This window comes from Tenrec ecaudatus, chromosome 10, assembly GCF_050624435.1.
Source record: "Tenrec ecaudatus isolate mTenEca1 chromosome 10, mTenEca1.hap1, whole genome shotgun sequence".
NCBI classification, from domain to species: domain Eukaryota; kingdom Metazoa; phylum Chordata; class Mammalia; order Afrosoricida; family Tenrecidae; genus Tenrec; species Tenrec ecaudatus.
In genome coordinates, this window is record NC_134539.1 from 123005457 (window position 1) to 123127352 (window position 121896).

The 121896-nt window shown below is 48.8% G+C and overlaps 1 protein-coding gene across 1 annotated transcript; it reads right to left on the bottom strand.

Annotated features, from left to right (window-relative positions):
- Positions 1-60044: 60044 nt before the first annotated feature.
- On the bottom strand, positions 60045-120533 carry YPEL2 (yippee like 2). The gene is made up of 5 exons (XM_075561510.1): positions 120360-120533; positions 97669-97982; positions 67297-67340; positions 66599-66707; positions 60045-64297 (listed from the first exon to the last, which is right to left on the bottom strand). Exons 2-5 carry the CDS (start codon positions 97783-97785, stop codon positions 64208-64210), a joined length of 360 nt encoding a protein of 119 aa, XP_075417625.1. The 5' UTR covers positions 97786-97982; positions 120360-120533; the 3' UTR covers positions 60045-64207.
- Positions 120534-121896: the final 1363 nt, after the last annotated feature.

Here is a 121896-nt window from a genome sequence, read left to right on the forward strand (position 1 = left end):
CTTCTTACTCAATTTTCTTTTTTAGGTTGTGTGGTAGTTACATAATTTCATGTCAACTTGAAGATATGAAAGTGAAGAGGGAGAATCCAGCCTATCAATCAGGTCACAGCCTGAGGTTACCTCCTGTGGGCACGCCTGTCTCATAAGGAGGTTTCCTGGGACCTTCACCCCTCTCTCTCTGCCTTCACCTTCCTGTTGAGGAGTCACGTGGAGACATGCATGAGCCCTGCCATGCGGCTACTGCCATTTGGATCCACTCAACTCTGCATCCACTGGCCTGGGATCTGTGTTCTGCATCATTGCATGTGGCTGCGTGAGTCTGAAGAGGGATGTATGGGCTAGTATCAGACTTATAGACTAGTATTGGACTTATGGACTTGATCTGGACTGAGCTGGGATGTTTTCCTGATCGATAACTACTTCTTGATATCAAGCTCTCTCTTACACATATACGAGTGTCCTTGGATTTGTTTCTCTTGTCAACCTGGCCTAACACAGGTAGAAAGCTACCCAAAGCAGCATAGTAATCATATTAGTTGACCCAAGTATTGCAGATGGCTTCTGATATGGAAACAGACCAAACAAACAAACCAAAAAACCATATATATATATATAGTTTTTCAGTAAGACAATGACAAGCAAACCAAACCTTTCAGTTGGGGCCCAGATTCATCTGAGACAGTTCCTTAAAATCCAAATTAGTTTCTTTTAAGCTCATATTCTCATCCTATTGTCCAACAAGATATTAACTGTTTGCTTAATTTAGTGCTTCTCATTCCCAGCCTGAAAACAAAGCCCAGACTCCAAAAATGTCAGTCCATAAAAATACCCTAAGAGTCTCAGTGTTGTGAAAACAATGAATTTTACTTGTTTCAAAGCAATTTTGTCATGGAACTATTACCTGGGACAAATGTCAGTTTCCTTGTTATTCATGTAGCCAAGTGAACAGTCCAGTGTTGTATGCTTAATTATTGAATAAGAAGGTCTTTCCACCTTCCTTCTCCTTATATGCCTTTAAGACCCACAGAGTGGTGGGGGAAGAATAGCAAAGTCAATGGGGGGTGGGTCAGGGCACTAACCAACCCATGGGAGGGTAGTGTTTTTATCTCCACAGGAAAGGGATCACAAGAGAAGACCTCATTCTGGGGTTCTGGGGTGCCAATCCTTCAGGGCAATGTACCTGATCAGAGCAGCTTGTTCCCAGAGATGACTGCAGGGCCAGACTCAGCTTGAGAAGTGACATTCTGTCCCTGGATGACCATGCTGCCAAGGACAGAAGGTACAATGAAAGGAGAGCAGCGGTCTGATCCATCCATGCATAGCCCACCCGCCCACATGGGGACAAACCAAGAGGGGAGTGCCATAGGCCAGTGATGGGAGCGAAGCCACAAAGTCCTGGAGGAATCCTGATCGGAGACTTCTGACTTGAAGTGCGGAGCCGGGGAAGGGGGCGGGAAGCAGCACTTGGCAGCCCATCTGAACTTGTTGGGGGTTACCCACAAGGGGGCCACACTGAAAATCTAAGGCATAACTGGGGTGGGGTGGGCACTAGGCTGCTCCATCCCTGATGGTGGGGTGGCAACATGGACTTATAGGAGACCTGCCTTTGGGCCATGAATGCTGCTGCTCTAGGTCACGATCCCTGTTAGACTGCTGACTGTCAGCCTGGGTGTTTTTTAAATCTTTTTAAAAATAATTGTTATTATTGTTTATCTATACAAGATATGCAAGATTGGCAATCTTATGGAGATAGCCGCCCACTGGCGGTTTCCTGGGGGGTATGGGAGAGGAGGAGGGGTGGGGGGAGTTAAGTGGGGAGCCAACAATGATGGGTACAGGGAAATAGTAAGTATTCTGAAAAGGATAACAAGGAGTGTGTAGCTTTTCTGGTCATGTTTGAGCAATCAAATTGTATCTGAGAGGTGAATGATAGGCAAACATAATAGTGGGGTAGGAGGAAAAAAGAGAGATAAACAATAAAACAATATATATAGAAATATATATGAACATTTGTGTATTTGTTAATATATATTTGTAAATGGGTTCTACTTAAATCTTACTTCAGTAGAAGAACAGTTTGTTTTAATAGTGTGGCATTGTATGATAGCCACCTTCCTGACAGGATCTCTTACGACAAAATGGGTGCATGAGCAAATATAGAGAAGAAAGCTGATTGTGCCTGGCTATCAAAAGGTAGAGCATTTGGGATCTTAAAGGCTAGTAGTTAAACAAGCGGCCATCTAGCAGTGAAGCAACAAAGTCCACATGGAAAAAGCACACCAGCCTATGTGATCATGGGGTGTCAACAGGAAGAGATATCAGAATTTAAAAAAACATGCAACCAAATTGATATGAAGGGGAGTAGATGTAGTGGAGATGCAAAGTCTGCCAGCAAGACAATTGGACAGTCCCTTTCAGAAGGGCCATACAGAATGGAAGATAAATCCGGGGTGCGGTATGGCACTGATAAACCACCTAACTATCCTCTAGTTCTTTAAGATTTCTCCCCTTACTATTAAGGTCTTTATGTGATATACCCCATTAATCATGTTAGATTTGTATATATTCATTTGTATATTTAAGATCACTGGGCACATGGTGGTCAAAATAGATGACCCCTCAGAGACAGTGACAGGAGTAAGGGTTCCCTGATGGTACAGGAAGTGAGGAGAGGGGAGGAAAAGGGGCAGGGAAAGAAAGTTGATAGCATTGATGATTGTGTAGCCCCACCCCCACCCTGATGTGATGGACTGTATGGGAAGGGATATATCGGAACGAGTAAGATATATCAGTAAAAATATTAAGAAAAAGAAGATCTCTCCTTCAGAAAAATATGGAAAATAATAGCAAGAGGGTTATAGCAATGACTTGAGTCAACCTGCAAACACAGGAAGGCAGAGAAAAATGGCAGTCGGGGTGTCCAGTCTCCTGCCCTGCTTATGCCGAAGCATGGATCAACAAGTGCCCTTAGATGATACCAGAGCCAAACCAGAAAAAAGCAGACTGAATGCCATTAAATTGATTCCACCTCATAGCAACCGTATACGGCAGAGTAGAACTCCCCCTTTGAGTTTTTGAGACTACAAATCTACAAAAGCAGACAGCCTCATGTTTCTCCCACAGAGCAGCTGGTGAGATCAAACTGCTAACTTTGTGGTTAACAGTTTCACTATGCCACCGAAGCTCCCTGATATGCCAACAATGCCCATTAATAAACAAATCTTCTTAACTAAGTATACAAGTGAAAGAATGATGCAAATATTTGTCAACTTGCTGTTACTGATTAGAGAAGTCTAGAATCAGGTGGATCCTTAGAGTAAGGTGACCAGATGCCCCACGTTTGGTGGAACAGCCTCAATTTTTAACAATTTTTCCCATGTCCCGCGGCATTTTTAAAAACTCCCGATTTTTGTAAAGAATGCAAGACAAGTGAGGGTATACGGTTTCCAGCTGCCATGGGGCTATTTCGCCAGGATCTGAGTTTTATCAATGGTGTCCTGCTGGTGTCCCGCTTTACCATTGTTAAAATCTGGTCACCTTACCTTAGAGGTAACTGAAGCCCCTTTCCACGCATCAATTCATAAATAAGGATTTGGATATCCGAGGAGATCAATGGCTGTTTCTGGAGTCACAGTGTTCATGTTTCAATCAAGTGAAAATAAATTGCATTGTTCTATGTATCCTTAATTTTGGTTCTTGATCAGTGTTGCAGTGACTATTGCTACATTAAAAAATCACTCTAGAACTTAGTGGTGGAAAATAACCACCACTTTTATTTTACTTTTGATTTTAGGAGTCAGGAAATCGGCAAGAGGGCTGATGGGTAGGTTTTCTTAGGGCAGCGGGTGGGGTGGGGTGGGGTGGGGGCTCTCGTGTAGCTGCAATCAGATGACTGAGGCTGAATCTTCTGAAGACACCATGGGGCTGGATACCAAGGTGCCTCCTTCATGGCTGACAGGTGATGCGCAGGTGCCTGGGAGCTCAGCTTGGTCTTTCTCTTCGATCACTTACACATGGCCAAGCCAGCAGGTGTCTTCTACCTGTAGATAAAGCAACGATCTCTTTTGCCTGATAAATCTGCAGGGATGTCCTACTGCCTGCGAAGGCAAGACCACTATTTTCTCTACTTCTAGAGAATTACCGACCACTTCATCACCAGTAGCGTCCACTCCAGTCCTTCACGGGAGCCTAGTCAACATCTCTTCATTTGATCATCTCAATCCCAATGCCAAGGCTGCTTTTCAGCTAACTCCTCTCTGGAAATGGCCTTTTATTGCATCCGCCTCACGGTGCCACCCATTGCATGAGGTACTCCAACTAAGAGCTTGGAGTAAGAGAACCCAGCAAACCCAGTTCCATCCTCTTGGGGGAGTAATGAAAGGGGGTGCTTAGGTGACCTTGGGGCTGCTCTGTATATCTCCGCCTCTTCATCTAGATGCAAAGAGAGTGAAACTATCTCTCTCACCAGTATAACATTAAAAGAGATGATATCTAGAAACAAGGTAAGTCTCCCAAATAACTGTGTATTATTATTACTAAAGATCAGGCCGGGCTTTCTTGACTCATGTAGAGAAACTAAATGCAGAAGATGTCTACGAGCAGTTGAAGTGGAGAAGCTCATTTACAAACTATTTGTGAGGGACTAGACATCATGGTAGGCACTGGGGGGTATAAAATAAATAAGGAGCATCCCCTGCCTTCAAGTGATCTAAGAGTAGACGAGGAAACAGACATATGATGTGGTCGGTGAGCAAAGAAAGGTAGAACCTGACTGTCCACCATGAGGGCTGGGTGAAGGCCCCTCAACGCGCCTCAGGGAGCAGCAGTTGTTTCGTGCAAGGGCATTTGGAAGGAGCCGTAGGTTCTGGCCCCAGAACCACAAAGAGGAATTGTTTTGGAAAGTCGATGTTCCTTCCAGTGGTGGGATTCACCTAATTAACAACTGGTTCGCTGTCCTAGTGGCCATTTTAAGTATCTCGAAAGATAGATCACAGGTAGTTTATTATTTCATAGAGTTGACACTGAAATAAGAACAATAAAAGAGCTACACAGACCAGATTCTGTTATAATATAGTTTTAGAATATGAATGAAAAATATTAAATACTTGACGAAGAAAACCGTTATTTAAGATTTCTGTATTGCTTCCTGATTGGTGTCCTCACTTTCGATCTTCTTCGCTTTAATCGAGCGTCACCTGCTGTCTGATCTGTCCTTGACCACCTTCTCCCGGGAGGAGGGGGATCCTATTCTTCCAGAGCCGGGCAAGTAGGAGTCATCTGTTGAATATATCAACCAGGTGCCCACTCTTGTCTGAACCTATTATGTTCATCTTTGAAAAACCCCTTTGCTTGTCTGCTGAACGTACAACGATGGTTCTGACAACGTTTTTAGCTCTTTCAGGAACTGCACCACTCACTGGATATCTCGTGGGGTTTGGGGAACTTGAGGCATGACACGCAGCAGACATGAACGACCACATGCCATCCACTGGTAGTTTGCACTTTCTCTCGTTCCGTTAGATGTGTTTGTGTACTAAAGCACAAACGCAAGGAAATAAAAATGTAGTGTTTCATCAAAAATGTAACGAGTTCTATGAAACAAACAAATATTACAAGCATAGTAATAAATTAGATGGTAATTTTTTTATACATGTGGCTGGAATGAGGAGCCCTGCCGGTGCAGTGGTTAAGCATCGGGCTGCCATCCGCGGGGTCGGCGGTGCGGAACCCCGCGCAGCTCCGCGGGAGAAAGACCGGGTTTTCTACGCCCAACGGTCCTGGTCCAGGAGACCCACGGGGCGGCTGGGAGGACACGAACCCGCTATGGGAACGTCCCAATCTCTGTCGAACAGATGAGCCTTAAAAAGGGAGTAAGGAAGGTCAATTTGCACTTTCCTCCTTGGGCCGCTGTCCCACGTTCGAAAGAACCCTGATCACACGGATCATGTTAGCAAGGGGTTCGCTAAACTCAACAGGAGAACCGGGCTCCCACCACCAGTTCCTTCCCAGCCACACACGCTGGGATACTGAGCCCACCACAGCGGCAGGGCGGGGACGCCGGGGAAACTGGCCCTGGGTCAGCTCTGTTGCGCTCATCGCAGATTTGGGTTCAGCTTCTGAGCCCTGTCCCAAACTGTGATGGACACGTGGGTAGCGGCACCAAACCGGCCAGGAGGGCCAAGTGCCAGCAATGCGGCCAAGCAGGAGGATGGGAGAGTGCTGAAAGCACCAAACAACGAAGCTCCGGGAGCCGCCCGGACAAAAAGGGTCCTGTGGGAGTGGAAAGTGCTTACAACATTGTAACAAGGATCAGCCCCTCTTTCATTCTGCAGATTCCCATCACATCAATAACCGCTGGGCACTGACTTCTGGTTCAACACCTCCTCCAGCAGCGCTGAGTCTCAAAAACCCATTCTGACCTTAAATTGCAGGGGTCTACGGAGCACTGACTCTGTACTCTGGGAAACAGCCTCCTCTGGCTGAAGATGGATAAAAATTTAACTTAGGAGTTAAAGGAAAGCTTCCAATGACGGTGTATCCACCAAGGTTCATGGGAAAGAACAGAGGTAAAGAAGGTTCTATCCCAGACAGGAGGTGCTGGGCAACCACAAAGGATAGGGCCGCCCGAGGTTCAAAGGCAGAGGGGGAGGAAAGAATCTAGAGGCAGATGCTTTGGGGCCCAGCCAACTGAAGGCAACCTCTCCTTTCTTGGTAGCTGTGGGGCTTTCTCCCAACAGACCCAGGCAGGGGGGTGCTGTGGACGCAGCCTGTACAGTTCAGCCTTGCGTGAAGACCTAGAAAGGGAGTCTGGAGAGGGAGATGGAACACAGGCAGTTTTAGGCTCAGATCTCTGTGCTGTACCTACCAGCTGGGTGATCTTCAGCAAATCATGAAAGCTCTGTCCCTTCACTTGTGAAAGGAAGTGATGCCAATGGCCCCGAAGGCTGCAGGACGCAAGGACTGTATGGAGGGAAGCAAGGCACAGGACGCGGCACGTAGACCATCTCACGTGAGCAGACCGCAGCAATAAGCAGCAGGGCTGGTCTGCCTCTGATTGTCTGCCCAGCTTCTGAGATCCTCCCTCAACAGCCCACATCTAATTATGGCCACATTTATTTGCCAGCAGCACTATCGTGTTATTTGCTTAATCCTGGTACCTCCGAGGAATAGCATCTTGCCAAGTGCTTGCAGGTAACCATGGAAACTGGATGCCTTCATCAGATGACTACAGCAACTTGATAGCAGTCTGATGATGATGATGATGATGATGATGATGATGATGATGATGATGGGGAGAGGTTGAGAACAAAGACTTAGAAGGCAGATGAAGCAAAATCCATGCTCCAGATTTGGGGTTAATGATTTTATCTCACAAGAGAATTCATATACTCAGCTCTATGTTGGGGACCCTCTCTCTCAAGCTGAAGTGCACAGAACATCCTCTCAGTGCAAAGCACGGCTGGAGACACCCACCCACCCACCACCACCACCACCACCACCACCCCATTGCCTCTTGGCTTCCAGTGAGCTCTTGAGAAGTCATTTTTACTGGGAAACGCTCTCCAGACTTACCTCCTCCTAAGGCCTTGGCCCAGGAAACAAGGATTCGATTGCTCAGAAACAAAAGGGAGCAGGTGTGTAATTTTAGGAGGTGTGGGTATGGGTGGGGGAAGGCCACCTCTTAAGGCCTCCCCTGGTTCCTAAATATTGACCCTCTTGAATTTCTCACCGAAGGGCTACCTTCCATCAGAGAGCGTGATCTGCCTGGCTGCGCCTTTCCCTTTACAAAAGCACATCTCGCCTCTCTGCAGGCGGCTCCCTTCCATCATCAACTCCACCCCCAGCTCTCCAGCGTAAGCAAACATCTCAGTATCTCTACTCAGCTTCTACCTGAGGATACTTCCTCTTCGACCAGGACTACAGCTCACTCAGGTTTTGGTTTCTTTATCTGTGCCCAAACCCAGGTACAGCCTAAGGGAAACCAGCTCTCACCCTTGGTCCAGCACAGAACTATTGCTATGCTGTCCGCCCTAATATTGTATTGGAGTTCAATGAAGCAGGCATCTGAGGGCCAGTTAAGGAGCCCTGGTGGCATAATGGTTATGTGTTGGGTTGCTAACCACTAGGTCTGCTGTTTGAAACCACCAGATGCTCTGTGGGAGAAAGATAAGATTTTCTACTTCTGTAAATAGTGACAGTCTCAGAAACCTAGAGGGGGCAGTTCTACCTTGTTCTATAAGGTCATGATGAGTCACCTTTGACTCCTTGGCCATGAGGCTTCTTTTTCAGGTTAGGTCGAGTCAGGCGAAGCTTGGAACCAGATGGAAGAATGTCTGCAACATGGCACGGGTAAGCAGAGTTACAATCTAAAATGGGCAGCTGCAGGGGGATCAATCTTGCTCTTTTTTCTGATTGCCTAATTTAAATGGAGGGCCCAGGCCTGCGCAGATGGTTTATGGCCAATGAAGACCTGCAGGTGAGTCGTTCTCCAGAGTAAACCTCACGGCCATCGATTCAGACTCATAGTGACTTTGTAGGACAGAGTAGAACTGCCCTTTAGGTTTCCAAGATATTAAACCTTTACAGGAGCAGACAAGCCTCATCTGTCTCCTACGGGGAAGCGCAATCCGCCCCAACAATGTGCGCAGCTGTCCGGGCACGAACAGAGGAAGAAGAGCCGAATATTCTTCTCCCTCCCAGAGACAGGAAGGATTCTGCGGGTTCCTGAGAGCTCACCCTGGGGCGAGAACGCGGTCCTCTGAGTACTAACAATTATCCTACTTGCTTCCTCCCTCAGCTCAGAAATACCCTCAGCCGTGCGAGCAGGGTCAGGAGCACCTGATCATTTTGAAAAGATAATTTCCTGAGATGAGACGTGAACCGCATAAGTAGTCATTATGTGTCTACCCGCTCCTGCCCCGCCTCAGAAGCCGAAGGGTGATGAATGTATTTTAGGAATGAAAGTTCAAAATGTGAGCTTCTGGTGCAGAGAAAGACCGTCTGTCCGGAAACACATAGGCAAAGGTACAGCAGCAGAGATTAAAAACATTCGCAGGGCTGTCCTTGGCGCTGATGACAAGGATCCACATGTGACCTCCTCCCTGGGGGACAGACAACAGAGAAGGGGGTGAAGGGGGATGCCGGACAGGGAAAGATATGACAAAATAATAATCTATAAATTACCAAGGGTTCATGAGGGAGGAGGCAGCGGGGAGGGAGGGAAAAAAGAGGACCTGATGCAAAGGGCTTAAGTGGAGAGCAAATGCTTTGAAAATGATTAGGACAAACAATGTACAGATGTGCTTTATACAATTGATGTATGTATGGATTGTGATAAGAGTTGTATGAGCCCCTAATAAAATGTTTAAACAAAAAACTTGCTTGAAAGCTTTCGGTTATCCGGGTGCCCCCTCCAAAAAAAAAAAAAAAGAAAGCTTTCGGTTAGAGTATATCACCATCTAACCACAACCTGCGTTCCTCAAATAAATGGGTGGATCAGTGTCCTGGGCACAGTACTGGGCACATACTGTTTACACCTTGAGTCCATTTCTGGGTCATGGACAGCAGAATGAGAAGCTGCTGGTCCTGTCCATATGATGGGTCGCCAAGCCTTTCTTCCTTGTGCGTCTTAGTCTGCATACTCCAGTGGAACCTAATCCACGTCGTAGCACTAAATACGTCTTGGCGACAGGGTGGTGGCTGTGCTCAATGCACATTGGCTATGAATCCAACCTGGGCATCCTATCTGCAAGGAAAATGTCACTACAGGACCGCCCATGCCCACCCCTATGGGGGAAAGGGGGCTGATGAAGAGAAAAGATAAGATCTTTTTAAATTTTCCCAGTTAGAAATAGTTTCCTAAACTTTTATTGCATTTTTTTCTATACTTGTGATACTGTTTTAACAACTGTTTGTGTTGTATTTCTTTATTTGATTGTCTTATCACGTCTATAAAAATGTAAATTCCCCGAGGATCAGATTGGTGGTAGTTTGTGGAAACCTTAGAGTGCCTTGCCAGCAGTGGGCTGTTGCCTTTAGAGTTCCTTCCGGCTCTGTGTAGGCTCTCAAGGACACTCCCAAATGGCATCATGCTGAGCTCGGCGGGTGCAGCTACTTCTTCCTGGAGAAATGAAACTGGGATGACCTTTGAAAATAGCTTCCTGGGTGGATAGGCCTTGTGCTTTGAATCTCCCTGCTGGTTACAGTGGTAGGGGCACAAGGCCCTTCATAGTTGGTGGGCAGCTATAGAAAAAAGATCTGCCAGTGACCATAGTAAAACTGACTCACAAACAGGACTTACTTTATGGCCAAGTGAGTCGAGGAAGAAACATCAGACTAGGGAAGTCCTGTAATACTAAGCAAAACAATCCTGAGGTGCTGGAAAAGAAACTATCCATCTGGATTGTTACAATAATCCCGCTTAAATATAAATATTAGAGAGAGAAAATCCAATATATTTTCCTATGCTCAGCCAGGGAAATGTAGAATAAGTAATAATAGTAAAGAATACAGACGAAGAGGAGAAAAAGAAGGCACACTTATTTAGCAATTTGTATGTTTTGGGCACCTCAGGTCTCATTAACCCAGTGAGGTAGCTACTATGACCTTTATTATACAAGTGACAAAGCAAAGGTCATTCAGAGTGATGTAAGTACTGTACAGAGTACAGTAAGTGATGGAGTTGGAAATCCCAGTCCTCTCTACCGTATATTTACATAAATAACATGCATGACATCTATAGCAAACCATGCAACCCCCTTGCATGTGCATTTCCCATGCACACTATGGGTGTTGTGCTGTGGGTGTGTTAAAACACGGTATTTCCAAAGCCTAAGTTGTTAGGGGTTCCATGGGAACACTATGCTGGGGAGGAAGAAATAGAGTCCCACTTCCAAAGAAGCCAAGGATCACAGGACAGGAAGCTGCAAGCACATACCCACACTCGTGCTACGCACATTCCAGCTTCTTCCTTGGTCCCCCCCCCCTCCCAGAGCAACCCTTCCCAAGTGGGGGTCCCCACAGAGGCCGACAGCAGCAACCACGTGACTTACACTGTTAGGTGGTGTTGGCCCCAATGTTTGCCTTCATCTCCAGCTGGGAAACTGGAGGCCACAGACGGAGGAAGTTTATGATGCGGGCCGCCTGCCAGGAACTTTTCTCTTTGCCCATTATGAGGCACACAGCACAGAAGTGCATGGCATTTTCATTTTTATTGTTACTTTCTTGTGCTAAGAGGTATATTTGTGTTATTTCATATAACCTTTAAAACATGCCAGGGTGGCATGAACAGACCAAAACCCCAAATCTGACATGGAAATTAAGGAATTGTTCCCCGGACCCATAGCTAGGAATGGCTGTCCAGCAAACAGATCATAGGACTATCAGGAACTTCCGTTTCAACTGCTACGCTCTGCTGATTTCACCGAACCTCGGCTCTTAGAGGTTTTCATCCTCTCTGTACAAAGGGCTCGTGTGACAAGCCAACAAAGACCCAGCTCCAATCTCCCTATCAGCAGTGCTGAGGATAGCGTTTTGCATGGAGGAATGGAATTAGATTAAAAGGTGTTGACAGATCTCTTTCATTACGGATGTGGATGTGATAAATCGCAAATGCACTGGGAAAGGCGGCGTTGACTTTTGATTCACATGGTGAACGAGAACGGAAGTCCCTAATTTGTCGGAGCCCTCTATTTCCCGGAACAAAGCGGAACTCATGAAATCAGGATCCCAAGGTGATATGTTTTTCTCTCACTAAAGGTACAAATGAGTCACATGCTGTCACTGGGATTGAGACAAGTTGGGAGGCACGTACGCCTTCATAAACAGCTTTCTACTGAGCAGCTTTCCCAGCCTCCAGAAGCCATGAGTCTATTTTCTGTCTCCATGGATTTGCCTGTTTGGGACATTTCATATAAACGGAAACGAACAGTCCATGGCTCTGTGTGTGTGTGTGTGTGTGTGTGTGTGTGTGGCTTTTTCCACGTATAATATTTTCAAGGTTTATTCATGTTATAACATGTACATGATCTCCTTTTAATAGATGGGGAACTCGAGACATACGGAAGCCAGATGATTTGTTCAGAGCCACGCAGAGAGTGGCTGGCAATATTGGGCTAAGAGCCCTTCCTATTTTCACTGTCCGGGACACTGAAAATCCTGTGTCCTGGGAAGCTCCTCGATCCGGGCGAACCAGGAGAGCTGAGTACCCACGTTGGGATTCAACCTCTGGTCCACCTGCGATACAGACTTTGTCTGACCAAGAGGTCCAGTACTTTTTAAGGGAAGCCAGGTCAACCTGTCATACAATAGTGCAGGACATTCGGATGCGGTCTTAAATCCTTCCATCTCTGTATACGTCCCATTGAATTGCCCGTCTTCATTGTATTTGTACCCCTTCTCTTTTTTTTTTTTTTTTGCCATGTAGCTGTTAGCTGCCACCAGGTGGATCTTCAATTCATAGCGAACCCATTTGACACAGAGTAGAACTGCTTCGTAGCTTTTTCTGAGCTGTCATCTTCACAGTCGTGGGCAGTTCATGACTGTGCTTGACTTTGTCTTCTTACGTGGCCCTTTGTAATCTTCTGCTCAGCTCTTTCAGTTCATCAGTTCTTCCCCTCACCACTCTCCCTGCTGGAGCAAGTTTCAGAGTCTCCTCTGGTATCTATTTTGGTCTTTGCTTTCTTCCCTGTCTTCTTAACCATCTTTTCCTTTCTTCGTGTACGCTGTCCTTGATGTCACCCCACGGCTTGCCTGCCCTTTCTTCACCGGTGCTCAGTGCATCCCATCTGTACTTGACACGGTCCCTACAACCAGATGGGATCTACTCAGGTGCTGCGTCAGCTCTCATGACCTTGTTGGAATTTGCTTCCGCTTCAGCTTGCCGAGGAGCAGGCGGTGTGCTGTTCCACAGTCAGAGCCGGGCCTTGTTCTGACTGCTGATACTGAGTTGCTCCCTGGTCTTCCCCCACAGATGTAGTCAATGTGATCGCTGTGTATTTCATCTGGTGAGGTCCAGGTGTATAATTGCTGTTAAGAGATTTTTTTAAGTATTTGTCATAAAGGGGTCCTTGTTCTCCCAAAACCCTATCATGTGCTTACCCTGTTCATTTCTATCACCAAGGCCATACTTTCCAACTGAAAATCCTGCTTGTTTCCAATTTCACATTTTAATTATCAGTAATTATCCATGCATCTTTGATGACACATTTGACCAACTTCAGATTGCACCAGTTGGTAAAAAGCATCAATTTCTTCATCGTTGGCATGAGTGGTTATGTAAATTTACTATGTAAATTTGCATAATAGTCAGAACAACCAATTTTCCTTGTAAATTTCACCTATCACTGCTAGAATTGTATCTCAGGATGTTCTTATTGACAATGATTACAACACCATTCCTCTTGAAACTGCCAGAAATTTAAGCCATATTCAGGTTAAGACAAAGAACAAGGGATATCATTGCTGATATCATATGGATCTTGGCAAAAAGCAGAGAATATCATTGATTATGCAAAGGCACCTCATGACTATGTGAATCATAACAAATTATGGACAGCATTGCAAAGAATGGGAATTACAGAGCACTTAATTGTGCTCCTGCGTGACCTGTCCATAGAGCAAAAGGCAGTCATTCAAACAGTGCAAGGGGATAGTGAATGGCTTAAATCTGGAAAGATATGCATTAGGTTTGCATACGTTCGTGATAATTATTCAACCTGTATTCTGTATTCACCAAGTTGCGCTCTATAAAGAAGAGCATGTATCGGGATTGGAGGAAGACTGGTACCAACTGTGCTATGCCCATGACCCCATCTTGCTTGCTGCACGCAAAGAGGACTTGGAGCCCCTTACCAATGAAAATAGGCTATTACAGCCTTCAGTACGGACCACACCTTCATATCAGGAAAACGAAAGTCTCGCAACTCGACTAATCAATCAGATCCGTCTCGTGATAAATGGACAGGAGAACAACGTTGTCAAGCATTTTGTTCTACTTGGATCCACAATCAGTAACTATGGAAGCAGCAGCCAAGAGATCAAGAGAACATATGACGTTGGGCAAACTGATGCAAAAGACCTCCTGAAAGGGTTAAAAAGAAAGCCACCACTTTGAAAACTAAGGGGTGCCTGACCCCGCCAAGGCCTCTTCAGTCCCTTCATCTGCGTGCCAAGCTGGACAGTGACGAAGGGAGACCGAAATAGAAGTGATTTAATTCACGTCTGGGTTATAAAAAGAGAAGATTAGATGGGAGTGGGAGGAGACACACAGATGCCATGTGAAGATTGTCTACAACCAGGGAATCAAGGAACCAGTATGACTAGAAACCTGATGAGATTTTTAGCCTTCTGAACTATGAGTCAATTAATTTCTGCTCCTTAAGCCACTCAAGCGTGGTATTTCTGGTACAGCAGCATGAAGGCAGGCCTTGTTCTGTAGCTCTCTGAACGTGGCATCAGGAGGTCACCCGGTTCGATGCAAGGTTTCCATGCTTGGTTCAATGGTTCCACCCCATCTCTTCTTCATTGTAAAGACACACTTTAACATTACTGTTATTCCTAAATCGGTGGTACTACTTTGAAACCATGTAAGTTAGCATCCACTGAGGAGCTTCCTTGGATCAAATATTACACTGGCAGTAGCAAGCACTATCTCTTGTCTATAAACACATTAGTTGGCATGCTTCTGAACCAACATGACCTCAGAAATGCTTTGCATTTCAGTTAGTGTGTTGTCATTCATTATCATTATTTTTGGTTGGTCAAAATGTCCCAAATTTGGTAAGTAAGAGCTCTTTTTCTTTTTTAAATCATTTTATTGTGGACTCATACAACTCTTATCACAATCCATTCATCCATCCACTGAGTCAAGCACACGTGTACATCTGTTGCCATCATCATTCTCAAAACATCTTCTTTCCACTTGAGCCCTTGGTATCAGCTCATTTTCCCCTCCCTCCCCACCTCACCTCCCTCACAAACCGTTGATAATTTATAAATTGTTATTACACTGTCCGATGTCTCCCGTCACCCACCTGTCTGTTGTTGGTCCCCCAGGGAGGGGGTTATATGTAGATCCTTGTGATCAGTTCCCCCTTTCTTTTTTTTTTCTTTTAGGTTTTATTTATTTTTAAGCGTTTTATTAGGGGCTCATACAACTCTTATCACAATCCATACATACATCAATTGTATAAAGCACATCTGTACATTCATTGCCCTCATCATTTTTATAGCATTTGCTCTCCACTTAAGGCCTTGGCATCAGGTCCTCTTTTTTTCCCCCTCCCTCCCTCATGAGCCCTTGATAACTTATAAATTATTATTTTGTCATATATTGCCCTATCCAACGTCTCCCTTCACCCCCTTCTCTGTTGTCCATCCCCCAGGGAGGAGGTCACATGTAGATTCTTGTAATCAGTTCCCTCTTTCCAACCCACCCTCCCTCTACCCTCTCAGTATCGTTCCTCACACCCCTGGGGGGTCGGGAGAGGAAGCATTTAGGAACTAGTGGAAAGCTGTATTCTTCATCAGTGCTACATCGCACCCTGACTGACTCATCTCCTCCCCTAGACCCCTCTGCAAGGGATCTCCAGTGGCCAACAAATGGGCTTTGTGTCTCCATTCTGCACTCCCCCCCTCATTCACTATGGTAAGATTTTTTTGTTCTGATGATGCCTGATACCTGATCCCTTCGACACCTCATGATCACACAGGCTGGTGTGGGGCTTCTTCCATGTGGGCTTTGTTGCTTCTGAGCTAGATGGCCACTTGTTTATCTTCAAGCCTTTAAGACCCCAGACGCTATACCTTTTGATAGCCAGGCACCTTCAGCTTCTTTCGCCACGTTTGCTTATGTACCTGTTTGTCCTCAGTGATCGTATTATGGAGGTGTGTTGTGCACCCAATGATATGATTTTTTGTTCTTTGATACCTGATAACTGATCCCTTCGGCACCTCATGATCACACAAGCTGGTGTGTTCTTCCATGTGGGCTTTGTTGCTTCTGAGCTAGATGGCCACTTGTTTACCTTCAAGCCTTTAAGACCCCAGATGCTATATCTTTTGATAGCCAGGCACCATCAACTTTCTTCACCACATTATTTTATTCACCCACTTTGTCTCCAGCGGTTGTGTCAGGAGGATGAACATCATAGACTGCCAATTTAATAGAAGAAAGTATTCTTGCATTAAGGGAGTACTTGAGTGGAGGCCCAATGTCCTTCCGTCACCTTAATACTAAACCTATAAATATAGGCACATAGATCTAGTTCCTCATCCTCATATATATATATATATATTCGCATATGTACATGTCTTTGTCTAGACCTGTATGTATGCCCTCTGCCTCCAGCTCTTTCCTCTATTTCCCTTGACTTTCCTCCTATCCCACTATCATGCTCCATCCCCACCTGGGTTTCAGCAATACCTCTTGTTACATTACCCTTGATCATGCCCTCAGTTCCCCTTTCTACCCCACCTTCCCTCCACCCTCCCAGTATTGATAATCTCATTATTGGTCCTCATTATCTGCCCTCGATTCCCTTTATTTCCAATTCTTACCTGTACCAGTGTACATCCTCTGGTCTAGCCAGATTTGTTAGATAGAATTGGGATCATGATAGTGGGGAGAGGAAACATTAAAGAACTAGAGGAAAGCTATATGTTTCATTGTTGCTATACTGCACCCTGACTCGCCCGTCTCCTCCCGACAACCCTTCTGTAAGGGGATGTCCAGTTGCCTACACATGGGCTTTGGGTCTCCACTCTGCACTCCCCCTCATTGACAATGATATGAATTTTTGTTCTTGATGCCTGATACCTGGCCCCATTGACACCTTGTGATCATACACTTGTGTGATTCTTCCATGTGGGCTTTATTGCTTCCCAACTAGATGGCCAATTGTTTATCTTTAAGCTTTTAAGACTCCAGATGCTATATCTTTTGAAAGACGGGCACCATCAGCTTTCTTCAAGTGGGAGCTCTTAAAACACAACATTTGGAAGATTTTTATAACAATTTATTTTATATGTCTACACATGATAGGTTTTGGAATCATGAAATCATGATAATCATGATTATCATAATAAAATTTTAAATGATATTTGGCTAGTTTACTGCCTAGCACAAGTTGAAAATAATTTGTTGACAACACCTTAGATTTTTTGTTTCAGAACCCATATCAAGTTCTTTGAACTTGATGTTGACCTATTTAATAAGCTATCTTCCTTAGGAACCCAGTGGACTTTATCTTTCTATGTTAGAAATACTTTATAACAAAGCTTAAATATATTTTTAATGGCTCAAGAAAAGCTGGAGAATTCAGATAGGATTAGGTTGTGGAAAAGGAGCCTAAATTAAATTCAGACTGTTTCAACAACTAACCTCAGTAGCCAGGTAAAAGCAAAATCCGCTCCAATATTGATAGTAGCTTCGGCAGGCTAGTTATATGACAGAGTGTATTATAGCTAAATGATTCTTTTGTAGGATGTTCTGTTCACAAACATACAACTTAAATATCAGTGAAAAATCCATAGCCAATGATCTTATGTAGGGTTTCTAAGATGATAAGTCTTTAAAGGAGAAGATAGGGCTCCTCTTCCTCCTGCAGAGTGACAGGAGGATTTAAACTGTTGACCTTGAAGTTAGCAGCCCAAAGCTTAACCCACAGAGCCACCAGGGAAATATCAATGACACCTTCCTTCATCCTCGGTCTTAGTAGGCAAAACATAAATATATGTATAAACGTTTTTTTATCTTTTAGATAAGAGATGGGTGGGCCATGGGCCAGCTATTGACTATGTCTATTAAAAATAAAGATTTGTAACTCAGGCAAGCCCAGGTGTTTATGTTTGTCTGATTTGAAGCAGCCCTAGTAGGGTAGTGGTTAACCATGAGGCTACTAACTGGAAGAGCAGCAGTCTGAACCCACTGGCAAGAAAACAAGTCCCTAAAGATTTGTCCATTGTCGTCATTGTTGTTGTTAGGTGACATGGAGTCAGTTCTGACTCATAACAACCTGAAACAATATCATGAAGATCACAGGCAAGGACAATTTTGGAAAGATTCAAACATCCAAAAGCAGTTTCAATTGTACATCAACAGGAAGCCACCAAAGATTTAAGCCAGATTGAAGAGAACAGGGAACGACATATTGCTGGTGTCTTGATCTATGCACAGGTAGCATATGAGTGCTCTGAAATTCCCTTTGTTTGCAATGTTATCCTTAAATGTTTATGGTCCGAGATGCAGGTACACATCTTCTGGTATTCTTTGCCCTTTCCAAGATCCATGTGTCACATGATGCTCATTGTTTACTAATGTCAGCATTCTGTTGGATCCCTTTTCTTTGAAATGGGTCCCTTCTAGTCAACGGGCCAGGGAGCTGTCTTCCAGATTTCTTGGCACAGACGAGTCAGTGATTCCAGCACGGCATCAGTTTATTGATGTTTTCGGTTGGTCTTCCACCACTCCCTGGAGTCTTGGTTTCGTCAATGCCTTCAGTGCTGGTTAGACTTCTTCCTTCAATACCATGGCTTCTGGATCATATGCTACCTAAAGATTTTCAGTCTTGGAAACTCGATGGGGTGGTTCTATTTTGCCCTATGTGTTAGTCTGGGTACCTTAGAGAAACAAATCCACAGAAACTCATGTATAAGAGAGAGTTTTATATAAAGGCTAAGTGCGCATCAAGAAAACATCCCAACCCAGTGCTGCCCAAGCCCACAAGTTCAACATTAACCCATATTTCCAACACTAATCCACAAATCCTCCTCCATCTCACAAAATAGACACAATGATGCCGACTGCAGGAGGAACGCCGAGACAGTTAATGTGTAAGCATCTCAGCGTTGGCAGGGGTCTCCACATGGCTGCTCCAGCACCTAGGGGTCCATCGGCGTAGGTCCATGTGGCTTCTCCTTGGGGATGTCTTGCAGGAAGTAAGCCTTGCCAGCTAAAGCAGGCCCCAATTTATCTGATGTTGACTTTGTTTGCCTGTAGGTTGTTTTTGTTGACAGAGGCCCACATACTTCACAAGGATCGTGTCCATGCTTTGAGATTCCAGAATTGGAATTGCGCTAGGGAGCCAAATGTTCAGAGTTGCCCTTTGGTCTAAAAACGTTTCACTGACATGTTTTATTTGGCCCACACAGTACTGTTGTTTGTTTTTAATCTGCCTTAGCTGCCAACATTTTAAAATAAGGAGGCTTCAAATAATAAACCAGATTCCCCACTTTTCGTAAAAATGGGAAAGAATTAGCAGTGGGAAGGACACCGCTTAGTAGGGCTCTAGCCTCCTGGCGCTCCTTAGATGGAGCGCGGGCTCTCTGGTTTGGCACAGACCTCACCACGCCCTACAGTCTGCCCTCCTCCAAGTACTTTACCTGCCTGGCCCTTCTATAGACATTTTTTTTAAAGTATTTTTAAGCTAGAGAAATATAATTTTGTGCCTGAAAAGCAACATTAGCTGAGAGTTACACATCTGCTTCCTTTTCCTGTCTGGGAAACAGCCCCAGACAGCTGAAAACAGAAGAGGAAAGGGCGATAAAGCGATGAAGACTGTTGCCGTCATTCCAACCAAAAGGCAACTTGAGGAGCCCTGGTAGCGGAGCAGGTTGTGCATCTGGGCTGCTAACTGAAAGGTCAGCAGTTTAAACCCACCAGTCGCTCTACAGGAGAAAGATGAGGCATTCTACTCCCATAAAGAATACAGTCTTGAAAACCCATAGGGGCAGTTAGAGATATCCTGTACTGTAAGGTCACTATGAGTCAGATTTGACTCGCTCAAAGTACGTTTTGATCCTCCATGCCCCCCTTTCAAACAAGCTTTAGGACTTAACCATTCTCCCATCAGCTCCACAGTTCTCTCCACCCACCCAGCTTCAGGAGTGTTTACCTCAAACCCTGAAATGCTGCCTCTCCAGTTCCATGTTTCCTTGCTGCCCTTGAATACAAAAACCTTGGCCCTTTTTGTTTTTAGAATGTTAATGTTAATTGCTACAGGGAAACAGACAGGAAATAACAAAAAGGAGGAAATTACACACTTGAAAAAACAAAACTCAAACCCCAGAGTTCTCACAGTAAGAGTCCCTGCCTCCCTTCATGAAATGGGTCCTGGAAGTACCCAGTTTCCATTCTCTTCTGTTAAATTGTCATCGCTGGTGGCTGTAAATGTGGGGCCTAAGATTCAATCCTGTCCGAATGGCGCCAAGGAATCGCCTTCGTAGAGGCTGAGCCATTAGGTGGCAGCACAGGGCATGTCTTTCCACACCTCTCACGAGACCGGCGCCAAGTTTTCGAGGAAGGGACAACCTAATACCCTGCTATCAGGGCAAGCCTTTGGCTTGGGACCCGTCCCGACTGTCATCAAGTCAACTCCCCCTCATTGAAGCCTTCCGTGGGCTTTACGAGAGCAGGCAGCCTCAACCTCTCCTGATGGGGAACAGCTGGTGACCTTAAACTGCAGAGACCTCTGGTGAGCAGAGCAGCCGGACCCCACACCACCAGGCGGCCCCTTTGAGACCAGAGAGAGGAGTCAGCCCTTCCCCGCTACCTTGACTGCTAGAGACAGAGGTCAATCTATGGAAAATAGCAACTGTGTCAAGCACTGAAATTGTGCCCTCTGCCAAACACCTGACATTCATCTCTAAGATCACTTTACCCTAATAGCAGCTCAAAAGTATAATCAAGCTCATTGATCACTTACTTAACACATTGCGACACGGTGCAAAAAGTTCAGCGGCACCCTCCTCGCTTTCCCTCGGGAAAACCGGTCTGGGATGTGCTCAAAATCATTTTTGTCCGTTTCTCCTCTGTCTATGCCCAGCAGAGCAGGATCATCCTGTCTGCGTTGATGCATGGTTGCTCTCAAGTACTCACGCCTCAGGTTCAACTTGCTGCGTGATCTCTCACAGCTGATGATGGAAACAGTGAGAGTTAGAAGAAACTCTTCAGTGACCCACCTCCTCTTGCCCCTGCTCCATTGCAAGTGGCATCCGCCCTCTGTGCCATCTCCACTACTTCGATAAACCTCTGGTTAGTGCAAATTGGACTCTTCCAGGTAGATCTAAGTAAACCAAGGCCCTGAGAGACGGGACTCTTGATTGACAGCATCCGAAGAGCCCGTCAGATCAGATGTTTTTGTGGTTTCCCTACGGTCAGCTGATCCTGCTGGTCTAGCTCTCCCTGTTAAGAAGCATTTGTTGAAGCCTGCTCACTATGGTTAAAGGCTAATTTTCCTAGTTCCAAAGGTGAAACTGAGAGAAGGTTCTTTGCCTCTGACAGAACAGAGACAAGCCAGACCCCGGTAAACAAAGCAAGCTTTATTTCTGCCTCCAGCTACCTGACCCTCTGGGAGGAAGGCAAGGGCCCTGAGCCAGCAGGAGGCTGGTGGTTGCCAGCACTCTGCACAGGAGAGTGTGCCGCTGACGTCACTGTGGCTCTTATCAAGAGTGGCCTAGCTGGACCACACAGACCCAAGAAACTCACCAAATCTCTCAGATTACGTTCATAAAAGCAACTGTATTCCTAGAATATAAACACAAATTCACACAACTGCACTACTTGAAATCCAGGCCCTGGGGCTTCTATTAATTGAATGATCAAAGGGGGGAAACTGTATTGCACGTTAGCCGTTGTTTGGGAGGCTCGGATCGCAGGGAGGGCATATTCCCGGGAACTGTGCGCCATGTTCTGGTGAGATCCCACGCCGTGGGCAACAGGGCCTCCCTGTGCTCAGTGTGGTCACGGAACCAGCAGCTACTCCTGGCTAGAAATGCTGCCTGTCTGGCGTTGTATTTTTCCTATTGAATCGGCATCTAAATTTTAACCAGGTCACCTATTCATTCCTATGAATCTTAAAGTTTGAAAAACCATTGCCTTAGGATACCCCAGAGGAAAGACCGGGACACGTCCCCCCTCTCCCCCTCACCCCCCTCAAATAGTCCCTCCCTCAAGGAGCTTATAGACAGATTTGGATTTAAGGACATGAACCTCACATGTGAAAAATGTGGAATCCAGATTTTCTGAAGCCCTGGAGGCTGGGGGAACCCCTAAAACTATTGCCTGGAGATAATCCTTTAACCTCAAACCATCATATATATCCCTGAAGTCTACTTCAAAAGGAATAGTAGTTTAGCGTACCTAGTGAAGCATGTTTGTCTTGGGCACGGGGTTCTTTTAAGATTTATTATACATCAAATTGACAATAGCAACGTGAGAACCCAGACCAGAAATTTAGAGGGCAGTAAATGTATGGGAGGGAGGGAGGGATGACCAGTCACATAACTGAAAGAATGTAAACAACTCACTGAATGCTCCACGCAGAAATGGTGGGATTGGTGTAGGTTCTGCTGTGGACGAGGGGGCTTCGAAGAATTCGTGGAAAACAGCTAATGACTTCATTCCATGAACTTTTCTCATGAGCCCCCTCAGCTGGTCCCAACAAAAATAAAACAAATTATTTTTCACAAAAGAAACGTGCGGCCAAGGCCATATAAGTTTCATATAGTGCACTCCCACGTGCCCAGGGTACAAAGGGCTGTTGAGCGGAGTCCACCTGCGGGGCTCACAAACATGTGAAAGGAAAGGGGCACTTCAGGGGGACCGGGAGGAACATCGGAGCAGGCCGACCCTGGCCTGGCCACAAAACCGAGAGAGCCCGAGACTCACACCAGCGATAAAGTAGTCGCAGGCAGGGCAGTGGCCCGCGACCATTGATCACGTGGTGCAAATCTCCACACACACTTATGTAACGCCATCACCACTGACTTTGTGGGTAGCCAGCCCAATCTTACCCCCCAGGGTCCCCAGAGCTCCGTTCCCACTAAACCCGTTGTCACTGAGCAGATTCCAACTTCCAGCGACTCTTGGTGACCCTGGAGGACAGAGTGGACAGACCTGCCCATGGGTTTCCAGGCTATAAATCTCTACAGGAGCAGAAAGCCTCCTCTTTCTCCCACTGGGAGGGAGTGGCCACTGGTTTCCGCGCTGACCTTGGGGCCAGGCCAGCTCACATCCCACTGTGCCACCTGGTGCCCTAGGGGGAAGGATAAGCAGAGTGTCAGAGTGCCCCCACTGGATGCCTCCCGGAAAGCATTTAAGGGGATTTGTCCCCCCGTCCCCTGCCAGCATCCTGAAGCAGCCCCAACTAAATTGGAGCTTGGAAGAGAACTACTGTCAACTGGAGGAGAGAAATGGTACAGCCGTTTGCCATCAGCTCAGGCTGTGTCCCAGCGTGGCTGAGTCTGTCCAGGCGTGGTGGGCTCTTGGCTGCAGGGCTGTGGATTCCTTTGCCCAGCAACACGGGCTGCGAAGCCTCCATCGCCCAGGAGCAGCTGGCGGGTCATCGCTGTCACAGCCTATCAGCCAGGAGCTTGTCACCAGCTGCCCTGTGCTCGCAGAGGAAAACGGTTCCTCTCTCCACGCAGATAATTCGGGCTGATAGGAGTAGTATCAGGGGAAGAGCCTGGTGTCACCAAATCAATACTTGTGCTTCACAGATTAATGTCTTGGCTCTGGCTTTGCGTTTATATTCAGGAGGCTGCGGCTCCCGACAGGCACTAAGTGGGATGGGCTTTGGACTCCCACCAAGAGCGGCCAATTGCGTAACAAGGAGTCAATGAGAGAATAGATAAAAATTTTAAAACCCATTGAGAACAACCATTAGTGATGAATTTTTCACTGTTCCTTGTGGGTTGTTTTTGTGTGTGCGTGCGCTTTATTATTAATCATTTTATTGGGAGCTCTTACAGCTCTTATAACAATCCATAATTCAATTGTGTCAAGCACACTTGTACATATGTTGCCATCATCATTTTCAAACATTTTCTTTCTACTTGAGCCCTTGGTATCAGCTCCTCTTTTTCCCCCTCCCCGCCACCTCATGAATCACTGATGAATTATGTATTTTCTTTATTTCGTGTCTTACACTGTCCACTGTCTCCCTTCATCCACATTTCTATTATTCATCCCAGAGGGGGGTGTTACATGCCTAGCCTTGGGATCTGTTCCCTCATTCTCCCATCCCACCCATCCCCAACCTTCCCCCTATCCTCATGGTGTCGCTACTCCCATTGCTGTTCCTGAGAGTCCATGTCCTGGATTCCATGTGTTGAGAGCTCTTCTCTGTACCAATGTATGTATCCGGTCTAGCCGGATTCCTAAGGTATGTACTTGTGATACATCTCTAGGAAATAATGGAGTAGGTTGGGAGTGGGGCCTTCCGTGTGTGGCCAGAATGCTGGTTCTAAGAAGGGCTCTCTCCTCTGTTAGGCCAAGCATGAGCCTTTGACTTATTTGTATCCCACCTTGTGGGGTCCAAGAAGAAATTTGGGAAATGTCCAATAGAGTAAAAATGTTTTGACCCCTGGATTGAATTTGCTTTTGCACATAAATTCATAATCATAGAGCTTGACAAACTGTGTATAGAGATCAGGCAGCCATGCAAAATGAAACATAGATTGCAATTGGTCGTCTACAAATGTGAATGTGCAGGAGAACCACTTGGAGCATCTTGTTTAAAAGCAGATTCAGAATCAGTAGGTCTGGCATGGGGTTGAAATTCTGTGGATGGGATCAACTCCCAGATGTTGCTGGTTCTGCCGGTCCTTAGACCTCACTTAGAGCGCAGGAGTGTGACTTCTCCAGAGTCCAGACTCCTAGTCACACCAGTAGGAAGAGCCCTCATTAAAACCAAACAAGGCATCTCCAGGTTTGGGTGGAAGGGGAGTTCGGGGCCATATCAATTATTCCGGGAGCCCTCTCACTTTGCATCTGACCACCAAAAGTCAGGTCTCAGGGATCTATAAGTCTTTTTCTTCAGCTTAAACATGGAAAACCATAAGTAAATCTCTTGCCCTTAACCCTTTTGAGTATAGATCAGATCTGCTACACTTGTCAAAAGCAAGCTTACAGGAAAGGAGGGAGGGAACAGAGGGGAGAACGAGGGAGGGTGGGACTTGAATAAGAAAAAACAGACAGTATAGATAGGAACTGGAAACACAGGGAATCCAGGGCAGATGATCCCTCCAGGACCAGTGGTATGAGTGGTAGAGGAAGGGTGGGTTGGAAAGAGGGAACCGATTACAAGTATCTGCATGTGACCTCTTCCCTGGTGGATGGACAACAGAAAAAGTGGGTGAGGGGAGACGTCAGACAGGGCAAGATATGACAAAATAATAATTTATAACTTATCAAGGGTTCATGAGGGAGGGGCAGCAGGGAGGGAGGGGAAAAATGAGGAGCTGATGCCAGGGGCTTAAGTGGAGAGCAAATGTTTTGAGAATGATGAGGGCAATGAATGTACAGATGTGCTTTATACAATTGATGTATGTATGGATTGCGATAAGAGTTGTATGAGCCCCTAATAAAAAATAAAAACAAAAAACAGACAAGGAAAGAAAGAAAAATAAGAAAACACTAAACGTATAAAGGAAGTGGTATGAATCCTTCAGTGGGTTCCCGTGCTTTCAAGCAAATGTTTAGACTCCTCAGTCGGGCTGAGAGGTGCCCGATGAGGCCCCTGTCCACCTCTCCCCCTCACCTCTGGCCACTGGGGTCTGCTGTCCCCTTCCTTGTCTTCTTGCCTTGATGGTTGCTTTTCCCTCAGCCTGGAACATCACTCCTGACTCAGGCATTGTCTTTTCTGGGAAGATTTTTTTTAAAAAATCATTGTAAGCGTTGTCCCTCTCTTTTTAAATTTTTCTTACAGCAGTTTTATTGGCCTATAATTCACTTATCATAGTTCAACCACATCCTGAAGAGTTGTACAATCATCACCACAATCCGTTTGGGGGACTGTTGGGTCATTTTTGTACTCTGTTATCAGCTCCCATCCCCGCCTGCTCCATGATGGCCGTTCTTACCTTCTACTCTCTGTGTAGGGCCGCCCGCTGTCCCCAGCTGCGCGCGATGCTCACCTCTCCCACACTGCTTCACAGCCTGTTCTCACTGTATGCACCTGGCTTTGCTCACCCCCTCCCCCACCCTCACTGAACTGGGAACTCCTTGAGAGGGGGGACCATGCCTTTAGTGCCTTGCACAGTGTGTAGAACAAATGAGATGCTCAACTATTGGTGAAAGAATATAACCTGTTGTTTGTTGGAAGAACTATAATCTCACACGTTGTTTGAAGACCTTTCTTTGTTCCTGAATCACCATGCCATTGACCTCAGAATGACTACTGTAAAGGTCAAACACATTGTGTCAGTCTGAGTAAAGTAGAGAAACAAATTCATAAACACACATATGTATATAAGAATGAGGTTTATACACAAGAGCAATTGAATATAGAGAAAACATCCCAGCCCAATCCAGATCAAGTCCCTAAGTCCAATATTAGTCCATATGTCTGATACCAATCTATAAAGTCCTCTTCTGACTCACGAAACATATGCAATGATGCCGAATGCAAGAAGATCACAGGCCAGCGAGTAGAAAGTCTTGTGGATCCAGTGGCGGTGTAAGCATCTCAGCACTGGCAGGGGTCTCCACATGGCTTCTTCAGCTCCAGAGGTCTGGCTCCATCAGCCTCTCTCTATGTGTTTTCTTCACAGGATGTCTCACAGGGAGTGAGCAGAGAGAGAGAGAGTGTCTCCTGTCTCCAAGGAGGAAAGCAGGAGTTCTCAGCATCCTCAGGAGAAGGCCATGCCCACACAGAGGCCTCATTGGCTATATCCTGATTGGCAGGCTAGACTCCACCCCTACACTTTTCATCCTCAAGCTGACACCAGATTATGGAACTACCACACCCATTGACAGCAGTTTCTGTGTTCCAGCATCTGCAGGGGGCTTTCGCATTACACGAAGCTGCATTTCAACAGCATCCTCGTTCTACAGTATTCACCACCCGTCTTCTCTGAAAAATCAAGTGCAAAGAAAGATAAAGGTGGCAGCCGTCATTTTGAAGTGGAATTTTGGGAAGGCTAGACTATCTTTGACTATTATTATGTGAGTCATATTCTTATTCCTAATTTGACCCTAAAACAAGCCTTTACAGTTGCATATGATACCACTTACATGAAATATCAAGAGCCCTGGTGAAACGCTCAGCTGCGAACCAAGAGTTCCGGGGGTAGAATCCACCAGCAGCTCAGGAGAGAAAGATGTGGCAGGCAGTCTGCTTCAGTAAGGACTGCAGCCTTGGAAACACTATGGGCGTGCTCCGCTGGGTCCTAAAGGGTCACTTTGAGTTGGAATTGACTTGCAGGCAATGGATACTTTGAAAATAATAGGCAAATGTATAGAGATCAAAGTTTATTAGTGGTTATCAGAAGTAGGATGGGAGGAAAAGAGTCATGGTTTAAGAAGCATTGAGTATTTATTAATGATGATGGAAAACTTGGCAATGAATAAAAGCGACAGTTGTGCAATGTTATTAATGTAATCAGTGACGCTGAACTGTTCTTATACAAAATGTTGACAGATGTTGTATCACATATACATAAATTTTTAATTAAAATTTTTAAAAATTAAAAAACTGTAAACTGAGAGATTTATAGAACAAGTCAATTTTCCATTCAGCGATCCAGACACTTTTGCTTCATGTCATTGATGGCGATACCTGCAATATAACATTGCATATTCTGCTGCGTCTCTGTGTTTGCCACTTCCATTCTTCCATCTTTCCTAACTCTCTGAACTTTGTCCTCGGGCAAATGTTGCCCTTTTGATATCAAAAGATTGATTAGTCGAAGGAGTACTTCGCTTCAATAGTGCTACTGTTCCGCTTATAGGCTCGGACACTGTGAAGAACACAGCATGAGGATTGGAGGAAGGCTCATTAACAATCTGCCGCACACAGATGACACACGCTGACTTGCTAAAAGGCGAGAGGACGCGAAGCACTGGCTGATGAAAGTCAAAGACCGCTGTCTTTCGTAGGGATTGCCACTCAGTGTCAAGAAAACGCAGGTATAGATGGGGTTTGCCTTTTGGATTCACATGGGTGCTTATGGACGCGGCAGTCAAACATTCAAATGAAGTACTGCATTGAGCTGGTCTGCTACGAAAGGTCTCCTTAAAGTGTTGAAGAACAAGAAGGCCACTTTGTGTCTGACGCAAGCAGTGGTGGTGTCGATCGTCGTGTGTGCTTGTGAAACCTGAACAATGACTGAGGAGGCCTGCGGAAGAATCGATGCGTGTGAATTCTGGGCCTGGTGAGGAAGATCGAATATACCTTGGACTTCCAGAGGAACAAGCAAATTGACTCTGAAGAAGGATGGCCAGAATGGTCCTTAGAATCAACGATAGTGAGTCTTTGGGCCTGTTATCAACAGAGACTAGTCCCTGAAAATGGACATCATGCGTGGTAGAGAGTCAGCCCCAAAAATGATATCCTAGACAAGATGGATAGACACAGTGGCTGCATCAGTGAGCTCATCCATGACAGGACCGTGCAGTGTTTGTACTATTGTATGCTGGGTCCCAATGGGCCCTGACTGACTCGGTGGCACCTCACAACTACAACAACTGTTATTTGACTGAAAGCTGTACCGGGATTGAAGGGTGACTACCCATAGTCTTGGGGGTTCCACCAGTCTCTAGCCAACTGATAAACACGGTGTTTTATTATTTCTCCTTTGTGTCCACACTTTTCTCTCCTGCTCTATCCAGGACCTTCTCGCTGTCATCTGTTGAGTGGGTCTGTCACGGTAGCCAGGCACCATTGAGTTCTAATTTCAGGGCGATAGAGACTGAGGGACTTGCGGTCCTTTAGACCATTCGACTAATTATTTCCATGTACCTTCAGTTTTCTTTGTTCCACGACTGGTCCCTTAGATGGCCACGCCCCAGGTTGGAGACCGACCTCTCACCAAAGCAGGATGGAGAACCTCGTCCTTGTGGACTATGCCAACTGACCTCAGTGTCCCCTGAGGCTCTGTGTGGGTCTGAGCCTCCAGGCCCGACAGCTCATTCCCTCAAAGTATTTGGTTAGGGAGAAGAAGGCTTCATAACTTTGCCCCCCCTCCCCCCTGTATGCCTTACTATCTTCATTGCTAGAGGGGCAGCCATAGGTAGCTCATGTGTCAAACTGTGTGTGTGTGTGTGTGTTCAGAAATTTAATCTCATTCTCCTTTTCATAGCTGTCCAGTTTGTCTGTCTGTCTGTCTAGACCCCGGATTATGGCTCCCATCAGATTGTGTGTATGTTAGTATCCACCTCTGTGGCTTTTACTCTTGGGCTGCTCCCAGGGTCTCCCTTGCCCTCATCCTTTTCGCTGACTTTGCTGTTTCTGTGCATTGCCTTTCCCTTCACCCCAGTTATTGTGCGTCTACCCACGAATTTGTGATTTACTCCTCCTTTCCCTCTCACCCCTGGAAGCCACCAAAGAATGTTTCTTTCTGTGTGGAGACCTTGTCCTGACTTCAGAAGAGTGGTCACACACAAGACTTGTCCTTTAGTCGTGGCTCCTTTCCCTTAGCGCCATGTCCCCCTGGCTTATCCACGGTATGTTTCCCAGATCTATCTTTTCTTTGCTGCTGCATAGCATCCAACTGTGTGTCTGCACCAGCTTGTTTATCCATTCTTCCCCTGATTGTTCAGGTGGTTGCCTATTTTTGCTATTGCTAACAGAGCTGCAGTGCACATAGACGTGCACATATTTTTTTCACAGCACAGCTCTTATTTCTCTAGGATATATGCCTACTAGGAGTCCTGGTGGTGTAGTGGGTTATGTGTTGGACTGCTAACCACAAAGTCTGAAGTTCAAAACCACCAGTCACTCAGTGGAGAAAGATGAGGTTTTCTACTCCCATAGAGTTGTAGTCTCGGAAGCCCACAGGGGCAGGTCTACTCTGTCCTATAGGGTCACTAGAGTCAGAATTGACTTGATGGCCATGAGTTTTTGTTTTATATACCTAGTAGTGGAATTGCTAAATCATATGGTATTTTTATTTCCAGCATTTTAATAAAGTACCCTATATATCCTGTAATCACCCTATCTATACCTTAACTACTTCCTCGGTGCTCCATATTATTGTCTCTTTCAGGGGCTTTCCAAAACTCTGGAAATTCAGCCAAGAAAACTCCTTTTATCTCCAACATCAATTCAGACGTCGCGTCAAGACTTAGCTGCCAGTTGATGTAGGGTTCTGCTAGATACTATAGCAGCCTTTGTGTTATTGAGGGACCTGGTTGCACTGTCAGGTAAGTGTTGAACTGTTAACTGCGAGGTTGGCAGTTCGCAACCATTAGCTACCCTGCAGGAGAAAGACGGGACTCTGCTGCTGTGCAGACTTTCAGGCTCGGAAACCCTGGACCAGGGGTTGCTTGACTCAGAATCGACTGGCTGACAGTGAGTTATCTGTGTTATAATTATTTTTTTCAAACGTCTCCTTCCCTCCTTTGTAGTTGCCCTCTGATGCAAGACCTGGCACACAGCAAGCTTTCCATAAATGTTCCGTGAGTGAACATTTAGTGGATAATTTAATGAATAAATAATTGACTGTGGTACAAGTCAGAATAAGAGCAGGAAGAATAAATGGCCGCCGTGGGGTGTTTAGAGGACAGAGTCATTTGGGTGATCAGAAAAAGACGTACTGATTCATTGATTATAACCTCTCAATTGAACCTTATATGTTTTTCTTATGCCTTAAGGCAGGTTCAGGTCATTGTGACCCAGGGATGGCCCAGCCCTCCAATTCCCACCACCAAACGATACTAGTTTCACCTCTCTGTCTCTAGTGTTATCATAGCTCTTTGGTTCCGTTTAATTTTGCATTGGAAATATAGTTTCTTATAATAATCCATCTATTTGTAAATGGAGTTCCATTCCTTATTCTAAAAAGGACTCAGCGTCAGTCCCACAAGCTGATTCTGTTTTCCTGGCCCAGAAGTTCGCCAGTAAACATAGGTTAAAATGAAGAAACAAGGACTGCACGGGCAGCCCTGATATTCTTGCGTTGCTTCACAAGTACCCTCGAGAACTGCTCGTGGTGATTCGCTTGAGCACTCTCCCTGCCCTGAGTGTTTGCGGCATTTAGGTCCATTTTTATCTTGTTTCATAGAGACCTTTTGAACTTAGAACCCCAGAGGCCTGCATATCTTAGTGGCCTAGATCTGCCCCAAGCTGGTTAATGGTTAGCCTCCACACCGCCGCCTGGCTATCCATAAATCTGAAAGTGTAACCAGCATGCACCAACATTGAGCACGAATTCTATTTAGGGACATGGGCCATGTGCTGCGTGGATTCACCTGCCATCCTTCTCTGGCACATACTGTCCTTCTTCTCCGTCACAGGAAAGGATCCCAGAACCAGAGATTCCAGCCCAAGGGTAACTACTGAGGGCCCTTGTCGAGGAGCCAAGTCTGCTCACACCGGCATCCAGCAGTCCCCACGGCCCTGCTGCATTAGCGGCCTAGGCAGAGCTGGAACGCAGATCTCCGGGTTCTCAGGCTTGCGCTTGACTCACCAGGCAATAAGGAGATATCTGCATTTTTTGCCCTCCAGAGTAGAATGATAATTTTGTGTATGATCCTTCTAGCATAGATAATTATCATAGATAATTCTGGATTGTTGTCCCTTTTCCCTTCCTAATAGCTCCTCAAATTTCTGATCCATGTGGAAAGGGCCAAACTTTCCGGTACAAAGGGAGCGGGCTCGCAGTGCATCCTAGCCCATGGAGCCCCGAGCGGTTAGCTGCTGTCTCGTGTCTTCTGAGTCATGGCAAGCCCCGTAATTGGTGGCTTGAATCGAATTGTGCCTGGGGTGAGTCCATAAATTCCCTTGATGGCGTAAGCTTGTTTAGGGTCACTGTGTTCCACTCGAAACACTGCACTTCCTCATCGATGCGCGGGACCTTCAAAAAGTTTGTGGAAAGAGTCCATTATCTTTGCATTCCTTCTGCCCACCCCACCCCCACTTAAATTACAAGCTGTGCTAAGACAGACAGCGACTGGCTGCCTTGACCCTCAGTGTCTCCCATGACACACAGTAGGCATTCAATCAAAGACTTTTGAATGGATACATTTCAACGGGAAGAAACACCACCTATAAACTCCCCTTTATTCATTTTACGTCTCAGGAAGCTGATGTGATCTAGGGAAGCAACGATACGGATCTACAAGGGGGTACCCAAGAAAACCTGGGATTTTTTTCTACGCTATATATTTAAAAGTTTTTACACAACAATCTTACAACTCTCAAAGTACTCTCCATTACTCTTAATACATGTGTCAAATAGGCAATTCCATTGTTGAAACAGTTTTCAAACTCATCTGTTTCGATGGCTGACAGCCCCTCCCTCATTTGTTAATTCACCTCCTCTGTGTTGTGAAATGGCTGTCCTTTCCTTTCATGCCCCCTCCATATTTGAGGAAACAAAAAGAAGTCGCATAGAGCAAGGTCAGGTGAGTAAGGTGCGTGGGCAAGAGAGGCATGCTGTTTTTGCCCAACGTTGGTGCACTGAGATGGCTGCATGAGTAGGTGCACTGTCGTGGTGGAAAAACCCCTGTCTGCTATAAATCAGGCCTTTTTTTGGCCCACACCATTTTCTTTTCAGAACCTCTAAATTGAAAGCCTGATTAAACGTCTGACCTGGTTGAGTGAATTCCAAATGCACTACAGCTCAGCATTCTTGTCCGTTCAGGAAGTTGACAGACATACAAAATGAGGTTTGTCTTCAATCGACATTTCACCTTTTTTGAAATGAGAAAGCCCCTCATACACTTGAGTTTTTCCCGTAGCGTTGTCCTTGTAAGCTGTGTTCAACATCACAACAGTTTCTGTGGCATTTTTGCAGAACAGGAAACCAAATTTCACAGCTGCACACTGTTCTCTTAAATTGACCATCACAAGAAATGAGGTTCAAGCAAAACTGATTTTATGAACAAATTCACTGTGACCAGAGAGAGCTTTCCACTGGGTGCACTAACTCAGAATCAGTTGCTTGATGCTCACCTAGCAGGAAAAATGTGTACCATGAAAGCTCTGCTCTGCCCAGCGCAATTCCATTTTCGGGGACTACCCCTCATAGAAGCCATCTCTCAATTCCAACACAGGGGACAGTTTTCTAACCACCAAGAATCTTCTCAGTAAATACGCTGAGGTCTTTGAAGAGGCCCAAAAGTAGCACCCCCATCATTTTCAAAACATTTTCTTTCTACTTGAGCCGTTGGTATCAGCTCATCATTTTTCCCCTCCCTCCTCTCCCTCCCTCCCTCATGTACCCTTGATAATTTATATATTATTATTATTTGTTCATGTCTTATGCTGACAAATGTCTCCCTTCACCCACTTTTCTGTTGTCCATCCCCTAGGGTGGGGATTATATTTAGATCATTGTGACCAGTTTTCCCTTTCTCCCCAACCTTCTCGTTACCCTTTACCCTCCTGGTACTGCTACTCTCAGTATTGGTCCTGAGGGGTTTATCTGTCTGCGAATCCCTATGTTGAGAGCTCTTATTGGTACCTGTGTGCATGCGCTGGTCTAGCCGGATTTGTAAGGTACAATTGGGGTCATGATCGTTGGGGGAAGGAAGCATTAAAGAAGTAGAGGAAAGTTGTATGTTTCATTGGTGCTATACTACACCCTGACTGGCTCGTCTCTTCCTTATGACCCTTCTGTAAGGGGGCATCCGATTGTCTATAGATGAACTTCGGGTCTCCATTCTGCACTCCCCCTCATCACATTGATACGATTTTTTGTTCTGAGTCTTTGATGCCTGATGCCTGATCCCATCAACACCTCATGATCACACAGGCTGATGTGCTTCTCCCATGTAGGCTTTGTTGCTTCTCAACTAGATGGCCACTTGTTTACCTTCAAGCCTTTAAGACCCCAGATGCTATATCTTGTGATAGCCGGGCACCATCAGCTTTCTTCACCACATTTGCTTATGCACCCATTTTGTCTTCAGCAATGGTGTCAGGAAGGTGAACATCATGGAATGCCAGGTCATTAGAACAAAATGTTTTTGCATTGAGGGAGGACTGTAGTAGAGGCCCAATGTCCATCTGCTACTGTATTAGTCTGGGTACTTTAGAGAAACAAATCCACAGAAACTCATGTATAAGAGAGAGTTTTATATAAAGGTTAAGTGCACATCAAGAAAACATCGCAGCCCAGTGCTGCCCAAGCCCACAAGTTCAAAATCAACCTATATGTCCAACACCAATCCACAAAGTCCTCCTCCATCTCACAAAACAGACGCAATGATGCCGACTGCAGGAGGAAAGCCGAGTCAGTGAATGTGTAAGCATCTCAGCACTGGCAGAGATCTCCACACGGCTGCTCCAGCACCCAGGGCTGCAATGGGGTAGGTCCATGCAGTTTCTCTTGGGCATGTCTTGCAGGAAGTGAGCCTTGCCAGCTGAAGCAGGGAACTGGCTAAGGCAGCTGCACCCTGGGCCGACCATCAGAAAGCAAGAGACCCGAGAACTAGAAAGGTGAGGCTCACCGAGCCATTTATCCCTTCTCCCTTCAATTAACCCCACATGTGTTTATCATCTAGGTTGGCACAATAAACTAACTATCTCAGTTACCATGATACTTAACATATAGATGTATGTACATAGATCTATTTATATATATATGTGTGTGTGTATATGTATATATATTTACATATGCACAGGCCTGTAGTTAGACCTCTATAAATGCCCTTTACCTGCCAGTTCTTTTCTCCATTTCCTTTTACTTTCCTCCTGTTCCACTATCATGTTTGGCCTTCATTTGGGTTTCAGTAATTCCTCTTGGTTACATTACCCTTGATCACACCCCACCAGGCATCGTACGTCCTCCTCACCATTGATTTTAGATTATTTGTTGTTCCCTTATCCGTAGGTTTGTTAATCCCACTTCCTTTCCCTGCCTCCCCTCTCCCACATCCCCCCAGAAACGTTGGTCCTGTTTTCTCCTCCAGATTGTTTATCCCACCTATCTTATCTAGATAGACATGCAGAGACAATAATAAGCACAAAAACAAGGCAGAAGCAAAACAACAAAAGAAAATAAACAAGCAACAACAAAACACACGCAAAAAAGAAATGTGCTTGACATATGTAAGTATGTATTTTTTTTTCTGTTCTGAAACACTCAAGTCTATTAAAAATATACTTAACACTTCTGTGTTCAACAAATGTGCGTGGAAGGGTGGGGTGGGGTGGAGGGGTTCCAGGGAACTGTATACAGGAAGTAGGGGTGATGGCAGCAGAAGATCAGAGTTCTCAAAAAGGAGGAGGTAGCATTTATTCTATAGACGATTGTCTGTGGGTGATTTGATTTGAACTCAGCACCTCCAGGCCCCAGAACAGTTCCATAGAAGGTGGCAGGTGGCTACATTCTCTCCTTCCTGATCATGTCACTTCGGCTGCGATGTAGCCGCGCGTCCCGGAGAACCTGACCCACGGGACCGCCAGGCCCACGCCGAAGCCCAAACATGGCCCCGCTGCCGCCACCGTCGCCCACCGACCGCTGTAAGTATGTATTATGAAAAGGGCTGTCTGAGCCCTCAATAAAATGATTATAAATAAAAATGTTAAAGATGTAGTGAATAAAAAGCAACAAAAAAAGTCCATCTTTATTCCCAGGACATAAAGAAAGCCCCATGATATTTTCTATGTTATACAAGGGCACTTCAAAAAATTCTTGGGGAAAATGGAATGAAAATATAATAGAACATTTACGCAAACTTTCAGGATCCTGCGGTGAAGTGAAATCAATTATTTATGGCTCTTCTGTCCATTTCTCTATGGCTCCCACCAAACGGTTGAGAGGGGTCATGCAAAAGTGTAGAGGATTCTAACTCAAGGATGAGTCAGCTCCGCCATTCCTCTGCGCGTCAGAGAGCCATCTCAGAGCGACGAGCGGCCACAGCATGAGACCATAAGACAGCAGGGGGACAGACCACGCGGCAGTGAGATAGGGCGGCCAGCGGAGCAAGGGAGAGGCCAAGGGACCATGTGGCTGAGAAGCTGAGGACCAGACAGACATGTGACTGCTTGAGAAGAGGTGCTTCTGTGGACAAAAGATTGCATCCTTAATGTGTTTTGATCTTTTTTTTTTTCTGCTCTCAGAATGGTGTTTTGATCTTAATTTGTGGTAACCTCCCTAAGAAACCGTAATAATCCTGAAAAAAAAATGGCATCCCCTTCTTTACTGGAATTTTGAGCTGACTCAGAATCACGATGGCATTACGCTAGTGGGTGGAGAATTGAAACGGTCAGTGATTTCACTCACTGAGGACTAACAACCAGTGTCCATGGGCGCAGCAGTCAAATCAAACAACGTCTTGAGCTGGGCGAATCTGCTGCAACAGGCCTCTTGGGAGTTTTAACAAGCAAAGGTTTCCCTCTGAGGATTAAGATGTGCCTGGCCCAAACCATGGTCTTTTCTGCCCCCTCTCATGTGTTCAGAGACCTAGAAAAAGGAAGAAGCACTGAAGCATTTGAACGGGGCGCTGGCCAAGAATACTGACTATGCCCTCGCCCGCCAGGAGGACAAATGAACCCGTCTTGGAAGGGATGCGATCAGAATGCTCCTTGGAAGTGAGGCAGAGACTTCGGCACACTAATTTTGAGCACGTCATCTGGGAATACCAGTCGCTGCAAAAGAACATCGTGTTTGGCAGAGGGTCAGTGACGCCCCAGGAAACCCTCGATGAAAGAGAATCACACAGAAGCCACAATAATTGTCTCAAATACACCAATGGCAGGGGTGGGGCAACACTTTGTTCGGTTATGCATATGGGCCCCGTGAGTCGAAGCCAACTCAATAGCAACTAATATCACGTGCGATGAGGACCAGACCTTCCCTTGTTGATAAACACGACATTGGAGAATATGACATCATCAGGCAAGCTTCTCAAGACTCAGCTAGCCAGACAACGGAGCCCGAAGGGACCTCCCCTCTCCACCAAAGCTTGTTTCCAAAAAGAACGAAAGGAAGGTTAGAAGGGGGCACACACAGTCTCTCCTTCCAAACCCACCAACCGTATTTCTGTATTTTCACATAAACCCCCATGTGGATACCTTTTTGGCAAACTAGCAAGCCCTCCAAAATTTCCTAGGTCTGTTAATTGGGTGTGTTATTTACATTGGCCGGTTATATGGGAAAACAAAGTATCTACTCATTCCCCGCCCCCTGGGGGAGGGGAGAGAAAGAAGATAGGTGTGTTATGCTAACTGTGCTCCCTGCACAAGAAGAAAGCCTACCAGGTGAGAAGACACAGCCTCCCATCACACATCACCTGTTACAGGTCGCCTGGTTCTGGTTTGTTTTTGATCAAGGTGGATTCTTGCTCACAGTGGTGGCGTTTGCTGTCTGAAATACCATTCCCTCCGGAACAGCTCACACACGGTGATCCAATCAAGCTCCCAAGGGAGCTAGAGAGCTTTATTTTAGATAACGCAATGCTCCAAGGAAGAAAAAGAATTCACGACAAAATTATGCAATCAGGGGCACTAGGTGTCAATGATCATTTGCCCCCTCACCATGCCCATCAAAGGCATTTCAGGAGCACCGAGATCTCACACACTTCCCACGCTGGCTGTCAGTTTCTTCTCTCACTGATCTCAGAGCCACGCAGCACGAATGAGTCACCGGGAGAGCAGAGCCACATTTTAACTCCTAAGTGGCACAAGGGGAAACAGCACTCCCAACTGGATTCCGGGAAATCCAGGGCATACTAGACATTGGAAATCTATGAACATATTCTCCACTTCCCCAGGGTTGAGGCTGGGGCTAGGAGCACTTGTTCAAAATGAATGGTCATTTCTGAAATGTGACTGTGTGTCACCTGCCTTGGATTTGACTCACCAGAGTACTTCTCCCTGCCCCCCACCCCCAGCCCTGGTTCAGTTTTTTTTATATTGTTTGTTATAGTAAACATTTGCTAGTCTGGTTTCAAAAGGCGTGCCCCCCAACACCACTGTTTATAGAATTGAAGTTTAGCGGGCAAGCAAATTATCAGCTCAAAAATATAACCATACTCTCCCCAGATTAGCCAAAAGTACATTTACTATTCCAGTTTTATGGAAAACTGTCTTATTGGCTGGATTTTTGGTTGTTATTTTAAAAATAATTTTATTGGGGGCCCATACAACTCTTATCCCAATCCATACATACATCAGTTGTATAAAGCACATTTGTAAATTCGTTACCTTCATCATTCTCAAAACATTTGCTCTCCACTTAAGCCCCTGGAATCAGTTCCTCATTTTCCCCTTCCCTCCCCGCTCCTCCCCTCCCTCATGAGCCCTTGATAATTTACAAATTATTATTTTGTCATATCTTACACTGTCCAACGTCTCCCCTCACCCACTTTTCTATTGTCCGTCCCTCAGAGAGGAAGTTATATGTAGATCCCTGTAATAGGTTCCCCCTTTCTGCCCCACCCTGCCACAATGCTCCCAGTACCGCCACTCTCACCACTGGTCCTGAAGGAATAATCTGCCTTGGATTCCCTGTGTTTCCAGTTCCTATCTGTACCAGTGTACATCCTCTGGTCTAGCCAGATTTGTTAGGTAGAATTGGGATCATGATAGTGGGGGGAGGAAGCATTTAGGAACTAGAGGAAAGTTGTATGTTACATCATTGCTACAATGCACCCTAACTGACTCATCTCCTTCCTGGGACCCTTCTGGAAGGGGATGTCCAGTGACCTACAAATGGGCTTTGGGTCTCCACGCTACACTCCCCTCATTTACAATGATATGATTTTTTGTTCTGATGATGCCTGATACCTGATCCCTTCAACACATGTTGATTGCACAGGCTGGTGTGCTTCTTCCATGTGGGCATTTTTGCTTCTGAGCTAGATGGCCGCTTGTTTACCTTCAAGCCTTTAAGACCCTAAACGCTATATCTTTAGATAGCTGGGCACCATCAGCTTTCTTCGCAACATTTGCTTATGCACCCATTTGTCTTTAGCGATCGTATAAGGGAGATGAGCAAACCATGATAAGATTTCTTGTTCTTTGATGCCTGATAACTGATACCTTCAGCACCTCGTGATTACACAGGCTGGTGTGCTTCTTCCATGTGGGCTTTGTTGCTTCTCAGCTAGATGGCAGCTTGTTTACCTTCAAGCCTTTAAGATCCCAGATGCTATATCTTTTTTTTTAAACTATTTATTAGGGGCTCATATAACTCTTATCACAGTCCATACATATACATACATCAATTGTATAAAGCACATCTGTACATTCTTTGCCCTAATCATTTTTTTTTCTTCCTCTTTTCTTTTTTTACATTTTATTAGAGACTCATACAACTCTTATCACAATCCATACATATACATACATCAATTGTATAAAGCATATCCATACATTCCCTGCCCCACATTTGCTTATTCACCTACTTTGTCTTCAGCGGTTGTGTCGGGAAGGTGAGCATCATAGAATGCCAATTTAATAGAAGTATTCTTGCATTGAGGGAGTACTTGAGTGGAGGTCCAGTGTCCTTCTGCTACCTTAATACTAACCCTATAAATATATGTCCATAGATCTATTTCCCCATCCTCATATATAAATCTATTTGCATAAGCACATGCCTGTATTTAGACTTCTATAAATGCCCTTTGCCTCCTAGCTCTTTCCTCTATTTCCTTTCACTTTCTTCTTGTCCCACTTTCATGCTCAGCCTTCATTTGGGTTTCAGTAATTCCTCTCAGTTACATTACCCTTGATCACAGTGTTGGCTGTTTAATGAGACCGAGAGCATGGTGAGAACCAGGATATACCTGAGCCAAATCTACTTTGGTACCATGGCTCCCTTGTGACTGCACAGAGGTCCCTGCGGGCCCTTTGCTGACCAGTCCTGGGAGAGACCCAAAGGGACAAGGAAGTCTCTGACGTAGCAGATTGAGACACTATGTTCTCAGTCTCTCATCTATTACATGCCCCTCTTTTTACCATCAGAACCTCTCCAAGGCCACGTTAGCTATCGATAATTGGCAGAGTTTTGCAATTAATAACTGCCCAGAATCAATTCAAAGATGCTGCACAGAAACCATCTCCCCTTCAACGCCCCCCGCCCCACCCCCACCCCAGCAGACATGGGGGTTATTGACCGGCTCTAGTCCTATTTCTGACCTCAATCCAAATCATCTGCTGAAAGCAGCTGAAACTTGAACTGTGCGCCTGGAGGCCCAGTGCTGAGTACAAGGTAGATATTTGAGAACCGCTCTGATGGGTGCATGGCTGGATATGCACCACGAGGAGCCCGCGTGGTGCAGCAGGGAACCCCAAAGTCAGCGGTTTGAAACCTGCCAGCCACTGCAGGAGGAAGATGAGGCAGTCTGCTTCCAAAAAGATTGCATCTTTGGAAAGCGTCTGGGGCAGGGCTCTGGCTCTGGGTCAGCGAGTTGGCAGAGGCCGCCTGCCTGCCCGCGGGTGGTCAGACTGGGCTCGAAGAGCATCATGCACCGTTTCCTAAGGAGTTGCAGAGTAGCTCATAACGAAGAGCGATTTTCCATCTGACTCTTAAGTCTTTCCTTATTTTAGGACAAAGACCCCAGAGATGGATTTGGGTAAGAAACATGGTACCAGGGAGAAGGAAGGCTGTTCAGTGCCCAGAAGAGCAGCACCAGGGCGTCACCCATGGCGGCGGGCACCTCTCTGTCTTTGCTCATTTGCCAGCAAGACCAGCAAGGTGGAACTTCCCACCCACCCAACACAGAGTCCTAGCCCAAGGCTTTGCTTAGTCTCGCACAGCTTCCTGTGACCCAGAGCACTGGTTCTCAGCCTCCCTCGTGCCGCCACCCTTCCACACAGTTCCTCATACGGTGGGGACCCCCCCAACCATAACATTACTTTTGTTGCTACTTCATCACTGTCATTTTGCTACTGTGATGAATCAGGCAACCCTGTGAAAGGGTCGTTTGACTCTCATAGGGGTCAAGACCCACAGGTTGAGAACCAGAGACCCAGAGGGACACTGTTCACAGGCCTCTCCTCGTGACCTCTAAATGACTCTTTCTAGAACTGAAACCGGGGCGGCCTCTCCTCACTGAAGATCTAGGGTACATCTACTTTCAGAGACAGTGTCATCTGGGTGGCTTTGAAGGGGTGTTTTCTCTGCATTCTCAGCTCAGCCCGGTGCAAGAGCGAGCTGGGGCAGCAACCTTAAAGGCAGTGCTTGCCGATAGTGGAGGGAGCATGATGGGACAGCCAGCTGGAGCCTGGGGCTGCTCATGTCCTGGCAGCTCTAGCTCCTGGAGCCCTCGGTGTGCACAGGCAGGGATTTATGGGCCCATCTCCATCCCCACCCCATAGCATGCTCCTTGAAATGGGCCTCAGCCCATATCATGGGGCCTGGTGTTTACCACCCACGACACCAGAAACAAGATCACGGAGCCATGGAGATGCCGCCCCTGTTTGTACACTGACCTGGTGGTCAAGGACTCATCCCCCGGGCCGGAGAGCAAACTTTGGCCTATTGCCTCTGTGCAAAATACCAGTTTGCCTCTGCCAGCCAGAGGGTGACTCTGTTGTCACCTTGGGGGGGAGGGGTGTTGGGACACACACACACACACACACACACACACACACACACACACACACACACACACACACCCCGAGTTGCTATTTACACCCTGAACTGCAAGGTGGGTAAAAATAGCACTAGCGGCTTGGTCCAGCTTCAAACTCCACTGCAGAAAGAGATTATTTTTGGAAGAGAAAATTTTCCTCCCCACCCACAGATCTGAAAATGGTCACCTCCCCAGAGAAGAGGAAAGACAATCCCAGGCTGAGGTAAAACCTAATCCACCTCCCAACCCCCAGGACAGCACACCCGGAGCCAGGGGGAGGTCAGGCCCAGCACAGATCTGCAGGTGACCTAGTTCGGGGTACAGTGAGAGTTAATTAACTTTGACGGCAGTGAGAGGAGGCAGCAGTCGGAGCCTGGATGTGGCCACTGTCTCGCTGAGTGCCCTGGGAGTCTTGTGATTTGTTTACCTTTTCAAAGGGAGAAATCGAATTTACCTTGGGCAAGTCACTATGACTGCCCTGACTCTCAGAGAAGAGGGGTGATGGTGCCCAGCTTGGGGGTGGGCGGCAGGGGAAGTTGGGGTTGGTGAGGACTGAATGAAGCAGCACATGTCCTGGGTGCAGAGTAAGGGATCCTCTGAGCTCAGGATCCAGGATGATCCTGCCGGGTCAGATGGTGAGATCTGTTCTGCTGCTAGCTGCCCGATGTTAGGAAGTCTCGTAACAGGCTGAAATGTCCCAGGAAATGGATTGCATTTGCAGAACGCCCTGGGAACTCCGTTCTCCTGCCTTTGGAGGCCCCTTCGCACCATATCCTTCACTCACCCCAGCCCCTCACCTTTCTGTAACAGCCTCTCCCCTCCTTATCAAGAAACCAGAAACCCAGTCTCCCTGCTCTGATATTTCTGCCAGTGGGGTGCTCGAGTTAGCTCAGGGCTGGTCAGCCTTGACCTCTCCACACAGGGAGCCCCAGGAACGCCACCCCAGAGCACCTTTCCAAGGCCTGCGGAGCGATGGCATCGTGAAGGAGAGTCACTGCCAGGCTGAGTCACGGCTATTCAAACTCCTTTGTCCTCGGGCCTCCCGACTCCCCAAGGACCCGGGAAAGATGGCGAAATGGTCCTTTGATCTGGGCTGCTCTAGGTTTCTATTTCCAACATTGAGAAATCCAGATAATGCTGACTCCTGCCCAGGAACGAATGAGATCCGGTCTTTCTCTCTCTGGATTGTAGGCCAAGGTGGCCAGGTGCTCCCCTGCAGCCTAAACCAGCTTCCTTCCCCTCTCTGTTAATAGCCACTCTCTGGCTGGCTCCCCTCGCAGGGTGAGTCCGGTTTGAGAGCGCAGCTGCAGGTCTCCTGAGGGCACACAGCGCACACGCTTCTCCCCAGACCGCAGCAGCTGGGCCTCAGTTTCCCAGAGAGGTTGGAAAGTCTAATGGCCTCGGAGACCAGTGACTGCTCGGAGGTTTCTGTCTTGCTGAGCTGCTCCTGGTTTAAGTCAGGAGACCAGCAGGCCAGCTGGCTTTCATTGTACTGGGCCCCACAAATAGTCCTGGGCAGGACTGGAAAGTACTGGCTCCCCTAGCCAATAGTACAAACCCTTTCGCTATACTGGAGAGCCAGTTCTGGCTTGCTTGGGCAAGTGCCTGCTCAGGTCACCTTTTCTCAGGCCCTGCAATGGCAAGGTGGCCGACTTAGAGAGGGCAGGGTTGTGAGGTCGGGACTGGGTGCCAAGAGCCGAGTTAACGGCAGCAAAAACGAAACTTTTTTTATGCCATTTTCCTCGCCGATTCAGTCCCCGAACCCCCTCCTCCTGAAGAAAATCAGACAAATTAAATAGTCCTTAGATTTAAACTATACCGATAAGCATTGTCAACAGTCAGCCCATAATATATTCCAGTATTCCTGCCCCTTACTGCCTATGGAGGAGAAGGACGCACAGACCAGACACCTGGGTTCAAATTTTAGCTCAACCATTTTGCTGAGAAGACATGGTAAACTTATACCACGTCTGACCCTCCGGGCCTCTCTCTGAACCTCTGTCTTCTCCTACGTTTCAAGGACAACTACTCCATCCTGAACCGGTTTGAATGAAAGTAAAAGGAGACAACTTGAGAAGGTGCACCTAGTACAGCGCCCGGAATATAGCCGGTGATCAGGAAACGGCCCTACATTCCTCCTTAGAAAATAGAAGGCAACGTGAGGGCAAATTAAAGCCTGGCTCCTCGCACTAGCGGGACAAAATGGCCAGTGTCTCTAGACATGCAGGGCCGAGACATAAACATCTCTTCGAGGTGAGGAGTCTCGGGAGCAAGAGGCACTTTGCTCTCTTCCCAGGGACCGCTCTTCAGAGTCCTTTCTCCCGGGGTGTGTCCTGCTGAGGCCACAGTCAAGAGTCTCCTGGGTCCATTTCTCTTCTCGACGGCACTTCTCCAAGGTCGGTAAGTAAAGGCAGGCCGGCAGAAGAACGGGGATGGGAAGGGCAGCCTGGAGGCTTCGTCGCCTAGGACTTATCTGCCCTTCAAGGTTCCCCCTTAAAAGAACCAGGTCAGGTCAACCTTGAGGTGGACCTTGCTATCAGCAAAGCCAAATATCATGCATGTCCTGTTTTCCAACCTGCTGAGAAATAGTCCACCCTCCTCCCACCCCCCCCAACCACCGTTATTAGATGGCAAATACTGGTTTCTCTAACCAAATGCCAGCCTCATCCCTTGGCTGAGCGTGTCTCGTCTGGGTGGACTGTATTCTTGCTACAGCTTGCTTGCTTATTGCCAGGAGTCAGTGGGGGGTGGGTTGGGGGTGGCAGCGCAGAGTGGGCAAGCCCCAGCTTGACCTGCCACTAGGTCCCTCTCCTAACTGGGCACTGCCGACAGGCTGGTGTAGGGGAGGAGAGAACTTGGGCTAACAGGGACTGAGGTTTATTTCCATAAAAGCCACTCAGCCATCCCCCTTACTTCTTGTCACCAACGAACTTTTCCTCTCTTGGGGGAGTGGTATTTATTTCACAACCCGATTTGTCCGTGAGATTAGCCTCACCGGAATGGACCACTATGCAAATGGGAGGGGAAGCACACTGTGATTTCTTTGCCTGACACCCTGCAAGGCCTTCACTTCTTCCATGTTCGCCACGGACCGGCCCCGCTCCGGGTCTGAACCCGCACTGCGACAGTGAATGAAACAACGATGTCTTTGCCTGGGGCCAGAGCAGAAAGTGAAGGCACGAGTTAATCAATAGCTGATGGCAGTTCATAACTATCTAGCTGGAGAGGAGGATGCTAACGGGTAACGGGTGTCTGACTGAGGGACGGCCTCTCTGAGGAGCTGGCCTTGAAGGAACTGGTGGGGGCTCGGGGGCCGCTGACCTTGAAGGTTTCCGCTTCTTCTGTCCTAAGGAAAGACTCTCAGAAGCCCGAAAAAGCACCTCAGCCGGCGGGTAATGACGAGCAGTCCAAGGAAAGCAAAAGCAGCTACAAACCCTTTCTTCCAAGACTTATGCTACGAACCCGGTTCATTGTCTCCCTCCATCCTCCACCTGGCCCCTCACTGCCAGATGCACGCGTTCTCTGTGCCAGGTTCCTGTAAGCTCCTCCTGGGCCCTGTCCCCCAGCATGCTCTCTTCACTGCAGCAAGGAGCCCCGCCCAGAGGAACTTTTCATGTGCTGTCTTCGCAGTTTCCTCCAAGGTCCCCACAGCCTTCCCCTCAAGGTCAAGTGGCTCTGACTGGCAGTAGGTAAAACTCCTCGTTCCTGCTGGTCCAGAAGGCTAATTACATCCTCTTTCTCTAACTCTTTATCTCAAGGCTGGTTTCCTAAATTACATTTGCCAGGTGACGATGAGCACCATTTACCCTCTGGGTTCATAAGGGAATTAGCCCTCTACATGTTTGTGAAATCAACTTCTTTATTGGAGCCGGGCAGCCTGGGGTTCGAATCCCAGTTTTCCCCTTCACCACCAGCAGGTTGGTGGGTCTTCTCTAGATCACAGGTTCCTTGTGGGCACGACGGAAAGAAGGCTCATCCCACTCCGGGAGTCGGTGTAGCTGGAGAAGCCAGTGACGTGGGTGGCGTGGCACATGTGCCCTCTAAAGGGGAGTGTTTGTTGTTATCCAGAAAGCCAGGTGTTGCAGAGTTGGCCCCAACCCACAGTCACCCTATGGGTGCAGAGCTGAACTGCGCTCCCTATGGTTTTAAGGCTATGATCTTTGGGAAGATCGCCAGGCCTTTCTTCTTTGGCACCTCTGAATAAATTTGAACTGCCAATCTTTTAGCTAGTAGTTGAGTGCTTAACTATGCCACCCGGGGCTCCCTTTGGCTTTATCCAACAACAGCAACAACAACAACAACAGATTGGCTGCCATCAAGTCATGGTGACTCAAATGGACCCTGTAGGATAGGGTAGAACTACCCCGGTGGGCTTCCAAGACTGGAATTCTTGCACGAGTCAAAAGTCTCATCTCTCTCCCATTTTGTTATTGTGAAATATTCTGAATAGATTTTTGGCAGTGATTCTTCCAGGAAGGTGATTGGTTGCTCTGTGGAAAACAATAGCTAGGTCTCTACTTCACCAACAACTGAAACTCCTGCCATTGAGTCAGAATAGCGGCCCACCAGGAGGGAATAGACCTGTCCCTGCGAGTGAGTTTCTGAGACTGTAACGCTACAGTAATGAACCCCATCTTTCTCAGCAGAGCAGCCGGTCTAACCCTGTGGCTAGCAGCCTAGTGTATAACCCGCTGTGCCACCAGGGGTCCTGTCATTGGGCCAAAGTATCTCTTTAATGTGTGCATTGCTAAGAACCAGACTGAAAGGAGGACACTTCAGGACAGAACCTCTGGAGGACACATCAGGACACTTCGGGATCCTAGAATCTTGGATTGGCAGGAATCCTAAAAAAATTCCAGTCCAAGTTCTTGCTGTCAGGCAGGATTGAATTTAAATCTTAGACAGATGGAAGCCTTTTAAAATACATAGTTGAGCAGTCTTTGTCAGCATTGTTCCTACAGTACTGCTTTTATGGGACTTATACCTTATTATAATCATTTCATTCAGTTATTCAATAATTAATTTTTTTAAATTATGGAGTGTATCCTATGTGCCACGTCCACTGAAGGCATGTGAAATAGAGAGGCAATGAGGCAGGTAAAGAGTTGCCTTTCATAACAGTGTAGAGGGGTGGAAGAAGGGTGGGGTGGCCAGAGAAGGCCTCTCTAAGGAGCTGATATCTGAGCAGAAACCTGATGGGTAAGAAGGAGCCAGTCGTGGGAGGACGCAAAGGAATGGCATCAGACGCAGAAGAGAGAGTAAAGCAAAATCCCTGAAGAGCAATCAATTCAATGCATCCAAGGCAGGGAAAGAAAGGCCCTGTGACTGAAGGTAGTGAGGTGACAAGTGCTAGCAGAGTTTCATTGGGTTTCATTCTAATTGTGGAGTTTTGTCTCTTAACCGAGGGGTGGACACAGGCTGGGGGTGGACACGGTCAGGAAGCTGCTGCTGAAGAGGTTTGTCCCGAGTCATTGCAGGGTTTTCAGCAGAGACAAGGAGTCAGATTGATACTTGAAAAGATCACTTTGGTTATTCTTGGGAAACTCACTGTAAGGGGCATGAGTGGAAGTGCGGACACCAGTTAAAGAGATTGTTGCAGGAGGTGAGGCAAGGAGAGAGGGTACTTTTTTCCAAATATATTTTTATTTGAACAGTTTTCTTGACATATAGTTCATATGCCATATTATTCAATGGTTTAAATATATTAAAAAGAGTTGTGCAATCAACTTTAGACCATTTTCTTCATTCTTTTTTTAATTCACATTATTGGGGGCCCGGACAGCTCTTGTCACAATCCATCCATCCATCCATCCATGTGTCAAGCACATTTGCACATTTGTTGCTCGTCATCATTCTGAAAATATTTGCCTTCTGATTGAGCCCTTGGCATCAGCTCATGTTTTCCCCTCCTTACCTGCTCCCCTTCCCTCATGAACCCTTGATAATTTATAAGTTATTATTTTGTCATATCTTACACTGTCCAACGTCTCCCTGCATCCACTTTTTGGTTGTCTGTCCCCCAGGGAGGAGGTTATATGTAGATCACTTCCTGTAATTGCTTCCCCCTTTCCACCCCACCCTCCCTACGCCCTCCCAGTATTACCACTCTCACCACTGATCCTGAGGGGATCATCTGTCCTGGATTCCCTGTGTTTCTAATTCCTATATGTACCAGTGTACATCCTCTGGTCTAGCCAGATTTTTAAGGTAGAATTGGGATCATGATAGTGAGGTGGGAGGGGGGAGGAAGCATTTAAGAACTAGAGGAAAGTTGTATGTTTCATTGTTGCTACACTGCACTCTGACTGGCTCATCTCCTGCCTGTGATCCTTCTGTAAGGGGATGTCCAGTTGCCTACAATAGGTGTTGGGTACCCAATCTGCACTCCTCCTCATTCACAATGATTAGATTTGTTTTGTTCTTTAATGCCTGATAACTGATCCCTTCGACACCTCATGATCAACCAGGCTGGAGAGCTTCTTCCAGGTGGGCTTTGTTGCTTCTGAGCTAAATGGCCACTTATATTTATAGGTTTAGTATTTAGGTAGCAGATGGACACTAAGCCTCCACTCAAGTACTCCCTCAATGCAAGAATACTTTGTTCTATTAAAACCGGCATACCATGATGCTCACCATCCAGACACGATCGCTGAAGACAAACCAGGTGAATAAGCAGCTGTAGTGAAGCAAATGTAGTGAAGAAAGCTGATGGAACCCGACTATCAAAAGGTATGGCATCTAGGGTCTTAAAGACTTCAAGGTAAACAAGCAGCCATCTAGTTTTGAAGCAACAAAGCCCACATGGAAGAAGCACACCAGCCTGTGTAATCATGAGGTGCTGAAGGTATCAGTTATCAGGCATTAAAGAACAAAAAATCTTATCATTGTGTGCTCACCTCCCAGATATGATCACTGAAGACAAAACGGGTACATAAGCAAATGTGGTGAATAAAGCTGATGGTGCCCAGCTATCAAAAGATACAGCGTCAGGGGTCTTAAAGGCTTGGGGCCATCTAACTCAGAAGCACCAAAGCACACATAGAAGAAGCACACCAGCCTGTGTGATCATGAGGTGTCGATGGGATCAGGTATCAGGCATCAAAGAACAAAAAGTCACATCAATGTAAATGAGGGGGCGTGCGGGGTGGAGACCCAAAGCCCATCTGTAGGCAAAGATCACTGGGAGGAGACAAGTCAGTCAGCGTGCCTTGTAGCAACAATGAAACATACAATTTTCCTCTACTTCCTAAATGCTTCCTCCCCCCTCCCACCCCACTATCATGATCCCAATTCTACCTTACAAATCTGGCTACACCAGGGGATGCACACTGGTACAGATAGGAACTAGAAACACAGGGAATCCAGAATGGTTGATCCCTTCAGGACCAGTGGTGAGAGTGGCAATACTGGGAGGGCGTAGGGAGGGTGCAGTGGAGAGGGGGAACCAATGACAAGGATCTATATATAACCTCTTCCCTGGGGGACAGACAACAGAAAAGTGGGTGAGGGGAGACATCAGACAGTGTAAGATATGACAAAATAATAATTTATAAATTATCAAGGGTTCAAAAAAATTATCAATGGTTCATAAGGGAAGGGGAGCAGGGAGGGAGGGGAAAGAAATGAAGAGCTAATGCCAGGGGCTTACGTGGAGAGTGAGTGTTTTGAGAATGATGAGGGTAACGAATGTACAAATGAGCTTTATACAATTGATGTATGTATGGATTGTGATAAGAATTGTATGAGCCCCAATAAAATGGTTGAAATAAAAAATAATAATAATCTATAACTTATTAAGGGTTCATGAGGGAGGGAGAGTGGGGGAGGGGGGGAGAAAATGAGGAGCTGCTACCAAGGGCTCAAGTAGAAAGAGAATGCTTTGAAAATGATGGTAGCAACATATATACAAATGTGCTTGAAACAATGAATGAATGTATGGATTATGATAAGAGCTGTAAGAGCCCCCAATAAAAGTATTTAATTAAAAAAACGTTCTAGAAAGAATTGCTAAATTTAAAAGTCTAATACTTAGAAATGTAAAAATTAGAACTATAAAGATCATAGAAGAAAAAATGGGAGCAAATTTATGGTCCCTAATTTGTGGCATAGTCTCTCAGATATAACTAAAAGTTTACAAATAGCTGAAGATAAGCTAGACAACTGGAACCTCCTGAAAATTAGCTACTTATGCTCATTTGAAGATTTCTCCAAAAGAATAAAAAGATAACCTACAGAGTGTAAAATCATTTTTAGCAACAACATAGCTGACAGGAGACGAATCTCTAAAATTTCTAGAAAATTTCAGCACCTCAACAACAAAAAGACAAACAATCCAATTAAAAATGGGCAAAGGATGAATGAACAGACACTTCCCCAAAGAAGACATTCAGCCGGCGACAAACACATAATGAGATGCTCAGGCTCATTAGCCGTGAGAGAGATGCAAACCAAAACAAGGGAGAGAGCATCTCACTCTGCAATAATAGCAAGGACTTAAAAACAGAATCAACCAGTGATGGTGAGTTTCTCACGTTTGCATATTACTGATGGTCTTCGAGAATGAGCTGACCACCGTGAAAATGGTGTGCCGCCCTTTTAAAAGTTAGAAATGGAAGTACCGTTTAATCCGGCACTCCCGTTACTGAGTACATATCCTCGAGAAATAAGAATGGTGACATGAATCGATATGTGTACATGTTTGTACACATCACTCCCAAGAGCAAAAAGATGGAAACCACCTAAGTGTCCGTCAGCGATCACGAGAGAAACGAAGGGCCGTACCCACACACAGTGAGATACTATGCAACCTCAAAGCATAACCATGAGTCCACCTAACGTCTCACACCCCGCATGAACCTGGAAGACATGACATCATGCTAAGTGAAGTAAGTCAATCACAAGAGGGCAAATATTGGATGAGGCCACCATTATAGAGTCAAGAAAGCGTTTACGCACAGAAAGAGCTATTCCCGATGGCTAACAGGGATGGGAAGGAGAGGGGGCGGAATCACGAACTAGATAGGAGACATGTTTAACGAGTGACGAGAAAAGCATGCACACTAAGCGCGAGGTCAGCAGAACAGGACCGAGGCAGGGCCTGGGGTGTAAACCAGAGTAAAAGGCAACCAAGGCAAATTACACACACAGCCCAGCACTAACAGTAATAGCAAACAATAATTTATGAGAGGTTACGTGGCTGGATGTGTATGCGGAACAGGCATGGGAGGATCCATGGGAGCGCCATGTGAACATATATGTTTGGCAGGGGGTAGTTCTGCATATGTATTGACATGTGCCATAACTATATCCAGGCATGTAGTAGCATCCCATGCAGAGGACCGAGGGATGCCCATTGCAGAGGAACAAAAGTGACGGGTAGGCCTGAGGGATTAGGACCCTAGCCTCAGGGCACCTTCATAGCAACTGGCACGTCCACACAGACAATGCTTCACATCTTAGTCTGGTGGACCGCAACTGAGCACTCTGAAGCCTATGAGCAGCCATCTGAGAGGCAACCGATTTCAGTGGAGCTCCCAGACTAAGACAAGACTAGAGAAGGATACTGTCCACGTCAGAGGAATTAGTCACTGAAAACCTTATGCATAGCCTCAAGGCCTAAGGAATAGAAGCACGACATTTCCAGGGAGATAGTTAAAGTTCATTGTGCCAACCTGGCCGATAAACACATGTGGGGTTAATTGAAGGGTGGAGGAATAAATGGCTCAGTGGAGCCTCGCCTTTCTGGTTCTCGGGTCTCTTGCTCTCTGATGGTCAGACCAGGGTGCAGCTGCCTTAGCCAGTTCCCTGCTTCAGCTGGCAAGGCTCACTTCCTGTGAGACATCCCTAAGAAGAAGCCACATGGACCTACCCCGATGCAGCTCTGGGTGCTGGAGCACCCGTGTGGAGACCCCTGCCAGTGCTAAGATGCTTACACATTCACTGATTCAGTTTTCCTCCTGCAGTCAGCGTCATTGCATGTGTTTTGTGAGATGGAAGAGGACTTTGTGGATTGTTGTCAGACATATGGGCTCATGTTGGACTTGTGGGCTTGGGCAGCACTGCGTTGGGATGTTTTCTTGATGTGCACTTAACCTTTACATAAAACTCTCTCTTATACATATGAGTTTCTGTGGACTTCTCTAAAGTCCCCAGACTCACACAGTCAGACATCATGCCAGAGGATGGGTCCCTCAGGTCGGAGCTGCAGGCTTCTCAAAGTAAAGCTGACCATCATGATGGGGAGAGAGTGAAACCTGGGGAGGGAAGCCTTTCAGGACCTTCAGGTGCTTATGGGGACAACGCAGAATGAAAGAAACCACCGTACAAGTCTATTAATAATCCGAACTTGGAATATGCAAAGTATGAAACTACAAATATTGGGAGTTGTCAAAAATGAAGCGGAACACATAAGGATCGATATCGTAGGTATTGGTGAGCTGAAATGAACTTGTATCTGCCATTTGAATTTTAAAATCACTTGGTCTACCTTGCTGGGAATGACACCATCAAGAGGAATGGCACTGCATTCGTTGCCAGAAAGGACGTTTAAAGATCTGCCTCGAAGCACAATGCTGTCTCTCCTCATTCAAGGGAATTCAGTCAATACAATTATTATGCAAATTTATGCAGCAACCACTAAAGCTACATAAGAGAAAATTGAAGAACTCTACCAACAGTAATGCTCACATTATAGAACAATATCATTAACAGCACATGAAAGTAAAATTTGACTGAAGATTATCCAACAGTGATTGCACTATTTCATTAATAGGGAATTGTCAGAAGTTCAGGCCAGATTCAGGAGAGGATGTGGGGAAAGATTCATCATTGCTGAAATCAAATGGACCTTGGCTGAAAGCAAAATATACCAGCAAGATGTTTACTTATGTTTTATTGACTAGGCTAAGACATTCGACTGTGTGGACCGTAACAAACTATGACTAGCCTTGAGAAGAACAGAAATCCCAGACATAATGATGAATACTTCTGTGTTGCCAACAGAGAGAGTTAAGGCTTATTGTGCCAACCTGGCCAATAAACACATGTGGGTTAATTGAAGGGCGGAGGGATAAATGACTCAGTGAGCCTCGCCTTTCTATTTCTCGGCTCTTGCTTTCTGATGGTTGGACCAGGGTGCAGCTGCCTTAACCAGTTCCCTGCTTCAGCTGGCAAGGCTCACTTCCTGCAAGACATCCCCAAGAAGAAGCCGCATGGACCTGCCCCAATGCAACCGTGTGCGGATCCCTGCCTGCACTGCGATACTTACACACTCACTGATTCGGCTATCCTCCTGCAGTCGGCATCATTGCATGTGTTTCGTGAGATTGAGGAGGACTCTGTAGATCAGGGTCAGACATATGGGTTAATATTGGACTTATGGGCTTGGGCAGCACTGGGTTAGGATGTTTTCTTACTGTACACTTACCTTTTATATAAAATTCTCTCTTATACATATGAGTTTCTGTGGATTGGTTTCTCTAACGTACCCAGACTGACACACCAATCATGTGCTCACTCTGTCTGGATGTTCTATGTGCCTTATCTCAGAGATAAGTGAGATAACAAACAAACAAACAAACAACTCATTGCCATCAAAGCAATGTTGACTCAGAGTGAGCCCCTGTTAGTTTCAGAGACTGTAACTGTGTTTACCGGAGTAGAAAGCCCAGAAGCCTGCTGGTGGCTTCAAACTGCCAGGCATGTGGATCACAGCCCAACACTTTAACCATGACCCCACCAGGGCTCCATGAACCTGACTCCAGGATTTAACTGACTCTTGGATTTAGCATCCATGTGCCTGATGGTCTCCAGCCTACTGGCAGCAAGTTCTTTGGGAGCCTTCTCATGCCGAGAGATGCCTCCCTTACCTCGCCGTTTTCGGTAGGCAAGTCTACCTCAGATGAGGCCTGGGTCTGCCCAAGGCAAGATGGACTCTCGGCTGCATTGGACACACAGATCCAAACTCGTTTTCTCAGTGGGACTCTGATCTTGGCTACCTAACACTGCCCACCTCACCCTGTTAAAAACAATTCACAGAGGGCCATCCTGCAGCTAGCGCCCCAGAAGGTCAGTCATTTCCATTCTCTGTCCTCTCAGATGGCTGCCAGCATTCATGCTGGTAAATGATTTCTTTTATAATATCATTGAGATCTAAAACGAAATGGAACCTGAGCCTTGGGTATCTGTCACTATGGAAACAACTTCAAGCCTGCGTGCCTCCAGGAGATGTGGGTGCTGTACTTCCAATTGCTGTTGAAATAAGGGCTGGGGCCCGGACAAAGGGAAAGCAAGGCTCTGTCTCATCAGCAGCGGTCCGGGGAGTAAAGTTGGCGTGTTTGGCACAGGATTGTGTCAGCAGCATTGTCAACCTTTGGTCCCAATTTTCAGCAACGTGCCGGCTCTGTACAGAAAATACCCGCCCAATGGACAACAGCTCCAAGTGTCCGTTCCCTTGGTGAAGGGGTGTTTTAACTCTGTTCAGGTGACTCAGAGGATGTGGCAGGGAGGAAAACAAACAAGCATACACAGTACTAAATTTCAAGAAAGTTTTGTGGAAGCACTCCTGCTTCTGGGAATAGGAAACCAAAAATTTCCCCAAGAGAGTCCAACATTAAAGCCTTAAATAAAACATCCTTGACTCGACTGCTTGGTTGCTCATTCTGAAACCACTCAGAGCTGACAGCAGCCAGGAGGGGTGTCTCAGGGTTGTCGATGTCCGCTCCACCACTGGGCCCACACACAGGCTGGAGTGCAGTGAGCAAGTTTAGCTTGACTGAAGACCACTGGAGATGGTACCATCAAAATCTCAAACACGATCCTAAGGTGAAGGTTGTTTTTCTAGTTGATGCCATCCCTTTTTCCTTCCACAGACAACACACTCTCCTCTAAGAGTAAAACCAGAAGCAAGCCAAGTACTGCAGGGAAGTACTTGCTAGGCTGACTGCCCAGGTACCCGAATTCAAGTTCCATCCTGCTGCTTACCCAGAGTGGACGCGATGAGGTTAGGCATGGCGCCCATCCCAGTGAGTTCCAATCGTCCAACAAGGAGAACAAGTAGCACGGGCTAAGGTCTACTTGTGTGGAGCACTGTCTTCGGCACTTCATGGCTTATTTCACGAATTCTCCAAGCACGTATTGCACACAATCCTGAGAACTGCAGCAACTTCCTCGGTGTGCAGACTAGCTGCCTGGCAGTCAGGCTTCAAACCACCCCGTGCAGCTCCAAAGGCAACATTTTCTCTGCACTTGACCCTGCTCATTGATGACCTCATGAGCGTGGGGTAAACCTTTCCAATTATTTCTATTCAAAATAAATGTTCCCCCATCATTCTCTCCTAACTCTCAAATAATTTACTGTTTTGAAAAATTCAATTCCAACTTCTCATTAAATGACCCCAGATCACTGGGGGAAGAGAAATACACTCACGTGGCATGACCCGCTGCACTACCCTTTGCTGCTCCGAGCTAACCTTGGGGAGCTCATGTTGGACCCCAGCAACATGTGACAGGTGTTCAGGAACGTTACCTGTTTCTACGTGAGCGGGCTTTTGGAATTTTATCTCTTTAATCAGTCTGAACAACTGAAAGTAACTGCTGCCCCCCCCATCACCCCAACCCCCTGCCAAGATGTAAAATCATAGCACTGTAATCAGCACCCGGAACCCTGTGGACTGAAGGTGTAGCACAACTCAGGTCTAAGCTCCATGTAGCAAATGTTTGAGAAGTCAGGGTTTCCATCTTAGCGGGGGGGGGGGGGGGGCGACAGAAGAAAATATAAGAGAATGAAATAGCCACAGCACTTGGATGTGTCAGATCTGCAGGAAGGCTCTTGTATGACAGACATCACCGTTTCCTGAATAGTGAGTTGAACCAGCAGGTAGGACATGCGTTTTAAAATCAGAATGAGAGCTAAACACACAGCTCCTCACTTCAGTTGGTCCTGTTATTTATGCTTACGGGGAAAGTGCTCCCAAACGGGCAGTGTTCACATCAGAAGGTTGTTGTGAATACTACAATAATCCACAGAAAGAACAAATAGTCCTCATTCCCAATTTTAAATGGATTTGTGAAATCTAATTAATCTGATTAATATTGACTCCTTACCATGTGCCAGGCCCTGGGTTAAATCAAATATATCTATATACATAGATATATATTATACACACACACACACACACTGTAGATACTCAAGTATAAGCCAACCTGAATATCAGCCAAGGCACCCAATTTTACCACCAAACTATTTAAAATGTGCTGAAAAACTCAGCTTCTGCACGAGTGTATACATTATGTATGAAGCCAATATTTGAGCCCAGGCTCTGCTTTCCAGGTCTGCCCTGTGCGCTGCTCAAGGACATACACCATTGTTGTTAGAAAGCAGCTGCTGTGAGGGTCCGCTGTGAGGAGGGTCCTGGCCGGCAGAGGGGGGCCAAGCGAAAGCATTTTGTCCTCCCTCTGCACGGAAGACTGCTGACTCCCTGCTCCTGGGCTCGTCTCTTACACAATGTAAAAATAAAAAGATGCTTGTGAAAATTGCAAATAATAAATTGATTGAAAATGGTGTAATCATTTAGGTAGGAAACATGTCACACGCTTCGCTTTTCAGCATCGAATGTCTTAAATACGATGAAAACAAGCTGCTGTCTTCACTGCCACACTAATTTAATGTCGGTCCAGCATTTGTGAAGCATCTGCTGTCAATGGAAAGGAGATCCAGTGGGGCAGTGAAGCAAGCGTTGGGCTGCTAACCAGAAGGTCGGTGGTTTAAACCTAGTAGCTGCTCTATAGGAGAACAGTGAGGCTATCTACTCCCCCGAAGATTCCGAGCCTCAGAAACCTTATGGTGCAGTTTAATTTGGTCCTGTAGGGTCACTGTGAGTCAGAATGGACTCAATGGCAGTGGGTGGGAACTAATGAAAAGGGCCAAGGATTACATATGTAATTCATGAGAGTATTAAAAATAACAAAAAAAGCCCAGCTTGTGGAATGAATACTGGCTCTTGTAGCTCTTTAATATAAATTTTCTAATTTTTATTCCCTGAGCCCTAATTTTTTGGTGGTTGTAAAAATGCATACTGCACATTCGCCAAGTTAATGTTTCTCACAAGAACAATTCAGCACCATCAATTAACATGTGTCATGTTGTACAACCATCGCTGTTACCGGTTGTCAAATTTTCCAGCACACGGGAACCCAGCGCCTAAGTGACTTCTCCCTTCCCTCCTGTCCTGCTAAGCTCTACTCAACTGGTCTCTGAACATTAGGCTAGTCTCGATATTGAGTCACGTCCTGCAATAGCTGTCCTTTTGGTTCTTCATTACACATGTGTTCAAGGTTCAGGCATATTGTAGCATGTATCTGACTTTACAGCTAATAGTCCATTGTTATGTACACACCAGTTTATCCATTCTTCTGTTCACAGGCATTCAGGTTGTTTCCACTTTTCGTGAACCTTCCCTTATTAAAAACCAAAGTGGGCGGATTTACCTGTGAAGTGTCACGTGAAGCCACAGAAAACTAAGTGCTGGAGGAGGATGGAGGTTGATATTTGGAACATGGAGACGGGGAAAAGCATACGCTTTGAAGTCACAGACTTGCGTCTGCACCCTGATCCTATCTCTAGCGGTAAAACCCTGCATAGCCGGAGTTTTGTCATCCACGAAATGGGAATGATCCGCATGTCACTGCTTTCCCACGGAGCGGATGATCCCTAGGATGACCTAAGTATCTCATTACACAAATGAACACCTTATTGCAAAAATCATGTTAGGTCATGCGGGCAATCACCCCAACACAGGGTGTCCCAGACTGATCTCCCAGAGTGCCACTGTGGGGTGTAAATGCTTGGAAGAGGTGTGCCCAAGGATTTCTGGTTTAAGATTGGCTACCACCTATCCATATCCTGCACCTCCCACCCCCCTTCCTTGTAGGCAAAAGGCAAACTGACAACAGGAACAGCCACTGAAGCAAACAGGTCACATGAAGACGAGAATCCCCTGCGGGACAAATACGAGGCGGCTGCGCCAGATAGCAAGAATTGTTGGAATCAGGAAAGGGGTTTTCTATTTTGGGGGAGATAAGATAATCTGTTGCTATTGAATTGATTCCAACTCTTGGTGACCTCATGTAAGATTAGAAATACTTGCTACAACTTTGTAGGCTGTATTCTTAAGGAACCAGGTCACCAGGTCTTCAGTGGTGTCGATGGGCAGGTTCAGTACCCAAGAAACTTTATAGAAATGAGGCTTGTAAAACAGCCAGATTCAGGAGACATGGAATGAGGGATATCACTGCTGCTATCAGGTCCTGGCTGAAAGCAGAGAATGCTAGAAAGAGGCTTGGTTGTGTTTTATTGGGTATGCAACTCTGTTCAACTGCGTGTGTCATAAACTATAGTTAACATTGAGAAGAGTGGGAATTCCAGAAACCCCATGCAGAACATGGACCCAGACCAAGAGGCCGCCATCTGAACAGGAGATCAGGAGAGGAAAGGTGTGTGGAGGGCTGTATCCTTTCACTGTCCTTCGAGCTGTATGCCAATCTGAGCAGCTGGACTACACGCAGAAAGCAGCCTCAGGATGGGGGAAGACTCGTGAACACGGGCATATGTTCCATATTCTCTTCCACGGGAGAGGATGCTCAGCTTGCCTACCGAAAGGTGAGAGTTAATGCTTCACAGCTTCAAAACTGTTTGCTTCCAGTTTAGCATATTTTTAAAAGAGAGCCACGTCTCCATTGCAGAGCTCTATGGGCAGCCGGGAGAGGGGCAGAATGTTGCATCCTACCGTCACGGAATGCATACGGGGCCTCCACTTGCAAACCTCCAGCTCTCTGGGTAGCAGAGCTGCTTCCACCCTGGCGTTAACTTAGGGACGTTCACCTACCACAGAGGCGGGTGAGGGTCTGAATCAAAGATCAGGAAAATCCAACCCGTGGAGACAAAACTACTGAGGGAGCCACTACTCTAAAATGAGATGGGAGATCTGGAAGCTGTCTTCCCTCCCAGGAAAGAGGCCTGGAGGTATGGTTTGTTGTGAATTAGGCGCCGTCCAAAACCTCCTGTTGCTCCTTGGGAAATGAAGACTTTCTGCTCAAAGTTTTACAGCCCCAGGGGTGGCTCTGCTGTCCCCGAGGGGCGTTGTGAGTCAGAATTGATCAACTATTTGTTTCCCTGCAGAGACTGAGCCTGGAGTTAAAGATTCCTGCCTTCCCACCCCCGTGGTCACATGGTGGCGACTGGCATTTTGCTTTGATGCTGGAAGCACTGGCACTGCAGATGCCAGAAGAGTCCTCCATGGTGGACCGAGTCCAGAGCCGCGTCCCAGAGCATGACCGCCTGGGAGAAAGGCCTCCGAAAAGAAGTGCATGGAAACCTGTGGATCTGAACCAAACACTGCCCCGTGCTCTGGACACGCCACCCAGAGGGACCCATCGCGAAGGACATCTGGATGGATGACACGGCCAGGGGGTGGGCAGCACGGAGGTGGGAGATCCTCAGTGAGGTGGAGTGGCAGCACGTGGGTCAAACGGTGAGTGAGTGAGTGAGGATCACACACAGGACAGGGCAGCACTTTGTTGTTGTCAATGTCTACAGGCAGCCCCATCCCGAACCTGTGCCAGGACCAAGCGTATCTGCATCCAATTTCATTGACTTTGTATGTTGGCGGTCAGGTACAGCTGGTAAGTATGTCAAATACTGTCTTGACATGTAATCCATGCATGTAATATGGCACGGGAACGATGTTCAAGGTACTTGTCACACAAACGTTAGTGAAAGCATGCATGGTAAGATTGTAACTGTGGGTGGGCATCCTTCTCCCTTGGCCAGCCAATTGCTTGGAGATGATGGTTTTCATTTAGGCAACAGCTCTGCATACCGAGAGCAGAAGCCAACGCTGCCCGGCCCTGCACCGCCCTCAGACTCGGTTGGCGCCCATCTTTGCAGTCACTACGTCCATCCATCTTGCCGACAATCTTCCTCCGTTTTGCTGACCTGTCCAAAGTGATTAAGATGAAGGGTAGACTTCTTCAAAGGCAGATTTCTTCATCTTCTGGCAGTCCGTGGCTTATTCGATATTCTTCATCAAGCCATGTTCGAAAGCATCAATTCTTTGGTGTTCCTTTTCGATTGGCCGGCTTTCCAACGGAGAGGGGGTTGAAATGCCATGGGCTGCCCGGGGGCATCGCTCTCTTTTGTCTTGCACTTCTTCCGCCACCCCACACTCATTGCAAGCCTGTCTCCACAAAAGACGCTGATGTAAGAATAAACTTGCAGGATACAGAGCTTAACAGAAGTGGGGAAGAGTCACTGGAGGAGTTTTGATTGCTAAAATAAGGAGGGCATTTACTGGTGAAGAAGATGCCTGTTTTGGGGAGCATTAAAGGGCTTGTCTGTCAGTTGGAAAATAAGCCATCGGGGTTTCAAGTGACAGTCCTATGACCCAGGTTAGACCGGGTGACCTCCGGCAGACACTTTAAATGTTAAACAGCAAAGTAAATAAAACAGGCGGAGCCAATGCTGACAGCCAGGTCCTCCGAAGAGTTAATATTTGAAAACTTTATTTTCTCAAATGAGCACCAACACAGATTGCAAATAGGACAGAAACCATGTACTTTCTCTGACACTGAATCACTATGTACAAATACAAGTCGAAGACAAATTATCTTCATTATTGAAGCAGAGTGATCTGAAAAATGCAAAACAAAAAAAAAGCGACCTGAACCCAACCATCACAATTTGTAAACACAAGCATCAATGGATTCTGTCTCGAAAGACAGTCTGAGGGTTGACGCCATACAGAACATGGGGCAACAGGAGCCGGTGACACGGGACGAGCTTGGGTCTTCTTGGTTTTACCTTTCACTATTGGTAAATTTCAGGACACTATTTTCACTTGAGAAACTGAACATTGCTTTCTTCGACCTAGACCACGAGCACAGGTTCTCGTATGGGGCACAGCCTAGTCAATAAAATGTGAACCGGGATTGTGTTCATCCCAGCCGCTTCCTGAACCCGTGCGATCTAACCTTAAAAAGCCAACCAAAACAAACAAACAAAAAGAAGCTGTTTACCTATCAGGGCTGTCTTTTTTTATTAATGATCTTTCAACCCAAACCAGTTAAAAGTTTAACATGACATGGCTTCTGAAATTACCGGCACTCTGGGATACATGATTACCACACTCACATCTCAGCGAGAAGCGGATCGGACTGCTGGATCTTCCTAACAACACATTTCCTCTGCGGCGTATGGAAGTTGAGCACAGAGAGAGAAAGGGTGGATGCACTGCACCAGCTCCCTGCTCAGGAAAACAAAAACCTTGTCGTCTGTGCTGTTGGTCCACTCAGAAACAACACAGCCAGGCAGCCAGCGGAGGACAACCTCATGAGCCTGAGGTGTAAACAGTAGTGTCCCCAATAAAAAGGAAAACAGGGGGCACAATCCCAAGCATCTGTGCGCATGTGCGCGTGTACAAGCACGCACACACACACACATTGCAATGACCTGGAAATTCTCCCAACAAAGTTGTTGCTGCGTTTACATCATTATTTAGTTGTTTTTCTAGCCCATTCTGGGGCCACGTGGCTAACGTCCCCGCAGGGTCTGTTCCACTGGGGAGAAATGCAGGCAGACGCGTTTAAAAAATAAAAGTACGTCGGTGATCAATGTTTCCCTTAAAATATACTACAAGAAATGCGGCGGAAACCACAGAATTTACAAACGAAAAGTGCTCTCAGGGGATCTGAGAAAACAGCACCAAATATATTATTTAAAAAATTAAATATTATTTACAAAAGTATATTTCACAAGTGACCATTTCTTTATATATATATATATATATCTCCACTTGGAAATCTTTTTATAAAGGGGACACCTCTTTTGCACACACTGGTCCACCAGTGCGAACTGACTGCATGATGCTACTGTGACAGGAGCTGGGGCGGTACCTGGTCAGGCCTCGTTGAGAGCCCGTGGCATCAAGTTTGGCTATTATCTGATTCACGACAAATTAACCCACCAGCAGCCAGAGGGGAGGGGGGGGATCTGGATGTAACCCACTGGGGCCAAGGCCATACTCCATTTAAAGTAAAGGCAGCTTCGCCCTTTCCTGTTTTCCTGACGCTCTGCCCAGCAAACTCCAATTCCCTGAACCAACCTGGGTGAATGGGTGAGGTCTTTGGTTATGCTCTGAGTTGATAATTTGGTGAGGAACTAAATTAATTAAATTAAAGAATGGGCAGCCTGAGGCCGTGAGGTGAGGCATCTCCACTGCTCCGCTGCGGCCTCTCCTGTACTGCGAGACATGCGCTAGACAGACACGCCATGAACGGAGCCAACGTTACAAAGAGCACTTCTGGTTTCACTGACACATGGGGACAGCCTAATGGATTTTCCTTTCTTGGAATTTCGGGAAAACACCAGATCTCTCATACCAAGTATGGCACCGTGTTTCCGTGGATGCTCAACTGAGACTGAGTAATACCCAAAGCGGGGTGTGATCCTGCGACGGCCAGGGCTCCAGCCCACACTGGTCTCCTTGGTCACTTCATAAGTCTAGGGCACCCCTTGCCCGACATCTATTTGTCACTTCACTGAACCTCCATTTAAAAATTTTTTAAACAGTCTGGACTTCCCTTGAGCAAAGGAGCTAATCAAAATTCATAAACAAAGCAACTTCCTTCAGCAGAGAGAGGAGGAAACCCATGGCATGTGTGTTGGCAGCCAGCTCAGGAATGTGCAAACTGAAAACGGTCTCTGCTGAGAGCTCGGGGCCTGGGAGCCAGGAGAAATTTTACTCTGGATGCAGAAGCACAATACTTCTTTTGAATCTCAGGCTAGCTGTCGGCAAAATGGGTAGGACAGCTTACTCACTCAATCTCCAGAGCAGCTAAGGCACAGGAGGAACTGGGCAATAAGTCTTTGTGGTGGGGGTGGGGAGAATCCATTCCTAAGAGTCCTTTTTGTGGTTCAGCAGAGGCCTGGGGCTCCGCCGCTGCGTTCTTTCTAACCATCCATTCTGCGGACCGGCCTGCCCTCCACCTCCAGCTGGCCAGCGCCTTGCCTGTCCCGGCTCTTCCACTCTGCAATCAGTACGGAGACACCAAAAGGCATTTCCAGCACAGGCCCCGTCCCTGGGGACGTTTGGTACTGCTTCAGGGGCATTAATGAGAAACTCCTGGGCTGGCTGCTTCCCTCCTAGTTAACCAACGTCACAGATCCTCGGCTCCGTCGACTTAGTCTTCTGCAACTTTTTACAGGAAATTTTCCTTAAAGATCAGTTTGCTTGGAGAATGAGATGCTGATGATACACATATTAACAATAATATTTTCTGCATGAAAAATGAAATCAACTCACTGAAGTGGCTCTCAGGCCATGCACCCTGTACTGGCCAGACTTCTCAGTGTTGGGCAGAGGTAACCCTACAGGGACTTGTGCTGCACGCCGCTGCACTGTTGCACTGCCATGAGGTTTGGGTGGGGAGGTGAAGGATGGGTGGATAATAGGAAGGGTGAGCCCTCTGCTGGGCCACCTCGACAGGGGATTTCTCTCCCCACGAGACAGTCAAGTCCACGGAGAACAACTCAGGGCGTAAAGATTCCACGTGCTGGGCAAGCACTGGCACAAAGCCGCCCACGGTCTACATGGATGGAAATAGAGGGGAAACCCCCCACTCCCTGTACAAAAGAACTGCTGATCCCCCGAAGCCAACACACACCCGAAGAAAGCTACCCCTAACCTGCAATGCCTCCGCTCTAATGATTGCCAGGCACTGCCCACATGCCCCATTCCTGGGTTCCGGGCCACGCGGCTCTTTAATAAGGGCCAGGGAGGCAGAATGGCTAACTGGCTGTACTGTTCCATTTTCGGGTCCAACTGCTGAGCCATGCCGGGTCCCGCTCTCCTTAAATTACCGATTTTACTTGGTTTGTTCGTCAGAGCCTTTGGGATCTTTGGATCTCGAGCCCTAAGCAAAGGGCAACCCCTTTCCCCTCACATACAGAGGCTGAGGAGGCAAAGAAGAGAACCCCCAGGCTTCGGTGTCATTAAAACCCATCTGGGCTCTGCCCAGTTATTGAATGCTGCCGGCAACACCTTCCCCGACCCAACTCAACCCAAGAGAACCAGGGTCTCGCCCCATCGCTAGTTAGAAATGGGGCCACTGCCTGTGCTCATTGCTAACCTGGCACATTCAGTGTCCAGGACAAAAGCTTCTGATCAGAGAGAATGCAGCCATGAGGTACTTTTTTTCCTTTGTCCTTTTAGACAAGTTGATTATTTCAAGCCTACATTAGCAGGTCTCTAGGAGCAGCACACCGTTGTCCCTTCTGCCGCCCCCACCCCCCAGACTTACCCACTAGCCAGGTTCCCCCATCCCTCCTTCCTCTCATCCCTGTGCCACTGTGCACCCAACCAGAGGCCATCTGGCAGCTCTTGCATGGGCCCCGGGCCCCTATCAAGGTGGGCTGCCGCCACGCATTGGGCATCTGTTCCTTTTGTGGTTGTTTTAGCCAACACTAGAACGGTGAGAGAAGCCAGGATCAACTCACAGACAGATACAAAGCAAAGAGACAGAGACAGCGATTTAGAGGCCGGTCACCAGAAAGATGTTGTCAGGGTGGGAGCTGCCCCAGATGGCTCCTAAATGGATAGAACCAAGTGTTCAGTCACTCTCTCGCGCTCGGGCAGAATGTTCAGTTGGATGGCATTCACGTGGATACTGGGTGGGGGGGAACTTCTTCCATCAGTCCCAGCCGTTGTCCTTGATCATGTGTGCTAATTCAATGATGTATTTGCCTTCTTTATACTTCTGGCTGCTTTCAAAGGCATGCTCCTAGACGAGAGAGAGGAGAGAACTCATGAGCCACCAACGACGAAGCAGCTGACGCTGTGCATAGACACAACGGTGGGGGGCAGGCGGGCAGAGGTTTGGTCCCGGCTTCACCCAGACTCACGGAGAGAACATCTAGACCACTCACGGACTCATGTCCCCTTTGCTCACCACAGAAGCTAGGGGCGACACGAGACCCCTCAGTCTCACAAGGAAACGTCTGGAGGCTCTGCTGGGTCGAGCCTTTGTCCCAGTGTAAGGTCTTTCCAGACCACATTACTTACTTACCATCACAACCTCCAGCCCCAACCCCTCGGCCCGCTTTCCCGGCTGGATTTTTCTCAAAATACTTTATCCCTTTTCAAACACACACTACAGGCTGCGTGTGTTTGTTGACTACAGGTCTCCACTACTAACAGCTAAGCCTAACGGGGCAGACATGTTCTTCATGGCAAGTTCCTGAAAGACGGCCCGGGGCTGCAGGGCTTCCGTACATGGTTGTCAAGTCAGTATGCGTGTGTCCACAAGCCTCAGGTCTCTGCTTTGGGGTGCAGACCCAGGGGCCGCCTCCTCCTCACCTTTGGGTGCCATTCCCTGCCCCCACCCCCACCCACTTGTTTCTAGCAGAACAGCGAGGTCTGATTCCGCTAGTAAATGGTCTCTGTCCTGTGTTTGAGAAAAGGCACTCGGCAGGAGAAGCAACGAGAGCCCGACAGCCTTCGCTCCATTGTGGGTCTGGCTGTTTGTGTGTCAGGTGTGTGGTGTTGGGTCTGCATTTCCCTCACAGCCTCTTTCCAGGGCAGGCAGGTTCCATGTGAACTCTGGGCTGGAAAGGCTGGCAGTCCTCAGGACCCACCCCAACTACCAGGCCTCCCAAGGGAAGACTCAGTGCAAAACCACCTGGCAGGTTACCTTTCTAAAGACAGCACTGTGGGCTCTCCCAGCCGATAAGCCCCACAGAACGAAGGTGTGTGCAGACTCAGGATGGGCGACCCATTCCAGGCACCGGGATGGGTGCATAAGAACCCCCTGCCGTGTCGTTTGAAAACCACTAATAGACACAGTCATTCCCTGGCTAAGGAAGGAACCCCACAGTCAGCCATAGGGCCAGCACCTCCTGCTCTCCGTTTCAGGGGCCCTGCGATCCAGATGGGGGTTCTGACTGGAGTCTCTCTCTTCAAGAGAGGAATCATTGCACAAAGGACACGAGGGGAAAGGAGAGTGTGCAAGACACCTGGGAGCTGCTGCCTCATTAGCCCCCAGCTGGGGGGGGGGAGAAGAGAGCAAACCTGGGTGAATGAGGGTCTCTGTAGTAAGCAGAAAAGGGGTGCTAAGAAACAGAAGGAGAAGGAATTTGTGGATAATCACACCCAGAGTGGTGGCCAGTGGGTTCTTGTCCTCCCTCTCAGGCACAGGAAGACTGGTTTGTCAATACTCCCTGATCACAGGGTGGGCAGAAAATACTAACAGTAGGAACAGTGCTATCGGTACACTTCTGTTGAAAACTGACTCCAAGTCCAGACGCTCCTTTACCACTAGGCAGAAGGACGACAGTGCTGATGATCATGCACTGACCCCAAGGTGAGGTGGGCCAATCAACCCCCGCTGCGAGAGTCACAGGCCCCGGTCCTACCCAACTCCTGCCCTGACAAAAGACTCATCCCCCAAGACGCCAAAAGGACTGAACAGTTTGGCACGGCGTGGAGATGTGCCGGAATGATGACCTAATTGGGAGAGCGCAAGTGTGCCTCTCTGCAGGCTGACGATACGAGACAATGTGATGGTGTCTAGCATAGGGCCGAGCTCCCAGTAGGTGTTCTAGCAGCAGTTATGGAGCCATCGAAGCACAGTGGTTGAGAGCTTGGGCTCTACTAGCCTGCTCCCAATCCGGGCTTGGCCTCTTAAAGGCTAGATAAGCCTGGACTCCCTAAGCCGGAGTTTCTCCCTTTCAGCTTCTCCATCAGTAAAATAAGAATGTGGATGGTACCCATCTCTAGGACTTTAGGAAAAAGTAAATAGAATGATTCATGCTTAGTAGGTGACAGTCAACAAATGCTTTGCGTTGTTATTATTTACTAAACCAACGGGGAGGTGGTGTCTGAGGGGCAGTGTGGAGCAATGAGTGGGAGGAGGGGAGTGTCCGAGGAAAGGCAGACTGATGAGTGTGCTGGGATCTGCTCTTGGAACCCAGTCCCCTGTGGCCAGGGTGGAGAAAAGAGGGAGAGAGAGAGAACACTATCCTCGTGTGAGATTCTCCACTATCCCCTTGGCAGAGCTGCGCATCTCCCGATTCTCAGCACTTACGTATTTCCAGCCCAGGGTGGTTTTGCAGTTTTCACAGTAGATGTCCGCGACTGCGTGCAGTCCTGTTAGCAGCACTCGCTCTTCTGCGGGCCCGCAGCCCACGTTAACTCTATGCCGAGGGACACGGGGAGAGCAGGCAGTCAGTCCCAGGTACTTCACAGTCATTCCAGTGGAGCTTCCAAACTTAAAATTAATTGGACGAGGCTGCCCTGGGGGAAGCCCGTACTGGGAACGTGGTGTGTAGCTGGGATATTTAACCACCCCAGGATAGATGGGCAGCATCTCCCTCTATTTATGTGCACTTCCCGCCTCCACTCCACAGCCTCACCCAGTGCGTCAACCAAAGCCAGTCTGAAAGTCTGAGACTTTGCAGGGAATTAATATGCTTTTGCGACCGAATGCTTGTCATCTTGTGAACCCACTGGCAAGTGCAGTGCAGAGTCCGAGGCCTGAAATCCTCATTGAAACAGGACACCTCTGCCCTGATCCCAATGTGCCCGCCTTGGAAGGGCATGTATTCTTTTTAGTCAAAGCTATTACCCAAACGTGACTATCACATTGGGAGAGCGACACTGGGTGGGGTGGCAGTGTGGTTAATGGTGGCGGAGAAGACAGAGAACACTGTTTAATTGTTGGCCAGAGTTGTTTTCCCCATCCCTCAAAATGTTGTCCCCCCCAAAAAATAAAAAGGTACTCACACTGAATTAAAGAGGTACGCTCGCCCTTGACTTCCTTGGAAAGACTGAAATGCAAGAAAACACCGTCAGATATGCACTTCACCCTCCCAGCCCCGACCACAGCCATCATGACCTTCCCGGCCTGACACAGCAAACTGGAGCTCCGCGCCGGCCAGCAGCCCAGCTGGCAGATGGCACCGGGGAGGAGCAGGCAGAGGAAACAGAGATATGGAGTTTGGACCAGCCTACGCGTCCAGTGTTTTTTTCCACCCCAGGACAGAAAATGAAAAACAAACAAAACAAACAAAAAAAGACTACAAATCCAGACCTCCATGTTTTTTTTTTAAAAGTCATCCCTCGTGCCTGACATCATTAATCCACCTGAGATCATTAATCCAAACCAGCCTTTGCTGGTCCCTCGTGGTTTCGGCCATCTGTGTAGGCCACCTCGCTCCCGGGTGGGCTGGGCGGTGAAAATCAGTGTGAGCGCCCTGCTCACCCTCTGGGCTCGACTCTGCAGAAACCAGCCGAGACTCCCCGGCACAGAGAACCGACAGGATCCCCCCTCCTCACTGCCCCTAGTAAGTGCCAGGATAGCAGAAACCCTCCTGCTCGGGAGCGCAGGAGTCTCCCCCTTTGAGGTGTAAGCAACTTGATCTTTTCATCACAGAATGCAACAATCCCATTTTAAACTCTAGCTTCAACATGAGCAGCTTTCTTCCGGCCCGAGGGTGGCAGGAACAGTTGAAACAGGAGCCAGGACTCATCCCGCACACTGGCGTCTACTTCAGTTAACACAGGCCCTCTGGCACATGCCTGCTCTGGTTACACAGGGACAGCTGGCTGACATGAGCCAGCCGTGTCCTGCCTTGTTGCCTGCATTTTTAATAAGGGCTGACCAGCATGTCCTAGGTCTTTTCTGAAAAACCCTCTGTAAAAGGAATGAATGCGTGTGAGTGACTGAATGAGAAAGCAAAGCAACTCCGGTGACCTCTGTTATTTAGGGGTTGAGAAAAAAGCACAGTGCTGCCTGGTTAACAGATGACCAGAGGGGAGGAGCGTGGCAGACCTCACTCTGCCAGACGGACGACTTCAGGGACAAGTGCCGCCAGTGGGAAAGGCAAGTCTTTCTTGGTGAAGAGATTGCCTTTGGAGCAGCTGGCTTGCTCGAAGCCCTGTCTTGGAGCCTTCACTCCGAGGTTCTCAACCAGCTCACGTTCCTTTGGGCCTTTCCCACCTGGAGGGACTGCTGGGCAAAACTGAGCCTCCTAACCTCTCCAGCCCTCCCTGCCTACTTTCCCAGGACACCCGCCAATCCAGTCAGCACGAACCATGCATACTCTCTGGAAGGCCCACCGTCCCACCTGACGGGCCCTTGGCTTTGGTGCGGATCACTCCCCCTGCCCCCCTTTTCACAGCACCTTCCCTGACCTCTCCTAGGAGACGCCCACTGGCACCAATGTCTTGGACACTCCTTGTGCAAAATGCCATTCGTATTCTTAGTAGTTGGCACCCTGGGTTAAATTATTGGTGCAACAAAGAGATTCACTTGCAGCCAAGTGAATAGATGGCTACTTTTCTTTCACAAAAAGGTGCATGTTCTCATCCTACTACCTGAACTGTGTCGTTTAAAACAAACAAACGGTGACAGTATTGTGCTGGTTTGCGATACGTCACGCATCACTGAGTGCTGCCCACAGTGCAGTCTGTGGGACAGGATGCTATGTGGTTTGGGTGTCTGTGGAACCCCATGCTGTAGACGGGCCCTGCTCTTCAGGTCCACATCTCGAACAAGCTTCCTATTGTCACTGAAGGGTCAAGTGCTGATTAGCTTTTGCCTTTGGTCCTCAACCCATGCCAATAATATCTCCGTATCTGATAGAGGCCCTCTCACATTTCCGTTGGCGCCGTAGCTTGCAGGGCAGCCGACCCCTCAGAGCTTGGAGAATTCGTCTGAGATATTATTGCCCGGTGGCACAGGCCTAAATCAAGAGCAGCAGCGTTCACGGTTGTCAAATAGCTTTTTGCTTCCCTTCCGGGTGGACACTCCTTCGCCTCTGGCTAGCACAGGCGGCTCACTGGGAGCCCGGCTGCGCTTCGCAGCAATTGTGTCCAAAGAAAATCCAAGAGACATGTGTGACACATGATACAAGATGCTGCCCGCTGTCACTGCTACACGTCGACAAACCTTTCGAAGGGCAAACAATAGATTGGTCTCATCCAGGTGCCTTCAGTGGTTAAAAAAGAATTAAAAAGGCCAAATCAAAACAGCTTCCAGGGGATGATCTGCTGGGTCAGTTAAATTCAGCTTAGAGAGTCACGGCCTGCTACCATGAAGAGGTGTCACACACGCTGCGAGTGGGACCAGGAAGGACAAACGCAGGGACAGTGACGGAATTGTTTTCTATCACAAGATGCTTGCTTGTTTCTTCAAAGGCAGCAAGGGCCGCCCTATGAGAATGGTGTTGATGGGAAACTTGCCCTTTCTACCCCCACAACCCGGACTGAACCCCTCCCTCGCGACTTTCTTTTTGTTCCCCAAATTCAAAGAGCATTTGAATGTTTGAAAATGAGTATGATTTGCATCCATTCAGAGATGCCAAAACGGCCATCTTGTTGTGGCGTGAAGCATTACGGTGCAGAATTCACTGGGGGAAGGGCGAGAGATGGAGACACTGCCCTTAGACATGCTCAGACATATGGAGGGCATATCAAGAAACAAGAGCTTCATGCTTTGTTTCTTTTAATAAACAGTTTCTATGCTTTCACAGCAACGCTTCTGACTTACCGTGTGTGTGTGTGTGCGTGTGACGTATTACACACTCTCACGTTTACAGGAAGCCCCTTTGTGCCTAGATAGACACGGGTGGGGCTGATAGAGGGTTGGTAAGAATGCAGAACTGTAACGCTCATGGAAAGTGTTTGGCGGTTTCGTTTACTTGGGTTAAATGAAAATGTGCTCGCAGAAACCTGCAAGTGATTTTAGGAGCTTTTTTCATATTAACCCAAACCTGGAAACAATCTCAATGTCTCTCAACTGGTGAACAGAGGAACGGTACATTCATCTGCTGTGCTACTGCTCTGTTAAAAGGGAACAATGCATGTAACAACACGGGTGCATCGCAACTGTCATGCTAAGAAGTCACACCCAAAAGGTCCTCATCTACTACGTGATTCTGTTTCTATGACGAAAAGCAAAACTGAGGGGTAGAGACGATCAGATTTAGAATGAAGGTTTTTATAAATACATTTTGTGTGTTCAATAAAAAAACGTTGACTAAGCCGCATCTCAAATCTCTTCTAACAGTTCTGACGGCATTGCGAACTCCATGCACGGTGCCCAGAGGGCAGGGATTGTCAACATCTTCCTAATCTGCTGAGAAATATGCCAAGGAGTTTCCAGTGTTTGAACCCTTTCCCCACCCGCAGTCTGTTTTTAAAACACTCACTGAGTTTCTGAACAAGTTTCCAGGATAACTGCGGTCAGCGAAACTTAGCAAAAACCTTTGTGCAGCGACAGGTGTGCTGGGGAACGGGACCCTGACTTTCATAAGCCCCGGGGTGCCGGTATTCCACTTGAACCTACTGTTCTTTGAGAGAAAGCTCTTCCACTGTTCAAAGATTTGTGCTAAATGCCTGAGGACGTTAGAACCTTTCCACCACTGTTATCAGATGTAAAAAACCAAATTTCTTTTTAAAGATCAGATTTAATCGCATATTCGTTTAATAAATTTTAAACAAGAACTGCATAATGGCTTCTTTTGTCGCCCTTTTTAATTGCCTGGGAACTGGGGGCATGTTTATAGCATGTAAGCATTACACGGGCGTGCCCAGCAGTGTGCGCATACCGAAGCCCCGGGTGGCGCAGCCAGCTAAGCGCTGGCCAAGTGGCTGGAAGGTCAGAGGCGCCTGGGGACACCTTGGAGACAGACTTGGCCACCTGCTTTGGAAACCAGCGCTGCTGCACACGCGGGCAATCGACACCGACACGTTTACTAGGAGTCTCTCCTCGATCACGTTCCTGCTGGGTGACTGGAAATCGTCCTCTGGAGGCCACTGCTCTGGGGCAAGGCCTAAAAGGAACTTTCTCAGACTGACACCATTTAGAATTCCTAGAGAGACGGGGAGGAGGGAAGGGCAGAGGACAGAGAAGGAAAGCAGCGGCCAGGGGCCCAGAGGCACCCTCGCGGGACTCCTGCAGGCCAGTCTATGCTGGCAGAGGGCTGTCCCCGTTCCAACACCTGCCCAGGAATCCTTCAGGGACAGTGGCAGGAGCCCCTGGGGTCCCCTCAGTCCAGGCACTCAGGACTGGCTACATTTTCTAGGGCAGAACTCTCCTACCACCACCGTGTCCACCTGGGGTCCCGCCCGGCCAGCATTTCTGATGGGAAAAACAGTCACGGAGAACAACAGGCATCTTGCAAATACACACCGACAAGAATAGCCCGCTGGACGGCTGTGTCCTGTGGGACCCAGCCCTGCCTGGCACAACCTGGCACGGCCCCGCGCTCCTTTGGATGAGGGTGGTACTGAAGGTGGGGAGGCTGAAAGGAAGCGAAGGCAGCAATCAGAGTGCAGCAAACAGAGCTTCAGACCTGGAGATTGCCAACAGACTGTCGGGTATATTCATTTGCTGTCATAACTGCCAGGCAACAAGGCGGCACTTTTTCATGTTGTGCATCAACCCAGCCCTCCAGGAAAGGGTTGTCCCCCCTCCACCCTCCCGCGCAAAACTACACAAACCTTTTCTGCTGCCCGTTAAATGAACAGTTCCAAGCCCAGCCCTTCCAGACAGCTCAAAGGAACGGAAAAGGCTTTGCGTTTCCTGTGGGGTAGCCAAAACCACGGCTTTCTGGCCGCTTTGTAGGTCTGGAGGGCAGCCATTCATTTTAAAAGCAGGGGGACCACTGGAAAACGATCCCATTCGGGGGGGTTGGGGGGGAGCTCCCTAACAGAGCAAATGTGCAAGTTCCTTCCTTCAGCGGCAGATAAAGGTGCTCTCTCCCCCGAGAGGGAAACATAGCAGGGCAGATACTCAAGGCTCCTGGAATCCCAGTCCCCACCTTGGGGGCCTGTTCACCTGAATACGCTCAGGTACTCAGGAGCCTCTCAAACTCAGGTCCGCTTCTCCTCTTACTGAGAAGCAGCTCGCCTATTAGAAACTGAACATGTGCTTCAGGAGAGAGAAGCACAGAGAGATGTGGGGTCAGACATGCACCTGCCTGGACATCCCTGACATCTGGTCATCCCTGCGTGCGTGGCACAAGCATCTAGTTCTGGCACCACACGATCAACATCCAATCCTGCAGCTTAAATAATGACTCAGCTCTGGGCACATTGTTTCATATCCAGCAGCTTCCACAACTGTACACCTGCCGACTGCAGCCACGGCGAAACAACAGGGTGGCGAGCACTTAGTGAAAAAGGGAAACATAGGTCATTGCTCAGCTTTTCTCTTCGCCCTTCTCAGACCCTTTAACCTACTTGGTTCCTCAAGCTTCAGTGTTTAGCAACGATGCTGCCCTCTGATGTCAAAGGGCAAGGCGTTCGCTCTGTATCTCAATGTCTCTATCAAAATGGAGGGGCTGGCCTGGATCTCCCACTGACATTCCAAGGTGCAGCTCATGGCCTGACATGACCGCACAGGACTCAATCGTGCGCTCTCTCCTAGTCCTGGCTTTGCCATGTCCCAGTTGTCCTGCTCAGGCCCTTACCATCCGTCTGAGCCCCAATGTCTGTCCTCACTTGAAAAGTTTTTATATAACGCAATCAGAGACCCTGTAGGTCTGGGTTTTCACAGCCACGTTCATCGCGGCACTATTTGCGACAGTAAAAAGATAGAAACCACCTAAATGCCTATCAGTAAAAGAATGGATCGACTACAAGTTCACACACACAATGGAATACTACGGTATGCAAAAGGACAGAGAATTGTGAAACATCTCAGAACATGGACGAGCATTATGGCTAAAGTAAAACTAGTCAATCGGACAAACTAATATCGTGAAAGGCCACTACTATGGGATATCAAGAAAAAAGTCTTCATAGGGAGAGCCAGGAAAAATGGAAAAGTCTTCATTTCTACCAACGGTGGGAGGAGCCTGACATGCCACACTTAATGGGTATAAGAGGGAGCTATTCACAAATATACAATATATACTCGTGCATAAGCTGAGTTTTCCAGCACATTTTTAATGCAGTTTTTTTGGTTAAAATTAGGTGTCTCAGTTCATATTCGGGTCGGCTTATACTAGAGTATGCACATTATGGGGTTGATTGAGGATAAGTGTACAAGGGTATTTACCTTTGCTACAAATATATTCATGAATGTGGTGGAATATATAAGAGATAAAGTAACGAAAACTTTGGGGACCTAGCCAAACATCTTGAATGAATGAGGCGTAGGAGCTGGGGCTCAGGACCGTGGACTTGGTGGAGATCAAGGTCAACTGGCTTATCATAGGCCACACAAAGGCAATGGTCTACATTCTACGTTGCTGAGCGGCCACCCACGGTGGAGAAGAGTGGGGAAAACCAAAGGCCCATGGAGACAATTTCAACTCCCAGCAACCCTGGTGGACAGAGTCGAACTGGCCCGCAGGGCTTCCAAGGAAATACTCCTGATGGAAGCACATTGCCCGATCTTTCTCTGATGGAGAGCCTAGGGTTGGTTTGAATCGCTGATCTTTTGATTCGTGGCTGAGCGCTTAATCCCTGCACCACCGGGGTGCCTGAGGGAGTCGCTCGGGGCACTCAGATAGAGATACCAAGGAGGAGTATCGAGTCCTGTCTGTAGAGTGCTGGCCGAGACGGCCTGCCACCTCAACGCTGATTTGACAGACGCCACCGGGAAGGGCAAGGGCAGGCCTCTTCTATTCTTTCTCCATCCCTGGTTAAGCCGGGTAGGATTTCCTATTTAGCGTCAAAGTAAGCCACAGGCTCCATTCCAACGAGCTAAACCCCAAGCAAAATAGCACTGGATCCTGTCTTGAGTTCAGCCCCGAGGAAGCATATGGGAAAAGGAGAAAGGATGGTAAAAAAGAACAACAAAAATGATGAAATCATCCAGAATTAAACCAAGAGCAACTTTAAGAGGCTGGGAGCAGTAAGCGGAGAGGAAAGATGACTAAAGGGGATTTTCTTCATCTCTGCATTGAAAACAGGAGGAAATGGGCTTAGCTGGAAATGAGGGAAACATGGGTTAATTTTGAAGGGTGAATTTCCTGAATCTCTGCGGCTTCACACTGGGACACAGGTCACCAAGAAAGAACAAAGCCACCCACGTGTGTTCCTGGTTTACAGTCAGCTTTCACATTGTCCAGTTATCTTTGGGATGGAGATTTGAAAAATAAGCTATACATGTGACCCAGGGGCAGGGGAAGGGCCCCAGTGGGTACCATAGGCCCCACAGCCCCTGGCCATGAGGTACACAAGGGCTGGTGGGTCTCAAGTCACCCTCACATTCCCTAACCAGATGAAGGGAGGGGCACAGAAGGGACTGGCTCTGACAGAGGAAATATCTGCTGTGTGGCGTCATAAAATTCCAAGGGCATGGAACATACATGCATAGTGCCTGAAAATGGAAACAAAAGGTGGGAAGGAGAAATCACATTGAGTGAGCGTAGGGTGTGCAAATGATTGTCTTAATTGCTGTGTATAAGTTGAATTGGCCAAAAATTGTGATGTTCCTTATTTATAAGGACCCCTGCTAAAAATAGAAAGATAGAAAGATAGATAGATAGATAGAAAGAAAGAAAGAAAGAAAGAAAACCGCTTCTGGGGCTGCTTGTGTACAACCAAGCACCTCATGAAATTGGATTCCTTGGTCTGGAGGTTCGGGGTCATGGTTCCACAGGCCAGGCCAGGTTATTGGCTGAGCAACACGTTAGTGTTATGTTCTGCCTTCTGCTTTGTTATGTGCTACCCCAGGGCCTTACAAGCTGGCAGGTGGCAGTCGGTCTCTATTCACCTGGAGCAAGAGAGGACAGTCAAAAACATGGGGAGGATACGGAATGTGTGGCTAAGATAGTCCATAAACAACTGCTTCGCCCCTTTGCTGTGGGATCGAAAGAACTAAATGGTGCCAGGCTCCCACTATTGAACATTTTGATCGATGATTCCTGATCAAAATGTGGGGGGAGACAGAACTGATCTTCAAATTCTCAAATTTAAAATTCCGGGGCCATGGAGATTGTCTTTATACCTTAAATTAAAAATATCCCCTGAGATCAGGTATCAGGCAACAAAGACCCAGAACAAACAATCATCATGACAACTCAAAGCTACCTTAAAAGTCCAGCTAGACCAGAGCGTGTACACTGGTACAGAGAAGAGCTGGAAACATAGGGAATCCAGGACAGATAAACTCTCAGAACCCATATTGAGAGTAGTGATAGCAGGAGGGGAAGGTAGGGGGAGAAAGGGGGAACAGATCACAACGATCAACAACTCAAAAAAAAGAATGCAATCAATTACTATCCCTACATTGTATTTGTAGATACTAAACTATTGCCTTGGTAGATGTGTGTATTCTCAAAAACAACAAGAAATGTTCGGGGGGGAAACAGTGGTGAAGTGGTCTTGGGAGCATGGCCCGTGTATTTGGCCTTTCTGCTGACAGAGACGCACTGGGCTGCTTTTTAGACAGGATCTTCAGGTGGGGGGGCGGAGTAGAGAACCCCGGCACGGCCTGCTCCCCAGGCCCGCTCCTCTGCCTGCAGTGCAGTGGGAAAGAGCTTGGGAACTAGGAAGGCTTTGGGCCCATCCAGCCCTCAATAGCTGCTTAACCTTGGGGAAGTTACTTCCTCTCTCTGAATCACAGGGTCCCAGCTACAAAGAGAAAACAAAAATATCCCGACTCCACAGGAATGCCACCAGGTTTAAATGAATAGGTGCATATACAGCACAGGGGCTGGCTCACAAAAAACCCTCGGGTAATTGTTTGTCTCCTTTGACACCGTGATTCAAAAATGGGAGCAGAGCCTTGTCTAGAGGGGTTGTCTCTCTTCCACCCCCTCCCAAGTGGCCGCGGGGCCTCAGAGAGCGTGGTGGTTCTCTTTTCCAAGAGCCGACTCAGCCTCTCCAGTCTGTGGCAAAGGGTCAGGACAACAGATGCCAGTGTAAACACGCAGCCAGTGGGAAAAGAGATGCTGCCAGCACTCAGCACGCTGCCGTCCCCTCCCCGCTGTCCACACTAGAGTGTGCGATGGGCAACATGCGTTCCCCAGAAGGACACGGGGCAGGGGTGCCTGTGATGGGAAGCCCCATCCTCCACAGAAGGGTGGCCGGGTGGCTTCAGAGTTCAGAGGCGGAGCCCTGGGAGCAGGATGCAATCACAGCAGCAGGTGAGGTCAAGCGGTTTGTGGGTCACATCCTAAAAATAAAACTTCCCAGGTGCTGGAGCTCCACTTTCTTTGACGAGGGGCGATTCACCGGGAGTTTGGGGGAGAATAGATGCCAGTTACCTGACATTTCAGTTCCCACTGCTGATCCCAAAGCCAAATGAAAACATCCTGATACTGCAAAGGGTGTCTGTCAAGTCGGTGCAAAACCACTTGTAGGGACGTCCTCGCCGGTGAGCAATCCAGGCTGAAAGGTCAGAAAAGGCCTTCCCTCCAAGACTGAAGCCACTTCTAACTAGAGGTGGAGTCAACTTGCAGAAAGCACAGCCCGTGTTCATCCCAAACCAACGCCGAAGACTAGTCAGCGGGAGCTAACCAGACCAAGAACCCCCACCTGGGTGCCCCATGCTAAGGAAGCCTCGAGTGGCTTGTTGTTTACCAAGCTGGTGTGGTGCCAAGGCCTCTGCTTCTTGACCAAGGGAGAGGGGGGCCACCGTGTCCCTCTGTGGGGCATGAAACATCTGACTGTGACCCTTCCCTGTGCCCTCTTCCTCTCTGTATCTTTCCGGTCATAGCAAAGCTGCAGCTCTAAGTATGGCGGAAGGAGGCCTGCTGGTGCTAACGGGCAGGCATTGGACTTGCTGCTCAATGGGTTGGAGGTTCAGACTCACCAGCCACTCCATGAGAGGAAGGCAGGGCCATCTGCTCCCTTAAAGATTGATGGCGTCAGAGACCCTATATAAGGTTGCAGTGGGTTTGATTTTGTGGTTGGTAACTTTTAAGGCATATCTGTGAGTCCCTGTGAGCATGACAAGGAACCCACGGGAGCAGTGAGAGCCAGCAGGGGCGGGTGTCTGCCTATTTGGCATATCTGACCTCTGATCTAGTCTCTGGGCAGCCAGCGTCCAAGAACCAGGCACGCCAAAGATGGCGCCTGTGAGTGCTGAGCTAACCGTGGGTGGGTGGAGTTGAGTGACGGGGTGCCAGGTGAGTGGCAGACAAGGAGGGTGGAGAGAGACGTGGGAAAGTGAGGACTGAATCCAGTTGTACACTTTAGGGACTGGATTCATTCATGCTGGTCCTTAAAATAGAGATAGCAATCAAGGTCGGATTTGCCCATTATCCCCTTTGGTGAGGCTACAACCTACAGTGAAATTGGAGAGGGCTGATAGACGAGGGTTGAGGCAGCTCATTAAAATAAATGGCTCACACTTGGAATAGTGCTGACCAGGTGCCAGGCAGGATTGAAATTGTTTTACATGAGCTGAGTAATTTAATCCTCTCCAGGACCTGATGTGGTAGGTACAGTCATCATCCCCATTTAGCAGTGAGGAAAGGGGGCCAGGGGATGTTGAGACATAAGCCCAGGGTCAAACAACTGATACATGATAGACTCCAGTCGACTGGCTCCAACGTCTGAGTGTGACAACCGCGTAACAAGGTGTGGTCTGAATGCGCCTAAGCCAAGTGAAGGTGGCACCTGTACAGAGCATCCAAGTGCTCTAGCACGTTCACTTACAAGAACAGCCTCTGCCTCCAAAACAGGAGAGTGCGGAATGCCCAGAGTTGGTAAAACCAGGTCCAAACTTAACCCTGCTGCTGTGGACTCCAAGCCCTATGGCTTTCTCTACCACCTGGTCACTTGGAATAGTTGTCTCTTTGATGAACAAGGGAGGATCCAGGTTGCATTGGAATGAACCACTTCACCAGAGCTTGGTCACTCATAGGTGGATTAAATTAAACCTGTAAACCTGTAATGCTTCAGGCTGAAAGGAGACCCCCAAGGCAATGTTCTCAGCCTCCCAACAGCTTTTTCAACTCATTGATAAATCAATGATCCACATTTCACAGCCTGTAAGAAGACCACTGAAAGCTAAGAAGCCCCTTGAAGTCCCCTCCTTTCTCTGGCACATAAGCCTCATGCAGAGGGGTGTGTAGAAGAAGCAAGTGTGCCCGTGCTGCCTGCAGGAGTCCCAGACAGCTGGCTGCCCTTTGAGGACAGTGGAGGACCTCGAAACAAAAAACAAAAAAAAGAAACATGACCAAACTCGGGTTTTATTTCATAGCCCTCACTGAGATTCAAAGGTCTTGTCCAGCCACCCACCTGACCCATGGCTCTCGTCTACATTCCTACCAAACCTCTATTTAAATGCTTCCAGGGACAGGGAACTCACGACCTACTGCGGAACCCCCATTTTACTGCCAATGGCCCCGACAATCCCTAAATTCCCTGTATGAGCGGGGTTCGCTCTCCTTAGAGCTCCTGGGTCCTCCATGTTCGGGGCTCTTAGCATGTAAGACCATCCTTCAGACCAGGGGTTCTCAACCTTCCTAATGCTGTGACCCTTTAATGTCGTTCCTCATGTTGTGGTGACCACCCCAACCATAGAATTACTTTCATTGCTACTTCATCACTGTAATGTTGCTATTGTTATGAATCAGGTGGCCCCCAAAAGGGTCGCTACCCACAGGTTGAGAACCACTGCCTGAAATCCACTTTACAACTGAAAGGCTCTTCTTTTGTCCGCACCAAGGCCTCTTCTATGAGGTAGTCTCCCCCGTTCAGTAGCTTCTTATAATGCAAGGCTTGGAGAATGGGATGTCTAGATTTGGTTCCTGGTTTTCGACAGCTTCTCTGCTGGGAGCTCGTGGTGGTCATGCTCACCTCTCTGGTCTCGGGCTCGCTGTCTGCCAGATAGGACAGCAACACTTGCCTCGTAGTATCTCGGCATGCCTAACATCCAGCAGGTCCTCAATACATGGCAGCCACCTTTCTACCGACAGGAGCTCTAGTGGTGAAGTGTCAACACATGGGGCTGCTAACTGCAAGGTGGGCAATTCTAAAGCACCAGGCTGTCTGCTCCTATAGAGTTGCCGTCTCAAAAATCCACAAGGGGAGTTCCACCCTGTCCGGCAGGGTCGCTGTGAGTCAGCATGGACTCGGCGGCGCCGAGTTTCTTGTTGTTTTTCCTTCTACCGGTGCCTTCAAGGTTTTCACAGGGAACTACATCTCTCACCCAGTTTATCACTGACTTTTTTTTCTTTTTTTTACATTTTATTAGGGGCTTATCACTACTTTTTATACTAGCTTTTCTTCATCCTATACTACCCTCCCCACACATTCCTCCGTTAAAATTAGTCATCAAAAGTGGAGACTCAAAGCCCACTTTTCTCTAGTTCTTAAATACTTCCTCTCCCCCACTATCATGATCCCAATTCTACCTTACAAACCTGACTAGACCAGAGGATGTACATAGGCACAGATAGCAACTAGAAACACAGGGAATCCAGGACAGAAGACTCCTCCAGGACCAGTGGTGAGAGTGGCGATGCCTGGAGGGTGGAGAGAATGTGGGGTAGAAAGGGGGAACTGATTACAAGAATCTATATATAGCCCCCTCCCTAGGGAAGAGACAGCAGAGAAGAAGGCGGGGGGAGATGTCAGACTGTAATATATGACAAAATAGTAATTTATGAATGATGAAGGGTTCATGAGGTAGGGGGGAGTGGGGAAGAAATGAGCAGCAGATATTAAGGGCTCAAGTAGAAGGCAAATGTTTTGAGAATGATGATGGCAACAAATGCACATATGTTCTCGACACAATGGATGGATGTATGGATTGTGATAAGAATTGTACGAACTCCCAATAAAATTATTTTTAAAAATAGTCATCAAACCCAAGCCCTTACGTTGAAACCCTCACTGGGCTTCAGGTCACACACCACAGTTGGCTGATGAGTGAGCTCTTTCCTTTCCGGGCACGTTTCTATCACTAGGGCTTTCTTCTCGTGAGCTGATCAGCACACACAATGGTACTCAGAAGCGCTGCGGTGGTCCGGGTCTTGGTGCGGGCTTTCAGAAATTATAGTCAAGGCACTTAGGAAAGAGTCAGGGTCATGTGAATAATGAAAAAGAGATTTGCGAAAAGGGTGCTTGCCAAGATCGAGAAAACTAGGCACTGGTGCTTCTAGGTACTCCCTCCCTGCACAGATGGGCAGGATGACAGGGCCACCCCGACAGGCAAGGTCTGGTTATCTGCCGCTCCCCACTCCCTGGCTTGCCCCGTGTCCTGGGGCAGATCCCTGACCTCAGCAGCCAGTTTCATCATCTGTGAAATGAGGGGGTTGAGTAAGGTCTCCTGTGAGGGGGAACATTCTGGAAAGCATAATTCTCCAGAGAATGGATGCCTCCCACAGTAAACGAACACTTCTGACTCAGACTTAGACCTCTTCCCTCGTGTTTTCAATCTTCCTGTTTATGTGCATAAAAAAAAAACACCCAAAAAAAAGGTCTTTTCTGCTCAGCAGCTGATGTATCTTATTTAAGACTTTCATCCTCAAGACTTAGAAACTTCAATCCCTCCCCCCTTGGGCACACCACCCCACACACCAGGCACTGGACACAAGTTTCCTGGACACAAGTTTCCTGGACACACATTACCGGGGTCTTTGATCACCGGGTGGAGAATAAAGGTCCAGTAATTGGGGAATGGTTCAGACTCTTGTGATCGCTCTACACCAAGGAGTACGGTGCCTCCCTGGTTACAAACCAGCAAATACTTAATGAGCCACTGTGTCCCCCAGCCTTTTTTTTGGGGGGGGGGGGCGTAACAACACACCAGAACACAGAAAGCTGTTTCTGCCCCAAAGGTGCAGCAAACAATCTGGTGAACTAGAAAGGGGGTTAGGACTGACATGAGAAGTCAACAGCGGCCCCTAACATGTCTGTGACATGGATGGTGACATGGGTCTTCCATAGCGTATCATCTCACAGCCACCAAGACGACCTACAGTCCACAGATGAGGAACGGCCACACCCAGAACCCAAATATCAGGAAGCCACTGCCTCTCTTTCTGGCATCTATGTTGTTTTGAAATGAGTGTGAGCACCGTCTCTCTCTCACACACACACACACACACACACACTCTCTCTCACACACACATATACACTCACACACACTCTCTCACACACTCTCACACACACACTCTCACACACTCTCACACACACACACTCTCTCACACACACTCTCACACACACTCTCTCACACACACTCTCTCACACACACTCTCACACACACCTATGTTGTTTCAAAATGAGTGTGAGCACCGTCCATCACTCACACAGACACGCACCCTAAACACAGGTTCTCATATCACCCCTAGTCCACTCCTCTTTCCTCATTGGTGGGATGGAAAGGGCGTGGGATCCCTAACAGGGCTGGGCAGTCACTTCTGAAAGCAGAACTTGTTCGTTTTTAAACAAGGGCCAGCCAGTTGGACCAGAGAGTGGGTGTTTCCATGCAAATTCCAGCACTTTCATGTTGCTCCATGAACTGAGCCCAGCCAGGACAGCAAGCCCTGAAGAGCCTTTGATTAGGTCTTGAGAGGGATTCAATTAGCATCATGGAAACACAGAGCAGATTTCAGAGGAAAGGTCAGCTGCAATCACTAGCATTTGCTATCCACCATCTGCCAAGCAGGAAGTGCTACTCAGATCTATTTTTAATCATCTTCCCTAGGCTGGGGCTCCTGGGAGCGCAGAGGCGACGGTTAATCCAAGACTAACAGTCGCTCCCTACCTTTCCGTGCACATTTTAAAATAGCGCCTCTGGATACTCAAGACCAACTTAGGCATAGAGGCCCGGTTCTTGGGTTCTGCCATTCTGGCATCTGCCCCAAAGGTAAGTGTGCAGGGCTGTGGTCGGGGACCACTTCTTGGGGAAATAGCTTAAGATTGCTTGGAAACATCAACTGAGTCCATATAATACAGGAATCCCTAGAACCGGGTTCCAAGCATCTCTTTGGGGTGTAAGTGGCAGAGGAAAGGCGGTCAGAGTGTGATCCCAGAATCAGTCACGCCCCCAAGCTGGGAGAGAGCCAAAGGTAACCAGGCAAGCTTCCTAGTCGCTCCCGTTTTTATTTTAGGTGCATCTTATCGCATCAGAAAGGTAAGTTAAAGCCAGGTTCGTCCATGCAGTAACCTCACGAATATGAACTGACTAAAGAAGGGGGGGGGTCTTCATCTCAAACCCCAAGGCTCCGGCCTGTCTTGTGGCTGCTCTGGCCAAGCAGAGGAACACTGTCCACTGGGATCCCCCAGCTCTGACTGGCAGCAGCGCTCAGGTCTCCGGCTCTGGATGGGGAGTCTGGCCACACGCTGTGCAGAATCAGCTTGGCTCTGAAGGCCCTTGAATTCTCCCAGTCCACACACTGAACACAATTTCCTTGGCTCCAGACACACCTCTAGCTTCCAGGTTCCACCCTCAGGTAAAGGGTAAGTATGTGTGCAATTGTGTCCCAGCCAAGTCAAAGTCGTCTACCAAGAAAGAGCTGGGGCCGCCCAGCTGGGGAGCCCCCACTCAGGGCCTGATGCATCCAGTGCCCAATGAGAGCTGCAGGGTACACTGGGCTTTTGCCTACCTCTCCACCCGCAATCTCCCCGCCTTTTAAGAGCTTATCTGGCAGTGAGCATCCGGTGGGGAAAGCGAAGCCCAAAGGGCACCTTGGCTGTGGGATCTTTGCCTGAGGATGTGAAATAGGAGCTTGGGTATTTGGGGAAATTTAAAACCAGCCAGAGTCCAGCTAGAGAGGAAGAGACCAAATGGGAGGCCTATGCGGCACAGGGGACCGAGCTCTCCCGGCCAGACTGGAGCCCCTCCCTCTGTGCTGGCCATGCTAGAACTCCGTTCTAGAGAGCTGGGGCACACATGCCCCAAGTTGACTGCACAAGGTCACTGCCCCTGGCCCAGCTGGATCACAAAGGAATTGGGCTTCCGGGCCCTACTGGCTTTTAGCGCCTTTTCTTGTCTGGTGTCAGACGAGAAGGAATTTAATCAATAAGCTACTGAGGACTGGACCCCTGCCCCTGCCGAGGGGCGCCCTGCTCTCCTCCCACTCCTTCCTGCTTTATCAACGGGTTCAGAATCCTCAATGAAGAACCCCAAGGGAGATCTGGATGCTGGCTTTGGTCCACGTGTCATGGCCCAGGAAACCGGTCAGTCAAGGGGTGGCCTGTTTTGGACACAGCCTGGGAAGGACTCAGAGAGGATCTAGGCTGGGTTCCTGGACTGATTTGTAGCAAGCAATAAATAGACCATGTGGTAGAGCACAAATGTAAGGCCTGTGAGGTCAGGCCTGAATTCCATTCCAATCACACTGTTTCCAAGCTGAACGATCTTTGTTAGCTCAACAAGGTCGATCCTGCATGAGGGTAAGGGGTAGGTGGGCACAGATGCAGTCTTTTCTGAGAGTTGCTTCAGTGTCTGTTGGAGGAGCCAGGGTGGCACAGTGGTTACACGCTGGGTTGCGAACAGAAAGGTCAGTTGTTCAAAGTCACCAGCTGCTCCTTGGGAGACTAACAAGGTTTTCTATTGCCATGAATCGTTACAGTGGGGGGTAGGGGGTCACTGAACGTTGGCATCAGCGAGTTAATGCAAGTGAAGGCTTTTGAAGTGCACATGAAGACGAATGCGATGAAGAATTTGCTGAGTAGAGGCTGGCTCAGTCATTTCAAAATGAGGGCAGAATTACCTAACCCTGAAGGCAAGTAAGTAGGAGTTGTCCCTAAGTGAGACTACACACATCTTTCAAGACTTAAACACACACAATTCACAAAGTGCCCACACAGTGGCTGGCATTTAGTGATCAGTGAAATAATGGCCGTTGTCATCACTGGGAGAAGGAGGTGTCCTACGAGCTGTCTCCTTTTTCAAGCAAAGGTCACTCAAGACCAGCCCTTAGGCCTCCAGTAGAAAGGGCTAGGCAGTAGGTGGTGAACAGGAGGGGCAGGGAGTGTAAGTATTTTCCAAGAACCCAAAACACGTGTCTTCACACAGTGATCCTTAAAGACCGTGCCAACTCCATCGGCATCTCCCAGGGGTGCTGGCTGGGACTAGGGTGAGGCCAGCCAGAATGCTAGAGATTAAACGGTAAGAAGGCACTCACTCTGGGTACTCCCCTGCACTTCTAACACTGAAAGTTGGTGTCTCCTGCCATTAAGGGGCCCTCGGTGACCTGCTTCTCGGTCCCTTAAGTCAACTGCACGCAGACCTCTGGAAAACACCTCTCTGCGAGTGGGCGCTGGAGCTTGTGGTCTCACCTCCATTCCAGGTGATTCGGATGTGTTGACACCGTGCAATCTGTGACTGTGCTCTTGAGAATCCTCACCAGGAACCCCAGTTTCAACTACTCTCGGGGAGTTCTAGAATCCAGGAAGACTACAGCAACCATCTGCTAGTCTCCTTCACTTTGCCCTGTCCCAAGATCCAGCCCACGTGGCTACTCCAAGAGGTATCGGAATCTGCAGCTCGGGTCTCCCTTTAACGCAATCGACTGTGGAGCTGCTGCTGGGAGTTTAAATAATTCAATGAATCCCAAGAAGGCAAGTGAGTCAGGCAAGGAGTGTCCAGGCCCTGGGGAACTTTTCAAAGCTCTCCTCTGGGTTATGGATGTTTGGTTTTGCCAATGATTTACCTGTTTGCTCTATAGCTGAAGGCGCCACCAGAGAAGGGCAGGCTATTAATTACACACAACCACTGCCCTCGTGTGATGCTTGCTGAATTCTAAGCAGCATCAAAATTCCTTCTCACACAAAGCTCACGAGTATACGGTTTATAATAGAAGCTAGAGTGTTTCCAAACCAGATCAAGCTATAATATTGTAGTTCAATCTAATCCTATGCGCTGTCCCTTTCTTAAACCTTTGCGTGGCTCCCCGCAGCATACAGAATTCAGTGTAAACTCCTGAACTGCGGAACCCACCCCTTGACCTCCTGCTTCCCTCCCACACATCCTTCCTTTCCATCTGTCTTGCCAGCACTTCTCTGGGCTTAATCTCCTCTCCACGAAGTCCCTATGCCGGCTCCGCATGAACTCTCTCTCCTTGTTCCCTTGGTAAACGCTCACCCTGCTCTTCCCCCCCCCCTGGAATAATCCACGTTTTATAACGGATATTTATAATTGCTCTGTTCCTAGAGCATAAGCTACTTGAGGGCAAGGTTCTGTTGTGCCCACTCTTATATCCCTAGTGCCTCCTACATGGATACTGGGTGCAAACGCATATACTCTTGGATAAGCCGAGTTTGGGGGCACGTTTGTAATGCAGTTTTTGCAGTAAAATTAAGTGCCCTGGCTGATATTCGGGTCAGTAAGTATAAAATTCAGTGGCAGAGCCAGGCCTACAGCAGAGATGGCTCGGCTCTCCTGACGGACCTCACGTCGTTCTCCCATCAGCCATCAGCGTGATGAAACTATGAATCCATCTGAGCTGTCTTGCTTGGCCATCTCATAACCCACGGTGGGAAACGGTGGGTGCTAGGAGGCTGAGGTTGGTATACATTTGGCCTGTGGAGTGGGGTTCCCAGTGTAACTCATTGGGCCGTGGTCAATGAGGGAAGTGCTTCAACCCTTATTCTGGTCATTCCAAATATTGAGATTCTAGGTCCCCTGAAGTCACAAAACCTGTACCACCAACACCTACTCCATGGGATCTTTCTGATCATCTTGCTCAGAGGTCAGCAACCACCACCAAATCTGGCCCTTCAGTGGTTCTATAAATAGAGTTTCACTGGACCTCGGCCATGCTCGTGTGTTTACATGTTCTGTGACTGCAGAGTTGATTTGGGACAGAACCTGATGTCCAGCAAATCCTAAAGTGTATTTACTCTCTGGCCCTTAAAGTCCCAGGCCCCACAGCACAGGATGTCAAGATGCCAAAAGCCCCTCCTTTCCAAAAGGGGACTGACTACCCCTGCTCTGAAGTTAGTGAACCAACTGGCTTTTGAATGATGTCATTTTCTTTTTTTAGCACTGGTTACCAGCCTGGGAGTCAGGCGGCAATTCTGCCGGTCAGACACACAAGGGGCGAGAAACACCCAGCATCAGGTCTGGTAAAGCACAACGGTGGCTCCATAAATGTTTATTGAATAAATAAACAGAGGCTTGGGAAATCAGGCAGTCTGGGCCCTGAACAAAAGTACACACTGCCCTCGTGCCACTTTCAAGGTGACCAGGCACACAGGTGCCTGGCAACAGCCTGGTGACCTAGATTTGCCAGCCCCTATCTTATCACTCAGCAGCACCTGCCCCACAGTGTTTTTATAGAGAGCAAGTGAGACAGACAGGGAGGAGCTCTCCTCCCCCACAGATAGACTTTGCCTTTTTTGTTGTTTCTTTCTTTCTCCTACTGAGGGGGGAGTAGAAAGTGCAGGGGTCTCAGTTGCAGGACCTCTACAATGTCTGCTTCCACTCAACTCCTCGTTCTTCGGTGAATCCATGGGGGTAGAAGGACTGACCGTATAGGACTCGTTAGAGTGCTCTTTCAGCATTTGCAGGAGAGGCCTGTGGGGTACCCCAGGACTATAAAGCCAAGTAACCCCCACCTCCCCTTAGCAACCATGAGAACCTTGGTCTCTCCTGAGAACAGCTATTCCTCCCAGGATACATTGGAGAATGGCAGCTCTCATTGCTGCTCACCCTGAGCTACAACCAGAGAAGGCAAGAGCCTTGGTGGAAGTTGAACTAGGGTGAACTAGCTCAGGCTGATGTTGCAGGGGGCAAGAGAAACCAGGATACAAGAGAGAGGCTGTGAAGAATGGGAATTCCAGAACACTTAACTGTGCAGCCGAACCTGTACACGAACCAAGAGGCAGTTGTGCGAACAGAATGAGGGCGTACTGTAGTTTAAAACCAGGAAAGGTGTGGGTCAGGGTCGCTCAATCTGTGCGCTGCGTAAATCAGAGAAGCTGGCCTGTCTGAAGAATGCGGTAACCTGCGACTCGACATGCAGAAGACTCAACCTTGTTTGCTGAAAGTGAGGAGGCCCTGGAGCATTGCTGCAGAAGGTCAAGGCCTGCGGCCTTTGGGCTGGATTACAACTCAATTATAACTCACCACTAGATCAACAGGTGACATCCTGGGAGAGAAAAGCCTGAAGCAGTCAGGGATTTCCCTTTCCTTGGCTGGCCTGGGCAGGCCTTGGAGGCCTCAGGCAAGGCCTCGGGTGCCTGGGAGAGCAGGAGAACAGCAGGAAGGATGGCAAGACTTCATCCCACAGACTGTGGATGTTACCAGAAGAGCCCAATCCTGGAAAAAAGACCTTACTTTGATAAGTAAGGTCAGCGAAAAAACAGGAAGACTCGCAAGGAAACAGATTGGCACAGTGCTGCGATCACAGGCCCAAACAGCACAGCAATTGGGAGCCTGCGGAGGACTCCTCTGTACTACACAGGGTTGCTGGGAGTCCCAAGTGCTGAGCCAGGACACAATCACAAAGACAGGGAGGGGGGGAATCTGTGAGCCTTGGGGCATCTCATGAAAATCAAGCAAATTAGATGGAAATGTTGACTTCCGAGCTGTGGGGGATCAGACTACTGCTATCAGCTGGCCCCTCCAAATGGTCCTGGGTACAAGCTTGGTGACAGAAAGGCAAACTGCTGTTTGCCGTGGGCCACCCTCCACCGCCACTGCCCGGCATGGCAGAGGGGCTCTGATGGTGGGGAAACAGTTGAGCTGGGTGCAGCCTGTTTCACGTTGCTATCTTTTGTTTTGCAGGGAAAGGCTTTCCTGTTCGCTCCTTGTCTCCTGGGAAGCCGAGGTCACAGTGAAGGCTCTTGGAGTCAGCCCTAAGAGGAAAGAAAAGGAGCCACTGCGCCCCCAAAGACAATTTTCCTGACAAACCTAAGTTCCTCCTCAAAGAAGCCAAGACTTCCCCCACAGGGTATCACAGGGCAGGGCGGGAGAGCCGGGCCACCTGCTCCTTCTCTTGACTTCCCTGTGGTCTGGGGGGAGGAAGTTTAGGGACTGATTAGAAGTTGTTTTTAGCTGCAGCTGGCTGAGACTTCTCCACTCTTTTTCTCCTCCCTTGAGTGGCTTACCGTCACCAGCACTGGGCAGGGAGGGGAGGGAAGTGATGCTAAGACTTTAGCCTGGAAACCCTGACCCCTGAGAGGAGCACTCTGGGTCAGGGGGTCAGCTAGCTGAAGTGCTCTGGGAATACAGGTGGCAGTCTTTTTTGGGTCTTTTTAGGAAAGGTGCATAGCTCCTTTCAAAAGACCCTCTCCCTGCCCTCTTCCAACCTGGGGCAACATGGAGTGACCAAACTGACAAAGGAATTAACTACTGCCCAAACCAGGAAGCCTGGAATTCTCTTCCTGCTGCCTGGACCACGACCACTCGTCACCATGGTTTGTAGCCTTTGTGCCTGGTTGATGTGTGAGTCAAAGGCCAAGTCCTGACCTGACGGGCTAGAGGGAGAAAGCCAGGGCTTTCGAACTCCATCAAGTTACCGTCCTAGAAACTAACGGGGACAGTCCTACCCTATCCGATAGAGTCACTATGAGTTTGCATCAACTCACTGACAGTGTGCTGGGTTTTTGAGTTCTGTATCCAAGGTCATGTAAAAACTCCTTGGTTGAGAATGGAACAATGTTAAGCCTGGTCCTGGACTGTAATTTTCTTTCTTTCTTTTAATTTATTGGGAGCTTGTACAACTTATAAAAATCCATCCATCCACCCATTGTGTTGAGCACACTTGTATATTTGTTGCCCTCATCATTCTCAAAACATGTGCTTTCTACTTGAGCCCTTGGTATCAGCTCATTTTCCCCTCCCTCCCCACCCCCACTCCCCTATGAACCCTTGATAATTTATAAAATTATTTTTTCAAGTCTTACACTGACCAATGTCTCCCTTAACCCACTTTTGTTGTCCATCCCCCTGGGAGGAGGTTATATGTAGATCATTGTGATCAGTTCCTCCTTTCTCCCCCCATCTTCCCCTTACCCTCCTGGCATCGCTACTCTCAATATTGGCCCTGAGGGGTTTATCTGTCCTGGGATTCCATGTGTTTCCAGCTCTTACCTGTACCCAAGTACATGCTCTGGTCTAGCCAAATCTGTAAGGTCATGATAGTGGAGGGGGAGGAAGTATTAAAGAACTACAGGAAAGTTAAATGTTTCATCAGTGCTATACTGCATCCTGACTGGCTTGTCTCTTCCTTGTGACCCTTGTATAAGGGGATGTCCAATTGCCTACAGATGGGCTTTGGGTCTCCACTCTACACTCCCCCTCATTTACAATGGTTTTTTTTGTTGTTCTGGGTTTGACGCCTGATACCTTATCCTATCCACACCTCGTGATCACACATGCTGGTGTGCTTCTTCCATGTGGGCTTTGTTGCTTCTCAGCTAGATGGCCACTTGCTTACCTTCAAGCCTTTAAGACCCCAGACGCTGTATCTTTTGATAGCCGGGCACCATCAGCTTTGTTCACCACATTTGCTATGACCCCACTTTGTTTTCAGTGATTGTGTCGGGAAGGTAAGCATCTTGAAATGCCAGGTTAATAAAACAAGTGTTTTTGTGTTGAGGGAGTACTTGAGTGGAGGCCCAATGCTGGACTGTAATTTTCATGGAAACAGATTAGGGTTTTTATCCCACAGGTCACTCGGTGGGTTTGAACTGCTGACACTTCAGGTAGCAGCCAAGCACTTAACTGCTGTGCCATCTGGGCACCTCAACCAGAAAGTACTCAGTGGAAACAAGGAGTTGGTTAGGTCAAGACTGGCAAATGATAAGTTTCAAAGGGGGCATTAAACTGATCTAGAGTTGAATCCCATGAAGAAATTCTGTCACGTCACTTTTTTACCCATCTTAAAGGCATGTTGTAAAGTGAGTGATGGAGTAAGTGAGGTGTCTAAAGTAGTTCCTGGTATTCAGTCATTGTTCAACAAGTTAATAGTATAACACACTGATGATCCCAACACAACCTAAGGGGAACATTCTCTGGCTCTCACAATGGGTGTTCCCTTCTCCTGTCCCCTGAAGCTCTTTGGATACAGAAGTCATGTTGGATTCATTTCTTTGTCCCTAACACGTTGCCCAGGTCCTGGCATGTCATTTGAAGCAAACAAAATTATTGAACTGAACAATCTCTTCCTACCCAGTGGACTCCTGTTGGGCCCCCAAACCAGCAATGGGGTGGCTTCCCCATTCCAGAGGCTGGAGGGAGCGCTGGGGCCCCAACAAGAACACAGGGGGGCTCCGGTACTGACTTCCCAGGGAGAATGCCCAGGGGAGATTTCTTTGTTGCCTTCATTTAATAGAAGCGCAAGATCACAGTCGCCAGTCTCCCAGTGAATACCAGGGCACTGATATACACAGCAGTCCTATGACTGGAACCGTATAGGCATTTTAAACCAGAGTTAATGTTCAGGGCACGCCTCAGAGCTCACGTCACATTTCCTCTTAGTATCTAAAGCAACCACACAGAAAGGATCACATTTGAACATATTTGTGCTCCAGCTGCCTGTAGTCTGCAGTGAAACCGAAAAAGAAAAAGGGAAAAATAACAAAGATGATTCACCAAGCTTGGCCCTGACAGCCCCTTGACGATCAATTGATAAAAGCAACTTGACTTGTACCCATATTACTCATTAATTTTCAGGCAAGTTTGAAAGGTGAGCCTGGCCCCCACCCCCGCCACCCACACCATCCAAAAAATGTGACTTCTTGAACCCAATTTGTCCTTTTCATTAAAGACAAAAGATGGTTTGGTTTGGTTTGTCTGCTCTGAACCCATGGTGTGCATGGTCAACAGCTTTTACAGAATCACCACCAAGGACACTGAATACATGCAGGCCACTGAAGAGTTGTACACTGGTTTCCCAAATTCAGGTCTCTTTCCCCAACTCCACCACACACCAGTCATCTTCCTGAAGCCTCACCAAGCTCCCAGCGGCCAATCAGATCAAGTTCAAACATTTACTCTTCCACCAACCTGGCTTCTCTGTGATTGGCTGGTGCACCACTTCCTCAATATGTAACCAGAGAGGATGACATCTTCTGGCATATGTCCTGCTATTTTGGTCAGACTGTCCTTTGTCCTTCCCCCACTAAATTCCACAAGTCTAAGTAAGTCCATGCACATCAAGGCCACTTCTCTGATAGAGTCTCCCTTGAACTTCCACTTCTAGAGAGATTTCTCTCTTTCTTAAATCAACACAGCCCCTTTAGAGCCCCTTTAGCGCTCTGAAAGCCACCCTTGGGAAATACACGCGGCACATGCAACTCCGGTGTCCTTGGAATCGACCCATGAACCACTTAGTAGTAAAGAACCTCTGGTGTAGTCTTAGGAATCGACTCATCCAAGCAGTTGTTCTGGTTGCTACATGACACAAAGATGGAATAACAATAGTTTTCCCAAGCTGTTTGCATGTCAACCAGGAGACCTGTCTCATGATAATCAGGCAATTGTTCAAGAGGGGGGTGACTTAACTAACCCATCTTCTCGTGGCCCCCGCCCCACTGGTGTCAATGTTTCAGGAGAATAGGTCTGTAGTAGCATGATCTACGGGCGCTCGGGCAGTGCCGTGGGCAGTGTGGGCAGTCTGCCCTGTGCTGTCCTGTGGGGTCACTAGGACTCAGACCTGACTCAGGGAAAACAGGTTTGACTGGGTTTGGTATCATAATATGTTTACCAAAAAAAAAAAGTGCTAAAAACACATGTTTGGCATTTGGAGAGTAAGACAAATAGAAGTATAAGCAGCGTCTGTCAGAATACAGTCCTCCACTGCGTGGAGTCCCCGGGACCCGTGAAGGTGGCGCTACGGACCCGCTAGGCTGTGACTTTAGGAATCCCGGTGGCCCTGGAGGGTACGCATGAGACTGCCAAGTGCGCAGGGTCTACTGTGCAAACCCGCCGGTGACTGTTCCCATAAAGATTCGCCATCTCAGAGACCCTAAGTAGAATCGCTCTGGGTCAGAGTCGCCTGGATAACAATGATTTCGTTTGGGTTCCAGACTAAGCACACTAGGAAGAATGGGCTGGCTAACTGCAAGCATCACTTATGCAAACTCAATGGTCATTTGGCTATGCAAATGGTCCCAGCTTGCCGCCCTCTGAATTGGTTCGCTTTCTGTTCCTATGGAGGACAGCATCATAAAACACTGTTATTTCACAAGCTCAAATGGTTAGTTTAGTTTTTTCCTTTTTTGTTTTTAAACCAAGAAACACTGTAAAATCCATGTGCCTTGTTTGGAGATTTCTGTGCAGATGTGTTTCACCTGTCACCTCTTCTTGGGTGGCCAAGAGAGCTCTTATGCTTTGTTACCAGAGACTGGGCTTTGAAGGCCAAAGAGCTAAAGCAAAGGGGCTGGCTTTATTGGAAATGTGCCTCTCTATACCAAAGCTAAACTGGGTGAACATGCCTTGGAATTGGGCTTTATCGGGTTAGCACGTCCCATAGTGTAGCACGGGGACGTCTGCTGGTACCTCAGAAGTGTTCTTTAAGAAACAATGACAAACATCCAACAGTGAAGCTCGGGAGACTGTGATGATACAGGTCACAGATCAGAGTGCTTGTGCTCAGCCCATCAATCTCTGTGATAAAGAGCTTGGCCCGCACGCTTCCAGATACAACCTCAACTTTGTACGAAGCAGACACGTGGCTGGGAAGCTGCAGGCGGTACTGGCCTCCTCACAGAGATTCAATCAACACAAGGCTGGTTCAGAGCATCCTTTCATCTCAACGGAGCGCTGCGTCTAACCTCTAGGCCAAAGTGCCAGCCCAGGAGGCCAAGAGAACCCACAGGAAAAGGAAGCTGTCTCCATTCCTGGTTCTGTGACAGAGGAACTGGCTTCCTGGTCTGTGGCTGTGACCTCTGGAGGGATTTGCAGTGGATAATCTCTGACGCTGGGGGCTTTGTTTTTGTCACCTGAAGCTAATCGGCAGGTCACACTTAACTTAAATAGTGTGAAGGCGACCAAAAGGTTTCTTCCCACCACCTGTACTGCACATCCACGCCTCAGTCTCTTTGCACACCTTTCCTCAGCGTGCACAGAGCACCAGCAGCGGGAAGTCTCCGGGGTCCTGAGAGAGAAATGAGATTCCCTCTTCCTGAAGGCTTACTCGAGGTCACGGGGGGGGGGGGTTGATGGAGACCCAGGAAGGGCTCTAGACAAACATCGGAATTCAAAGCTGGGTGAAAAGCCAGGTTTCCTCAACAGAGGACTTGGTTCCCTACAATGAATGCTTACATTCTTCCCACTCAGGGCAACTGTGCGCCCTTGAAGCTATTATTATTTTATAGCCAAAGTGTATTTTTATACTTGGCCTTGCACCACGAAGGGAGAAACAACAGTGTGCGCAATGCCTCGAGCCAACTCAAAATACCTCTGCCTGCAAACACTCGGCCTTCAGACCACAGCGCCGCCCGCCGGAGGAGAGACTGCGAGCGGCCTCAGCACATTCCCGGGATGGTTCCGCCATCGATTCAAAAGCAGGCCCCACTCCCTCCCATCCCCCATCGATGGCTGCAGCGGTGGACGTCCACCAGGCACCTCCTGCACTCCACTGTCGGTCGAAGGCGAGCCGGTCGAAGGCGAGCCGTGGGCACCAATGACCTTCTGGGTCAGGCAGGACAATCCAATCCCACTGGCCCCACCTCACCTTTGTTTTAACAGGAAGGCCTAGAGAAGCAAGGGGCCTGCTTTACATTTGCATAAAGCTTTGTAATTTGCAAACCGCCCACATTCCCATGATCTCATCTCAGTCCCATAACAATCCAATGAGGTAAACCCAAGGCTTCAAGAGACAAACCTCAAAGAAGGCTGTGGTAGGGGAAAGTCAAGGCTGGCACGTGGTAAGAGCTCCATAAACGCCAGCAACAAAGCTCTGGGCAGTAGACAGCGCTGTACCCATTGGATGGCTGCACACCGAGACTCGGCCGGCGGGCGAGCGGGCCTCCAGGGGCCGAGACTGAGCTGAGAAGGCAGCGGGGCCAGGATGGGATTCTTTCCGCTGGCACGCAGACCCCAGGAGTTGAAGGGGTGCAGGGGGCAGTTCCATGGAGGCTAACTAACCCTCAAGGACGGAAAGGGCGCTGGAGTCCAGGTGCTGGTCCCCATTCTGAGTGGCACAGAAGCCACCAGTGTTCATTCTTGGGGCCTCTGGGGCTCTTTGTGGGGGGGGCAAGCAGCCAGTGTCAAGCTTTCCGATGAAAAGGCTCTATTGCCAAGTACAAAGTGTCTTTAATCACGCTGCCACTCCAGTGTCTGCTTCCCGGCTCCCCACTCCCACTGGGCAGGCTCGGAAACCGCGTAGGAGATCAAGTCAAGAGGGAAGAACAGGGGAGACATTCTCTCCCCGAACTTTCTTACATGGAAGAGATGGGGGTGTGAATTAAAAGACCCATTTTCCAGGGAAGGGGCAGGGGCCATGATCTTTCTGTCAAGCAGACCTGCGTGAAGAATCTATAGATTATTTAACGCCGGGGGTGGCAGTGGGGGGAATAATGGAATCTGTGTGCAAAGCCAGCCAGTTTCCCCCGCTCTCGCCTCACAGCTAGGCATTCAACCCAACTCTCTAAATCATCGAGCGCTAATGCGCCCCATGAGATGAAGTCTTGTGCTGCCTTTGGCCCTGGACTTAGGAGTGAGCCTTTCTGCCCCAAAGGCGGGGCAGGCAGGAGAACACGGGGCGGCAGTGGCTTCCCTGCGCACCTCACGCTCTCTCCCAATGCCCATTTCTTTGTTCACTGGCTGAGCTCTTGCGGCAGGTCTGACTCTGAGACACAGAGGTGGCAAACATGGTTCCAGGGCCTAAAGGGATGTGCGAGAGCTCATGGGAGAAAAGAAAGGAAAACCATGAAGGAGGAAGAGCATGCTTAGAAGGAAGAGAGGCTTAAACTAGCCCTACCTGAGGAGCCACACATACTGCTGACTTCCTGGTAGTTAAGGCATGAAAGCAAGGTACAGGGCCTGGCAGGACTCACAGGAGGCACGACTTACAGGCCAGGCTCAGCATGACCGTCAAAGGCCTGCATAGCAGGCCACAAGAAGACACTACTTCAAACGACATTCTGATTTCCACTTATTCACACGGTCCCACTCCAATACCACCTCTTCCAGAAATTCTCCTGATCCTCGGGGCAAAGCAGTCTCGCCCTCTCTTCTCTGAATTCCTGGTTCAGCCATTCACTAAGTTGGGAACTAGCGCAATTTCTGAGCCTCGGCTTCATGTTCCATAAAAAATACACAGTCAATGCCATCGATCTTCAATTCTGCTCAGGAGGGTTCAGTGAGATAAAGTGCCGAGGACGAACTTAGCACAGAGTGCGTGCGCAACAAATCAGGCAGCTTTCATTCTTCTCACTGGCACCTGAATTTCTTAGGATACATAGCACCTCTTGCAGAAAAAATGATGCTTTGGCTTCCCGGATAGATACAAAAGATTCTGAAAAAAGGGACAATTCGCAATTCCTCTCCATGCTTGCAGGTCCCCTTCCAAAACCCAGGTGACTGGCTTCCTTCTTCCTTCATGGACTCAGACTCCCCACATCCCGACTGCCAAACTCAGGGGTTCCCCAGAACTCCTGATGGAATCGGAGATGAGTTGACAGAGATGCAAACGAAAGACTGGCTGGGACGAACAGCACACAGGGGGCAATGGCAGAAGTGCAGCAGCAGCCGGGCCTGCTGGCCAAGACGACAAACAGGCTCTTCTACTGAGCTTCATGGGCCCCTGCCGACTCCTCCCACCTGGGAGCCCACAGGGAGAGTCTGATACCCTTCAGAGAACACCTCAGGGTCTGAGGTAAGCCTCAGCCCAGGGACAGGCAGGAAATGACCTCAGACATTAGACTTCCATTCTCATCTGAGATTCCCTGCGACCACGACCTTGACTGCCCTGTAGGCCTCTTTGCTTCCTGGGTCAAATCACCCTGCTGGAAAGGGTTGTTCTGTCCTCACTGATGGACCAAGCCTTCATCCCTCGGTGGCTGGGGCTACCAAGCCAGAGGCAAGCAAAGGGATCTCACCTGGTCTAGCTTAATCCTGGGGAACAGATGTGCTGACAGACTGGGACAGAACTCCATCTGAGGGAAGTTCCCAAAGACCTGGTTCAAAGACCACCACGATGTCCCCCAGCTGTCCCCCTCTATGTCCGTCAAGCCTGGCATGGCCAGCTCAGCCTGCCTGGCAGATATGCTGAATGCCACATGTCAGGGGGGCAGCTGTGGCATTTTCCAGAAACATGGGGTTTTTCTTTGTAGCCTAATCTAGACATGCATATAGTTCTGTTTATTTTACTTTCATGGCGTGAAAGCCAAGTTCTGGGAAAAGATGTGCTTTTAAAGGAAAGTCCCCCATAGCCCACCTCTCCTAGTAAAGCCTGTCTCTCCTCTCCTGGGGCTCCAGGTTCAGAAGGAAGGCAGTTCTACTGGGGGGTGTGGGGGGGAATGCCTCAGGGATCCAGTTCCTAGAACATACAACTGCAGTGAGAATTTGTTTTGCTTTGAAATCCCCTGACCCAACCTCAGGAAGCAAATGACGTCCTGGGGCACCACAGGGAAAATAAGGGGTGACCCTTTCTTCTGTTGTGGTCAGAAGTGGAGCTTGGTTCCTTCATGGGAAAGCACCGTGTGCCCCCAAGCCAGCAGGGCAGCTCTTCAACAGGACTTCAGCGTTCTCATCACCCTCCAAAGGGCTTTGAAGGCAAAGGCCTCTCTAACAAGACACCTCCCCCATCTGCCCCCTGGCCTTTCTAAATATCCCCTTCCAAATGGGCATCGCTGTGCATGGTGCTCACCTGCCAGCCCAAACCAAGTAAGCGGAGCAGAGGCCCCAATCACGCCTCGCGAGCTCCTTTCCTCTGGACTGCGCGGCAGCAGGCCCAATGCCCCAACAGGAAGTCTAATTCCCAAAGCAGCTAATTAAAGTAGCATAATGTCCACCCATCCCTGTTCCTAGGATACCCTAAAAATAACCCAGAATTACATCCCTGCGCCCTGGGGGAGCTGTCGGTTAACTGGTGGACCACCAAATACAAGGGTGAGGTTTCAGAGCCACCGGCTGCTCCTTGGCAGAATGATGAGGCCGTCTGCTTCGGTAACAATTCACAACCCCACAGAGAGTCACTATGCGTCCGAACCGGCCCGAACGCGGCGAGAGTTTGGTTTTGGGTTTGGAAGTAAAAGCACAGAAGCATCCCAGTCTCCGGGAGAGTGTGCACACCTGTACAACTTTGGGAGCAGGAAGCACCTGCAGGGAACATGTACCTTGGAAATGAGTTCATCGTGATTGGCCAAATGGGCTCTGCAGTGAATGCAGCTGTAGGTCCGGTGGCAGGAGGGCAGATATGCCTGGAAAGTCTTGGATCTTGTCATCTTCACCATTGGCGCCGCTGAGCGTGGGGCGAACTCTGGGGCCGCCCACGAGGCACTCCCACAGGACGGGTCGCACGGGAAACACCGGAAGACACAGGTAAAGGCCGTGGTTTGGCAGGGGGTGGGTGTGGGGCAGGCTCCACACACTGGTGAGATCTTCAGAGGAAGGACTTTCAAACAGAGGCCCAGGGCTGGTTGTCAGAAGCCTGCGGTGCCAAGAAAATGGGAATATCATCAGCAGCTAGAACAAGACTCCGACACAGCAGATGCTCCGAATGCTGTCGACAGACAGGTAAAATGCCCCACCCCACCCCTCACCCCCTGCCCTCGAGGACCAATCAATAGGCAGGAAAGCACTGTGCTGTTATTTCAGGATCACCCAGCATTCTCAGAAGTTACCCTGGGGACCCTCCGCAGACTTCCAGCACATGGCATCACCCCCCCACCCCACCCCCACCGCGCCCAGAAAATCCCACAGCCCTTCCTCCAGAGAGGACTCCCAAGGACTTCCAACCAAGAGGAACGGCTAGAGGGAAAGGAGAAGACATTCAGCTCCTAGTTCACCAGTCACACGTAGGTTTCCAGAGGCTGGGAGTCGCCCCAGCACAAACCTCACACCCTTCTTGCTGACAGACCGAGCCCGGGCACCCAGGCCCCTCCTCAGCCACAGGGTGCCTCATGACTGACCAGCTCTTGGGGGGAGGAGTGACTTGCTGTATAGTACACGCGGCCCAGCAGATGCTTGGGATGTAATTTTGAAAAGACCAGTGCATTACTGAAACTCATGACATCATCAGACGCCTGCATCGGAGACGGAATTTTACTAGACTCTCTCCCCAACCCTCAGGCCTCCCCCACAGTCCACAGTGGCAAACATCTCTCCCCAGCACAAATGCAGCTTCTTTTATCCTCCTGGGAACTAACAAGACACCAAGACAGCCAGCTGTGGCCCCCAAGCCACCAACTGACCTCTGGGTAAAGGTCATGGGTAAAGGCAGGGCCCTGGAGGCTAGCCGGCCAGCCTCACTTCTCTGAGCTAGCTCACCGCCCTGAGGCTCCCCACCCTGTCTATTCCCTGGGCCGCACTAATGGGGTGAGTGTTCCCACTTGCCTACCTCCCAGGAGAACAGTGAGTGTTAATTAACGCCTGCATCAGGCTTTGAAGATAAAATTATTTGGAGAGATGGGGGAGGAAGACAAACAAAATGAAATCTTCCTTGCTAGATTTTGTCTGGGATGCATCTGGAAGTTTAAAGAAAGCCTGCAAACCATTTCCGTCTACACCTCTGCAACCCAAGTTTTTCCAAAGGGAAGCTGCCTTCCCTATCTTCCGACCACAGCGGTCCCCAAAGGCCACCACACCCCTGAGACTTTCTCTGTGGCCACACACCCCGGGCCAGCCTGAAGCTGAAGCAAAACTGGCCACTTAGACCCTCGTGACAGCATTTCCCTTCTGCAGCCCTGAGCCAAGCAGGTCCCACATCCAAGGTGACCATTGATGGGAGTTTCGGGCTATTGAAAGGGCTTGACCTCTGAGGCCCGAGGCACAGTCCCTGCTCAGTCTTCCTACTGTTTTTAAAGATCTGAAAGAAATCACGTTAGTGCAGCGCCAAGATGGCCGGTGCCGAAGGGCATGCCAGGGGGAGCTCGCTTTCCCAGCCAGCCCCTCGTGGGAGCGGGAGAAGGCACGGGTCCTAGGACTCACTCCCTGCGTCCTCCCAGTGAGCAGGGGGCGTGGACAGAAGCCCACCATGGGGATAACAGAAGTCAATTAAATCAAGACAGGGAACCAAGGTTGATGGGCTCTGACGTGTTCCAGGTGCTAAGAAGAGCCGCGTACCCCACACCACTTGGGGCTTTTGAAATCTGCTCCAACATCAACACGCCACTCTCGCCAAGGACGGAATTTCCAAGAACGGGGGTGGGACAGGTGTAGGGACTAGACGAGACAGGCAGGCAGAAACACGGTGGGGAGCATGGGGAGCACCGGGCCCACCATCTTACACAAACAGGGAGGCAGGAAAGGAAACAGGAGGCCGGCTGTGGTCGGTCGGGGTTTATCCGGCAGCCACCGTCTGTTTTCTTATCCATGCGGATGGCTTCTCAATTATGCATCTCCCTGGAGTAGAATTATTCTCTGCGTAGGAAACCAAGAGAGTTCACAGGCGGGGGTTTCTGGTTATGCTCAGTTTGAAATCCAAACCTCCAAACATACTCCTGTTCCTCCTCCCAAAAGATAAGCATTTCTGCGCATGCACTCGGTCCTCACTATAGCTCTGAATGTCAAGAAAAACAAAAACACTTTAAAATCCACCACGGAAGCGGCCACGACCACGTCGAAGGCTGCCTGGTGCTAGAAAAGCTCCAGAGCGCCCGCCCCACACACAGCGGGTTTGGCGGCTCGACAGTCCCTGCGCTCCTCTGGCTCTTTCATAGAATGAGTTCCACAGGCACATCCAAAACAAGCGGCTGCTTCCTCCCGAGAAGGTGAAAAAAGAAAAAGTAGCTCACAGAAATATGGCTCTTGTGTAGCTGACACGGGGCAGACAAGAAGGAGGAATGAGAGAGCCGAGAGAAAGCTGGCTGGGGTCGGGGCGAGTGGTAGACGAGGAGAGATGAAGACGCAGGGAAAGAAAAATAATCACCTCTACCCTCTTCTGTCTTAAGAAAAAAATAAAAGCTTCTCGAATTTAAGGAAGTTAAAGGCAACGGTAAGTTGGGTATGCACTGGACTTCCGACATTTTCCTCTGGGGCCTGTTAGTTGTTGGGCATGGGTGTCCCACTTGTTGAACGCATCATTGAGTCCAACCGACCTCCAACCATAACCCAGTAAGCTCGAGCTTGCAAAGATCCAGCCTCAGGACACGTGTGCAAATTGAACGCTCTTGTGTAAGTGAAGTAATAATCCTTCACGGTGCAAATGCAGGTAAGACCTGCTACCAGCCCCCCAGCTGGCTCCACGCTGCTGAGCAGGTAACTCATAGGTGTGAGGGACTGTGCTTAGAATGGAGGTCTGTCTGTGACCTACCACCTCGGGAACCAACCATCTGGGCAGAGCGTGCAAGTCCAACGTGACCACTCTGACCCTCGGTTTCCCGGTTTCTAATGACACCAATTTATATAGGGTGCTGAGAGTTGCTAAAAGAGCATGCACGACGCTTGACACACACATGCGACAAAGTTATGCTATTATTTTGCGTGGTCAACAGAAAAACAGCGAGAGACATGGCCTTCTCTGCGGCTGCTTTCAAAATGGCAACGGAGGCCTGAGGACCCCAAACACACACGAGGTTCGGGTCCTTTGAGGGCAGATTCTCTCTTCTTTTTTCCTACTCAAGTTGCCCCCGATGCTGCTCAGGTAGAATCACCTATCTAGGGAGCCTCTGGGTGCTAGAATCAATAAGCATCCTCGGCTGCTCACTCACAGTTAGATCTATGCAGGGGGGCCTTGGAAGAAAGGTCTGATCGTCTGCTTCTGAAAAAGCAGCCACTGAAAGCCATGCAGCACTGACATAGATGGGTTGCCACGAACCACTGAATCTGGGTTCGTGCACACCCATTAAAGGGGGAGAAGAGAGCGGGTAACACAGGAGGAACCAGGAGTGTTCTGTGAATCTACAAGGTGGTTCCGCCAGAGGCCATATTCCCACTGGCAAGGATCACAGGGACTAGTTTGGGTTGGCGTACACTGTCCTGGCAGACTCCTGAACGTCTCAGTGGTGCAGTGGATAAGGCACTCTTTGGCTGTTAACGAACAGAACCTTGGTTTGAATCTCCCAGCCTCTCTGCAGGAGAGACGAGGCAGTCTACTTCGTCTTGTTTTTTTGTTGTTGTTGTTGTTTTGGGTTTTTTTTGGCAGTCTACTTCTGTAGATACTTACAACCTTGGAGACTTTGGGAAGCAGTTCCCCTCTGTCCTATATATCACCTTGAGTCAAACTGACCTTGATGGAAATGGCAGTGGGTAGGCATATCCTTGAGCCCCTTCCTGCTCTCTAACCCCTTAAACCAGTCCTTCACGCTTTTAATTAGTGGTTAAGATGACAGGCCCCCAACCCAGAACCTCCCTGTTCAAATTCCAGCTCCACCATGTACTATGTGGCCTTAGAGAAGTTCACCTCTCTGGGTCGCACTTCCCTCAATGGGGGTGGGGCAGGCGAGATAATAATCATCTCTACTTCACAGTGTCCTTGACCATATTCCATTAAAACATACACAGTACTTCCTCCCCCCAACTACCATGATCCGAATTCTACCTTGCAGGGCTGGATAGGACAGAGGCTGTACACTGGTACATATGAGGGTTGGAGGTACAGGGAATCCAGGGTGGATGATACCTTCAGGACCAAGGGTGGCAGGGACGATGCTGGGAGAGTGGAGGGTGAGTGGGTTGGAAAGGGGGAACTGATTACAAGGATCCACATGTGACCTCTTCCCTGGGAGAGGGACAGCAGAGAAGGGGGGAAGGGAGACTCCAGATATGGCAAGATATGACAAAATAACGATGTATAAATTACCAAGGGCATATGAGGGAGGGGGGAATGGGGAGGGAGGGGGGAATGGGGAGGGGGGGGAAAGAGGACCTGATGCAAGGGGCTTAAGTGGAGAGCAAATGCCTTGAGAATGATTGGGGCAGGGAATGTATGGATGTGCTTTATACAATTGATGTATGTATATGTATGGATTGTGGTAAGAGTTGTTTGAGTCCCTAATAAAATGTAAAAGAAGAAAAGAGAAAAAAATGATTAGGGCAAAGACTGTACAGATGTGCTTTATACAATTGATGTATATATATGTATGAACTGTGAAAAGAATTGTATCAGCCCCAATAAAAAATAAATTAATTAAAAAAAAAACATACACAGTACTCAGTCTAGTGCCTGTTGACGATAAACTCAGATGGCTGGTACTTATCTACCACTGATTCCTGTGTGTGGCTTCAGCCTCACCTTGACCACCTTCAACTCTGCTCCCTGCTTGCAACTGGCTTTGAAGGCTCTACCAGGTGGCGAGGACTCTCCCAAGTGCCTGGGATACGACACCCTCCACCAAATGGTGCCCTGTGGCTGCAGAGTGGACTCCAACTCACAGTGGCGCTTCCAGGAGGGGAGATGCACCTCGGAGCGTTTCCAAGGCAACTCGTCACATCTTCCTCCGGCTGAAAGGCTGGTAGGTTCAAACCAGCGACCTTCTGTTTAATAGACAAGCTGTCTGTCCCCGGAGGAAGTTCCGACGTGTGTGTAACTCCTAACACACTGACACAGCACTTCATGACCCTATGGTCTTGTTGATACCGTTCCTCAGCCTGACACATTCTTCCCACCCTTCCTCCCAAAGCTTTCTCATCCATCCTCACTTGGCTCAAAGGCCACCTCAGCGCCAGGCTTAATCCTCCCTCCCTGGTCCTCATTTTTAGCTCAACAATTGCTGTATTAAAATTGTCCTTTTCCTGCACCTAATCCCTTACTCAACTATAATAAGCTCCTGGAGCAAGACCACATTTTAGTCATGTTTGTACCCTTGCACACAGAGCGTACTAGAGGCAAAGGGTTTTTGCTGAACTGAATTCCCTCCGCACCCTAACTAGGCTGCAGACTAAATCAGCCCACCTCCCTGCACGGGCAGCAGCCACACGGCAGCCCTCCTCATCCCCAGCAGTGAGGAAGAACTCCAAAGTTATCCCCATCCAGTCCTGTTCTTCAACCGCCCCCTCAGGTTCTGCCAAGAGACGCCGCAAAACCTGGGTTGAGACTAGAACCACGGGTGGAGAGAAAATGCCCGTCTGGGACAACCAGGCCCATTTCATTCATTTGTGCTTCTAAAAAGTTATACCCACACGGCTCTTAGAGCAATGGTTTGACTTCTCTCTTTCCTCCCTCCCGTTTACTATAGAAAAAAGTGGGAGTTTATGTTTGCTGTGGAGACGGGAGGTGAGGAGCCGTGTCCTGCCCCTGCGGGGGAGGAAAGCGGTCTCTGGAAGCAATAGTGAGCGAAGGCACTGGGCAGGGAAGAAGTCGTTTCTGGGGCTGGAAGGGGGGGCAATAAAGTGGCTACCCAAGGCAATTACTGTATATACTCGAGTATAAGCCAATCCGATTATCAGCCCAGGCACCTAATTTTACCACAAAAACTGCATTAAAAACGTGCTGAAAATTTCGACTTATACACGAGTCCATACGGTATCCCAGTCTTCTTTCCCCATTCCCAAGCACACCGAAAGCCTGAACTGAGACCACAGACAGAACAGAGGCTTGGCTGTCCCGGCCTGCCACAGGAAAGAAGCGGGTGGCAGTGCAGGTCGGTGGCGAGGAGCACAGCATCTAAAGGCAGTGGCTGTGTTCAAGTGATGGCTCTTTTTCTCGTCCGCTGTGTGACCCAGGGCAAGGTGGCTATGCCAACGGACTAACATCAGTGCCCACCTCACAGGAGACAAAAGACGCTGTGAGCTGCCGCAACCTCAGCAGCGCCCCTGGCGCGTGGCTTGTGCACCGCGGCCTGACTTAGTTATAATCACTGCCAGCAAGGTGCTTCCCTCTCCAGGCTGACTCGTGGTCAGGGGGTCAGGGCCTACGCTAATCTGCTTAAAGGTGCACTGTGGTTTCTGCAGGCCCCTGCGCTTCCCTGGTGAGCAGGCATGACTGCTCCGGCCTCCCGCGCACCTAACCACGCCCTTACTGATCGCATGGAAAATGGGTCCTCAAGAGGGCCACTGCCGAATACAATGTTGCTGAAATGCCCCTATTTACACCACAGTGATGCTGACAAGCGGTGCCCCCCCCCCAATTTTTATTTTATTGTAGTTACCCCCTTGGACAGCACCGGACTCAGGTGGTGCTACAAGCCAATCCAACTGACAACAGAAGCCAGCCTGGATGTTCAAGAAGCCGCTCTTGTTCATGAGTAAATCGACCATTCCTCTCTCTCCCACAGACAGGGCATCGGTTTCAAAAGGACTGTCTATCAAATGATGGTTCTTTCTGCGTGCCCAACTCCACGTTGTTCTGATGTCTCTGCCCCGCTCCCATCCCCCGAGCAGAGTATCCGACTACCAGCATTCATTCTGCCAAGCCGTTGGTGTTGGTGGTCAGAGAGCACGCTGGCCGCACAAAGAGCCTAGTCAGGCATGGTGCTGGAAGCTGCCTTCGGACCATCTGTTCGCTGGGCAACATACTCACCCTGCAGCCGTCAGTTCCGTGCTTCGCCTGGGGAGGCCCTCGCGGGTGCTTGCCTCCATGAACAACATCTGCATTTAGAAGCAGCAATTCCCCTGAATACCCTGGGACCTACATTGAGTGACTGTTGTGGGGCAGGTTATGGAGATCAGAGATTACTTCAGGGCTTTCTCCCACGATTTCAGTCACCAAATAGAGACCAACTCATAACACAGAGAAGACCAGAGTGCATCAATAGCTTCTTTCTTTTCTGGTAAGACTCCTAGCTCCAAAAAGGATGTGAGGCGGCTTTCAAAACTGTGTGTAAGACAGTAAGATTTAAAACAGCTTAAAAATTAGGGTGCGGTTATTGAAGTAAGAACAAAAGAGGAGTCAGGACAGAGAAAGTCAGCACGCTGCTAAATGGCTACATAATTGTTGTGGTTAGCTCTGCTAAGTTGGCATGACCCGTGCACCAGGGAACAAAACACTGTCTGGTCCCATGACTGCTACAGGGCAGACGGGGGGAATCCACAGCGCTTTCGATGGCAGCTTATTGGGGAACCAGCCTTTCTTCCTAGTTAATCTTAGTCTGGAAATTCTAGGGAGACCTTGTTCCGCATCACAGCAACAAAACAACTGTCAGCAACTGACAGACAGCCTGGAGGCGGCTGCACAGGAGGCACACTGGCCGGAAAGTGGAGAACCCTGAGCTCCCCCCGGAGACCAGGCAAACACGCACCACTGAACCACCAATGTCCTCTGCTGAAAAATTCCTGATGGGAATCTGCCCTTGAGCCCCCCGATAACCACAGGGTAGGGCAGTCATGAAGTTGGTTAATTCCCATAAATTAAGAACACATTGGTTGTTCAAAGAAGAGATTTTGCGACAAACATCTTCCGTGGGACATGAAGGAGGCAGCCAAGAGAACCCTTGTGGACAAACTCTCCAGCATACTCAGCAGTTCCTGCCAAGGACCCTTTCCTAGAATGCCCTGCGTGACAGTGGACAGCGGTGCTGACCCGACAGAGCAATTCTGTAAGAGAGTGGCTACAGAGGGCCAAATCAGGGCAGCCGACAACATGAATGTCTGACGGTCTGGTTGGATCCACTAATGAAGAGCTACAGAGCCTTCTGACAATGCTTCATGGAGAACATTTATTTCAACCGGGCTTTTGATTAATAAAAGGATGGGCAGTCTCCAACGTGCCCAAGACCAGATACGAATGCTTTTGCATGCTGCCCTCAGCGGTCAGTGGTGGCACACTGGGGCAGTGCACGACTGCGAGCTAAAAGGCCAGTGGTCAGAAGGCTGGCCTAGGAAGGCCTGTGCGGCAGTTCTGGTTGACCCACTGGGTCACTCCGCGTTGGGATCCACTTGGCAGCACCATTTGCTTTTGTATGGAATGAGGCTCTCCCTGTACCCCTCCCTCCTGGGTCATGTACCTCACTAAGCCTTCATCCCATCAGCAGTCCTTCCTCCATCCTCCTTGAAACTGTTTCCTTAACATGCCTTTGCCTGCTTCCTGGCAACTTCCTTGGCAATCCTCCATGTCTTCCCTACCTCTGCCTGAATCCCTTTCTCGTGCACATCCCTGTCTCCTACAAATGCATTTCAAAGTAGGCGTGTCCGATGTCAACACCATCTCCTCCCACTCCCGTGACTCCCACCACCTTGACCGCCATCATCCTGGCACTTGCTCCTGAACACCCAGTGACCCCAAGCAGCAGGCACCCTTTAGTCTCTCCAGGCTCCAGCTGTCCCCCAGCTGGCTCTGTCTCAGACATCCACCCTTCTCCCTGCCAGCCTCCCAGCCACTGCCACCAGCAGCACCGTGAGAACCCCAGTTTCTCTTCTTAAAATAGCTTGCTAGCAAACTGGTCTTCCTGGCTTAGGCCTTACCCTTGCTAGCCTAGTCTAGAATTCTATTTAGGAAACACAATCTGATTGCATCTCAGGTCTTATGTTTCAAAACCTCCGATGGTTCCCTCACAGCCTCCAGGACATGCTCCAACCCCTCCAGGGGCACCCCAGCCCCACTCCAAACCTGTTTTCCCGACAAACCGAGCTCTTTCACACCCTGTGCCTTCTTTCAACTGGCTATGGCTACCTGAATCTTCACTGCTGGGAAACAAAGTCACTAACCAGTCAGTCCACTCACTAACCAGCTGCTGTGAAGTTAACCCCGAGCCAAAGCAAGCCCATGTGGCTGAGGGGAGAGCGGTGTGTCTGCCGCGTTTCCGGAAGGAGCTCGTCCAACCGACCTTTCTTCTGAGGAGCCTTGGGTGAAGCCAAACCTTCAACTTTGTGTTTGGCGGTCAAGTACATTAACTGCTTGCACCACCTATTGGGGTATCAAGCTCAAATAAGACCCTACGCAGCCCGGATGGCCCCTTCTCCCATCACACAAGGAACTTTGCCCTTGTCTCAGGAACGTCATTTTATCCCACTGCTCCTGGTTGTCCAGGAGTTAGAGGTCCGCTCTGAGCTCCTTCTGTTGCCTGCGACTTGCGTGGCACTGAGCACATGGCAGTCTCATGCATGAGTGCCCACAGTGAAACCCTGCTGCCTGGCAGAGCTGGCATTTTTTCAAGTCTCCTTACTGACTCAGTCGCCATCCAGAGTTTACTTTAAGTCTGGGCATTACAAAGAGACTGATGTACCATCAGTGTTCCACCAAGGAGAAAAGCCAACAAGCTCCAGCAACATCAACTCACCTGCACTGGTAGATGGAGTCGGAAGCCCAGTTAGGGTGGGGTCTTGGCCCCCGATGAACCTCTGATGGTTTGACCCAGCAGCAGAAGCACTTCTCCTGCCTGCCTGGCCCTTCACCCCCTCTCTGCAGTCCCCTAGGGCAGCTGCTTCCCCAGGGACCCTCCCCAGGCAGGCAATAACTTCTGGGCCCTGCAGAAAAATAACCCTCTCAACTTTCTCTCTTCCAGGTGCCTCCTCTGGGAGGTGTTGGGGGCGGGGGACGGTTCCACAAACCCCCAGGGCAGACTGAGCTGCCATGGAATCAGAGAAAGGATAGGATCCAAGATGGCTCAGAGGCAGCATCAATGGGAGGCTTCAACCCCACCCGCACCTGGAAAAAGCAGGCTCCATCTGCCCTTTTCCCAGAGTCCCCGAGGAGACTGCCCCTCTCCAGGATCAGTCCTTTCCTTTCTACTTGCCCATGCTTGAAAGGTAATCCTGGGTCAAACAAAACAAATGCGTTTTCCGCCCCATCTGCGGAGGACTCCTCTATCCGCCCCCCCACCCCCACCCCGCAGCCAGGACTCTGCCTTTCACTGCCGTTTGGAAAGTCTAGTACAGGAAAGGGGCTCTGGGAAATGGGTAAAGAGGGAGCTGGGCTGAGTTCAAGCTGGAGAGGCGTGGTGTGGCTCCAGTGAAGACAATCGAGGAAGAATGCCCATGTTAAATGCAACACAGATGTCCCCACTGGGGCCTGGGGAGCTGATGGCAGCCCAGACTGGCACTCGCTGGAACGAGACTGTCATGATGTGTTATGCAGTTGCTAGGGACCACAGGAGTCTGGGTGACTGTGAAATCTATGAGGATGAACCCAGGGTTTGATGAGCAACGAAGCAGAATGGCATCCTTCTCCTCTGCCTGCCCTTTCCGCCTTCTCCTCCTCCACACAGACATGGATGCTGTGTATAAAAACTCACATTAATATAAACCGGGGTGCAGTTTAAAAAGAAAGCAGGATGAGCTGATGCCAGGGGCTTAGGTGGAGAGCAAACGTTTTGAGAATGATGAGGGCAATGAATGTACAAATGTGCTGTACACAATTGATGTATGCATGTATTGTGATGAGTTGTATGAGCCCCTAGTAAAACAATTTTAAAAAAGGAAAGCAGGGTAAGAGATATGACCAGTCTTTAAAGGTTAGTTCACTGGGGAGCCCATCCCTGACTGCATAGTAGCATATTGACCGGCTGTTCTCAACCTGTGGGTCTCAACCCCTTTGGGGGCAGGGTGTCGAATGCCCCTTTCACAGGGGTCACCCAATTCATAACAGTAGTAAAATTAATTATAAAGTAGCAACGAAAATGATTTTATGGTTGAGGGGTCACCACCACATGAGGACCTGTATGAAAGGGTGGCGGCATGAGGAAGGTTGAGAAGGAGATGATTTGATTGCCATGTCTCTCACCCTCAAAAGTCTGCTGAACAAAGAAAGAATCCTTTCTCCTGTGGGCACTGTGAGACCTCGAATTTCGCTCCCATGGCTGGCCCCCCAAGGCACAGCTGGGGCCCCAACTCATTACACACCATCTATCCCAAACCTGCCAATTCAATTCCCTGTCAGCATGCCTTTGGCTTTCTCGCTTTAATCTCACAATCCAAATAAATCCAAAACCCTAGACTCTGACATCTGGGCCTGGGCACCCTGCCTTTCCACAAGTGGAATTTGGAAAATGAACTGAAAACTCAAGAGCAATGAAGACAAGCATTTTCAAAAAAATGCCCGTGTGTCTAAAGTCCCAGTCACCAACAACCCAAAGATGGATGTGTTTTGTTGAAAGAATTATTCAACTGTCACCTAGAGGTGCCACTTACTGACAGAGAGAAGGGCAAGGCGAGGCAGGGAAGAATCTGAAAGCAATTGACACCACTGTTTCTGGAGGATTTCTTCTCTGGGTGGGAAGGGCAGAGATTCTAATGGGCCCGGCTCAGGAAACGGAGGCATGTACATTGCCAGGGTCGCTTTTCATTTAATTTAAGAAACTTCCACAAAATTAGTTGTTTACGGCTCAGTCTTCCCACTGAATTTTTTAGCCACTACTAGCCAGAGACCAGGTCTAGTTAATCATCCCGTACACCTAGCCCAGGGCCTGGCAGGCAATAATAAAGTAAGAACTCAGAGTGTTTTGCTGAAGTCATCTGAGGCCCTGGAGCACAGCTAAGAAGCCTCCAGGCCTGTTGATGTTCCAGAAACCCAAACTCCCTGCCCCAGGTCCATTGTGACTCATAGTGACCCAACAGGGTGGGACAGAACCGCCCTAGTGGGTTTCTGGGACTCTAACTCTTTGGGGGAAACCTTTCTCCCTTGGAGTGAATGGTGGTCTTGAACTGCTGAACTTGAGGTTAGCAGCCAATGTGTAGCCCACTAGGCCACCAGGGCTCCTCCAGTTGCTATTGGTTGCCATCAGTGGATCTCCACTCATAGGAATGCCCAGGGACAGAGACCTGGATTTTGCAGACCAATCTCAATGTTTACGAAAACCCAGGGGGGGCAGGTATGATGGAATGGGGTGGGGGGTGGGATAGCCTCCACCAGTTAAACAATTTCCCCAAGGTCGCACTCCTAGAAAGGACCAAGGTCAGAATTTTTAATCCTGCCCACACCCAAATGAACCTTTCTAAACCAGATAAGCCTTGCAGGGCTGCAGGCAGAAAGGATCCCAGAGAGAGGCTAATAAACCCACAGACAGGATTCCCAGGAAGAGGTCACAACAGACTAATCGTGAATGCAAAACAGAGAGGGCAGGGTCTGTGTGCTTTCATTGTAAATTGAGGTAGAAACAATCTTAACTCGAAGGTGGGGCAATTGGAGATTAGACACATGAGAGATCTTTTTCAGTTCTCATAAAATTTTCTTTTTTGCTTTAAAACTACAGTCAAATGTGAAGATATCTTTCCCCTCTAAGAGTCTGAAATCCTGAAAAACAAATGAAGAGCCATGTAACAAAATTAAGGAAAACCACTGCTGGTGCATCAACCTGCACTCACAGTGACCCTATGTAGGGCTTCAGAGGCAGTAAGCCACAATGTGGGGAGGGGGTGGTCGCTGGCTGGAATGAGGGGGGGGGCGGAGCCTGCATAAGCAGCTCCACACAATTTGTCCTGGATATGGACTATAGAAGGTACAAAACTTTCCCATTGCTGAGGGGTGCTGGATAACTTTTTCCCCCTTGAAAATGGGGGGGGGGGGGTTAGCCCGAATAAGCTGGGAAACCTGTGCTGTAAATTTTTAGAAAAGATGGCGTCCAAAGGGCTTTGAGCCTCTTACCCAACCAGAGCCACCTCACTGATACCAAGTTCCAATTCAGTGACCTCTACAGGACAGTGGGACAGGGAGCTGCCAGAGGTTCAGTGGGATACAAAAGAGGCAATGGAATGGGGGATATCATTACTGATTGTAGATGGGTCTTGGCTCATAGCAGAGAACAGCAGCAAGATGCTTACTGTGTCTCCCTGACTGCAAAGGCTCCATTGCATGGACCATCATACACTGTACACAACTTTAGGAATGGGGATTCAGGAGTGCTTGCTTACGCTCATTCAGAATTTGCCCCTGGATCGAGGGCAGAACAAGGGCATGCTGCACAGCTGAAAATCAGGACAGGTGCACGTCAGTGCGGAATCCCCTCACCATACTTGTTCAATTGACATGCTGAGCAAAGCAGAGAAGCTAGGTTACATGAAGAACGTGGTGGCATCAGGATCGGAGGGAGGCTTAGTCACAACCTGAGACACGCAGATGACACTACCTTGCTAGCTGAAATTGAGGACTTGAAGCACCTGATCAAGAATTGTAGCCCTCAGTATGGATTATAACTCCATATGAGGAAGACAACAATCCTCACAACTGGACCGTCAGGTAGCATCGTAATAAAAGGAGAAAAGGTTGAAGTTGACAGCTTGGATCCACAATCAATGCTCATGGAAGCAGCAGTCAAGAGATGAAAAGATGGATTATTGCATTAGATACATCTGCCGCACAGGACCTCTTTGGGATATTGAAAAGCAAGGATGTTACTTTGAGGACTAAACGTTTGCCTGACTCAGCCATGGTATTCTCAATTGCGTCACAGGCATGTGAGAGGTAAACATGGAAGGAAGCATGTGAATGGTGGAGCTGGAGAAGAATGCTGAAAGTACCAGGGACTGATCTAGTGACAAGCTGATCTGTGTTGGAAGAAGGCCAGAGAGCTCCTTAGAGACAAGGTTGGCAAAACTTGGTGTTACCTACTTTGGACAACACGGAGACCAGTCCCTGGAGAAGCACATCATGTTTGGTCAAGAAAAAGGTCATCAAAAAAGAGTAAGGCCAATGACTAGAGGGATTGACACTGTGGCTGCATCAATGGGCTCAGGCACAGAACAATTGTGAGGATGGCACAGGACGGTTCTGTTCTGTGGTGTACAGGGTCACTATGGGTCGGAACCAACTTAACAATTAACACCAGGACAGAGTAGAACTCTCCTTCGTGGGTTTCTGAGACTGGATCTTTTTTTTAATATATATCATTTTATTCAGAGACTGAATCTTAAAGTCCAACAAGTAACCACTCTTGCCACCAGGGCACCAACAGTCATCAGAGCTCCTTTAAGTTAAACTAAATGCTATTTTAGATTTTGTTCTTAAATATACTTAATACATTAATATAGCAAATACTGAAAAGGGATTCATGTCTACCTTGTGGTCCATTTGGTGGTGGGCAAACTGAGAGTGGGATTCCCAAGAAAGACCAAATCAGTAAAAAACAGATGAATATAACAGATGACACACAAAGGCGAGTAGAGTCAAAAATAGAGAGAAGGGACGGGAGACCCAAGATTGGTTTCTGACAGGGAGATAAACTACCACACCCCAGTGATTTCCCAACTTCAGACATGTGTGCAACTGGCTACTTTGGGAAAACCTGGAAGTGAATTGTCAGCTGGCCTGGGAATTGCCTCACTTTGGAGGACTCCAGTTAGCCAGGCCATTAGCTATTGCTCACAGACATCCAGCCTTCTTCCCATCTTTCCTGGGCACACTCAACCCTACCCACCCTGCTCCCTCTAGGCTTCCCCAGGCAGTTTCTGGCTGTTTGATTTCTCCTTATCTCCAACTTCCCCAAAGCCCACCTACTTTCCTTATCTCTGTCCTGAGTCCCTCAGCTCTTTCACCTTGTCCTCTGGCTATTTATACATAGGCCCTTATCACTTCTATTTGAACTCACTAGGGCAGGGTCTAGATCTTAACTCATCACATTTCCCCAAGGGCTTACTATCTGCTGTTGAGTGATTATTACCCAGGAAAATACACCAAAGCCAAGGTTGAGTCTTAAGCCCCGGGCAGAGGTTTAGACTAGGAATGTCTGCTCCAAGGCTGTGCTCCCTTGGGTCCAGGTACTTCTAAAATAAGGCCACTATGCTCAATATGGAAGACCTTAGAATTGCGGGGCTGGTGAAGAAGACTGAAAGTACCCTGGACTGCCAAAAGAACAAGCAAGTCTGTCTGGGAAGGACAGGCAGAAAGCTCTTTTAGAGGCCAGGACTTTGTCTTACTTACTTTGGACGTGTTAGGGGGACAGACCAGTCCCCGGAGAAAGATATCAGCTTGACAGTGTGAAAGAGAAAAGTAGGGCAGTGAAAAAGAGAAAGACAAGTGGCTGTGTGCATGGGTTCAGACCTAAGACCAATTTTGGAGACAGCACAGGCCCAGGCAGTGCTGCCTTCTGTTCTACACGGGGTCGGAACCGATGTTCCATACAGTGAACACATCTCCAAGAGCTTGGCTGCGACTTGGCAGCACCGGTTTGCTATATGGAGTCAGGCCTGCCTTTCCTGCCAAGAAACAGGGCAGGGGCACCGCAGGCACCACCGGCTGTCTGCCCTAACCAACTGCACTCTCAGGACTGTGGGGAAGGTCTGACTTTCTTGACTTGACTGACCTTCCCAGGAGGGAGTTAGCACAAGTCTGTTGACCCAGACAAAAGGAAATGCAGGTTGCGATGTGGCACCCCACACTGGCAGGACTCTCTTCTTTGCCCACTATTGAGATATGTTAGGGATGACTCCAGGAGTTGGCCTTTTTCTAAAATGAACATGAGAAAGAGTATGGTATATAGTCTGCTCTTTGGCCTAATTAGTCATGTACTAAGCAAGGCCCCTTTGCATGCTAAGGCCTCCATTTGTATCTCCAACATTTCACTAAACTAGATCTTAATACTCGAACTTGCTAAGAGGCAATGAATGAGGTCATTAACTTGAAATTAATGAAAATAAAAATCACAAGGCTAATAAATACTGGGGGGAGGGGGAGAGATTTACACTCAAGGCCCTAGGCAGTTACTAAAAGTAAGCCACAAATTTGGCTCTGTGCTTCCTGGCAGCCAGTGCAAAAAGGGAAATATGAGCAGTCATAAATCACCAGTGTCCACAAAGAAAAAAAGCATACCCGTTCCATGTGAGAAGCAATGCTTTTCCTGACACTTGGTTATGAAAGAAGCTTCAGCCTGGAATCTCTTAAAGGGGAGGTTGAAGTCATCAGCAACATAAATCCAGAGAAGAAACAAAGAAACAAGCTACAAAAAGCCATTTCTGACCGTTCCACTCCATGGAAGCAAAGGTCAGGACAAGGAAGCTTATCTCGGTGAAAACCATCCGGGAAGGACTGGGACTGAGATAATAAAGCCCAAGCAAGCAGCCTTCAGTAGGCCTCTTTAATCCATGGGCGAAACCAGGATTGATTAGCGGGGGTAGGTAGACAACACATCCTTTCAAAACCTCCCGTAAATATTATTTCTTCCAACGGGTATTTGTTCAGAGCTGGGCAGCAGTCAGCTTCTCAATTAGATGATCTTTAAATTCCATTCCAGTTCTGATAGAGTGAAGTGATATTTTTGGTCTTTATTTAAGATCTGATCATTACCACTACCACCGCCTATCTCTAACCAACTCAAAATCAGTAGATCCGGCACTTGTCCCAGCCAGCCAGCCAGCAAGGAGAAGCCATTTATGAATGTGTTTGTTGCTGACAAGGAGCACTGAGTGTATCTTACTTAGATGCCAGGCTCTGTGCCAAGTGTTTACCCTGCATTCTCTCATTTAATCCTCCCATCACCCTGTGTGATAGGACGGACAGTAGTCCCATTTGACAAATAAGGAACAAAGACTTTGAGGATTTTAGTAAACTGTCTACCATCGCAGAGCTAATTTATACTGGTCTTTTGGACTCTTAGGAGCCCTGGTGGTTACGAGTTTGGGTGGAGATCTGTAAGGTCATCAGTTCGAAACCAGAAGCCCCTCTGTGATGGGGCTTTGCACTCCTGTAAGGAATCCCCTCAAAAAAAACCCCAGGGCAGTTCTGTCCTGCATTACTGAGAGGATTCCATGAGTCAGAACTGACTCACTGGATCTCCAAGTCCAGGCTCTTAGCTTTGCCTACGGTGTCTGCTAATACTAAGAAAATTAGATTATGGATTGAATATCAGAGAAAACCAACAGGGAGGCCTGGAATACGGCTTCCCGTGCAGCAAGAACTGTTCATGAAAACCACGACCTGATGGTAACCAATGTCCAAATGTGCTCGACACAATGGATGGATGGATGGTGATCAGAGTTGTACGAGCCCCAATAGAATGATTTATAAAAAATCTAAAAGAAAACCACTACCTCCGCACCCAAAAAACCGAAAGCTGGGACTTTTTCAGAGATTTGAAGGCTCTAGGAAACAAAGGGATGACAAACACCATGGGAAGCAGAACTCCTGGAACAAAGTATAATTCGAAAGGACCCCTGTCCTTGGGCCCATGTGGGGGGAATGAAAAGTGCTTCCCACTCTGTAGACTGTAGGCCTCGGCTCTTGCAAGTCATTCATTCAACCATTCGTGCACTCAACGGCTCCACACAGGCCCTGCGGTCACCAGGTAGCAAGACCGAGCCACTCACTCACTGGGCCTCCAACTGAGCAAACAAAAACACGAAAAAACCAAAACCCATGTATTGTTCTCCAGTCAATTTCAAACCATGACTATAGGACAGAGTAGAGCTGCCCCATCAGATTCCCACGGCAGCGGTTCCAACCCCCCAACTAACCCCCTAACTACTCCTCAGGAGAAAGACCACGCTGTCTGCCCTCACCAAGATTTACAGTTCCTTGGACTTGATAGCATTACCAACCAAGCGATTCACCACTGCGCCTCACCGGGGCTCCTTCGAGCAAACCAAAACTAAACGCAGCACCGACGGACCCACGGACCCACCAATGGAGCCGCTTCCTACTCAGAGCAGCCCCATAGAGTCGTCTAAAGCTGTAGGACCTGCAGAGAGGCTCGCCTTTGCCCTTCGGAGATGACTTGCTACTACCAGTCCAACGCTTACCTGACAGTGCCGTGCGGACTCCTCTCCAGCAAACAACTGACTCCCTTTCTCCGTTAGAAGCTGAGCACGTCCCTGCCACTCTGCCACCGCTCAGCCCTTTAGCAAACAGGCCTGTCTTGAGATGGCTTTTAAGTGATTTGAAGAGCAAGGGCTTTTGGGAGAACTGATAAAGGTTCAGGGCCGCAGGCGGGGGAATCTTAATAAGTGATGGGGAGGGGCGAAGACCCTGGTGAGTGAGAGAAGCCAAGCAAAAACCATCAGAAAGGAGGGTGGGGGAGGTATTCGGGAAGAGGAACTGAGTGGATTAGCAAGGCAGGAAGGGCAGTGTGGCTGGCATAAAGGAGGCAAGAAGGGGACAGGTACCAGGTGAGGTGGGAGGCCTTGGGGGAGTGCAGGCAATGGCTAAGGGAGAAATTGGATTGTGGCTCAAGGGCAAAGGGAAGCAGCAGAAAGGTTGTTAACTAGAAAGCAGCATGATCTGATTTAGATGGTGTAAGCCCTCAGGGGTCTTATCTACAGCATCCAGGGAAATTTCCGTAGGAGCTAAGCCAATCAACCAAACCATCAAACCTGTGGCTGTGGAACTGACAGCCACTCTCTATGTCCACCTATGCTCAAGGGGCCCCTCTGTGAGCCCTGATGGGATCGTGGATTATGGGTTGGGCTGCTAATCTCCAGGTCAGCAGTTCAAAACTATCAGCTGCACTGCAGGAGAAGGATGGGACTGTCTACTGACTCCCGGAAACCCACAGGGGCAGTTGCACCCTATCTACCCTGTCCTACAGGGTCACTATGAGTCCAATGGACTCGACGTTGTTGTTTATGGTCAACCCTCAGGGTTACATCCGTGGCACCTGAGAAAAATTTTGTTAGGGGCTGATTAAAACCCTCGGCTGTGAGCAGACTGAGAACCACCCTCTAGGACCCCCCCTAATCTCCACAGGGTCTCCCAGGATGTAAATATTTATGAAAGCAGACCGGCTCAGTATTCTCAGGAGGAGCAGGTAGTAGTGAGATGCACCAACCTTTGGGTTAGCCGGCCAAACTACGTATCACCTTCTGTGAAGGACAGCTGAGGCACCCAGGAACTGTCAGCCCTGCCACATGGAGCCTGGGGCGCCCAGGTGACAAGGCTTACAAGCTCAGTTACTAAGCCATAGGTTCAAGCCCACCAGCTGCTTTGTGGAAGAGAAGAGCAGGTGACCTGCCCCTCTACAGGTGACCCCCTAGGGGAAACCCTGTGGGGCAGTTCTACTGAGTTCTAGAGCGTTGCTGAGAACCAATGGCACACAACAAAATGCTTTCAGCTGCTGGACTTGGTATTCCGAGTCCTAGCTTCCCATCACCGGAGGCTAACGTCCAAATAGGTACTTCCTCTCCCCTTTCAGCCTATGAAAATACAACTTTCAGGACACCCCCGTGGCGCCGGAGGAACACTAGTGAAAAGCTTAAAGCATTTACCATTGGCATATATCCTGCCACTTGTGTCCCACCTGGGCATCCTCAGTCTTTTCTCAGCTTGTCCTCACCTTGTTCCTCCCGAATCGCTCATTCTTTTCTTTGTCCATGTGCTCAGAACTAAACGTTCAGGATGTGGGCTGCTTGGCCACACTGAGCATTATGGGTGTTCATTTAAACACCCCTATCTACAGTTAAGGTTCCCTCATAAAGACACGCTTCTGGCAAGAAGCGAGGCAGTTGCACCTGAATGTGGATAACTTAAAGAGTCCGTTCTGAAGCTAAATTGCAGCTTTGATCAACTCAGTGAAATGTCTTCTACCAACATGTTTGGACACAGTTCCCCGAGGGAAAAACACAAAGCATGGCTGCATCAGGTGCGCGTGTTTGGGTCAGAAGGGAAGAGGAAGCAGCCTCAAACACCGGAGAACGACCAAGATACACGTGCAGGGTGGTGACAGAAGAAAAAGCAGGCCTGGGTAGGCAAGGAGGTGTGGGAACTTGTGCTTCTACTTCTAGACCATAGAACACCGGGCTTCCTGTGCTCAAAACAAAGACACCCGGCTGCCCTTCCCCCAGGCTGCACTCCCAAATACCCAGGTATGAAAAGAAGCAAGGTTAACCCTTTCTCAGACGGTCCAGTTGGTAACACCCCAGGCATAACTATGCCCACTGGCTCGAAGCTTTTCAAATCATTAAAACGGGTGAAAATTCCCTTCTGTCTTTGAATTCATCAGCAATTCGCCTGCCCCCCACCACCACCCCCACGCACCTAGATGCAGTAGTATCCTAACAGCAGTCCTCCAATGAGGTGTGTGATGTAGGGCGGCTGTCTCCCAGCCTTGACTGGCAGGACTGGCAGCTGCCACACTGTGGGTCTCACCCCAGACCCAAGCTTTTGCATGTCATATCCCAGTTAATGCTCTTCATTGTTCTTGGCTCCCAATTCCTGCAGGGGCAGGGTTTCTTATCAAGCATCAGCCCCACAATCCCTTGGCCCACTCTTAAAAATGCAGATTTCTTGTGTCCCACTGGGCACAACATCTCTGGATCAGCCATTTTTAAACAGTACTAAGCTTAAGGACCTCTGCCCTGGAGAACTGTTTCTCAAACTGAGTGGCATGATCTCTTGGGCCAGGAAATCAACCTAAGGGGGGAGGGCCCGCTGGAGATTGTGGTGGTTACATTTCAGAGCCTACCACAGCAGTGAGTGGCAGCTTCGGGGGAGTGGCGGCTTCAGCTGGTACCTGTGCGCAGGGGTGTCAAACTAGGCTCTCTCACTACGGATCCCAAAGAAAGTTGAAAAATCACTCTCTTGAAGGCAAGAAGGAAAATACATGCTGTTTATTTTCCACTCTCCAGCCCTAACCTCAAACTTCTTGATTTTAGTTCAAGTACAGAGATAACAAGACCATTCAGGAAATACTGTTAGCAACTCCTAAACTGATAAGGCAAAGTGTGGACCCCACTTCCTTCTCCTCGGGACTGGGGGTGGGGGTGAGGGTGAATAGAGGATGGTGCCAAAGGGATGTTTGCACAGCTCCCCTAAAGCTGGTCCTGCTCCCCCAGCAAAGCACTTGCAGCCACTCAGATCGCTGGTAAGCATGAAACTGCTCCTTTTCAGATACAAGGCTCAGCACAAGGGCGAAGGAAAGGAGGGGAGAGAACGCACAGATGATGGGGCCTGGTGGCAGGGACCAGGTGAAAGGGATGGGTGATCCAAGCCTCGGACCACCGGCTCTGTAACTCCAGCCTTGAAATCAAGCCCCACCCAGAGCCAAGTAGGCACTACCTGGGGCAAGCCCCTTTACTTCTCCACCCCCACTCCTGGCTTTGCACCTCGGATCACCTGTGGGGTAGGAGGCTCGCAGCCCTGGGGCTGGGCTGCACACCCTATAGGACTAGAAGGTGGGGGTGGGATGTCTGGTTAGCCTCAGCCTTGCGAGAGGAAAAGCCTCGCGGGAAGGGCACAAGGCTCCCAGAAAGCAAGGAGAGCGAGCCAACAAGGAGACCAGGAAACCGAAGCCCAGCCAACGCTCAGGAGCCGTCCTCGTGCTGACCAGCCGCGGCGGGCTGTTGGGTGGGTCGGCTGCACTCGGAACAGAGAACACTGGAGAAGGCGCTCACTTGGCTTTTTAACTCCAGCGGCTAAAAGGATGAAGACAGAGGTGGTAGGACCCTGGGCCAGAGGTCCAAGTGAACATATTCCAGTCTCCCCACCCCCTTCCCCCGCCTGCCCCGCTAAGAGGCAGGACCTCCAGAGGTGGTCAGCGGCCACAGAAGGGAAATTTGGAGGAAAGAGCGCCGGTGTCCGGGAGGGGCTCTCAGGAGGGCTTCATCCAGACGAGCAGGGCAACTCGTGCCCACCCCCCGGGCAAGGGCACCGGGGAGGCGCCGGGCACGATCTCCGCGACTGCACTCTCAGGAGGCTCCGGTCCACCAGGATTCCCCGTCGAGGTCCCAGGAGGGCGTCCCCAGGCCCCCGCGGGGGGGACGTGCACTAGGAAGCTGCGCCCTGGTCCGCCGCCGACCCCCGCCCAGCCGCGCGCGGCAGCCTTGCCCGGTCCCTCTCCCGGGTCCCCGAAGGCGACCCCGGGCCAGCGTAGTCCGCGCCGCTCCGCGGGGAGCCGGGCGCCCGGCAGTGTTTGTAAACAAACCGATCACGTGGCGCGGCGGCCGCTCCCCGCCCCCCCCCACCGGGACCCCCGGCGGGACCCGCCGCGCAGGGCGCAGGGCGCGGGGCGCGGGGGGGGGGGGTGGCGCGCGCTCCGCGGGAGCCGGGCGGGGAAGCCCGCGCGCGGCCAGCGGCCCCGCACCCGTGCTGTCAGCGAGCCCCACGCCCCCGCGCGCCGCGCGCCCGCCCGCTCACCCGGCTGCAGGCTGCTGCGTCCCGCCAGCGCTGGGCTCGGCTCCGCGGGGGTGCGCGGCGACGAAGGACCGCCCGCCTGGAACCCGCGCTCCGGGCGCGCTCTTAAAGCCACAGTCGCCGCCGCCGCCGCCGCTCCGCATCCCTCCGGGTCTGGGCCGGGGGCTGCACCGTGACAGACGCGCCCCCGCGCCTATCCCCTCCGCTCGGCACCTAGCAACACGCCGCGGGTTGGCCAGGCACGGCCGCAGCCCATCTCCGGCGAGCCAATCAGCGGAGGACGGAACTCCGCCCCTGCTTCCCCTACCGCCCACCCCCTACCCCTCGGCTCGGCTGGGCTCGGCTGGGCTTGGCCCGGCTAGGGTGCGGGGAGTGGAGCGAGCGTGGACTGGTCCCCTCCGAGGCACCCGGGGCGGGGTCTAACCGGACGGCCAGGGGACAGGTGATGAGGATGACTGGGCTCTCAGCGCCTAGGTGGACGCTGTCTATTTGGGTTTGGGCTTTGCCCCCAGGTCACGACTGGACTCTCAAAGATTCCCAGAACCCGAGTTCTAGGGAGGGAAGGGGCTGTTAATAGTGCTTTATTTGGAGGACGAAGATAATACACCCCCGCCCCCCACTCCACCATCCCCTTATGCCTTAACCAGTCCTAACACTGAGCCTGGAGACCCTTGTCCCTGGGCCCAGGGCAAGATGGGTTTAATGAAATAATGTCAGTCCAACCTAGCCAGCCAGACCTTACTCTCAGCAGAAGAGCATTTCCCCCTGGTGTTTTGCTAGTCTTTGGGTGGGCTGTTCAAACTCACCAGCGGCTCTGGGAGAAAGTTGAGGCTGTCTGCGCCCAGTAATGTAAGGATGCACATACCAGACGTCCTCCACAACTCTAAATAGGGGTCGCTATGGGCTATGGCCCTGGGCTTGGGTTTAGTTGGTTGGTGAGTTAACAATAGGAAAGAGGCCTTCAGAGAATTAGGTTGTTGCTAATTTTTGAAAGATTGAGAGGAAGGGTCATTCCAGAAAGCAAGATGGTCAGAGGGGTAGAAGGTTGAAATTCGCATTCTGGAGAGGTGGGGTGTTACTTTTCCAAGGAGAGAAGATCAAAAAGTAAGTCCATGGTAGTCAGGAAATCCAGGGAGGTGCCAGGTGGGTGGAGTGGGGCAGAGTCCCAGTAGGAAAACAGGTCAATATGAGAAAGAATGCTGACAGCGGGGCAGGGGAAGAGAGCCAGGTCCAGCCTTAGCGCTGAGCATTGAAAGCCGCTGACTCGCTGCAATCCGGCTTTCCATAGGAAACCTGTTCTGTTGGGCAGCTAGCTATCAAAAGTGGGGGGTCCTGGCAGCTCAGTAGCAGGTCTGTGTTCTAGGCTGCGAACTAAAAGATTGGCAGTGGGGACCCACCAGCTGCCCCACAGGAGAAAGATGTGGCAGTTGGCTTCCTTTGGGAACTCCATGGGGCAGTTCTACTGGATAGCAATGGGCAGCAAGATGTTAGAGGCTTCAGGATTCGCAACCGATTCCAACTCCCCTTTGAAAACTGGTTT

What these genes read in the sequence shown, in the direction of transcription:
- YPEL2 (XM_075561510.1), bottom strand. Translation starts at nt 97,785, where the DNA reads ATGGTGAAGATGACAAGATCCAAGACTTTCCAGGCATATCTGCCCTCC. An exon ending in ACGATGAACTCATTTCCAAG is followed by an intron (nt 67,341 to 97,668) that starts GTACATGTTCCC and finishes CTTGCATTTCAG; the next exon opens with TCTTTCCAAGGAAGTCAAGG. An exon ending in GCGTACCTCTTTAATTCAGT is followed by an intron (nt 66,708 to 67,296) that starts GTGAGTACCTTT and finishes CCCTCGGCATAG; the next exon opens with AGTTAACGTGGGCTGCGGGC.